General features: G+C 42.1%; 3 protein-coding genes and 2 long non-coding RNA genes across 18 annotated transcripts; 1 reads left to right on the forward strand and 4 right to left on the reverse strand.

Moving 5' to 3' along the window:
* Nucleotides 1-4,632: 4,632 nt before the first annotated feature.
* LOC139177290 (uncharacterized) lies at nt 4,633-32,893 on the reverse strand. The gene is made up of 2 exons (XR_011561783.1): nt 14,027-32,893; nt 4,633-5,818 (listed from the first exon to the last, which is right to left on the reverse strand). It is a non-coding gene; the product is annotated as an uncharacterized lncRNA (long non-coding RNA).
* A 531-nt stretch (nt 32,894-33,424) lies between these two features.
* Nucleotides 33,425-43,594, forward strand: ZNF181 (zinc finger protein 181). Of its 6 annotated transcripts, none has more exons than XM_070772067.1 (5): nt 33,425-33,657; nt 34,564-34,639; nt 39,947-40,067; nt 40,326-40,424; nt 41,705-41,896. In XM_070772067.1, exons 2-5 carry the CDS (start codon nt 34,631-34,633, stop codon nt 41,716-41,718), a joined length of 243 nt encoding a protein of 80 aa, XP_070628168.1. In that variant the 5' UTR covers nt 33,425-33,657; nt 34,564-34,630; the 3' UTR covers nt 41,719-41,896. The 6 variants fall into 6 exon arrangements, with proteins under 6 accessions (XP_070628168.1, XP_070628169.1, XP_070628165.1 ...); XM_070772068.1 differs by having other exon boundaries at nt 33,440-33,657; nt 40,329-40,424; XM_070772064.1 differs by having other exon boundaries at nt 33,444-33,695; nt 41,412-43,594.
* On the reverse strand, nt 37,243-73,764 carry ZNF599 (zinc finger protein 599). 9 transcript variants are annotated; one of them, XR_011561767.1, is made up of 6 exons: nt 73,338-73,764; nt 71,032-71,158; nt 69,522-69,617; nt 59,358-60,945; nt 47,544-47,609; nt 37,243-46,852 (listed from the first exon to the last, which is right to left on the reverse strand). XR_011561767.1 is itself a non-coding variant. In XM_019979076.2 (4 exons), exons 1-4 carry the CDS (start codon nt 73,353-73,355, stop codon nt 59,420-59,422), a joined length of 1,767 nt encoding a protein of 588 aa, XP_019834635.2. In that variant the 5' UTR covers nt 73,356-73,763; the 3' UTR covers nt 37,243-59,419. The 9 variants fall into 9 exon arrangements, 1 of the variants encoding a protein (XP_019834635.2); XR_011561764.1 differs by adding an exon at nt 55,848-55,931 and having other exon boundaries at nt 37,243-47,609; XR_011561766.1 differs by having other exon boundaries at nt 37,243-46,763; nt 55,848-60,945; nt 73,338-73,763.
* Nucleotides 73,765-85,198: 11,434 nt separating this feature from the next.
* LOC139177281 (zinc finger protein 549-like) lies at nt 85,199-121,313 on the reverse strand. Its single transcript, XM_070772151.1, has 8 exons — nt 121,202-121,313; nt 120,943-121,079; nt 120,078-120,115; nt 117,650-117,776; nt 116,280-116,350; nt 98,515-98,641; nt 96,216-96,310; nt 85,199-87,283 (listed from the first exon to the last, which is right to left on the reverse strand). The coding sequence occupies exons 3-7, from the start codon at nt 120,108-120,110 to the stop codon at nt 96,228-96,230; spliced, it is 441 nt and encodes a 146-aa protein (XP_070628252.1). The 5' UTR covers nt 120,111-120,115; nt 120,943-121,079; nt 121,202-121,313; the 3' UTR covers nt 85,199-87,283; nt 96,216-96,227.
* A 10,648-nt stretch (nt 121,314-131,961) lies between these two features.
* On the reverse strand, nt 131,962-135,282 carry LOC139177286 (uncharacterized). The gene is made up of 3 exons (XR_011561777.1): nt 134,234-135,282; nt 133,509-133,559; nt 131,962-132,175 (listed from the first exon to the last, which is right to left on the reverse strand). It is a non-coding gene; the product is annotated as an uncharacterized lncRNA (long non-coding RNA).
* Between the last annotated feature and the right edge of the window lie 6,358 nt (nt 135,283-141,640).

The following is a 141,640-nucleotide window of genomic DNA, read 5'->3' on the forward strand; positions in this document are numbered from 1 at the left end:
CTGACAAGGCTCAGTAGTAACATAGGGGTTCTCATATAAAAGTCCCTGGTATTGAGTAATCTGGAATGTTGACAGCCATTTGTGGGGGTCCCCTCATAGGAGAGCATTGATCTCATGGGAGACCTTTATGGTTAAGTTCTGGCACAAAGTCAGCTTGGTCGCTTCCTGGACTAGTAAGGCAACCTCAGCAATCGCCTGTAAGCATTGGGGCCACCCGGTGGCAACATTGTCCAGCCATTTCTAGAGGTCGGCCACCAGTCTGTTCCATGTCCCCATAGACTGGGTTAATACCATAGTCACCTTGTCCTTTTCAGGCACATAAAGAGTGAACGGCTTAGTAAGTTCTGACAGACCCAACAAGGGTGCTAATGTGATTGCCAATTTTAATCTTTCAAAGGCCCATTTGTTGTCTTTCAGTTCAACCTAGTGAATCCCCTTCTGGCCCTGTGAAGGGTTCATATAAGGGCTGGGCCATCTGAGAGTATCCTGGGACCCAAATCCTACAAAATCCAGCTGCTCCTAAAAATTCCAGACCTGTTGTCAGGTTTCTGGTCCTGTTGTCAGGTTTCTGGTCAGGGGATTCTCAAGATTACTTCTTTTCTGGACTGATTCAACAGTCTTCTGCTGTCTCTTAGGACGAACCCCAAATACCTTCCTTGCAGATCTGTGTCTTTTTCCTCAAGACTCGACAGCCAGACAGCTAGAACTCCTCAGCAGTTCTAGCAAAGCCTTGGTTCCTTTCCAGCAGTCCTCCTTATTTTCGGCAGCCAACAGCAAGTCACCCATGTATTGTAGCAGCCAATATCTAAACCTCTCTGGTTGGAATGAGTCCAAGTCGGAAGCCAAGGCTTCCCTGAAAATGTTTGGGGAATTCTTAAATCCTTGTGGGACGCGAGTCCAAGTGAGTTGTTGTTTGGTGCCCCCTGCTGGATCTTCCCAGTCAAAGGCAAAAATGGGTTGAGATACTAGAGCAATGTGGATACAGACGAATGCGTCTTTCAGATCCAGGCAAGTATAGATCTTAGCATTCAGTGGGAAAAGGCTGACCAAGGTGTAGGGGTTAGGAAGAGTGGGGTGTAGAGTCACGGCTGCCTGTTTGACCAGTCTGAGGTCTTGTACAGGCCTATAGTCCTGTCCCCCTTCTTTTTTAACTGGCAGGATCGATGTGTTCCAGGGTGACTGGCATTCAATCAGGATGCCCACCTGCTGTAGCCTATTTATATGTGGCAAGATGCCGACTCGGGCCTCCAGTGGAGTGGATAATGATGCTTTCTGACTGGTATGGCACCAGGTTTGAGTTCTATTATCACCAGAGCTTGATGTTTGGCGAGCCCGGGGCGGGGTTATCTTCCACCCAAACCTCAGGGAATTGTCAGATCAATTCTCTCCCTCCATTGTCTAGTTCAGTTCAGTCACTAAGTCGTGTCCGACTCTTTGTGACCCCATGGACTGCAGCATGCCAGGCCTCCCTGTCCATCACCAACTCCCCGAGTTTACTCAAACTTGGCTGTCTAGCCCGTCTGGATTTCCTTTCAGAGGGTCACGTAGCCTCCACTCTTGAAGGGTTACTGAGAGGGAGAGCAAATAGGTGGCTGAACCCACCTAGAGAGTGGGTTTTTCTTGGGGGGAAAAGGTCACTTGTGCCCCCAATTTAGACAACAAGTCTCTCCCCAACAGAGCTACTAGGCATTCAGGAATATACAGGAATTCATGAGTCACTTGATTCCCCCCCTCATCTGGCATTTCCTGGGTAGACAGAATGGTCTGAGCAACTTTTCTTTGGTTATTCCTTCTATGGCAGTGGCCTTTACTGAGAGGGGTGCCACCAGTTCGGTCTCCACTGACATTTCTGCTCCAGTGTCCACCATAAAGTCAATAATTTGGTCCCCCACTTTTAATTTTACCATGGGCTCTTGGGGACCTTGCATCTTTGAGTCCTAACACTCCTATTCAGTTTCTAGTTCGGCAAGCCCTGTAATAGCCGATGCTAGTTCCTTTTCCCCATTACCCTGAGGGCATTCATTTTCCCAGTGGCCAAATCCCCGGCATCAAGAACATTGCTTTGGTTGCAGGGTGGCCCTGGGCTTTCTTGTAGGAGGCTTACTGGGAGACCAGCCCTGACTCAGAGGGGATGGGAGTTTGGGGGAAGACCCAGACAGGGGCCTTCCCAAAGCCCCAGCCAGTACCGCAATCCTCTGGTCTGCTCTCTTACTATTTTCTCTCCGCTTTTTCTCAGCTTCCCTTTTTGCCTCCATGTCTCTGTTTCTGAACACCTTATCAGCAATCTGAATTATTTGTGAGCTGGTCATGGCTAATACACCATCTGCCTTTTGGAGCTTGTGTCTAATATCAGAATAGACTTGAGATACAAAGGCTGTATTTATCACAATCTGAAACCCAGTGGCCTCTGGATCTATTGGTGTATAAAGTCTATAGGTCTCACATAGTCTTTCAGAAAATTCAGTATGGAACTCAGTTTCTTTTTGGATCACCTCAGTAGGTTTTGCCACATTCATAGGCTTATGGGCCCCCCCTCTTGAGACCTTGTAAAATAGCCACCTGATATCTTTCTAGGTGGCCCCTTCCTTCTTCTGTGTTATAGTCCCAATTAGGCCTTTCATCAGGAGTGGCTAATTCGGCCCACCTCTGCGGGTTTGCGATACCCTCTAGGGCCATCTCTCGTAGCCACTTTCTAGCCTCAGTACGGATCCTGTGTCTTTCTTCAGTGCTGAAGAGGGAGACTAGCAGTTGAAGTATGTCGTCCCACTTAGGACAATGGATTCAAAAAATAGTCTCCGTCAGCCTGATCATGACTTGTGGCTCTTCCGCGTAGGGTGGAATATGTCTTTGCCAGTTTAATATACCTGTAGAGGAAAATGGCTGGTAATAATAGGCTACAGGGGGCTGGTGGTAGTGACCATTTGCTCCCTGAACCAGAGGTTGTGGTAAATCTCTGAGGGACATTTGTAGCGGGGCCCTTTCCCCCAGCTCCTTAGTGGAGCACAGCCTCTGTCTGATTCCAGTCTCCTTCCCTCTTCCGGTCAGTACTCACCAGGAGAGGAGGGTATAGCTTAGAAGGTTCGGCTGAGGCTGAATCCTGGGAGCACTGGCTTCTACCACCGGGGTTGGAGCCTGCCGAGATGGTGGCTCTACGAACTCCAGGGGAGCTGACGGGGGAGCAGCAGCTGCTGGGACCCCAGCAGGCTCTGGATCAGGTATTAAGGTGGCCTCCGGTCCCAGTGGAGCATTAGGTGGCAGGCTCATTATCCAGTATGGGGAAGGGGGCAGATGGTCTCCATCTGAATCCTGCAGGATTTCTTTTTTGTCATCAATCAATTTTTGTGCCATTAATATTTTTCCTTTCCCTTTTTGAAGGGAAATAGAATCTCGCCCAAGGGGGAGGATCATGAGTCAACCACAACCATGAATCAATATACAGATATTGATCCGGGTGTCCTGGCTCTCCTGTGACCACTGCATAGACTGCTTTTACTACATTTAAGTCCATGGTGCCCTCTGATGGCCATCCAACTCCCATAGAGGGCCAATCAACTTCACAGAGTACGTGGAGCCAGTTAGACATCATTTTCACCCCATAATCTCCTCCAAATCCCTTTTTAAAATTCTTAATCATGCACTCCAATACAGCTGCCTTAGATTCACTTTCTCCCATTTTGCTTACCTTCTTGGATCTTCTTTCTTCCCTTTTTGTTCTGTTTATGAAGTTCTTGGCATCCTAAGTACTTCTAATATTTCCACTCAATGAAACATTTAAATTGCCATTCCGCCTCTTTCCTAATTGGGGTGAGAAGAGCCTTAGCTGCCAAATCCCAGAGGGAGAAAGGAGATCCACGTGTCTTCACCTGCCAGTCGGCATGGCTAAACCAGAACACCAGGTGGTCCTAGAGTGTTTCTCCTCTGATGTTAAGAATCCGTTCTTAGTGGGCTTGATCGGGTGTGGATGAAAACATAGATGGATTAAATATCCCACGTCCCAGGCTACCCCTGGAAAGGCCAATTTGCATATTCATTTGCATATCCCCCTCCCTCTCACCTGACAGTCCTGAGAGGATTAAGAATTTCACAGCAAATGGGACACCTCCTAGGGGAGGGTAGAATATGAGTGCACAAAGACCAAGTTTCTTCCCCCAAAAGCCCTCTTGCAATTGCTTGGTAGCAATTTACCCCAACACGGGCGTGGACACCACCTCCTTTGTAACATTCACCCAAGTTCTGTCCTTCAAAAGCCCTCTCACAATCACCTGGTAACAATTTATCACCAGACCACGTGGACATCACCTCCTTTATAACATTCAAGGTCAGTGTGTGTCTCCCATTCCCTCCCAGGGGGTTGATCAGGGCCCCTCTTCCACCGTTCTGGGTGGGAACCTCCTCACCTGAGTGTTCAGTTCCCTTTACTGCTGTCCACTATTCACTTAACATGAGGGGTCCGGGTGCCAGGAAGTGGGATTTTTCCAGAAGGGCAAGGCGCCTTCCCCCTTCTAGAAGATCCCAGTTGCGAGGCCTCAGAGTAGCCCCAAACAGGACTTGTCTCCTCAAAGTGAGGAGCTTCCCAGCCCATGCACCAAATGTTGTAGCCAAACACCTCAGGAAGCAAACTCACTCAGAAGGACAACGGATAGTGAAATGCAGTTTATTACACCGGCGGGTCCAAAGCAGAGTTTCCTCTTGGCTAGGGATCCTGACCGAATTTTGTGACAACCTTTTATACCTAAAGTATACGTGCCCAAGCCCACATCCCCAAATTTCTCAAGTCTGCTCTTGAAAATGTTAGAAAGAGATACAATCAGGTTACAGTCGTGACACACTCCAAAGGTCATCTAGTCATGCAGTGTAGCCCACATCAATGGGCATTTCAAAGATTACAGAAGGTGATTGATTACATAGTGGATTATTACATTCTTCTTGGTTCCGGGGAGTCTAGGTAGGAGGTCAGCCTGGTCTGGTGTTTGTCCATTCAGGAGGCTTGCTCGGCCATGGGTATGTTGTCTCTATGGTTACCAGATATATAGTCCAAAGTTCACTGAGAATGCAAGATGGAGTTTCCTTCCTTTTAAAATGGAGTCAGTTTAGTCAAAGGACCAGGTTAACCTGGTTCTTTTCTCCTTCATCACAACTGCACTTAATAATGAATTCTCCTAATGCTAATATAAAGGGAACTTGTGGGGGGTAAAAAAAAAAAAAAATCTCATGTCAATTATGATTTATCTCAAACAAAACAGACAGGAGAAAAACGAAGTGGCAACACCAAAGCTGAACAGCTGCATGAAATTACTACATAAATTGTCAAAAAGTATTCATAAAAAGTTCTATTCAATGAAAGACAGGTAAACAAAAGACAAAAGATACAGTAAAAAACTAGAACATATCTGTAACATATATAGTTAATAGAATATTAATATAAGGAGTATATTAAAAAATTTCTTAAAAATCTAAACCAGAAGTCAAAACCTTTAGTAGAACAACAGGCAAAAGATCATGAACTTATATTTCACAGAAAATACACACTGGCCAAAAAAATGTGATAAAGGAGTTCAACCTCAACAGTAATGTGGTAAATGCAAATGAAAACCAAAGTGAGAAACCAGTTAGCACTCATTCAACTGGCAAAAATTATGATAGTCTCAAACTATCACGTGTGGGAGAGCATGAGATCTGTGAAATCTCACATCCATTACTGGTGAAGTTAAGTTGGTAAAGTCACTTTAGAAAACATTGGGCAACATCTTGCAAAGCTGTTTTCGATCTTCCAGTCACTCCACTCATAGGAAGAGTTACAGCTAAAACTCCCACACACCTGCATGATTACACACATACAAGATTACATGATTACACACATACAATATTACACGTGCATGATTACATACATATAAGAATCTTCATGGCAGCAAAGTGGGCGACCACCAAAAAAATAGGAAACAAGTATCTTTTCATTGAAAAATGTAGTATGGTCAGAATCTTTGGATATAATTATGGAAACAGGTGATCCACAAAAATCAATAAGTACATTGTGATATACTGATATAACAATATTTTGAGAAGGAAAAAAATCTACAGCTCACACATCATGATTCTTAATAACGCTAAATTTTTTAAAAGCATGTATCAGAAAACTACATTAATGTCTTGGTCGATATGGGCTGCTGCAACAAAATACCAAAGCCTGGGCTGCTTACAAACAGCAACATTTGTTTCTCACAATTCTGAAGGCTGGGGAGTCCAGGATTGAGGTGCTAGCATGATCACGTGCCTGGTGAGGGCATTCTTTCTGATTCATAGTCAGTGCCTTCCTGCTGTGTCCCCACATGGTAGAAGGGAACCTACCAGATAAGACACTGAACCCTCACGACTTTTTCTTCTCCCAAAGGCCTCACTTCCTAACACCATCATCTTTGGAGGTGAGGATTTCAACAAATGAATTTGAAAGCTACACGTTCCAGCAGCAGCATGAACTATGATAAACACTTATCAGAAGTTAAAAAACAGAAAACCATTTAATATATTGTTTAAGTATGCTTATAAACAGGTAAAATAATTAAACTAAGGAATGAATTGACAGCCAGATGAAAAAGACAAATTGTTTGAAAAATGCAAAATAACAAATCCAACAGAAGAAAAAAAAATCTGAAAGGCACCACAATCTACAAAAGAAATTCAATTTATAATACAAAACACTCCCACATATAAAGTAATGAAATTATTAAGGTAAATTCAAGACAGTGATTAACAAGAAGAGAGAAGATGGAAAAGGGGAGAAACATACAGACTGAGGTAGGATACTGGTTAGTTATACTCCTTCCTGTTCTTGCACTGGCTAATGGTAATCTTTTAGAGGAAATAAATAAATGACTGGAAAAAGTTTAAATATAAACAGGATGGTACAATGACAAGTGATGAATGTGACATAAAACAAGGTTTATGTGAGATGTGAGATGCCAAACAGTATTGTGGTTAATGTCAAGCATCTGGGGGTTGTGGTTACTGTCAAGCACCTGGGGAGAATCAACCTGGGCTCAAATCCCAGCAACACCCCTTGCTAGTCTTCTGCCCTTCAGCAAGTCATTCAACTTCCACAAGCTTCTGCTCCCTCAAGGACAAATCAGAGTATAAGCAGAGTCTCAAAAATCACCATGAGAGTGCACTGAAACAGTGCATACACACTGTTTAGTATGATACAAGCACCAAAAAGCAATGAATACCTAACTATCCCACCTACACTACAGCATGAACATGGACACAACATACATGCACTGAAGAATGAAGTAGAGGTGCATCATTAAGGGAAATTAATCACAGTTGAAAGAAGAAAGAGCCATGAGATGCCCAGCAAAGCAAATACTGAGGAGGCAATCAGAGTAAGAGGCCTCTGATCAGAATTGGAGAAGAGGGACCACTGGGACTAAGGGACAAAGAAAGTGAAACATGTTTCTGCTGCATCAGAAACCAGTACAGCGTGGTGGTGTAGGCTGTAACTTTAGTTCAGATCCTGCCTGTACCAGGCACAGTCATCCTGACAATTATTAATTGCCTCTAAATCACCACTTCCTAATCTGAAACACTGGGAGATGCACAGTTCTTAATTCGCTAGCTGCCATGAGGGTTAACAAGACAACATCTGTAAAATACCCTGGTGGTCCAGTGGTTAAGAATCCCCCTGCCAATGCAGGGGGCAAAGGTTCGATTCCTGGTCCAGGAAGATCCCACATGTACAACTAAGCCCACATGCTGCAACTACTGAAGCCTGTGCGCCTAGAGCCCATGCTCCACAGTAAGAGAAACCACTGCAATAAGATGGCACACTGAACTAGAGAAAGCCCATGTGCAGCAACGAAGACCCAGCACAGCCAAAAAGAAATAGAAAAATATTTTTTAATAAAATAGTCAGCATAGTGCCTGGCACAGGATGAATGTTTAGCAAATTGAAGGCCATTACTGTTATTACTATTATTGTTTAGTTACTAAGTCATATCTGACTCTTTGCGAAGACCCCATGGACTGTAGCCCACCAGGCTCCTCTGTCCATGGGATTTCCCAGGCAACAATACTGGAGTGGGTTGCCATTTCCTTCTCCAGGGGATCTTCCCAACCCAGGAGTCAAATCCAGGTCTCCTGCTTGGCAGGCAGATTCTTTATCAGTGAGCCACCTGGGAAGCCCATTATTGCTGTGACATTTGGCAATTAGGATAAAAGCTACAACCACATCAAGAATGGTTTCAATGCTATGGTTCTGAGCCACCTCACCCTTGGGCATCAGAAAGGAACAGGGAAGATACCAAGTGCTCATGAGAACATGGAGCAATGAGTACTCTCATTCATGGCTGGTGGGAGCATGAAAGGGTGCAGCCACTCTGTAAAACTGTCTGACAGTTTCTGTTCAAGCTATACACACACACACAAACACACACACACACACACACACACCCTAAGACCCAGTCATGCCTATCTTGTGTATACTTCCAACAGAAATGAGTATCCCAAAGTAACATGAAGAGACTGTCCATAAATCAGATATATGAAAAAACTAAAATGGCAATCATGGCAGAATGGACATACTTACAATGAGATACTGCTGAGTACTGAGAAAGAACAGAGGTGAGCTATATACAACCACAAGAAGGACTCTCACAGTATAATGAAGATCAGAAGACAGACATAACAGAATAAACTGTGGGGTTCCATTTGTATCAGTTCAAGAACAGTCAAAGTTAATCTGTGATGACAGAGTCTAAGTACTGGTTACCTTTCTAGAAGGAAGCATGAGACTCCTCCTAAGTTGCAGAATTTGTGATTTATTCTCTGGTGCAGGAAGTAGCCACTGCAGGGGGCAAGACCTCTTCCACAAAGTTGGGAAAGGAAGCTATAGGTACAAGACAGAGATAATCTATAAGGTTGAAAAGCAAGAAAAAAGGGCATGAAGTAGGCTGTATGCCAAGATATCAGTGGCTCAGGGAGTGAATGTTTGGATCAGTGGTTATATACATGGGACCAAGCTGACCAAAGACACAGTGGATGTGGGCTAACCAGTCAGAAATGTCTTGGCATCATCTTGGCAAAACATAATGAGAGCTAAGATCAGGAGGTTTGTGGTTGGAGTCCATGGAGGTGGTGGAGGTGATGGATTCACCCAAAGTGAAAAACATAAACAAGATGATGGTGGCTGAATGCTGGATTAGGTGGAATGTTTGTGTTGGGAGGTACAGTGCTAAATAGCCTTGAAGGAGAAAGTCCATGGGAAAATGGCGAAGGGCCAGAAGTACCCAGGCATTATGTACTGATAGCTGAAAAACATTTCCTGCCTTTGGCTATGCTCGGCGCCAAGATTTAACAATTAAACATTAAAGACATTGCTTGAGAAAATGGGTCATGGATAAATACATGGGTCGTTAAGAATGCGCTGTTCCTTGAAGTATCTTTTACTGATTATATCCTAGCCTTGTACGTGTTCTGCTGGCTGTATGCTCTAAGCTCTTTGTTCCTTGCTCCTATAAAAAGGCTTGACTGCAGAAATAAACTTGTCAGTCCTTGCGGAGACTGTCCAAGTGTTGTTCTTTCAGGTTCACCGTTTCCAAGTCCCAGAGACATATCTCCAACAGTTTGTACAAGGTCATTTCCCACCTTCTCAATTGTCTGAATGACAGGACCATCCACTGACACTGTGGAAAGTGGAGTGGGCAAGATCATGATTTCCTTCCAAGGTATGAAGGATCTGATGGAACAGGTGGAATGCAACTGAACGTTAAATATTTGGGAGAGATGCCATTGAGCTATGGAAGGGACTAGACACATACATGAACTGGCTGAAGACGGCCAAGGAAGCAGGAGAGGGGCAAGACCATGACTCTGCAGTGGTGACAGTCAACACACTTGGTGACTCCACCGGTTCTCAGCAGCCCAGATGTGGGCCTGACAAAACCAAAGGCTTCCTTGCGACTCCACAGTAAAGGAGGGCCAGGAAGACAAGGCAGCTAGGGACTGCTTCCATCTGACAAATGAGAGTATGGATGAACAGATAGAAAAGGGTAGGATGCAGAGTACAGACAGAGACAGTAACATAAACTTTTTTTTCTGAGTTCAGGAGGATCTGGGAGATACTATGCATCATGACTGACACTATTAAATGAAAGATCCTAACAACTGACTTTTTCTGAGCTTGTAACTGTAACTCAGGCAAGGTGCTAAGCAGTTTCATGCATCAAATGATTACATCTTCACACAGCCTAGTTAGTTAGAAATCATCATCACTTTTATTTTTCAGGAGTAGGCCAAGACTGGTTTGAGGTAAACGAAACCCAGAAACCTGTCTTGGACATACAGCTCTCAGTTCCCAGCTGTATTGAAAGAGGCACACAAAGACTCACAGTCACAGAGATGAGACCTGTGGTTGCTGGAGGAAGCGGGGTGTAGAATGGGAGTTTGGGATTAGCAGATGTGAACAATATTTTATATATATATATAAATATATATAAATATATATATAAATATATATATATATATATATATAACTGGATCACTTTGTTGTACACCAGAAACTAACAGAACATTGTAAATCAACTATACTTCAATAAAATTTTAAAAAAAATTTTTTTTTAAAGGGATGGCCAACTGCTGAGTTCTTGTTAGCAGAATATGAGGGGAAATTAATGTGGGTGTTACTTCCATCCTTCTCTCATTTTCCCTCTGCCAGTGGAATGATGCCAAGGTAACTATAAAGCCAGACAGGTGACACCTGGGTCTTTGAAAACTGTGTGATATGAACTCCCATGCTGACACATGAACCCTGCCCTGAGAAAAATCCTTTTTACGTGTTGAGCCACTTAGCTTTTGGAGATTATATGTCACAGCAGTGAGCATTAACAGCAAAACAAGGCCTCTCCAAATTATGCCACTTCTCTATTGCCACTGGGCTGGTGACCACAAAGGCAGACTTTAATACTAAGCAGTTGGAGTCCACAGCCTCACCCTTACATAAAACATCTCCTTTACCCTGTGGCGGAAAAGAATGTGTTGAGGTGGGAGGACAGAGAGACCTCAAGATGGAGAGCTCAGGACTTCCCTAGTGGTCCAGTGGCTAAGACACCATGCTCCCAATGCAGGGACCTAGATTCCATCCCTGATTGGGGAACTAGATCCCAAAAGCCTCCACTAAAGCCTCAGCTTGCTGCAACATAAAGATCTAAAAACTACAAGTCATGTGTGCTACAACTAAAACCCAGTACAAATAAGTAATAAACATTGAAGAAAAAAAAAAAAAAAGGAGAGAGCAAGCTCTACACTGACCCAGGCACTTAAGAAGGCCACAACAAGAAGTCTCCCACAAAATTTCAGAGGCAGTGGTCCCCTCAGTCAAGGCAGCCATGACCCCCACTGCTTAACACTTGGCCACCCAGCTGGCCAGGCACTTGGGGGGACGCATCTCTTCACCACCCACAGCTTCTGCCTGTGCTTCAGTGGGTGGGTCAGAGCTGGTTTGGGAATCGGACAGCCTGTCCAGAACTTTGAGTGGAGACAGGGCCTCAGAATGGGCTACTCTTGTCCAAACTGATCTGTGACCTGGGAAGCAGAGCCAAGAACATCAGCATTAGGCCCTAAAGGCTGAGACCCTAGACAACAAGCACTCTATGGAGAGGAATAGGAACAGATGATAACGATCATAATACTTATCAGTAGTTAAGCATAATACTAATCAACTGGTCCTCACCGCCTGCCTGACCACACTGAATGTTCATGTGCTAAATTCTAGCAATTACTCAATCCTTTCCAACCATGGAGCTAGACTCCCACTTGGAACACAGTCTACTGAAATGACAGCTGCCTCTTCTATAACCTGGCAAACATCAACTTATTTCTCTGACTCTTGACTTTTCAATCAAAACAATAATAGCTCCCACTTCACCAGGTGGTTTTCGAATTAAAAAGAAAATGTTCAAGAAGCAAATACCAGAATGCCTGGCACATATAAGTGCTTGTCATGTCTTCCTACTTCAGAGCTGTGTGACCTTTGGCAGGCCTCAAGTTCCTCTTCTATATAGTAGGGATGCTGCTGCTGCTGCTGCTGCTAAGTCGCTTCAGTGTCTGACTCTGTGCGACCCCAGAGACAGCAGCCCACCAGGCTCCCACGTCCCTGGGATTCTCCAGGCAAGAACGCTGGAGTGGGTTGCCATTTCCTTCTCCAAGTAGGGATGCTACTAGAAGCTAATTCTGGGGAGGTGGGGTGACTCCACCTTAGCACAGATCAAGTGCTATATGGAGGCCAGCTGTTACAACTGTTTTCATTGTTATTTTCCCTCTTTGCTCCCAAAACACCCTGCAGAGAAAAATCAACCACGCCCCATCTCTGCTTTGGAAACTACCAGACTCTGTGCACAAAGATTTCAAAAGACAGGCTGATGGGGATAGGGGTACTTTATCTAGAACTAGTAAGGGCAGGGAAAGACCCTTCTAAGAGGCGACACTGATGGAGAGCTGTGAAGGAAGTGAAGAAACAGCTCTGCAGAGATCTGGGAGCAGTTTCCTAAACTGAGGAAACTGCAGAAGCTGGGAGGTGGGAAAGAGCTTGGAATGTTCAAGACAGCTTAGCAAGACAGCAGTGAGCAAGGGAACAGAAAGGGAGAACAGAAGGTGGTGGGGAGGGGAGATGGATACAGCAGGACCCCACAGGCCATGATGGAAGATTTGGATTTAAGTGTGATGGGAGTCCCTTATTTCAAGTGTGATGGGTCCATTCACTCATTAACCACTTGTGGAGCACCAGTTACAGGCCCTGTACTGTTCTAGGCCTGAGAATAAAGCAGAGAGCAGGAGTGATGCTCCAGGGCTGGGGACAGGTCCCCAAGAAGGAATGCAGAAAACCATCTCAAATCACAGTTGAGAATTCTGCAGACAGAAAAAAGAGAGAGGTATCCAAGACTAGATGACTTTAAATGGAGTGAGTGGGGAAAGACCTCCCCAAGGAGGGGACTCTGGGGGGGAGCCTGAAATGACGTGAGAAGGGCAATCACGTGGAGGACAAATGAACAAGTAAAAGAAGTCCTGACAGTGATTAGGGCTATGACAAAGTAAACATGGTGCCAAGCTAGAGAGTAACCCAGGGCCTGTTGCGTGTTCATGTGGGAAAAGACACAACACTCCTGCACACCACCATTACTGAATATGTAATGGATTTGCCCTTCAAATGTGAGTGTCTTAAACAGGTCGACTGATTCAATACTGTCGCCGGCAAGTTAACCCCACTTGCAAGAACCAAATAGCAATTGCAAAGATGCATTCAGGGGCCTCCTTGGCTCACCACCTGATGTGCCATCTTCTGCACCCTGGCAGAGGAGCAGCAATTCCAAACACGTTATTCCCACCCACCTTTTCTGCAGGCTTATCCCTACTCTTCCGCGGCGCAGAGGCTAGAGCTCAGAAAGGCCCACATGTCAGATTCTTCTTGGGGTAAGTCCCGAAGATCTGCCCAGAAACGCACCTCCGTAACAACACAATACAGAACGATGCTCCCTCGGCAGTGCTGGGGGACAGGAACAAACCATGCAAGTAGCCTCCCCATCTACCGACACCGAGAGGGAGCCACTGTAAACACTCCCATTTTGTACCCAAGGAAGTGGAGGCCAAGCTCAGCGATGGTACTCAGGCAAGGGCACAGCCCTGGGATGGGCGATACCTGGAATCCACACTAAGGTTTCCGCACTCAGCAGCCCACGTTCTGGCGAGCGGGCAGCGGGAAGGTCCACGTGTATCGAGCGTACTGGAGATTCTGAGAAGCCACATTTCCTCCTTGCATGCCGCAAACCGGGTATTGCCAGAAATGAGACCCTCTCCACGTAAGCTCCATCCTGGATTTCATATTGTAGGCTGCGAGTGACCCCATGCCAGAGCCCCCAGATCCAACGGCAGAGGGGACAAAGTGAAGACCCTCCCCCCCGCATACCACCGTCTCCCACATGGGGCGCCAGACAATGAAGGTAGTGACCCGAGTAGGTAAGGACACCGGGCACCCACTACGTACCAGCACTGGGTCCATGAGGGCCAGCGCCGTGCCCTCCTCGAATTCCCTGTGCGAAGCGGGGCCAAGAGAGTCAGCGACCGAGACCGGTTCCGTGGGCTCTCTCGAACCCCTCCCTCCCAAGGTCTCCCAAAGCGCAGAGGTGGCTCCTGTCTCTTCAAGGTGCTTCTCTGGAAAGTTCTGAAAAGTCACCTGGTCAGGAAAGTCGGGAAGCGCAAGACAACCACGTTTGAAAAAGACACGCCAGGGACGCCAGAAGTCCGGGAAAACATCGCAGGAAATGCCCGATTTATGATCCCTATTGGCCCAATTCTCACCGCTTCCTCCTAGCACAGACTTCTGGGCAATCTAGTTTCTTTTCTGCACGCTGCTACCTATCCAAGCTCTCTGGAGACCCCTGGGAACCCCGGCTTGGGGGCTGAGAAAAGGTGGCCAGAGGCTTTTAGGAAGGGGCGGGGCCTCGCATCTTCTTAAAGGGGACGCAACCAGATTTATCCACCACCTCTCACAGATGACTTTAAACATTTCAGGCGGATTCTTTACCTGCTGAGCCACAAGGGAAGCCCAAAAATACTGCAGTGGGTAACCTATCCCTTCTCCAACAGATCTTCCCGACTGCAATGCAGGAGATGCGGGTTCAATCTCTGGGTCAGTAAGATCCCCTGGAGGAGGTCATGGCAACCCACTCCATTATTCTTGCCTGGAGACTCCCCATGGACAGAAGAGTCTGACGGGATGGCCAAGAGTCGGACACGATTGAGCGACCAAGCACAGCACAGCACATGCCACAACGAAGACCGAAGATCCCGCATGCCCAACTAAGCCCCAGCACAGCCAAATAAATAAAGCTAAATATGACACAAAAGAAAATATCGATCTGAAAGCCTGTTCTGCCAGTTTTTCCCAGAGTGTGCCTCATCCCTGATCTCTGCCCTGAACTCTGTTCAAGATGTGATGAAAGTCAGCAACTACAGTGGCTGTGACCTATTCTTTGAGAGGCCGGTAGCTAGTGACAATTTTTATTTGGCAGTTTTGTAAATTTCAGAATGCTTTGTTAGGGATAAGAAAGAAAAGACTCCAGCAGAGATAGAAAGATGGAGGGGAGGGGAGGACTTTCAGAGGCCCTGAAGCTGGTGAACATGGGTGGCACTCTGCTTCTTGTTGCCTCTGGTTGCCTGTCCTGTTGGTATAAACAGTAATGTGTCCCACCCAGCTAGCAACATTGTTTTACCCAGGTGCTATTTTGTTATCCACATCCTTTGCTGCTGCTCAGTCCAATGCTTTGTGACCCCATGGACTGCAGCATGCCAGCCTTGCCTGTCCGTCACCATCTCCCAGAGCTTGCTCAAACTCATGTCCATTGAGTCAGTGATGCCATCCAGCCACCTCATCCTCTGTTGTCCCCTTCTCCTCCTGCCTTCTATCCAGGTCCTAAAACATATTAAATTTCTTTTAGGAATCTGGAAAGTGAAACCACTTGCAAAATGCCATTTCCTGCCAGGAAAGAAGCTATCACAACCCCTGCAAGTATGCCAAAGGGGTCTCTGAAAACTGAGACAAATATTTGTGACTCCAGTATCTCAATTCCTTATTAAGAAGTGATTATCACTTTACCTGTAATTTCAGAAACAGTAATATCTGCACAGAGAAAATTGCCAAAACACACGTGTAAATTATTTAAATTCCTGAAAGTCATTAATGATAATTAAGTATTTATTTAAAGATAGAGGCAGAAATACCCCCTGTGAAAGCACACTGTGACAAGTGAAAAAAAGTTAACATTTTAAGAAACTTTGAACATAAGAAACAGAAGCGTGAGGATTAATATTATGAGAAGTAGCATGTGCTATGCTTCAAATTTTACCACACCTGAGGATTTCTCTTCAAATGATCTGCCTTTTTTTATTCTTAACACATTGAGGCAAAACCCACTAGAAGAAAGTGGTAAAGAGGAAATTTGTAAAGATTTTCTAGAACAGTGAAAATGAAGGGAGGGGACTGTTATGTTTAGTCACTGCTCTAAAAGACGCTTACTCCTTGGAAGGAAAGTTATGACCAACCTAGATAGCATATTCAAAAGCAGAGACATTACTTTGCCAACAAAGGTTCGTCTAGTCAAGGCTATGGTTTTTCCTGTGGTCATGTATGGATGTGAGAGTTGGACTGTGAAGAAGGCTGAGCACCGAAGAATGGATGCTTTTGAACTGTGGTGTTGGAGAAGACTCTTGAGAGTCCCTTGGACTGCAAAGAGATCCAACCAGTCCATTCTGAAGGAGATCAGCCCTGGGTGTTCTTTGGAAGGAATGATGCTAAAGCTGAAACTCCAGTACTTTGGCCACCTCATGTGAAGGGTTGACTCATTGGAAAAGACTCTGATGCTGGGAGGGATTGGGGGCAAGAGGAGAAGGGGACGACAGAGGATGAGATGCCTGGATGGCATCACTGACTTGATGGACGTGAGTCTCAGTGAACTCCGGGAGTTGATGATGGACAGGGAGGCCTGGCGTGCTGCGATTCATGGGGTCGCAAAGAGTCGGACACAACTGAGCAACTGAACTGAACTGAACAAATGTTCAGTGAATAAATAATGTAATTTTTGGTAATTTCATCCATATATGGGAGACAAAGGAAACAAGAGACACAAAGAAACCTACCCTCATGATATTTACATTCTATTTGATAACAACAGGCAGGAAAAATGAAAAAAAATATGAAATTAAATATTATGTAAAATATGGTAGACAAAATGGGGAAAAAGAGAATAAGTGAAGGTGTCAAAAAGGTAGTAGAACAAACGCTGAGTCAAGGAGTGAAGGGAAATAATTTTTCAAGTAGAAAATATGAATTAATGATCTGCTTTTAAAAAGAGCTTATGTAGGTGTACATGAAGTAGGAAGCACCAGGATTCTAGCTGCCTGCCCATGTAGTCAACAGTTTCAGCAGAATCTGTCTGATGTAACTATTTTGGAACTCTGTAGTCTACTGAATGCTTGCAAATTCCACAAGAAAACTTGAGCAGTAAACTGTGGTTAATGTAAGTCAATTTCAGCCCTCACACAGTAGCTGCTACCAATCTACCACCTCCAGGCCTGTGACAGGCAGCTATACATGTGTTCCTGGAACAAGCTGAAGAGTGTTGCCATTGTTACTGCACCTCTCTTCATTGTTGATACCCTCCCACTCTTGCGGATGTGACTTCTGGGAGGATGTAAAGGGCTAGAATCATTTTCTCCACCTTCAGTTCAGTAGCTCAGTTGTGTCTGACTCTTTGTGAGCCAATGGACTGCAGCACACCAGGCCTCCCTGTCCATCACCAAGTCCCAGACTTGCTCAAACTCATGTCCATGGAGTCAGTGATTCCATCCAATCATCTCATCCTCTGTCGTCCCCTTCTCCTCCCACCTTCAATCTTTCCCAGCATCAGGGTCTTTTCCAGTGAGTCAGTTCTTCACATCAGGTGGCCAAAGTATTGGAGTTTCAGCTTCAACATCAGTCCTTCCAATGAATATTCAGGACTGATTTTCTTTAGGATGGACTGGTTGGACCTCCTTGCAGTCCAAGAGTCTTGAGACTCAAGAGTCTTCTCCAACACCACAGTACAAAATCATCAGTTCTTCGGCACTCAGCTTTCTTTATAGTCCAACTCTCACATTCATACATGATTACTGGAAAAACCATAGCCTTGACTAGATGGACCTTTGTTGGCAAAGTAATGTCTCTGCTTTCTAACATGCTGTCTAGGTTGGTCATAACTTTCCTTCCAAGGAGTAAGCATCTTTTAATTTCATGGCTGCAGTCACTACGTGCAGTGATTTTGGAGCCCAAAAAATAAAGTCAGCCACTGTTTCCACTGTTTCCTCATCTATTTGCCATAAAGTGACGGGACCAGATGCCATGATATTGTTTTCTGAATGTTGAGCTTTAACCAACTTTTTCACTCTCCTCTTTCACTTTCATCAAGAGGCTCTTTAGTTCTTCTTCACTTTCTGCCATAAGAGTGGTGTCATCTGCATGTCTGAGATTATCGATATTTCTCCCAGCAATCTTGATTCCAGCATGTGCTTCATCCAGCCCAGCATTTCTCATGATGTACTCTGCATATAAGTTAAATAAGCAGGGTGACAATATACAGCCTTGATGTACTCCTTTCCCTATTTGAAGCCAGTCTGTTGTTCCATGTCCAGTTCTAACTGTTGCTTCCTGACATGCATATAGATTTCTCAAGAGGCAGGTCAGGGGGTCTGGTATTCCCATCTCTTTCAGAATTTTCCACAGTTTATGGTGATCCACACAGTCAAAGGCTTCGGCATAGTCAATAAAGCAGAAATAGATGTTTTTCTGAAACTCTCTTACTTTTTCGATGATCCGACAGATGTTGGCAATTTGATATTTGGTTCCTCCACCTTCTCTAAAACCAGTTTGAACATCTGGAAGTTCATGGTTCAAGTACTGTTGAAGCCTGGCTTGGAGAATTTTGAGCTTTACTTTACTAGCATGTGAGATGAGTGCAATTGTGTGGTAGGTTGAGCATCCTTTATAATTACCTTTCTTTGGGATTGGAAAGAAAACTGACCTTTTCCAGTCCTGTGGCCACTGCTGAGTTTTCCAAATTTGCTGGCATATTGAGTGCAGCAATTTCATAGCATCATCTTTTAGGATTTGAAATAGCTCAACTGGAATTCCACAACCTCCACTAGCTTTGTTCATAGGGATGCTTCTTGAGGCCCATTTGACTTCATATTCCAGGATGTGTGGCCCTAGGTGAGTGATCACACCATCATGATTATCTGGGTCATGAAGATCTTTTTTGTATAGTTCTTCTGTGTATTCTTGCCACCTCTTCTTAATATCTTCTGCTTCTGTTAGGTCCATACCATTTCTGTCCTTTATTGTGCCCATCTTTGTATGAAATGTTCCCTTGGTATCTCTAATTTTCTTGAAGAGATCTCTAGTCTTTCCCATTCTATTGTTTTCCTCTATTTCTTTGCACTGATCACTGAAAAAGGCTTTCTTATCTCTCCTTGCTATTCTTTGGAACTATGCATTCAAATGGGTATATCTTTCCTTTGCTTTTCACTTCTCTTCTTTTCACAGCTATTTGTAAGCCTTCCTCCGACAGCCGTTTTGCTTTTTTGAATTTCTTTTTCTTGGGGATGGTCTTGATCCCTGCCTCCTGTAGAATGTCATGAATCTCCATCCATAGTTCATCTGGCATTCTGTCTACCAGATCTAGTCCCTTAAGTCTATTTCTCACTTCCACTGTATAATCATAAAGGAGTTGATTTATGTCATACCTGAATAGTCTAGTGGTTTTCCTACTTTTTTCAATTTAAGTCTGAATTTGACAATAAGGAGTTTGTGATCTGAGCCACAGTCAGCTCCCAGTCTCATTCTCCTTATGTTTCTTACTTTCTCATTTTGGGAGCTAGAAATCAAGGATTAGGACAGTGAAAACCAGCTTTCATGTTTGGGAAAAATTAGTAAGTGATTGTATGTGATGGGGGAAAAGTACAGGTCCAGTAAAGACCTGAGAAGACTGAAAGTTTAAAACCTCAGGTGATCCTATCCACAGAGATAGCCTAAAGAATCAAAATAAAATAAACAAAAACAACAAGCTCTGACAAAAGGGGAGAGTATGATTCCAGCATTACCAGATTATGAGATTTTAAATGTCCAGGGTTCAACAACAACAACAAAACTATGAGGGAAAAAAAGAGTCAAAGAGAACTGTCAGTTACCACTAAGAACACTAACACACATTGTGGGATTCCCTGAAAAAGAGAGAGAGAGAGGGGTGCAGAGAATATCTGAAGAAACAGTGGCTGAAATATTCCCTTATTTGATGAAAGACATAAATATAAATATCCCAGGAGTTCAACAAACTTCAAGTAAGATAAAGGAAGGAGACCCATTACAAGATACAGTATATAAGAAAACTTGTGAAAGTCAAAGACAAAAGAGGGAATTTTAACTTATCACATGCGAGGGATCAACAATAGTATCATCAGCCTATTTCTCTTTAGAAATTTTGAGCGCCAGAAGACAGTGAACCAATACACTGAAGTACCAAAACAAAACAAACTAACAATACTCCCACACCATCAACCAAGAATCCTCTATTCAGCAAAATGTTCCTTCGAAAGTGAGCAAGGAAATAAGATCTTCCTACATAAGACAAAACTGTGGGAGCCTGTTACTAGACCTGTCCTGTGAGAAATGTTCAAGGCAATCCCACATGTGAAATAAAGGGAAATTAGACAGTAACTTGAAGCCACATGAAAAAATAAAGATCACAATAAAGGTAAATACATGGGAAATTATAAAGTCTAGTATTACTATAATAGCAATGTCTAACTCCACTTTTTGTTTTCTACATCACTTTTTAAATTTTTTGACTAAAACTAGTACTATTATAACTTTGGTTTATAACACTGCCTTTTGTATTCTACATATCTTAAGATACTAGTGTACTTTAAATAGTTATTAGTTTATATTTTTAGTCACACAATGTATAAAGATGTAATCTTGTGATACCAAATACCAGATGTGGGATGAAGTTTTAAAGGAGAAGAGTCTTGTATGTTATTGGTTAAGCTGGATAAATTCAAATTAGAATTTAATGACTTTAGTATGTTAAATGTAATCCCATAGTACCCACAACAAAACAGCTAGAAAATATATATAACAAAAATGAGTCCAGGCAAGAATACTAGAGTGGGTTGCTATGCCTTCCTCCAGGACATCTTCCCAACCCAAAGATCAAACCCAGGTCTCCTGTATTGTGGGCAGATTCTTTGCCATTTGAGCCACCAGGGAATCCCAAGAATGTAGATGATTCACTATTAAAAAAAAATTGACAAAATACAAAGGAATACAGTAATGCAGGAAATTAGGGATAATTACATCTTTGTTTTCTTTAAGTTATGTGGAAAACAAACAGCAAAATGACAGAAGGTAGAAGATGAAACCCTAGAAGAAATTACTGAAGTAGATCTAGGTAATCTACTTGATAGAGAGTTCAAAGTAATGGTGGTAAACGTGTTTAAAGAACTGGGGGGAAGGTTGGATGAACAGAGTGAGAAGTTAGGAGGCTTTAACAAAGTTAGGGGCTTCCCTTGTAACTCAGTTGGTAAAGAGTCTGCCTGCAATACAGGAGACCTGGGTTCAATCCCTGGGTCAGGAAGATCCCCTTGAGAAGGAAATGGCAACTCACTCCAGTATTCTTGCCTGGGGAATCCCATGAACAGAGAAACCTGGGAGGCTACAGCCCTTGGGGTCACAAGAATTAGACACAACTTAGTGACTAAATCATCAACAAAGTTAAATATAAAGAAGAACCAAGCAGAGATGAAAAATACAACTAATATTAAAAATACACTAGAAGGAATTGGAAATTCCCTGGTGTCCAAGGGCTAAGACTCTGTGGTCCCAGTGAAGGGGGTCCAAGTTCAATCCCTGGTCAGGGGACTAGATTCTACATGCCACAAGTAAGACCTAGAATGACCAAATAAATATTTTTAAAAATACACCAGAAGGAGTAAACAGTAGACTAAATATATAGAGAAATAGATCAATGAGCTGGAAAACAGAAAAGTGTAAATCAGTGATGCTGAACAGAAAATGAAACGAGAATAAAAAGAAATGAGGACAGTTTAAGAGACCTCTTGAACAACATCAAGCATACTAACATTCTCATTAGAGGAGTCCCAGAAGGAAAAGAAAGAGAGAAAGTGGCAGAGCACATATGTAAAGATATCATAGCCAAAAACTTCCCTACCGTGGGAAAAGAAACAGACATCCAGGTCCAGGTAGCACAGAGGGTCCAAACAGGATCAACCCAAAGAAATCAACTGTAACTAAAAAAAAAAAAAAACTGCAAAAAAACACAAATGAACACTAAAAAGTATGCTACTAAATACCAATGGGTCACTGAAGAATCAAAGAAGAAATTAAAATAATACCGGAAACAAGGAAAATGAAAACACAATAATCCAAAATCTTTGAGACACAACAAATGGAGTTCCAAGAGGGAAGTTTATAATGATACAAACTTATATCAGGAAACAAGAGGATCTCAAATAAACAGCCTAAACTTACATCTGGTGGAATTAGAAAAAGAAAAACAAACAAAACACAGAGTTAAAGAAGGAAAGAAATCATACATCTCAGAGCAGAAATAAATGAAATAGAGACTTTTAAAAACCCACAATAGAACAGATCATTGAAACTAAGAGTTGATCCGTTGAAAAGGTAGCAAAAAATGGTAAACCGTTAGCCAGTCTCATAAAAAAAATAACAGAGGGCACAAATAAATAAAACCAGAAGTGAACATGAGAAATTACAAGTGATACCACAGAAATACAAAGGGTCATAAGAGTTTACTACAGGTATATACATGTCTATATTTAGATACTAAAATTTAAATTATATGCCAATAAAGTGGGCAACCCAGAAGAAATGGACAAATTCTTACAAACCTACAATTTCCCAAGATTGAATCAGAAAGAAACCAATTACCAGTAATGAGACTGAATCAGTAATAAAACAGCTCTCAACAAACAGAAGTTTAGATCACAGTTGAATTCTACCAAACATTTAGAAGATAGTTAACACCTATCCTTCTTAAACTATTCCAAAAAAATTCAGAGGGAGGAACACCTCCAAATTCATTCTGTTACACCAGCATCATCCTGATACCAAAACTAGATGAAGATATCACCAAAAAAAGAGAAAATTACAGGCAAGTATCACTGATGAACACACAAGCAAAATCCTCAACAAAATATTAACAAATGGAATCCAATAATATATTAAAGGATCATACACCATGATCACTGGGATTTATCCTAGGGATGCAAGGATGATTCAATATCCACAGATCAATCAATATGATACAACATATTAGCAAACTGAAGAATAAAAGCCACACAATCATTTCAATAGATGCAGAAAAAATTTTTGACAAAATTCAACATAAATTTCTGATAAAAGCTCTCAACAAAGTGGATATAGAGTAAACATGCTGCTGCTGCTGCTAAGTCGCTTCAGTCATGTCCGACTCTGTGCAACCCCATAGAGGGCAGCCCACCAGGCTCCCCCATCCCTGGAATTCTCCAGGTAAGAACACTGGAGTACACACACCTCAACATAATATAGGCCACATATGAAAAATCCACAGCTAACATCATATTCAATGGTGAAAATCTGAAAGTACGTCCTCTAAAACCTGAAACAAGACAAGGATACTCACTCTCACTACTTTTATTCAACACAGTATTGGAAGTTCTAGCCATAACAATCAGACAAGAAAAATAGATAAAAGGCCTCCAAATTGAAAACAAAGAAGTAAAATTGTAACTGTAGACACAATACTATACATAGAAAATCCTAAATAGTCCACCAAAATACTACTAGGACTTCTCAATTAATTTGGTAAGCTTGTAGGATTCAAAATTAATATATATATAAATGTTGTGCTTGTATATACTAATAATGAACTATCAAAAAGAGAAATTTAAAAAACAATGCCATTCACAATTGCATGAAAAAGAATAAACTACCTGGGAATAAATATAGCTAAGGAGGTAAAATACATGTACTCAGAAAATAATAAGACACTGTTGAAATTCAAAAATGCAGATGGAGACATTACTTTGCTAACAAAGGTCCATCTAGTCAAGGCTATGGTTTTTCCAGTGGTCATGTATGGATGTGAGAGTTGGACTGTGAAGAAAGCTGAGCGCCGAAGAATTGATGCTTTTGAACTGTGGTGTTGGAGAAGACTCTTGAGAGTCCCTTGGACTGCAAGGAGATCCAACCAGTCCATTCTGAAGGAGATCAGCCCTGGGTGTTCTTTGGAAGGAATGATGCTAAAGCTGAAACTCCAGTACTTTGGCCACCTCATGTGAAGAGTTGACTCATTGGAAAAGACTCTGATGCTGGGAGGGATTGGGAGCAGGAGGAGAAGGGGACGACAGGATGAGATGGCTGGATGGCATCACCGACTCGATGGACATGAGTCTGAGTGAACTCCGGGAGTTGGTGATAGATAGGGAGGCCTGGCGTGCTGCAATTCATGGGGTCGCAAAGAGTTGGACACGACTGAGTGACTGAACTGAACTGAATGGATTGGAAGATATGAGATTGTTAAAATTTCCATACTACCCAAGGCAATATACAGATATAATGCAACCCTATCAAAATACCAATGGTATTTTTCACAGAACTAGAAAATATTCTAAAATTTGTATGGAAACACAAAAGAACTCAAATAGCCAAAACAATCTTACAAAGACAGAAGCTTAAGGTATCAAACTTCCTGATATCCAACTATACTACAATACTGCAGTAATCTAAACAGTATGATCCTGGCACAAAAACAGACACATAGATCAGTGAAACATGATAAAGAGCCTCGAAATGAACCCACACTTATAAGGGCAATTAATGAATGATAGAAGCAGGAATATACTATAGGGAAAAGATAGACTCTTCAACAAGTGGTGTTAGGAAAACTGGACAGCTACCATGTGAAAGAATCAAATTGGTCTACTTTCTTACAACATATGAAAAATAAATTCAAAATGGATTAAAGACTGAAACCATAAAACTTCTAAAATGAAACATAAGCAGTATGTTTCTTTTTACAGTTGGTCTTAGCAATATTTTTTCTATGTTTCCTCAGGCAAGGAAAATAAAAGCAAAAGGGTAAACAACTGGGGCTACATCAAACTAAAAAGCTTTCTCACAGAAAAGAAACCATAAATAAAACTATAAGACAATCTACTGAATGGTAGAAGATATTTGCAAATGATATATCCAAAAAGAGGCTAATATCCAAAATACATAAATAACTCATAAAACTCAAAAACAATAAAATCCCCAAGACAACTCAAAAATTGGGCAGAGGAGTTGATTAGACATTTTTCCAAAGATGACATACAGATGGCCAACAGGCACATAAAAAGATGTTCAGCATCAGTAATCACTAGGAAAATGCAAGTCAAAACCACAATGAGATATCACCTCATATCTGTCAGAATGACTATTACCAGAAACACAAGAAATGACAAGTATTGGTGAGGATGTGGAAAACAGGGCACACTTTAGCACATTTTGTAGGAATTTAAATTGCTCCAGCAACTATAGAAAACAGCACAGACATTCCTCAGAATAAATTGCTGCTGTTGTTCAGTCACTTAGTCCTGTCTTGAGTCTTTGCAACCCCATGGACTGTAGCACGCCAGTCTTCCCTGTCCTTCACCATCTCCCAGTTTATTCAAACTCATGTCCATTGAATCAGTGATGCCATCCAACCATCTCATCCTCTGTCGTGCCTTTCTCCTTGACCTCAATCTTTCCCAGCATCAGGGTCTTTTCCAATGAGTCAGTTATTTGCATCAGGTGGCCAACGTATAGGAACTTCAGCTTCACCATCAGTCCTTCCAATGAATATTCAGGGTTGATTTCCTTTAGGATTAACTTGTTTGATTTCCTTGCAGTCCAAGGGACTCTCAAGAGTTGTCCCCAACACTGCAGGTCAAAATCATCAATACTTTCGTGCTCAGCTTTCTCTATGGTCCAACTCTCACATCTATAGATGACTTTCAGAAAAAAACATAGCTTTGACTATATGCACCTTTGTAGGCAAAGTAATGCCCTGCTTTTTAATACACTGTCTAGGTTTGTCATAGCTTTTCTTCCAAATTTCATGGCTACAGTCACAATCCACAGTGGTTTTGGAGCCCAAGAAAATAAAGTCTGTCACTGTTTCCATTTCCCCATCTATTTGCATCTGAAATGGTGGGACCAGATGCCATGATCTTAGTTTTTTGAATGTTGAGTTTTAAGGCCAGCTTTTTCACTCTCCTCTTTCACTTTCATCAAGAGGCTCTTTAGTTCCTTTTCACTTTCTGCCATTAAGGTGATGTCATCTGCATTTCTGAGGTAATTGATATTTCTCCTGGCAATCTCAATTCCTGCTTATGCTTCATCCAGCCCGGTATTTCACATGATGTACTCTGCATATAAATTAAATAAGCAGGGTGACAATATGCAGCCTTGACGTTCTCCTTTCCCAATTTTGAACCCATCCATTGTCCCATGTCTGGTTCTAACTGTTGCCTCTTGACCTGCATACAGGTTTCTCGGGAGCAAGGTAAAGTGGTCTGGTTTTAAGAAATTTTTTAGAATTTTCCATAGTTTGCTGTGATCTACACACTCAAAGGCCTTAGTGTAGGCAATGAAGCAGAAGTAGATGTTTTTATGAAATTCCCTTGCTTTTCTATGATGCAATGGATGCTGGCAATTTGATCTCTGGTTACTCTGCCTTTTCTAAATCCAGCTTGTAGATCTGGAAATTCTCAGTTAACATACTGTTGAAGCCTAGCTTGAAGGATTTTGTGCATTACCTTGCTAGCATGTAAAATGAGTACAACTGAACAATACTTTGAACATTCTTTGGCATTGCCCTTCTTTGGGATTGGAATGAAAGCTGACCTTTTTCAGTCCTGTGATCACTGCATGGGTACGTGTTAAGTCGCTTCAGTTGTGTCCAACCATTGCAACCCCATGGACCGTAGCCCACCAGGCACCTCTGTTAACTGGATTCTCTAGTGAAGAACACTGGAGTGGGTTGCTATTTCTTTCTCAAGGGTATCTTTCTGACTTGGGGATCAAACCTGTGACTCTTACGTCTCCTGCATTGCCAGGTGGGTTCTTTACCACTAGCATCACCTGGAAAGCCACCTGGGAAGCAGTAATCACTGCTGACTTTTCCAACTTTGCTAGCATATTGAAAAAAAGAAGGTATGAAAAATGAATGAGTTATGCATGATCAGGGCCTTTCCTGGTATCTCAGCTTGTAAAGAACCCACCTGCAATGTAAGAGACACCAGTTCGATTCTTGGGTCAGGAAGATCCCCTGGAGAAGGGATAGGCTACTCACTCCAGTTTTCTTGGGCTTCCCTCGTGGCTCAGCCAGTAAAGAATTCGCCTGCAATGTGAGATACCTGGGTTTGATCCCTGGGCTGGGAAGATCCCCTGGAGGAAGTCATGGCAACCCACTCAAGTATTTTGCCTGGAGAACCACCATGGACAGAGGAGCCTCATGGGCTACAGTCCATGGGGTCGCAAAGAGTCAGACACAACTGAGTGACTAAGCACACTGAGTGCAGCACTTAACAGCATCATCTTTTAGGATTTGAAATAGCTCAGCTGGAATTCCATCACTTCCACTAGCTTTGTTCGTAGTGATGCTTCCTAAGGCCCACTTGACTTCACACTCCAGGATGTCTGCCTCTAGGTGAGTGATCACACCATTGTGGTTATCCAGGTCATGAAGATCTTTTTTGTATAGTTCTTCTGTGTATTCTTGCCACATCTTCTTAATATCTTCTGCTTCTGGTAGGTCCATGCTGTTTCTGTCCTTTATTGTGCCCATCTTTGCATGAAATGTTCCCTTGTATCTCTAATTTTCTTGAAGAGATCTCTAGTCTTTCCCATTCTATTGTTTTCCTCTACTTCTTTGCATTGTTCACTTAGGAAGCCTTTCTTATCTCTCCTTACTATTCTTTGGAACTCTGCATTCAGATGGGTGGGCTCCTCTGGTGACTAAGATGGTAAAGAATCTGCCTGCAATGCAGGAGGCCTGGGTTTGATCCCTGGGTTAGGAAGATCCCCTGGAGAAGGAAATGGCCACCCACTCTAACATCCTTGTATAGAGAATTCCATGGACAGAAGAGCCTGGTGGACTACAGTTCATGGAGTCACAAAGAGTTAGACATTTATGCTTCATTGATTATGCTAAAGCCTTTGACTGTGTGGATCACAACAAACTGTGGAAAAATCTTAAAGAAATGGGAATACCAGACCTCCTTACCTGTCTCCTGAGAAAACTATATGCAGGTCAAGAAGAAACAGTTAGAACTGGACATGGAACAATGGACTGGTTCAAAATTGGTTAAGGAGTACATCAAGGCTGTATATTGTGACCCTGTTTATTTAACTTATGTGCAGAGTACATTATGGGAAATGCCGGGCTGGATGAAGTACAAGCTGGAATCAAGGTTGCTGGGAGAATATCAATAACCTCAGATATGCAGATGACATCACACTTATGGTAGAAAGTGAAGAGGAACTAAAGAACCTCTTGATGAAAGTGAAAGAGGAGAGTGAAAAAACTGGTTTAAAACTCAACATTCAAAAAACTAAGATTATGGATCTTGTCCCATCACTTCATGGGAATAGATGGGGAAATGGAAACAGTGACAGACTTTATTTTATTGGGCTCCAAAATCACTGCAGATGATGACTGCAGCAGCTATGAAATTAAAAGATGCTTACTCCTTGGAAGAAAAGCTATGGCCAACCTAGATGGCATATTAAAATGCAGAGACATTACTTTGCTGACAAAGGTCCATCTAGTCAAAGCTTTGGTTTTTTCCGGTAGTCATGACAGATGTGAGAGATAAACTATAAAGAAAGCTGAGCACCGAAGAATTGATGCTTTTGAACTGTGGTGTTGGAGAGGACTCTTGAGAGTCCCTTGCACTACACGAAGATCAAACCAGTTGATCCTAAAGGAAATCAGTCCTTAATATTCATTGGAAGGACTGATGCTGAAGCTGAAGCTCCAACACTTTGGCCACCTGATGTGAAGAACTAACTCATTGGAAAAGACCCTGATGCTGGGAAGGATTGAAGGCAGGAGGAGAACAGGACGACAGAAGATGAGATGGTTGGATGGCATCACTGACTTGATGGACATGAGTCTGAGCAAGCTCTGGGAGTTCTGAAGAACAGAGAAGCCTGGCATGCTTCAGTCTATGGAGTTACAAAGAGTCAGACACAACTGAGGGCCTGAACTGACTGATTCAGATGGGTATATCTTCCGTTTTCTCATTTGCCTTTTGCTTCTCTTCTTTTCTCAGCTATTTGTAAGGTCTCCTCAGACAACCATCTTATCTTTTTGCATTTCTTTTTATTGGGGATGGTTTTGATCACTGCTTTCATACAGTGTTACAAACCTCTTTCCATAGCTCTTCAGGCACTCTGTTTACCCTTGAATCTATTTATCACTTCTACCGCATAATTGTAAGGATTTGATTTAGGTCATACCTGAATGGCCTAGTGGTTTTCTCCACTTTCTTCAATTTAAGTCTGAACTTAGTAATAAGGAGTTCATGATCGGAGTCACACTCAGGCCCTGTCTTGTTTTTGCTGATTGTATAGAGCTTCTCCATCTTCTGCTGCAAAGAATATAATCAATCTGATTTCAGTATTGACCATCCAGTGATGTCCATGTGTAGAGTCATCTCTTGTGTTGTTGGAAGTGGGTGTTTTCTGCGACCAGTGCACTCTCTTGGCAAAACTATGTTAGCCTTTAATCTGCTTCATTTTGAACTCCAAGGCCAAACTTGCCTGTTTTTCTTCTGACTTTCACATTCCAGTCCCCTGTGATGAAAAGGACATCGTTTTTTTTTTTTTTTGTGTTTTTTTTTTGGTGTTAGTTCTAGAAGGTCTTGTAGGTCTTCTTAGAACTGTTCAACTTCAGCTTGTTTGGCATGAGTGGTTGGGGCATAGACTTGGATTACATGATGTTGAATGATTTGCCTTGGAAACGAACTGAGAGCATGTTGTCATTTTTGAGATTGCACACAAGTACTGCATTTTAAACTCTTTTGTTAACTAGAGTACTACTGTATGATTCATCTATCTCACTTATGTATATTTATCCAAAGAATGTGAGAACACTATTCAGAGAAATATATGAACCCCCATGTTCATTGCAGCATTACTTACAATAGCCAAGACTGTGGAAACAGTCTAAGTACCTATAAAAGGATGAATGGATAAAGAAGATGTAAGATACACACACACACACACACACATAATGGTATACTAATACTACTCAGCTATAATAAAGATGAGATCTTCTCATTTGGAACAACATGGATGGACCCTGGGAGTATTATGCTAAGTGAAAAGTGTCAGACAGAGAAAAGACAAATATTCTATGACTTCACTCATATGTGGAATTAAAAAAAACTAATAAAAACCAAAAACAAATACATAGATACTTAGAGAACATAGTAGTAGTACCAGAGGAGAAGGCACAGTGGGGAGGGAGGATAAAACTGGTAAAAGGGATCAACGTATGGGAACAAATGGAAAATAAATGATTGCAGTTACATTAAGTTCCCAGAATAGACAAACCTACAGAAGTGTAAAAGCAGTTTAGAGTAGGGAGGATGGGAAGACTGGGTAGAGTGGAAAGTGATAAAGCATATAAGATGTTTTCCTATCTTTGTCTTTCTTTGTTTCCCTTCCTTCCTTCCTTATAAAGTACCTTCAGTACTCCAGCATGGATCTTCATGTTGGAAATGCAGTGTTGAAAAGAGACCTATACTTTGTTTCAGTAAGTTTCAGTCAAGTGCTGCTGTCAAATAATAAACAAACTGGTGAATTACCATGAGAAACAAAAACTGGTGAGTGTTGGGTGAATAATTAAAACAGGATGGTATATAGAGGGACTAGATGGCACCTGTAGAAAGACTGGGAGAAATGACCCATTTGAGAAAGTGAAAATACAGCAAGAATCTAGAAGACAAGATAGAACAGCAGTGAGGTATGAGGAGGAACCTCTAGGCAAAAGTCTTTATTTAAAGGCTGGTATGCATGTGCTAAATCGTTTCAGTTGTGTCCAACTCTTTGTGACTCCATGGACTGTACCCCTCCAAACTCCTCTGTCCATGGGATTCTCCAGGCAGGCAAAAGCGTTGGAGTGCGTTGCCATTCTGTCCACCTGGGGATCTTCCTGACTCAGTAATCAAAACCACAACTCTTGTGTCTCCTGCATTGGCAGGAGGGTTCTTTAACCACTGAGTGCCATCTGGGAAGCCTGTTTAAAGGCTTGAAAGTGAAAGTCGCTCAGTCATGTTCGATTCTTTGTGACCCCATGAATATACAGTCCATGGAATTCTCCAGGCCAGAATACTGGAGTGGGTAGCCGTTCCCTTTTCTAAAGGATTTTCCCAACCCAGGGATGGGACCGACGTCTTCACACTGCAGGCGGATTCTTTACCAGCTGAGCCACCGTTTAAAGGCTTAATGTTGCATAAATGTGAGCACTGAATTAACATGTGTATCTTTGTGAGCAAGAAAAATGGAAGGGAGCAGAACTTTTTCTTCTCCCAGTTCATATTCTAAAATGTGCCCTTAAATAGATAAATTCTAATAGCAAAATAATTTATTGTAAATATTGCCTAATATAAAAGGGAATAAAGGCAACTTAGGGTTAGTAGAAGGGAATGGGTTCAGTATGGCATGTGAAGTGTTTTCCTGTTTCCTTATTGATCTCTCTCAGCCCCATTTTCTTTCTCAAGTGACTGGCATTATTTGTTTTAAACTGGTTTACCTATGCCTAAGTCCCCACTCCATCTGCCCCTGAATTTCTCCTCCTTAGTCTCTACTCATCAGAGTGCCTCTATCCTTCCTATCAAAAATTCAAACCATGTAGCATTCACACTTTAGCAGTTTAGCTTTGAAGTAATTTGTTCTTTTAAGTACTGGTCATAAATTGCTATTGAATCAGAAGGACTAGCCCTACATATAAAGTTCTTCTCACCTCTGCTCCCTAATCACATCTAGTCCTTTAATGTTAACCCTGCTTCCCCATGAACTTATGTCTCAAATATCTGAGGACCCATAATGAGAAGTCTTCACAATTCTTCCAAAAAACTTGTAAGGAAAAGCAGCAACAATGAATTCCTATGTAAGATTTTCTGAAAGGACTGAGTAGAGACTTTATGTTTTAAAGTGTTTCCAGAGTGGTAGTAATCCCAGATCTTGTCTGAAAATCAAACTATATAATCTGTAGAAAAGAGAGTCACTTTCATTCAAGGATACTGGGGAGACCAGTAAAATCTCTTTTCAGGGACTAAGTGGCACACAAAAGTAACCAACCAAAAAAGGAAACAGCATGAACTGAGTACATAAATTTAAAATTTTACAAAGATTCCTAAGATCTTCAGATTTCCTAGATGGTTCTAGTGGTAACGAATGCACCTGCCAGGAGACATAAAGATGCAAGTTTGATCCCTGGGTCAGAAAGATCCCCTGGAGGAAGGCATGGCAACCCACTCCAGTATTCTTGCCTAGAGAATCCCATGGACAGAGGAGCCTGGTGAGCTACAGTCCATAAGGTTGCAAAGAGTCAGACACGACCGAAGTGACTTAAAACACATATCTTCAATATTGGTATTATCATATTATGAATCAACTGTGCCTACTGTGTTACAAAAATTTTTGGAAAATTGAGAACAAAAAATCCACTGGAAAGGGAATTATAAATGTTAGATAAATAATAAATCATTCAGACTGCAATACAGAGACAGAAAAATGGAAATTAGAGGAAAATAGAGTGGGAAAATCTACCTAACAACTAACTGGAATTCACAAGAAGAGGAGAAAGAATGGAGAAGAGCCCAATATATGGAGAAGGAAATTTTTCTGAGGACGGGAAGATGCCACTTAACAGATTCAATCTGCTCAACAATCCCAAGCAGGAGAAAAGGCAAAGAATTTCATAAAAAGCATGAGAAAATTCTCTCGTGCTATTTATAATTAAAAGAAAACAGGTAAAATGAATTTAATTTAAAAAGAAAATAAAGGCAACAACCCAAGTTAATACCAAGAGTAGAATGCTCTGGCCTTGATACATCTGTCCAGAGCCCGTGTGGGTGGGCTGGGCAAAGTCTCAAAGACAAAGGAGGGTCAGAGGAGTGGTTTTTCCCACGATTGAGGGTGTTTATCCTCAAAACCCTCACTTGAATCCGATAATCCTGAGTCCTTCGAGGACATGTAATGCACATCACCGCGGTAGTCAGTGTCCGAGCGACGACGTGACCCCACGAACTTCCGGGAAGTGCAATTGGTCCCCGTTCAGCTCATGTTGTGACAGCTCGGATACAGGGTATTTTAGGAAATACAGTCCTGGACAAGTGGAAGCTAAATACTCAAGAGCAGTACAAGCCGAGCAGAGTGGCAGCAAAGTTTTGAATGACAGATCTTCGGCTGGCAGAGGCCACTTCTTGTCCCGCACCAGCAAGTCTGCCCTTGTTCAAGGAGGAAAACGTCTGTGCGAGCACAGAAATGACCCAGAAGACGTTTCACGGCCTCGTAATCTTCTGGGAAACATAGGTTCCCGGTTTGGGCTCTCATTATCTTCACAGCGCTTGTAGACGCTGCCATTGGTTTCGGGAAGCGGAGTTCGCCACAGACGACTGTTGTCTGCATCCTTCCGAGGGGGTCGATCCCAGTGGAGTCTTCAGGCGGTGTAATTTCTCACAAAGCCCAGCCCGTGGTCTCGCGGTGCTCCGAGATCGCGCGACCGCTGAGCCTCCTGGGAAGTGTAGTTTTCCGGAAGGCAACCGTGCGACTCACCGGCAACTTTTCTCCTTGAAGCGGAGGAGTCTGAGAAGTGCCGTCCGGACCGGTGCTACGCCTGGGGCTGCCCGGCGTTTGTCTCCGACCCAGCAGCAGTATTCAAGGTCCTGGAATCGCGCAGGACTCTGGGCAGCACCGTTCCGGCGAGGCAAGCGGCCTTTGTTCGCTACAGCTACGCGGCGCGTCAGGTACGCGGAGGTGCCCGCAGTGGACGGCTTCGGTGCTGGTGAGGGTCTGCTGAGGGGTCAGGCAAGTGTGGGTGCGGGGAGGGTGGCGGGCGCTGGGTACGACCGCCATAACTTCTCAGGTCCCAGCGTCTACCCCGCGGTGTGAGCCCAGGCAGGCCCCTGGCTCCTCTGGGCCTCTGTCCTGCTTTGTAAAAGGGGAGTAAGGATGGCGCTTACCTCTAAGAGCTGTTGTAAAAAAGGAAATGGGAGAGTGAGTGTGCGTTATACGCACTGAAAGAAAAAAAAAAATGTGTAAACCCTAAATTGCTTCAGTGTTGCCGAGTTTCAGTTTTTCTCATCGTTTATCTAAAAAAGAAATCTGGAATAATGTGAATGCCCACCATGCATAGTGGTAAAGATCGAAAGAGCTCGTATTTAACATTATTATTACTGTTGTTTTATGAGTCGGTCATTTATATACGGGCTGCCCAGGTGGCTCAGCGGTAAAGAATCCACCTGCCAATGCAGGAAACGCAGGAGACACCCCCCGCCTAACTTCGATCCCTGGATAGGGAAGATCCCCTAGAGAAGGAAATGGCAACCTGCTCCAGTATTCTTGCCTGAAAATTTACATAGACAGAAGAGCCTGGCGGGCTAGAGTCCATGGGGTCCCAGAGTTGGACACGACTGAGCGCGCACATACACACACACACTCACACTCTCATGTATATATGATAGTTGATGTACACGTAGATGCCACCTGGTTACCTCTTGCCAAGGAACACATTGTTAATTCAGGGAAAGGTTGGAACCCTAGAAAGTGATTCCCTGTGGGATCCTCCATGCAGGTGTGTCCTGAGCTGCAAGATTGCGAGATACACCTGATTTGTCATGACTGCTTTTTCCTGTTTTGATCTGCCTTTTCAGGCACTGCCCTTCTATAAGAAGAGAACCTGGAAAGAGGACTGTGTTGACTATTGGAAATTGCAAAGTCATGTTTCAGGTAAGTTGATTTGTCCCCAAATCTTCCTAAAACACCTACTTACCAGGACTCTTGAGTGTTTGCTTTGCCTCTCCTACCAGTTCCCACCTCACAAAGTTCACTTAGGGATTGGATCTTTGATTCCTTTCATTAAAACAAAGCATGGAGCCTGCAAAACTCCAAAGTATTTTCTCTCAGTGCTCCTCTTTTCTATCAGCTTTCTGCTAGAAGCCTCTGAAGAGTCTTGAGCAAAACTTTTTTAAAATTATGATTCAGAATTCAAGTTTGGAATTTTAGGTATTTACTTTATGGTTGTTTAAGTTGTATCATGTGGTGTCTATTAATGGTATATGTCAGTCTTTTCAGTTATTCAAGTCAAGAGATGTTTGGAGTCATCCTTGAGACCTCCCTTTCTCTTAAAATTCACATTCAGACACTGTAGTTAGATCTAAAATATACATAGTATATCTACACAATCTGACCATTGGTTACCACATCACTACCACTACCACTGCCTCCCTGGTCCAAGCCACTTAGGTTATTGCAATTGTCACCTTGCTGGAATTCCTGCTTCTGCCCTTGACCCTCTTCAGTCTTCACAATACAGCTGTCACAGTGATCCTCTTGTTATATAAAATCCTGTCATTCCTCAGCTTAAAACTCTTTGGTGACCCTAACTCAGAAGTCAGAATTGTGTAGTGACAAAAAACTTTGCACAGTTAGGCTGTCTTATTACTTCCCTGATTTCATCTTCCATCTGTTTCTTTGTTTTCTGGGAGCTCCAGCCACACTGGCTGCCTGCTTCCAGGCCTTGGAAGTTGCTGTACCATCTGCATGGAATATTCTTTACCTAGATATATACAAGCTTGCATTCTGACCTCCTTTGTATCTTTGCTTTGTAGTTACTTTCTCAGTAAAACTTCCCTGAACACCTATGTAAAATTGTAGTCACCTTCTCTCGACTAATTGTAGTCACCTTCTCTCGACTATCACTTCTACACCTCCATCATTGTGTTGTTTTTCATAGCACTCTCCTGATGGCTCAGCAGTAAAGAACCCATCTGCCAATGCAGGAGACACAGGAGTCATAGTTTGACCCCTGGGTTGGGAAGATTCCCTGGAGGAAATGGCAACCCACTCCAGTGTGTCTGCCTGGGAAATCCCATGGACAGAGGAGCCTGGTGGGCTATAGTCTATAGGGTCTCAAAGAATCAGACATGACTGAGCATGCATGCATACACATCACTCCTAGCTGATACACTCTGTGTTTGCTATATGCATATGCTCATTGTTTATCTCCTCCTACTGAAAAGGATATTTTTTGTTGACTGTTTTATCTTTAGTAGCCAGAGTGGTATCTGGTATAGCCAGGTACTTGGTAAACAGTTGTTGAATGAAGGAGTGATGAGAAAATGATGGGAAAGAATCATGGAGTGGAAATAAAACCTGTATAGGAGAAGGTATGAGTGGCAGATATGCATGTTGGGAATGTTAGACAATTGGAATTGAAATAAGTCTTTTTTTTTTTTTTTTTTAGGTAAAAGCTAAAGTGAACTAATTGCCAAAATCATTCATTGACTTATTTTCTAAACACTTAACAAATAACTGTTAGGAGATTCTTACATAGGTTTCTGTCATTGGTACACAAGATTTCATGATCTCATGCAGTACTGTCAAAGAGAACTTTCTATAGTGGGGGAAGTATCCTATTTGTGTCCTGTCCATTGTGGCAGCCACCAGCCCCTTATGACTGTTAAGCACTTGAATCATAACTGGAGTGACTAAGGAACTGAATTTTTAATTTTATTTAAATTTAATTTTAATTAAATTTTAATAGCCAAATACAGTGGCTACTATATTGAACAATACAGGACTGGTATAAAAGTAAGAAATCATAAAAATTAAGGTATTTATTTAATATCTAAGTTCTAGGGACAGAGGTGAATTAGCATCCCAGGTTGCTGGGACACTGAAGGGGAAGAGAGAGTTGAAGCATCCCTTCCTGGAGTTGTCTAGGTGGCCCATAATACCAGGGAGGCAGAGGTGGAAGTGGAGTTATACCAAACTGAGAGAACACCTTGAGTATAGGTAGAGAGGCCTAAGAGAGTCTTTCAAGAAAATGCAAAAATTTTGTGCAGCAGTGGTTTTCAAACAGGGTTGACTTTGTTCCCCTTAATCCCATTCATAAGACACATTTTCCGGAGAAGGCAATGGCACCCCACTCCAGTACTCTTGCCTGGAAAATCCCAGGGACAGGGGAGCCTGGTGGGCTGCCGTCTATGGGGTCGCACAGAGTCGGACACGACTGAAGCGACTTAGCAGCAGCAGCAGCAGCAGCAGAGACATTTTCAGCTGTTAAAATGGGGGTAGGGAGTGGTTAAGGGGAGTTGCTACTAGTATCTGAAGGGTCGAGGCTAGGGATGCTATTCAACATCCTAAAATTCTCAGGACAGCCCCCACAGCAAAGAGTTGTTCAGCTTAAAATGTCAGTAGTGCCAAGACTGAGAAACTTTGATGTAAATAAAGATCAAAGAATATGCTAGAGTATGTGGGGTTTCTTCTTTGGACTATTAATATTATGATATTGATTAATATCAAAACTTAAAATATGAAATGTCTTTGCATTGGTAGAATAAAACATGGTGTTTTTTTTTTTTTTCTTTTTTAACTTTACAATATTGTATTGGTTTTGCCATATATCAACATGAATCCGCCACAGGTATACATGTGTTCCCCATCCTGAACCCTCCTCCCTCCTCCCCGTACCATCCCTCTGGGCCATCCCAGTGCACCAGCCCCAAGCATCCAGTATTGTGCATCGAACCTGGACTGGCAACTCGTTTCATATATGATATTATACATGTTTCAGTGCCATTCTCCCAGATCATCCCACCCTCTCCCTCTCCCACAGAGTCCAAAAGACTGTTCTATACATCAGTGTCTCTTTTGCTGTCTCGTATACAGGGTTATTGTTACCATCTTTCTAAATTCCATATATATGCATTAGTATACTGTATTGGTGTTTTTCTTTCTGGCTTACTTCACTCTGTATAATAGGCTCCAGTTTCATCCACCTCATTAGAACTGATTCAAATCTATTCTTTTTAATGGCTGAGTAATATTCCATTGTGTATATGTACCACAGCTTTCTTATCCATTCATCTCCTGATGGACATCTAGGTTGCTTCCAAAAACATGGTGTTTTATTCATTTAATATAGTGTTGACTTTTCAGTTTGGCTTATCAGGTAAGATTTGTAAAAGCTGATCATTTTAAAGATCACTGTGGAAAACAGGAAAAGATGGACATTTTCTCAGTTCATGTGATAAGGCTAGTATAACCCTCATACCTAGCTAAGAGCAAATACAGATGGGAAAAATAATTTCCCCTGGTGCCAAAGGGAGACCTTCTCCCCTTTCCTTTTCTTAAGAGTGTTTCCTTGAGAAAAATATGTAACTCTATATCCTTTCCCCTGTCCCTTTGAGATGTTTATAAATCTTTTCAAAACTAAATAAGCCTCTGCCAATTTTACAGAGCATTAAAGTCTTCTTAAGGGCATTGGTGGCACTAGTGGTAAACAACCTGCCTGCCAATGCAGGAGACATAAGAGATGTGGGTTCGATTCCTGAGTTGGGAAAATCCCCTGGGAGGAGGGCATGGCAACCCACTCAAGTATTCTTGCTTGGAGAATCCCATGGACAGAGAAACCTGGCAGGCTATGGTCCATAGGGTTGCACAGAGTTGGACATGACTGAAGCGACTTAGCATGCCTGTGCAAGGGCCTTGGAGACATCCCTTTGAAATGAAAACATGAAGGAAGATGCACTTCTGTCTCCCTATCTATATGGGAGTTTAGCCTAGACTTCTGGCTCCAGGTTCTAACTACCTGCTTGTCATAAAGATAATGAGTTTTAAATTTTTTCTTTGGAGTAAAGGCACCTAACACAGAGGACTACCCCAATTACCAGGTGAATTTAGGATGAATTATGTGTTGGAATAGTTCATCCTAAATTCACATGTAATTGCAAAGTGATATCTCCAAGGCCCTTGTGCATGCATGCTAAGTTTCTTTAGTCATGTCCGACTCTGTGCGACCCTGTAATGGATTGTATTTGACTGATTTTATAAAAGGGTGAGATGTCTTTCTGTCCTTGCAGTCTCATTAATTATTAGCTATTATTATTATGAAGTACATTACAGTCTGGTTTAATGCTTTCTCAGTAATAAAACTGTTCTCTTTTTACACGATAGAGAGGATTTTTCAGCTTGGTAGATTTGATTGATTTTTAATTTCCCCAACACCAGACAAAGGTAAATTCTCTCTTTAAAACCAAACATCCAAATGAAGTAATATAGTATTGAATCTATAGTTGGAATGAAAAATTTACAGTAGCCAAACAATGTCTGTTTCACCAATGAAAGGTAGTAATAATGACATTTTAAATGCACTGAAGGAAATTCAACCAGCTCCATATTCTTGCCATGGACAGGAAAAAAAAAAAAGGAAAGCCCTTGGACCGAGAAGCCTGGGGGGCTGCAGTCCATGGGAGTCACAAAAGGGTTGGACACAACTTAGGAGCTAAACAACAACAAATGTATATATGTTTTTTCACATATTTTAATTTGACTAGCCAATAAGTTATGATTGAACATTTAAACTTTTTCTAAAATTTTTCCACTTTAAATAATACCATGAATGAGTACTGTTGGCAAGAAATGTGTTTTCTTCATGGGATATTTTCCTTAGGATGTGTCTTATTTTTTCTTTGCTCTTCCTTTAAGGTTCTGTTCAAGGACTACCACAAGGCATGAAACCATCCTTCAGTCCTTTTGCTCAGGAGTCTCAAATTATTTTAATTATAGATTATAAGGGTTAATTATATACCATAAATGTTTTTGCTTTTTGTTTATAAAGTGGTTATATATATGATTATGTGTTTATCTTTAATATAAAGATGTCTTTTTTTGAGCGTATTGGATTCTTTTTTTTAAACTTAATTCATGTTTTATTACTTGGCACATAAGCTATGAAAAACAAAACTAAGCACTTGACTAAATGCTGTCAAATGTTGAATGCTGAATTTTAAAAATTTTATAATTCTGTTCCCTACTTTCCTGAAGCAGAGTTCTTATATTTGTCTCTTACCCTTATTGTATAACAGTGCCAAGCACATAGTTATCCAATTATTACTTAGATCAGATTCTTGATCATTGTGGCAACTGCTGGAATCTTTTTCCCTTTCTTCCACACCAGGGTAATTTTACCCTTTAATCAGTGACAGAAGAGGCCTGGGCTATGGTTGAGCCTAAACGTGTTTGCTGTTTCAGGTGACATTTAGTGATGTGGCCATAGACTTCTCTCATGAAGAGTGGAGATGGCTCAATTCTACTCAGAGGAATTTATACAAGGATGTGATGGTCCAGAATTATGAGAACCTGGTATCCCTAGGTAAGCATATCTTTTCCTCCCCCTCAATGGAGATCTTCCATCTGCCACTGTGAATTGCTAGAGATCCTCTTTAGTAAATGGCTGAATTTTTGTTTCACAGTCCTAAGGACATGTATAGTTTGTTGTGTCCTGCCTGAAGTTTATCATCCCATTTCAGTGAACATCCTTCAGATCTTTCTTTGCTCCCTTTTATGGTGATGGTCTCTCCATGTAGACCACAATTTAAACAGTGTTTTTTTCTAATATTTTTCCTGCAAGCAGGTCTTTCCATACCTAAGCCATATGTGATTGCTTTATTGGAGGATGGCAAAGAACCTTGTATGGTGGAGGAAAAGCTGTCAAAAGATACATTTCCAGGTAAGTCATGGTGAATCAGGAAACAGAGATCTTTGGTTAAAGATGCTTGTGTAAAGTATAGAGGCATTTTAGTGTATTTTAGGGATACTGTTATCAGAGATTCCAGACGTAACAAAATCTTACGTTTTGAGGGATGCTTAGATTTCTAAATGACAATTCCTCTACCCTAAATTATTATCTTTCTGTATTACTCATCTGATCAAAAATGGAGGGTTTTGCCATCATTGTAATCCAAATTGTTATTTATTTGAAGTGAAATAAGGCAAATTATTCTTTTATATGTCCATGTAAGGAAAAATATACAAATGGTTTTAGGCTAAAAAAGCTGTCAACTAAATGGAAAATCACTTTACCCCTGAGGCAGAACTTCAGAGATCAAGAGTGAACATAAATGCTAAAGGAAGTAAGGGATATATAAGAAGGTTTCTAACAGTATTTTCTGTCAATAAATATTATGAGTTCACACAGATCCTACCTAAACTCACAAAGGTTAAATCTTTCTGAGCCATAAAGAGTATTTACATTATTTTGTTGTCATTGTAGCTATTTAGTGCAGTGCTGTACATTCTCCATATTAAGCATACTAATCTGACAGCAATTGAGATTAATCAAAGTTTGGAGAAACCAAGGCTAAGATAAAATGTAGTCATTCATATAAGTATAGACACAAAATGTTGGCTTGGGATCCAGAATGCCTTTTGCATTTTCTTTGATAGTTTCATTTTTTTTCCCCACAGACTGTCTATGTATTAATTCATTTCCCTTATTACACTCCGTTCCTGCCTCTATGAGCTGTTTGTATTCTCTGTGCTCCATTTTAACTTTGTTCAGAAATCATTGAATATATGAGAGTTGTCAGAGCTATGTGTTTTCTTGGCACTGGGGAGAATGACTTTATTTTTTATCCAATTCTCCTGTTTCTAACATAGAAGTTTCCTTTCAAGAAGTTCAGATAAAGCAGTGTTTTGCTCTTTTGATATATTACAGATTGTAAAACAAGATGGGAAAACAAAGAATTATCAATGAAGGAGGATATTTATGATGAAGATTTACCCCAAATGGTATTAAAGGAAAAAACTATACAACAAAATCATGAATTTTCAAATTTTAACAAGGACTTGTATTATATCAAAAAGTTCAAGGGGAAGTATGAAAATCAAGTAGAGCATTTCAGACCAGTGACCCTCACCTTTAGAGAAAGTCCCATTGGGGAAAGTGTTTACAAATGTAATGCATTTAAAAGCATTTTCCATTTAAAGTCTGTTTTTTCTGAACCACAGAGAATTTCTGCTGAAGGGAAGTCACATAAATGTGATATACTTAAGAAGAGTTTACCAACAAATTCAGTTATAAAAAATGAGAATATCAATGATGGAAAGAAACTTCTGAATTCTAATGAAAGTGTAGCAGCCTTCAGCCAAAGCAAATCTCTTACCCTTCACCAGACTTTGAATAAAGAGAAAATCTATACATGCAGTGAATGTGGGAAAGCCTTTGGCAAACAATCAATCCTTAATCGGCACTGGAGAATTCATACAGGAGAGAAACCCTATGAATGTCATGAATGTGGGAAGACTTTTAGCCATGGCTCATCCCTTACTCGACATCAAATAAGTCACAGTGGAGAGAAACCTTACAAATGTATTGAATGTGGAAAAGCCTTTAGCCATGTCTCATCACTTACTAATCATCAAAGCACTCACACTGGAGAGAAACCATATGAATGTATGAACTGTGGAAAGGCGTTTAGTCGCGTTTCACATCTCATTGAACATCTGAGAATTCATACTCAAGAAAAACTCTATGAATGTCGAATATGTGGGAAGGCATTCATTCACAGGTCATCTCTCATTCACCATCAGAAAATTCATACTGGAGAGAAACCTTATGAATGTAGAGAATGTGGAAAAGCCTTTTGCTGTAGCTCACACCTTACTCGACATCAAAGAATTCATGCTATTGAGAAACAATTTGAATGTAACAAATGTCTGAAAGTCTTTAGCAGCCTCTCATTTCTTATTCAGCATCAGAGTATTCATACTGAAGAAAAGCCCTTTGAATGTCAAAAATGTGGGAAATCCTTTAACCAACCTGAATCATTGAATATGCATTTGAGAAACCACACTAGATTGAAACCATATGAATGCAGTATATGTGGGAAAGCCTTCAGTCACAGGTCATCTCTGTTTCAACATCACAGAATTCATACTGGAGAGAAACCCTATGAATGCATTAAATGTGGGAAGACCTTCAGCTGTAGTTCAAACCTTACTGTACATCAGAGAATTCATACTGGAGAAAAGCCATATAAATGTAATGAATGTGGGAAGGCATTTAGCAAAGGCTCAAATCTTACTGCCCATCAGCGAGTACATAATGGAGAGAAACCCAGTAGTACAATAAGTGTGGAAAAGTCTTTAGGCCATATGAGTCACTGTGTGTATGAAAGATCACATAATAGAGAAACTGCATAAAGGCAGTGTTCATCATACTATACTGTAGCTGTAGATCTTCTTGGATTCAAAATCAGAAAATCTATACTGGAGAAAATGTAATGAATATGGGAAAGTCTCTAGCAATGATATAAGCCTTATTGTTTATCACAATTCACACTGTAGAGAGACTATGATGGCAATAAGTGTGGGAAAGACTAGCCAGCATTAATCCCTTAGTTGACATAAGTAAATCCACACTGGAGAAAAACCCTTTACATGTAACAAGTTGGGAAAGACATTAGGCAAACATGAATCTCTTAAGAAACATTACACACATACAGAAGAAAAGCAGTACGAATATAGAAATTTTGGAAAGTCCTTCAGTTAAAATACATCCTTCATTCTCTACATCAGAGAACTCACACTGAAGAGAAAGTTTATGTAAGGAATGTAGCAAAGTGTTAGTTCACTAAGCTTGCAGGCATCAGAAGATTAATGCTAGAACCACCTGAAGGATGTAGGAAGTATGTGTAAGTCTTTCTTTGCAATGATGCTAATTTGTAAACAGTTCTACAGGAGAGCAAACAAGCATAAATCAACATGCATATCATAAAGTAGCAGCATGCATTTTACTCCAGGTCCTACATAAAAAATAGCTAATGGGCATGTGAAGATATATAGTCACTCAGTGAATCCAGTAAATGTAATAAATGAACATTGCAATAGAAGTAAAAAGTGGTATGAATAAAATTTTTCATCTCTAATAAAGTGGTTTTGTATATGTTGAACTCCTTTGACACACTGATATTTCTTAAGAGTTTTCCACTATTTTTCTCTTGACAAATGAGGATCAGCTTTCCTGTATAGCCTTCGGTGGAAGACCAGCAAACCTAGAAAAAAGTGGCCTGATCTCTGTACTAAGAATGCGACTATTTTGGTGAGGTTAATATACAGTGCATTTCCTGTTGACTTAAATGATGCATTTTAATTTTTACGTGTGCTGTGAGAACCCAACCAAGAAATTACATACAGTGAGGGATTAGAGCAGAGTGGATGTGCTTTTTAGTCCAAATCCTAAAGGATGAGTCCTAATTACAGTGACCATCCATAACTGCAGATTCTGCATCTGTAGATTCAACCACTCACAGTTGGAAGTGTTTTTTGAAAAGGTTTCATCTAAAAAGAAAACTTGGGACTTACCAGCTGTAGGCAATTATTTACATATCATTCACATTACGTTTACAACTATTGACATTGTATTGGCTTTTGTAGTGGCTCAGGGAATACATCATATTAGGTGATGATTTAAAAGTATACAGGAAGATGTGCCTAGGTTATAGCAACTATGCCATTTTATTTAAGGGACCTGGAGCACCTACAGGTTTTGGTATCTGTGGAGGTGAGGGAGTATGTTGGTCCTGGAGCCAGTTCCTTGCCGATAAAGGACAACTGTAGGTAAGGCACATGTGCTCTCAAGGATCATTCTAGGCAAAGCAGACCAGCAAGTTCTATCATGTTTGATGCAGCTGAAATGCATTATGTAGTGTCTAGTTTCTAGTTTTGTGGCTTAGGTATTACTGCTGGCAGCAATACTAATAAAGCATCAGTTGTTTCCCCATCCCTTGATCATTGTTATGGAGGGTTGGAATTGAATAATCCAGAGCCATTCCCACAACTTCTGCAGCCTGCTCACCAATTTTGATAGCACTAGTATCCTGCATCATAGCTTCTGGAAATATTTAAGAGCATTTTTGTTTTTTACACTGAAGCTTGACAGATAAATATAGTTTCTAAGCAGGGTGGCTTCAAATATTCTAAATGGAATAGACTTACTGGCTTCACAATTTCTTGTGACTGGAGAGGTTATAGAGATCAGTGACGGATTTTACAGACACTGTTGGAAGTAAACGGCATTTAAATGCAATTTATGTTTCTGGTTTTATTCTCTATGGCATTTGATAGTTGTAAGTAACAAATTTTAAGAAAGGATATTATATCATTGATACAAGTCTGGTTTGGGATGAATGATAGGGTTTTCAACTTTAAATAAAATACTCACCTACTCTGGTATGTGCTACTTTAATGGAAAGCCAATAGGTGAAGGCACATTCCATATCAATTCTCAGCAGATATAGTGGGTTTGGAATGGGATTTTTAATATTAAGCAGAGATTTATATTTCCTCTGATTAGTTAATAAGATTTTGACATTCTATGGAATGTTGAAGGATCTTTGAGAGGTTTATAATTAAAGGAGCACAGGATGGTATCAAACAAGGATAAGAACATTTATGATTATGGATGGACTGGCCCCTACATGTATATTTAGTTGTAAGATGGTGGCAGTAGCTTTTTGTTTCTCCCATGCTCTGCCCTCTATTCTCCCAAGCACTGATGCCAAAAAGATGAACCAGTCCTTTAATCTCCCAGATTTTATTTGCTTTCACTACATACAGGTTCATGCCATCTTACTTTGTTATAAGATTCATCCAGATACTCATACTTTTTCATTTAAAAAGCATGAGCATACATATCATAATATTTTGCAATTCTTAAAGTGCCTTCACAGTGATACTGAACAAGGAAAAGAAAGCCAGAGACTTAAAGATAGCGAAGGTTTTAAGGAAGCAATAAGAGTATATACCTTGTTACAATAAGATTTGAGCCGAGATCGTCCTGATGTTATAATATCACTAGTGGAGAATCATGCTCAGTCTTACTCAACCATTTCTTGAGCATCTACTGCAGTCAAGGTAAATAAGACATGTTCCATACAATTTAAGAGCTCAAAAGTGTGTGTGTATGAAGAGCATAGGCTCTGGAGTCATGTTACCTGGGTATAAATCCAAGTTGTGTGTATATTGACTTTGTACAGCCTTGGACAATTTACCTTGCTGTGCCATCTGTAAAATTATTTTGTCTGTAAAATGATATCTCAGGATTATGATGAAGATTAAGTAGGTTAATTGGTATAAAATGCTTTGTACCTCAAAAGCATTTAAATATTAGCTATTGATTTCATCATTTTCTTCACATGACTGCATTATTCTGGTCTCAAATGTCACATCTTCTAGTGGGTTTTCATAATCACTTGTCACAACTTACTTATTGATTCACCTTTTGGTAGCTTTTACAAGACACTCCCATTTCCTTCCAACAAATCTTCCTTTGGTAACTGAACCATCTTGCAGGAGAATATATTTATTATCCAAAATACCCTGAGGAGACAAGAACACAGCATGGCTACAGGTAGTTGGGAGGGTATACTACACATGTGTTTTGGAGAAAGAGCAGAATGAAAGAGTCTTCAGATCCCTGTATGGAGTAGAGTAAGGCTTTACCCAGTATCAGAAGCCTAAAGGACTTGAGCATGACCTCTCAGTACAAGGTCCTCTGGGTTGAGTGCAACTGCCCTCACTGTTCCTGAATGGAGGTTCAGTTCAGTTCAGCTCAGTCATGTCTGACTGTGACCCCATGGACTGCAGCACACTAGGCTTCCTTGTCCATCACCAACTCCCAGAGCTTGCTCAAACTCATGTCCATCGAGTCAGTGATGCCATCCAACCATCTCATCCTCTGTCATCCCCTTCTCCTGCCTTCAGTCTTTCCCAGCACCAGGGTCTTTTCCAATGAGTCAATTCTTTGCATCAGGTGGCCACAGTATTGGAGATTCAGCTTCAGCATCAGTCCTTCCAGTGGATATTTTGGACTGATTTCCCTTAGGATGGACAGGTTTGATCTTGTAGTCCAAGGGACTCTCGAGAGTCTTCTCCAACACTACAGTTCAAAAGCATCAGTTCTTTGGTGCTCAACTTTATGGTCCACTTGTCACATCCATACACGACTAGTGGAAAAACCATAGCTTTGACTAGATGGACCTTCCATGTTATTGAAGATCATTGATGCCTGGAAAGTGAGAGTAGCTTCAATAACCTTGGGCTTGTCAGATGTTGCTAGAGACACTTGTGCAGTCATTCATAAAGATCCTGAAAGAACTAAGGCACATATCACAGCACTTTGTGGGAGGCTAGCTTTGTGTTTGACACCAAAGAAGAGTCACACACTGTCTTTTAAACAGGATGCAATTATGTCAGAGAAAAGAAATGTCTATGATTTCACTGATGAAAGACAATGACAAAGTTGTGTGGCTTGAGAGACACAGAAAGTAAGCTCTGGCATTAGAGATTAACCAGGAAAAAATATAATGGCAACAAACAACATTGTTATCAGCAGTGGTTAGTTTCATGGCTATGTATGGTGCACTGTATACCTGCACTGTATGCTAAGGACTTTGCAGCATTCAAGCAATTAAATTTCCCAGTTCTAGACCCAAATTTCCAAGTTTGAATCAGCCTATTGATACTGGCACTTGCTTTCCATTAATCTAAGGAAATTTACTTCTCAAGTTTTGACTTCTGCACCCAAACAGAAATAGTTTCCATTTTATCAGATGGTTTTGAGAATTTACGCATAAAGCAAACAATGGAGTGCCTGGCACATGTAAGTCATTCAGTGTGTTTTTCTTACTTTTATTAATCCTCCCACAGACTATTATATAAATATTATAATCATTTTTATGACACAGTCAGCAACCTGAGACTCAGGCAGTATTAGCAAATATCCCAGAGTCACACATCTCAGGAACATAGGCTGAATTTGTAGATCTAGTGAAAGGCATGCAGTTACCTCCTTGGCAGTATTGTGTCTCAGAAGACCAAAATTCTTCTGGCAATCACACAGATCTTCTCATGCCTCCTTGAACAAAAAAATATTCCCTTAACCAAGTATTCCCTTTGATTCATTCAGCCTAGAATGTCTCCAATATATTCCAGCCAGAGAGACTAATGTCTACCTTACAAAGTTCATTGTAGTGTCTGACAACAATTCCTCAGACAATAATGAAGAAAATGAGGGGTAAAGAAGTTATAAGGCATTTGAAAATGATGAACAAATTGACAGAAGTTCCTCCGATCCAGTAATTAAATGTAAATGGATTAAACTCACCAGTCAAAAGACAGAGAGTGGGAGATTTCAATACCCTACTTTCAGTAATGGATCGATCAACCACACAGAAGATAAGTAAAGAAACAGAGGACTTGAACAAATCAATTTTAAAAATCTAACAGAGAAGTGACACTCTACCTGAAAACTGCAAAATATACATTCTTCTCAAATGAACATGAAACATTCTCCCTAAATTATTGTATCATCACACAAAGTAACTTAAGTGACTGCAACAGGATGAAATTAGAAATGAATAAGGAAAACTGGAACAATCACAAATGGAAATTAAAGTGCACACTCTTAAACAACTGCTATGTCCTGAAAATTCATATGATGAAATCCTACTAGCCAATTGGATGGTGTTAGGAGGTGGGGCTTTGGGGAGGTGCTTAGGTCAGAGGGGTGGAACCCTCATGAATCAGATTAGTTCTCTTATAAATGAGATCTTACAGAAGATATTAAGAAGAGGTGGCAAGAGTACACAGAAGAACTGTACAAAAAAGGGTCTTAATGACCCAGATAACCATGATGATGTGATCACTCACCTAGAGGCAGACATCCTGGAATGTGAAGTCAAGTGGGCCTTAGGAAGCATCACTAAGAACAAAGCTAGTGGAGGTGATGGAATTCCAGCTGAGCTATTTCAAATCCTAAAAGATGATGCTGTTAAAGTGCTGCACTCAATATGCCAGCAAATTTGGAAAAGTCATCAGTGGCCACAGGACTGGAAAAGGTTTCTTCATTCCAATCCAAAGAAGGGCAATGCCAAAGAATGTTCACACTTACCACACAGTTGCACTCATTTCACATGCTAGCAAGGCAATGCTCAAAATCCTTCAAGCTACGCTTCAATGGTATGTGAACCGAGAACTTCCAGATGTACAAGCTGGATTTAGAAAAGGCAGAGGAACCAGAGATCAAATTGCCAACATCTGTTGCATCATAGAAAAAGCAAGAAAATTCCAGAAAAACATCTACTTCTGCTTCATTCAGTTTGTTGTGACTATGTAGATCACAACAGACTGAAGAAAATTCTTTAAGAGACAGGAATACCAGACCACCTTACCTGCCTCCTGAGAAATCTGTAAGCAGGTCAAGAAGCACAATTAGAAGCAACAATAAACTCATTCAAAATTGGGAAAAGTGTATGTCAAGGCTGCATATTGTCACTCTACTTATTTAACTTATATACAGAGTACATCATGCGAAATGCTGGGCTGGATGAAGCACAAGCTAGAATCAAGATTCCTGGGAGAAATATCAATAACCTCAGATATGCAGACAACACCACCCTAATGGCAGAAAGTGAAGAGGAACTAAAGAGCCTCTTGATGAAAGTGAAGTGTGTTAGTCACCCAGTCGTGTCCAACTCTTTGCAACCCCATGGACTGTACTCCACCAGAATCCTCTGTCCATGGAATTTTCCAGGCAAGAATACTGGATTGGGTTGCCATTTCCTTCTCCAGGGGATCTTCCCAACCCAGGGATCAAACCTGGGCCTCCTGCATTGCAGACAAATTCTTTACTGTCTGAGCCACCACAGAAGCCCGATGAAAATGAGAGCGAGAAAAAGCTGGCTTAAAACTCAACATTAAAAAAACTAAGATCATGGTATCCAGTCCCATTACTCCATGACAAATAGATGGGGAAACAATGGAAACAGTGACAGACTTTATTTTCTTAGACTCCAAAATCACTGCAGATGGTGACTGCAGCCATGAAATTAAAAAATGTTTGCTCCTTGGAAGATAAGCTATGACAAACATAGTGTATTAAAAAGCAAAGATGTTACTTTGCCAACAAAAGTCTGTATAATCAAAGCTATGGTTTTTCCAGTAGTCATGTATGGATATGAGAGTTGGACCGTACAGAAGGCTGAGCACTAAAGAATTGATACTTTCAAACTGGGGTGCTGGAAAAGACTCTTAATAGAGTCCCTTGGACAGCAAGGATATCAAATCAGTCAGTCCTAAAGGAAATCAACCTTGAATATTCATTGGAAGGACTGATGCTGAAGCTGAAGTTCCAATTCTTTGGCCACCTGATGCATAGAGCTGACTCACTAGAAAAGACCCAGATGCTGCAAAAGATTGAAGCCAGGAGGAGAAGGGGGCAGCAGATGAGATGATTGGATGGCATCACCAACTTAATGGACATGAATTTGAGCAAACTCCAGGAGTTAGTGAAAGACAGGGAAGCTTGGCGTGCTGCAACAATGCAGCGATGGAACAACAACTGTCTAGCCCATTTTGCCACTAGAGGACTCATTAAGAAGTCTGCAACCAGAAAGAGAGGCTGACAATCCGGGCACCCTGATCTCAGGCTTTCAGCATCAAGAACTGTGAAAAATAAATTTGCTTATAAGCTACCCAATCTTTTGTATTTTGTACAGCAGTTTGAGTGCACTAAGACAACAATCCATGGGTCAAAGAAGAAAGCAGAAATTAAATCAGAAAATACTTAAAGACTAATGAAAATGAAAACACAACATACCAACATTTAAGGTACAGAGCAAAAACAGTGCTAGGAGGGAAATTTGTAGCAGTAATCGCCTACATAAAAAAGCAATCAAAAATCAATAACCTAACTTCTGCCTTCAGTAACTATAAAAAAGACAAACTTTGGCCACCTCATGCGAAGAGTTGACTCATTGGAAAAGACTCTGATTCTGGGAAGGATTGGGGGCAGGAGGAGAAGGGGATGACAGAGGATGAGATGGCTGGATGGCATCACCTACTCGATGGACGTAAGTCTGGGTGAACTCCGGGAGTTGGTGATGGACAGGGAGGCCTGGCATGCTGCAATTCATGGGGTCACAAAGAGTTGGACACGACTGAGCGACTGAACTGAACTGAAACCAAAAGCTACAGAAGGAAGAAAATAACAAAAAATAGGGTGGAGATAAACCAAATAGAAAGTAGAAAAACAAAAGAGAAAATCAACAAAACCAAATATTGGCTCTTTGAAAAGTTCAACAAAATTGATAAACCTTTACCAAAACTGACAGAAAATACAAATAACTAAAATCAGAAATGAAAATGGAGATATTACCACCAACCTTACAGAGATAAAAAAGAATTATAGGACAAAATATGAACAATTATATACCAACATATTAGATAAATATGAAAAAATGGAAAAATTCCTTGCAAAAGAAATTAAACTGACTCAAGAAGAAATACAAGATTTCCACAGACCTATAAGAAGTAAAGAGATTGAATCATAATCAAAAACATCCTGACAAAGAAAACTTTGAACCAGACTGCTACACCAGTGAATTCTACCAAGATTTAAATGAAGAATTAACACCAGTCCTTCTTAAACTTCAAAAAACAAAAACAAAACAAAACAAAAGAACTGAAGAAGGGAAACCCTCCTTAACTTGTTCTATGAGGCCAGTATTATTCTGATACCAAAGACAGATAAAGACATCACAGGGAAAGATAATTACAGATGAATGTCCTTTATGAATACAGATGCAAAAATCCTCAACAAAATATTAGCAAATTCAATCCAACAGCATATGAAAAGGTTTACTCACCATGAGCAAATGGAATTTACCTCAGCAATGCAAGGGTGGTTCAACATAAGAAAATTAATCAATGTAATCCTTCCCATTAATAAAATGAATGGGAAAAAACCACTTACTCATCATGATTTATGTAGAGAAGACATCTGGAAAACCCAATAACCTTTCATGATGAAAATGCTCAGAAAACTCAAAATAGAGGAAAATTTCCTCAACATGATAAAGCTATTTGTGAAAAACCTACAGCTAAAATCATACTCAAAGGTGAAAGACTGAAAGCTTTCCCCCTAAGACCAGAAAAACACAAGGAAGGATACCTGCTTTCACAGTTACTATTAAGCATTGTACTTGAAGTTCTACCCAGAGCTATAAGACAAGGGGGAAAAAAAGTCATCTAAAGTGGAAAGGAAGTTGTAAAATGATCTCTCTCTCTCTTTTTTTTCTTTTTGCAGATGACATGATCCTATACATTAAAAATCCCAAAGAATTCACAATGACTAATAAAGCTAATAAATGAATTCAACAAAGTTGCAGGGAAAACTAACACCCCAGAATCATTAGTGTATTTATAGAACAGCAATGAACAACCCCAAAAGAAAATTAGGAAGCTCCTTGTATTTTACAACCATACCTACAAGAATAAGATACTTAGTAATAACTCTAACCAAGAAGGTAAAAGATTTGAGTGCTGGGAAAAAAAAAAATAGTTGAATGAAAATAAAGACCTAAATAAATGGAAAGATGTCTCATGTTCAAAATAAAATAGGAAGTCTTAACATTGTTAAGATATCAATATTACCCAAAAGATAACACAGATTTAATGCAATTTTTATCAAAAGCCCATTTTTGCAGAAATGGGAAAGAATTCCCAAATTCATATGGAATTTCAAAGGGCCCCAAATAATTAAAAACAATCCTTTAAAAACATGTATACCCGTGGCGAATTCATGTTGATGTATGGCAAAACCAATACAATATTGTAAAGTAATTAGCCTCCAATTAAAATAAATAAATTTATATAAAAAAAAAAAAAAACCTTCAAAACTTAACAGAATTCCCTGGTGATACAGTGGATAGGAAATCTGCCTGTCAATGCAGGGACACTGGTTGGATCCCTGGTCTGGGAAGATTCCACATGACACAGAGAAACTAAGCCCCTGCAACCACAACTGCTGAGCCCACACTCTACAGTCCACATTCTACAGCCCACAAGCTGCAACTACTGAACTCATGTGAGCCACAACTACTGAGACCTGCGTGCCCTAGAGCCTGTGCTTCACAACAAGAGGAATCACCACAATGAGAAGCCTGTGCAGAGTAATGTAGAGTAGCCCCAACTCACCACAACTAGAGAAAGCCCATGCACAGCAATGAAGACCCAGAGCAACCAAAAATAAATAAATAAAAAGAAGTGATAACTCAGTACACATGAAAAAAAAAAAAAAAAAGTCTGGCACTAACATAAGGACAGACATACAGACCAAAGAAATAGAAGAGACAGCCCAGAAATAAAACCTCATATATACAGTCAATTTTCAACACAGATGATAAGACCATTCAAGGGGAAAAGACAATCTTTGAATAAACTGCAGAAGAGGAAATACTATTTCATTCTATGGTGCCAGAATTGCCCTGACACCAAAATCAGACAAAGACACTACAAGGAAAAAAACAGAAACAAAAAACTATAGACCAATATCCCTTGTGAATATGGATGCAGACATACTCAGAATACTAGTGATAGACACTTCTCCAAAATATATATATAAACGACTAACCATGGAAAAATGGTTGGCATAATTAGTCATTGCTGCTGCTGCTGCTAAGTCGCTTCAGTCGTGTCCAACTCTGTGCAACCCCATAGATGGCAGCCCACCAGGCTCCCCTGTCCCTGGGATTCTCCAGGCAAGAACACTGGAGTGGGTTGCCATTTCCTTCTCCAGTGCATGAAAGTGAAAAGTCAAAGTGAAGTCACTCAGTCGTGTCCTTTTACTCCTAGCAACCCCATGGACTGCAGACTACCAGGCTCCTCCATCCATGGGATCTGCCAGGCAAGAGTACTGGAGTGGTTTGCCATTGCCTTCTCCGAATTAGTCATTAGGGAAGTGCAAATGAAACCCATAATAAATTGCTTCTTGGCTTTTTGACTAAGATTGAATACAAAACCACTACCAGGATGGCTATAGTAGAAAAAAGGGCACGGGAGGCAAACAAGTGTTGGTGAGGTTGTGGAGAAATTGAAACCCATTGCATTGCTTATGGGAATGTAAAATGGTAAAACCATCATGGGAAAAACTATGGTGGTTCCTCAAAAAGTTATATATAGAATATTTTCTGTCAATCCCAAATATATATTCAAAATACTTGAAAGCAGGACTCAATTGCTAAGGATTCAGATAATCATTCACAGATGTTTATACCAGTATTATCTGCAATAGCCATAAAGGCAGAAAACAACCCAAATTTTCATTAATAGATTAATGAATAAAATATGGCATGTACATATAATGAAATATTTTTCAACCTTCAAAGGAATGGAATTCTAAACAGGCTACAATAGATGCACCTTGGAAACATTATGCTAAATGAGATTAAGCCGTACACAAAAAAGGCAAATATTGTATGATTCCATTTATATGAGATACCTAGAATAGGCAAATTCATAGAGAAATAAAGTAGAAATAGGTTACCAAGGACTTAGGGCAAGGTGGGAGTTACTGTTTAATTGATAGAGTTATTGTTTGGGATGATGAAAAGCTTCTGGAAATGGATAGTGCTAGTGGATGTACAACCTTGTGAATGTACTTAATACTATTAAATTGTATATTTTAAAATGGTTAAAAATCATAAAAATTTATTATATCCTGCAATAAAAAATGAAAGAAAAAACCCCAATATATAATACATAGTTAGCCTTTCTTATTCTTGTGAAATTAGATGCTACGTCTTTGATTCTAACAGAAGTATGGCAACAAGGAGAATCCTAAGCAAATTATCTAAATCCCATGTAAGATCATGTATATTTCAGGGTGATTTTCAGACTGCCACAAACCATAACTGCTAGCTTTTATCTCCAAAAGAGATACTTTTGGAACTGAGCTAACCTATCTCTATTAGGGCCCACTAGTAGACAAGTTAATGGAAATTACACAAAGTTTCTAAGTGCTCACAGATTACATTGAGAAAAATCTAACTTTCTGGAAGGGTGGCAGGTTCCAATTTGTAAAGAATTGCTTCATTGTTTATAATTTTATTTCTCCTTTAAATTTTTCTTTGTAAGAATAATAGTCTCATACAGGGATTACTCAATAATTAGTATTTATATGAGAAAATAATTAAGTTTACAATCATTTGTTGACCTTAGTTTGTTATATTATGTAATGGTTTAAATTTTGTAATTGATATGGAAAATTACAACCCATTTCCTGGTTGTAAATATTATGGGAATTAAGGCAATAAAATAAGACTCAAGACATAGACACCAGAAATGTTCAGAGAATATCTGAATTTTTAAATAAGTGAATGGATCAATAGTTTACAATATGTGGCCCCTTGACCAGCAACTTCAGCATCACCTGGAAATCTATGAGAAAAAAAATTCTCAGGACCTGGCAGAGAGGAATATCTGAACAAAGTCCTGATAACTGGACAGACCGGGCTTTAGGGAGGGAAAGAAGGTCTGTTGGGTAGAGCTAGTTTAGGATGGCTGGGAGAGCATTCACAACAGAGAGGGGAGGAAATGGAGCCTAAGGTATCTTTCTGGATATAATAGGGGTTTGGATTTCCTAAGAACAAACGGGCACCCTCCCAATGCCCCGGGGACAGACGGGTCATTAAAAAGGGAACAAATGCTGGGCATGGCTATGGTACACTGAAGAGTGGATTCCACCTCCAGGAGTTAGTGTTGCAGGCATCCAGCTTGTACTGCAAGGTCTTCCAGTTTCTCCACAGGAGCCCAGAACCAGAGATTTCAGAATCTGTGTAAAACTGCACAGATTTCCCATGGTGGAAACTGATTCATATTAAAACAAACAAACAAACATAAAAAACCCTTTGGGGAGCCTTAACCCACACCCCTAGGCCAGATGTAGACTCCCAGGTAGTACCTGGTTAAAGACAGAACTGACAGCTTGGTGCTACAGGCAATCCAGTTATACTTCCACATATCAGACCAACAGAAATAGAAGAAGGAAGGATAGAGATTATTATTTGTAATTGTACAGATAAGGTAACCTTGATAAAGTTTCATTTTATTAAAACATAAAAGCTGATCACAGTGATCACTTGAACACCTAGGAGACATGTATGAGGACAGACCCACAGGCACCAAAATGCAGAGAAATAAGAGAGATCTTGATGGCCCTTCTGAGGATTTCACCTTTCATAGGCATTGCCAGAGTTGTCAATTTATGTAACTTTTTTGGTAAGAATGTCAGTGTCCCTACTAAAATACTTACAGAAATACAAAAATATTTCCAAATCACAATGTCTGACATCCAATTAAAAATAAACAGTGACACACAGAAGCAGGAAAATATAACCTAAAATGAGAAGAAAAATCAATCACTTAAAACAAGGCACAGATGAAGCAATTATACCCTAATAAAAAAAATTTTTTTAAACAGGCACAAAACACAAAAAGATGCTCATCACTGCTAATTATTGGGCTTCCCTTGTGGCTCAGCTGGTAAAGAATCCATCTGCAATGAGGGAGACCTGGGTTTGATCCCTGGGTTGGGAAGATCCACTGGAAAAGGGAAAGTCTACCCACTCCAGTATTCTGGCCTAGAGAATTCCATGGACTGTATAGTCCATGGGGTAGTAAAGAGTCTGACATGACTGAGTGACTTTCACTTCACTTCACTGCTAATTATTAGAGAAATGCAAATAAAAAATACAATGTGGTAACATCTCACACCTGTCACAGTGGCTATCACTAAAATGTCAACAAATAATAAATGCTATATAGAAGAACAGATTTAAATGCTAATGAGACAGGCTTGCTTACAAGGCTGTTGGCAAATGAAGCTATATAATGCAAATGGCTTTCAAAGCCTGACTTTGAATTATTCAAGTATTACACACAATTGTGCTATTGTGTGAATGCCAAGGGCAACTAAGTACAAAACCCCTAGTGTTGTCAAGAGCCCCATGTCCAGACTTGAAAAGAAAAATCTGAACCATATGACAGTCCATTGTAGGTGGAATAAAAAAGTTTGAGTGATAGCAGAAACATTATGGGACTTGTTCCACAACTGCTCATCCAAGAAACTGAATGCTATTTCCAGTGCAAAAACCTTGCCTCCAAGGTTTAATTAATTTTGGATAATGCCCCAATCCATTGCCATGAAGAAGTTGAAAATGCCCACTCCAACCTAGATGTTCTTTTCATGCCCCTAAATTCTATGTTATCCAACCATTCAATCAGAGCATAATAAAAGCACAACCTAAGGGAGCTTTTTAGCAAAACTCTCAACACCAACAAAGAAACCACGAGGATGGACTACTGGGTGTCTGTCAGTATATGCACTGTCACTGTGTTGGCACAACCTGGGATAATTAATAAGCAGACTACTATCATTAACTGTTGTGAAAATGTTTGGCTAGGCTGCCTGAAATTTTTCAGACTTAAAGGTATTACAGAAAATATAAAGGACAGTGTCAAACACATAATGCATATCACAAAGCATATAAGTAAAAAAGACTTCAAATGATATGATGGAAGATGTGGAAGAAACTTTGGCAGAGAAGTAAGTAGAAACCACCAACTAAGACCTGGAAGAGAAGGCAAAACAAAGCATCGTCCTCTCCTTTGGTTGTCCTGGGTCAATCCAAGGTCAAGAGATTTACCCACTTCAGTGCACTGCCCTATCACACATCCTGCAGTTCTATCAAAATTAGAGTCTTAATGTTAATATTTAATTAAGTTTAATCTTTTTTTCTGCTACTGCTAAGTTACTTCAGTCATGTCCGACTCTGTACAACCCCATAGATGGCAGCCCACCAGGCTTCCCCATCCCTGGGATTCTCCAGGCAAGAACACTGGAGTGGGTTGCCATTTCCTTCTCCAATGTGTGAAAGTGAAGTCGCTCAGTCAGCAACCCCATGGACTACAGCCTTCCAGGCTCCTCCATCCATGGGATTTTCCAGGCAAGAGTACTGGAGTAGGGTGCCATTGCCTTCTCCAAATCTTTTTTTCTAGAACTTTATTTGCATGATCTACTGTACAACATAGTATACTATACAGTGTTTATGTGTTTACTGTATAAGAGTACTGCATATATGTATTGTTTGTGTATGTTGGAGTGAAAAGAGTAAAAGCAGTACAGTAACAACAGAATATACAAAAATGATGTCATTGAAGTATTTTTAATACAATGAAATATTGGATGTAACTTCTCAGAAACATTTATTAAATAAGGTGTTCTAAAACAGAAAAAAAAAAAAATTCCATAGAGGATTATGTATTGATCGGTTGACGAAAATGTGAACAGATGCTCACAGGTACCTAAATCTGTATTGCCACTAGATGCAATGGTTCAGTATTCACTAATTCAGTGTTTATGATGAACTTATAGAGGAGAAATATCAATAACCTCAGAAATGCAGATGACACCACCCTTATGGCAGAAAGTGAAGAGGAACTAAAAAGCCTCTTGATGAAAGTGAAAGAGGAGAGTGAAAAAGTTGGCTTAAAGCTCAACATTCAGAAAATGAAGATCATGGCATCTGGTCCCATCACTTCATGGGAAATAGATGGGGAAACAGTGGAAACAGTATCAGAATTTATTTTTCTGGGCTCCAAAATCACGGCAGATGGTGATTGCAGCCACGAAATTAAAAGACGCTTACTCCTTGGAAGGAAAGTTATGACCAACCTAGATAGCATATTAAAAAGCAGAGACATTACTTTGCCAACAAATGTCCGTCTAGTCAAGGCTATGGTTTTTCTAGTAGTCATGTATGGATGTGAGAGTTGGACTGTGAAGAAAGCTGTGCACCGAAGAATTGATGCTTTTGAACTGTGGTGTTGAAGAAGTCCATTCTGAAGGAGATCAGCCCTGGGATTTCTTTGGAAGGAATGATGCTAAAGCTGAAACTCCAGTACTTTGGCCACCTCATGTGAAGAGTTGACTCATTGGAAAAGACTCTGATGCTGGGAGGGATTGGGGGCAGGAGGAGAAGGGGACGACAGAGGATGAGATGGCTGGATGGCATCACGGACTCGATGGACGTTGAGTTTGAATGAACTCCGGGAGTTGGTGATAGGACAGGGAGGCCTGGCGTGCTGCAATTCATGGGGTCGCACAGAGTCGGACACGACTGACCGACTGAACTGAACTGAACTATAGACTATAACTACCGTGAATAACAAGAACTGATTGCATATGATGTATGTATATGTATTTCAAGACTCAGGCCTTATGCTCAATGGTAGACATGACATTGACATGTTACATGTCAATGTTTTGTAACAAATAACTTTCAGTAAACGTTAGCAGAGCTAACATCCCAATGGTCCAACTCTCCTGACTGTGAATATAAAAAAATACATAAAGGGGATGAGGCCTTAGATCTCTCCCCTTTCAGCCCCTCCCCTGCCGCTATACAAATGACAAATTGTCATAAGCTCGGCAGGGAGATTGGAAAAAAGACACACATGCATTTCTCTTTCCTCTCTTCTACATCTCGTTAAATGCTCTTGAGATGGATTTATAATAAACATAGGAAGAACTGTTACTGACATTTTCCCCAAATGCATGACAACCACTGAGTCTCCCTTATGGATTCTCAGATGTAGTGTAAAGCTGTAGCCAGTGTCAATTTCTAGTATGACCCTTCAGATGACCTGCCATAGAAAGCTTTCACAGAGATGATAATTAGTGTTTCTCTTCTGACACTGAGTAAGATATTTCTCTGGCCAAAAGACCCCTGAATAGTTATATTCAAAAGGAAAGGTACTTCACCTGTATGAGTTCACCTAAATTGCCTGAAGTGAGCAAACTTGTACAAGGCCTTCCTCCATCTTCTAAACTCTGGTGTGAATCTTTTGATGGTGAGTGAAGGATGAACTGTGGCTGAAGGCCTTTCCACATTCACCACATTCAAAGGGTTTCTCTCCAGTGTGAGTTCTCACATGTTGAGTTAAGGCAAAGTTGTCACAAAAGGCCTTCTCGCGTTCTTTGCACTCATAGGGCTTTTCTCCAGTGTGGATCCTATTATGCCGAACAAAATTTGCAGACTGGGTGAAGGCCTTTCCACATTCTCTGCATACATAAGGCTTTTCCCCGGTGTGAATCCTCATGTGTCGAGTAAAGGAAGAGCTATAGTAAAAGGCTTTTGTACATTCTTTACACTCCAAAGGTTTTTTCCCACTATGGGTCCTATTGTGTCTGATAAAAATATAATGGTGTGTAAAGGCCTTTCCACATTCACTGCATTCATAGGGTCTCTCACCAGTGTGAATCCTCACGTGTTGAATTAAGGAAGAGCTGTCACAAAACGCTTTCCCACATTCTTTGCACTCAAAGGGCTTCTCTCCAGTATGTGCCCTCTTATGCCGGATGAAAGTAGATCTATGAGTAAAGGCTTTTCCACACTCACTGCACTCATAGGGTTTCTCTCCAGTGTGAATCCTCATATGTTGAGTGAAGGATGAGTTGAGGCAGAAAGCTTTTCCACATTCTTTGCACAAAAAGGGTTTTTCTCCCGTGTGGGTCATATTATGCTGGATAAAAGTGGACCGGCGAGTGAAGGCCTTTCCACATTTGCTGCACTCATAGAGTTTCTTTCCAGTGTGAATCCTCATGTGTTGAGTAAAGGAGGAGCTGTAGTAAAAGGCTTTCCCACATTCCTTGCACAAAAAGGGCTTTTCTCTAGTGTGAGTCATATTATGCTGGGTGAAAGAGGAGCGATGGGTGAAAGCTTTACCACATTCTTTGCACTCATAGGGTTTATCTCCACTATGAATACGCTGGTGCTCTGTGAGGTAAGACCTGCGTTTGAAGGCCTTCCCACACTCAATACACTTGTACGGCTTTTCCCCAGTATGAAACCTCATATGTCGAATGAAGTCTGCCATATAACGAGAGGCTTTCCCACATTCACTGCATTCATAAGGCTTCACTCCAGCGTGAATCTGTTGATGCCGAGTAAGGGCCCAATTCTTGCTAAAATCTTTTCCACATTCCTTGCATTTATAGAGGTTATTCCTTGCATCAACAACCAGGTCTCTTCCTGGTTCTTGGGAATCACATTCATGCAGAGCATCTTGTATACTGACTTGCTCCTGTAAAATCCCTAAACAAAGACTATCACCTGTCTCAAAGTCATCATGTTTATGGCTCAACTTCCTCAGGCATGTCTCCTTGTAGGGGTCTGCTCCTGGCCTCCAGTTCCCTTCTTGCATTTCTGACAGTTTTTCCTGATACCTTGCTTGCCCCAGCCAGGAATCCCTTGAGGTGCCATGTGTCACTTGTTCCTCAAAAGGGGCTTCCTCAGTGAGGGCCAGCTGAGAAGCAGTAAGCTCTGTGGTCTTGGGGTTTGCTTTTTCACCTGAAGGAAATCCAATATGACAAAAGTGCCTATTAGTGATGTCAACACAGAACAAAATAAGTGACCACTTTAGTGGAAGAATGAAGATGAAAATAAAGCTTCTACCATCCACGGCATTTTTACATCTCTTAAACCCTAGTTTAAAATCTCTTTCTTTACTAATCCTTGGGCTCTTGACATCTTTAAAAGGTAACCCAAGGAGAAAAGCGGCAGCAGGGAACAGAAAATCTGTAGTGGAGACTCCACCTCACTGTCCAGAGTGGGGAAGGGTGGGCAGAGTAATGATAATGACTGTGTTCCAATATCTCATGCTGCTATGACAGCACAGAGAAGGTGAACCTAACTTGGCCCAGATGGCAGACAGAAAGAGGTCAGTGGAGGCTACAAGGACAAGGTGCTACATAAGTTTATTTCCAAAGGTGAGTAGGAATTCCCTGACAGAGGAATTAGGAGAAAAACTGTATTAGACAACTGAAAGTTCAAAGGGTCAGGGCCTTAAGAGAATGCTGAATGCCAGGCAAAAAGAAAAGAATGACAGGATGGTGGAGAGGGAGGCAGAAACAGAGGAGAAACAAAATCTTAGGATTCTGGACTGTGCAGAAGTTGTGGGGAGTCAGAGATAAGCAATTGGGTGGACATATTCAGTCTACTATACCTGAGTAAAGACTCAGTGAACAGACTGAAATGGATAACATTTAGATAACTAGAAAACATATCACATCAATAAAGATTTATTTGAAAAGAGATTCATAATATAAAGTTTCCAATTTCCCTCAAATTCATTATAAATTTAATACAACTTGGGATAAATCCCAATAGGGTTTTTCATGGTTATGGGCAAGCTGATTGTGGAATTTATATAAAAGAACAGAGACCAGGATATCTCTGAAGAAGAATAAAGCAAAATGACTTGCTCTTTGAGGAATCAGGATGATAATAAAATCATATATAACAAAGTAGTGTGACGCAGCCTAGATATAACATAAGCTGTCAAAGTGTCAAAGGTAAAAACAGAGTTAGGAGCTCTGAAATGTGTATATGGAATTTGCTCAACACATGAGGATTCACACAATTTTGATATATGACAGAAGTAGCAGAGAGGCTAGTGGGGAATAAGAAAAGACTATTTAATAAATGGATGTAGAAAAATCATTTGCCACAATGAAGGAAAATGAAGTTGTATTTCTACCTTGCACAAAGCAAAAAATTAATTCCAGATTGATTAAGACTTATTGTCAGAAGCTAAAGATTAAAAACATTTAGTAAATAGTGACAATGACTATCTTTTAGATCTTGGGGAAAAGGAAGAATTCAAAAACAAGATACAGAAGCATTCACTATAAAAGACCAATCAACATGACTAATGTTTTAAAAGTCAATCCAAGAAAAATGGCTATGTTAACATCAGACCTACATTAACACCAGATAACATAGATGACAGAACAAAGAAAATGGGACCAAAAGGGACATTATATAATGACAAAAAGATCAAGCCACCAGGAAGACATAATAACCCTAAATCTGTATGTACCAAATATCAGAGCCTCAAAACATACAAACTAAAAACTGAGCTGAAAGGAGAAATACCCAAAATTACAATTACAGCTGAAGACTTCAACACTTCACACCCAAAATGAAAACTGAACCATGCTATGAACTGACATTTCACAGAAGCTATGTATTGACTAATCAACATATGAAGAGGTACTCATGGGCAAATTAAGACCACAACGAGAGACTATTTTATATTCATCTGATTGAAAACACCTTTCAAGTGTTGGAGATCCATGGAATTGTTCATACAGAGGAAGTGAAGTGTAAGTGGGTATAAATAATCATGTTAGAACACAACAGGGCATCATCTAGTAAAGTTCTCCTTTTGTTTAATTTATAATTCCCAAATTCCAGTCCTAGGCATATTCTAAGAGAAATTCCTACACTTGTTTGTGAGAATACACACATGTGAATTTTCATGGCTCCACTGTGTATGGGTACAAAAAATTAGAAACAAGAAAATTTCCATGAAAATGGATGAATACATGGTGTTATATAAACGACTATTGGAGAAAAAAAATGAGTGAACTATAGCTGTGTGCATGCTCAGTTACTAAGCTGTGTCTTGCCTCTTTGCAACACCATGGACCGTAGCCCGCCCGGCTCTTCTGTCCGTGGGATTTCCCAGCTAAGAATACTGGAGTGGGTTGCCGTTTCCTTCTCCAGAGGATCTTCCTGACCCAGGCAAGGGATCTTCCAAACCTGTGTCTCCTGCACTGGCAAGCAGGTTCTTTACTGCTGAGCCATCAGGGAAACCGAACTATAGTTACATGCATCATGAATCTCAGTAATGTACTATTGAAAGAAAAGTACAAATCCTATAAGATAACATAAACAGATACTTTTATAATGTTCAAATAAAAAAGCAAAATATACACAGGAGTACAATGAAACAATTTTTTTTGAGAATGTCAGTTTTTCATGGCATTATAAAAATGATATGTATGTATCTTAAACTTATTTTTTAGCAATTTTTAATTGTGGTAAAATAAACATAACATAAAATGTACCATTTTGAGATGAAACAATCTTAAAAAGTAATGGATAGAATAATTAGATGAAGTAGATAAATTCCTTAAAAGACTCAAATTACCAAAACTGACACAAGAAAAAACAGACTATCTGAATAGCTCTTTATTTATTCAAAAGACAAATTCTGTGATGGACTGAATTTTTGTGTTCCCCAAAATTCATGTATTGAAGCCCTAACTGCCAATGTATTTGGAGGTAGGGCCTGGCCTTTACAGAAATAATTAAGGTTAAGTGAGGTCAAAAAAGTAGGGACCTGAGCGGATCAGATCCTTATAAGAGACACCAAAGACTTCTCCCTCTCTTCCCCACCATCACACACCACACTAAGGAAAGGCTGTGGTCCCTGTCTTCGTATACGAACACTAATCCCATCATGGGTGCTCCATTCTCATGACCTCATCTAAACCCAATCACCACCCAAAGGGCCAGGATCATCACACTGGGGCACTAGGGATTCAACATACAGATTTTGGGAGGACACAGGTGTTTAGTTCATAACAAGGTGACATGAGAAAAAGCACATGGCAAATGTTCTGTAAATTGTAGACCACTATCTCTCATCATTATTATAGTTGTTACATTGGTTAATCAGAATGTCAGCAATAACCTGTGAGAACATTTTTTTAGTACTCCAGTGCTGAGAAATACCACTACTGGGCCTCAAAGAGTAAAGGGGCAGATACCATCCGCTCACAAGAATGTGAAGCAATGAGGGATCTTACATAAAGCTGGTGGGAATGTGACATGGTGCAGTCACTCTGAAACTGACTGGTAGTTTCTTTTAAAGCTAATCATATAACTACACCATGATCCAGCCAGTCTACTCATATGTATACTCCCAACAGAAATGTGTGCTTATAGGCAACAAAAAATATGGCTAAGAATATTCATAGCAGCATTCTCCATAATATTCTGAAAAGTCAAATGTCCATCAACAGGAACACAGGTTATGTGTAATCTATTAATTCACTGAGCTATTGCACAGTGAGAAACTAACTCCAAATAAAAGCAACCACATGGATAAATTCCAGAGCCATGATTATCAAAAGAAGACAGGCAGGGCCATATTGTGCACTGTGGGGTTCCATTTATAAACCTTCAAAACTAATCTATGGGACTTCCTTGGTGGTCTGTATCTAAGACTCCAAGCTTGCAATGCAGGGGGCCTGGGTTCAACACCTGGTCAGGGGACTAGACCCCCTATGCTGCAACTAAGAGTTTGCATGGCATAACTAAAAGAGTCCACATACCGCAACTAAGACCTGGTGCAGCCAAATAAATAAATAAATGAATATTTTTAAAAAAAACCTAAATCTATGGTGACAGAGTCTAAATACTGGTTAATTTTGTAGAAGGGGATATTAACAAGGAGGGAAGCACAAAAAGCCTGAGAGGTGCTGGAAATACTGCAGTTCTTGACACTTGCAGTGGACACGCTGGTTTATATATATGTAAAATTTCATAATGATGGACCTTTAAGATTTATACATTCACTATGTATAAATTACACCTCAATACAAAAATTCAAGGAAATATTGACTAGTAAAGGAGAGGTCTGTGTAAATGTCTCTTCTGAGAATGAGAAAAGTCCTCTAAAAAGCTTGGTTGTTCAGCTGAAATAGTCAACAACTTTTGGATGTTGTTGGAGAGCCAAGAGCATTTTTTTTTTTTTAATGTTTCCCACAATTGCAAGAAACTTCAGCATGTTTTTTCTATTGAGCAGAGAGAAGATGGAGATATAGAAGAGGGAGGAAATAAATGAAGAAGCATGTTCTCTGATGCAGTGGGCAGACTCCTGTATGGTTTCCCATAATCCCTTCCTCATGGTGTTCCCGCAGTTTTGATACCCTCTGCCTGAATCCTGGGCTTCCCAGGTGGCACTAGTGGTAATGAACCCGCCTACCAATACAGAAGACATAAGAAACATGGATTCAGTCCTGAGTCAGGAAGATCCCCTGGAGAAGGAAATGGCAACCTGCTCCAATATTTTTGCCTGGAAAATCCCATGGACAGAGGGGCCTGGTGGGCTATAATCCATGGGGTCACAAAGAGCTGGACACAACTGAAGTAACTTAGCACGCACGCATGCTGAATCCTAGCAAAATTTACTTCTAAAGACTAGAATATAACAAAGGCAGTAGAATGTAAGATGTAACAGATAAAGTATATGTGTGGAACCTCTCTTGCTGGAATCTCTTACAAAATTACTTGATCGGAAGAAGTAAGCTGATGTGTTGTAAACTGTCTACAACTACAGCTTTGCAGGGTATCAAGCTAAGCTGTGCCTAGATTTCTGATCCACAGATGAGATAATAAGTGAGTGATATTTTAATATTAAATGAGTGATTTTTACTCACTCATTGCGATCTGGCAATAGATAACTAAGACACCTGAGAAGGTAGGTGAAGGTATGACCTAGACTCTGCTAGGGGGATTACCCATGGCCAGGGATGAGAACTCTTCTGTAGAGGTGAGAAGGAAGCTGCAGGGATAAGTCAGTAAGGATTAAAAAGCAAGAAAAACAAGGGAACCGCCTTTATTTTCTGAATGAACTGGGTCGTATGTTGAGATCTCAATGACTGGGGAGGTGGTGATGTTTGGAATAAGGTAAAAGTGGACAGGGGAGTGGATGTGAGACATAGAGCTGATCATGGGGGGCCTATGTTAGCATCATGAGGCAAAAGATGATTGCAGCCTGGGCTAGGGTGATAATGATGGAACTCATGGAACTGGTGGAGGTGACAGATTCAGGAGAAACATATGATGAAATATGATCAAGATTCAGGAATGGCTGCCTCATGGGCATGATGAAGATTGAGGTGTTGTTCAAGTTTGTTTTTGGTTTTCTCAACTTCTTGAACAGCAAGACCATTGACTGAAATGGAGAGATGAGAGGAGTGGGCAAGATCTTGAGATCCTTCTTAGGCATGATGAGTATGAAGTGCCTTTGAAACCTCCAAGTGAAGATGTAGAACTGCAGAAAGGGGTGAAGATTTGAGACAGACTCAGTGGACTGAGGAGGGGCTGGCCAGAGATACTCACTGGCTGGCTGAGCAACCTGAGGGAACCCAAGAGGGGAGCGATCACAAATCTACATTGGTGCTAGCCACACATTTGATGTGGGGCTGACAAAGGCAAACACCCACTTAAGATTTTACAAGACAGGCGAGCAAGAGGATGACAGGGCTAGGGACTGCTTCTGAATATCTCATTTACAAATGGAAGCATGGATGCCTGCAGGGATGTACAGTACAGATAAATGATTGAATAGAGGTGAAAAAGAGTGAGATGCAAATTAGAGTTGGAGATAGTAACCTGCAGAAAAATAAATGACTCTTTTCTGAATCCAGAAGGTAGTTTGAGATACCATTAGTCACTATTCATTATGAGTAATAATACATGAATATTGTTAAGTCACTTACTTTGGGTCAGGCAATGGAAGGTGAATGGAAGTGACTATGTGAGCAAGTGGGTATGACTACTCCCCTTCTCTCCTATTCCTTTTGGCCAGTTGGATGATGTCAGGGCAATCTTACAGCCACATACTGACAACAGAATACCCCTGGTCCCTAAATAGATATGTGGTACAGAATTTGCCTACAGACTCACATTATGTGTGTATGTGCTCAGTCGCTCAATCATGTCTGACTCTTTGCAACCCTATGAACTATACTCCACCAGGCTCTTCTGCCCATGGAATTTTCCAGGCAAGAATACTGGAACAGGCTGTCATTTCCAACTCCAGGGAATCTTCCCAACCCGGGGATCAAACCCGCATCTCACGTGTCTTCTGCATTAGCACACAGATTCTTTACAACTGTGTCACTTGGGAATCCTGACCACATTACGCTATGCTATGCTATGCTATGCTAAGTCACTTCAGTCGTATCCGACTCTGTGTGACCCCATAGATGGCAGCCACCAGGCTCCCCCGTCCCTGGGATTCTCCAGGCAAGAACACTGGAGTGGGTTGCCATTTCCTTCTCCAATGCATGAAGGTGAAAAGTGAAAGCATAATAATTTTTAGAAATACGATATTTAATATTTAGTACCTCACCTGATGCTTCATCGACTAAAGATATCTGGGTAGGAGTTTCAATTTCAATTGATAACTATTAAAATAAGACATCAGGTATATATCATATTGTACACAGTCTTTCATGACTTTATATGCCTTTGCCATCTAAACACAGAAAGGGAACTAAGAGATATTACAGACTCTCAGTGGAACAATTTCTGATTTCACTATAAAAACAGTTTTACAGCTTGAAAACATGATAAAGTTAAAATTACACCTTTATTGAGGTTGATGTGGCAATATGTATATATTGGATGCCTTACAAACCTGTACATCCTCTGACACAGAATTTCTACTATGAATTCAATTTCTCCCCTTCACCTCCCCAACCCTCCCATTCCCATTGAACTTAAGTCTTTGTACAACATGTAGTCACATGTTCTTTGTATTTAGATTTTCTGCTGTAGAACACAGTCTGCTGTCAGTCTGTGATGTGTTGGCCTAATTCACAGATTCAAGAAGCTATCCGCACACTTCACAGAATGGCAACCAGCACAGAGAGGCGTTCAGTAAGTCGTTGATGAAGGAAGATAATTTCTCATCTCTTCAGTCCACTGATGTCATAACACCTACAGTGAGCTTCAGGTGTGAAAATAACTTTCACTTTTGGATTAAACACACAGTATTCACGATGTACTATTTTTTTAATACTGTTAGATTCAGTATTAGGATGTTCAAATGTGCTCATATAGAAATGGCCTTTTTCCCCCATGTATTATCATTATCCATTTGACAGTGAGGTCGAGCAGCTTATCTTTTTATTCTCTCCTACAGTAGGGATTATTTGTTCTTTGAATATTTGGCAAAAGGCAAGATAAAACCATCTGGGCCTGAGGCTTTTTTTGAAGAAGAGATCTTTGAAAACTGCTTTAATGTCTTTGATGGCTACTTCTTTATTCAAGTTGTCTACTCTTCCTGCCTCAATTTGGGATTTTCCTACTTTTCCAGGTATTTATCCACTCTAGCTAAATTATCAAATATACTATATTAATTTTTAAAACAAAGCACTGCTGTTCATTAAGTTATTTTCCTTTCTATCATTTTTTATTTTTATATGCATCTTTGTTTATTCAGTCTTGGCAGAAGTTTATTTCTCTACAGTCCAGCTTTTACTTTTATTCATCTTTCTTTTTATTTTCTGTGGTAGTTTATTTTCTATGGTAGGTAGGGTAGAACCCAGGCAGGGACAAAGTGGCTTGTGTGGTCTGAGAAAATGGGAGTGAGTGGTCCTGGTTTTTACTGTGGTGACAGGGTGGGCCTGGGATTGCATCTGGAATGCCATGTAGGTGCCAAGGAAGGTGTAGACTTTTTTAAAAATCAGTTTGCCCACAGGTAGGGCAGAAAGGAAAGGTGGACATGGGAGCTGCAAGTTGCTAGCAGTCAGACATCAAACAGACTCTTGTTCAGAACTCTCTGCTGCTGCTAAGTCGCTTCAGTCGTGTCCGACTCTGTGCGACCCCATAGACAGCAGCCCACCAGGCTCCCCTGTCCCTGCGATTCTCCAGGCAAGAATACATTATACCATGACACAAATGAGAAAAACAAGTCTTGCTGAGCCACCAAGATTTTGGAGTTTATCTCTTACAGCAGGCAGCATCCACTTAGCCTAACTTGTATGTCAAAGGCACAGGAAGATCATGCAACTTCCCCAGGGTCCTGATGCTTCTGAATGGCCAAGTATAGAGCCTGTCTCTTACTCAGGATAGCACATTTCAACCCCAGTAAAGGCAAAGAGTGTGGTGGGATTGGGAAGACAGAAGAAACACAGTTAAAAGGACTCCATGATCACCCAAGACCCCCAGAAATCCACAGAAAGAAACTGCCCATGGAAAGGGGCACTGCCCACTCAATGGGGCTGACTGGCAAAATGCCAGTCACTCCCCAGCAGTCTGCCAGCTGCCATGCCACTCACCTGTACAGGTGTTTCTGGAGAGGCCTCTCTTTACTGTCCACAGTTCTGGCCCATACTCCAGTAGGTGAATCAGCTCTGCTTTGGGAACAGGATGCCCTGTACATGGAGAAATAAATGGGGCATGGGTATATAGGTAGAGACAAAAGGGAAAATCTCACGTATACAGGAGTGAACACCCTGAACATACCACTATGAAACCCCAAAGGGGACACCTCCTTCCAGAAGTCTTTCCCTAATTAAATTAGCAAGATTCAACCTTCCCATGCTTCAGAACTACTTAGACACACCTGGTTCTAAACACAGAACAAATTAAACCAAATCTCTGGGCATAAAGACAGTACTGGTTGTTTTCAAACCTCACCAGGTGATTCTGGTGCCCAAGGATGGCTGAAAACACTAGACTAAATCAACTGATAGTCAGTTGTCTGAGGAAGGCCATGACCTAAAACTGCTACCCATTCTGAAGAAAAATCCAGTTTGGGAAGATAGGGCTGAATGTGGGGACTTGCAACCCTATTTGTTGCTACACCATCCTGTGGCCACTTCAGGGATGCTGGCCTGATGACCTGGACCAAAGAGAGAAAGCAGACAAACAGAGAATTGGATTGGGAGGTACGAACCCAGGAGCCAGCACCACCACAGGGCTTCTCATTAGGTGAAGTAATAAACTTTTTTCAGGGTGAAACTTGTATGATATGGTTTTCTGGCACATTACAGCCAAATATATTTTGCCAAATGTGAAGGTTTAAAGATAGGAGGATTCTGAAGAGAAGTCAATGACTTAGGCAGCAGGACCACAGAAACTCTGATTAGAAAATCCTGTACTGCAAGCCAGAGTGCACCCAGCTGTCACTTAGCAAATGTTCACTGAGGTCTGCTCTATATCTGGCACCAAGGTCAGTGAGGAGGCAGGGGAAAAGGTGAACCAGATCTTCTTTGTCTCTGCTGGACCTGAGCTCCCTGCCCACTCAGGGAGTATGCTTATGGAATACTATTCCCCAGATGCCTCCTTTCAATTACTATTCACAATTGTCACAAAACACTGTAATTACTTCACTGAAGACTGATCTCCTGGGAGAGACTATGTGGACACGAGGCAGGGAAAGCCCAGTTAGAGGTAACCATTTCTGGATAAAGTGGCCAACTAAGCTTTAGATGGAAGAACATTTGGGATTTATTATTTTGTATAATTTTATTGTGAAATTTGTATATGATTATATTTGTATGTAATCTGTATAATTTTGTATATTTATTATACATAACAAATACCTATATGACACTTTCTAAGTTCCCAGTTCTATTCTACACACTTTAAAGATATTAGTTCACTGGGGCTAAGTGAAAGGGTTACTACTAAAATGATAAAAATAATCATAAGGCGGTCAGACCAGAACAGTCTGAGGCTGGAGGGAGAAGCAAAGGCAGGTTCCTTAGGTCTTCTTAACTGATCATGCTCAGAGAGAGGGTGGAATGAAAGAGGCTCGGTACCACATGTGAGGTAAAGCCTTACCCAGTGAGACCAGGAGGCCACAAGTCTCCAGCATCACCTCCTGGTACAAGGTCCTCTGGGCCAGGTCTAGATGTCTCCATTCCTCCCCAGTGAAGGTTATGGCCACATCTTCAAATGATATCAATGCCTGCAAAGTCAAACAGAGATGGTGGGGTGACTGTATAGCTATTAAATTAGAGCCTACTGCTTGGTTAGTGACAGAAACTCAGAGAGACCCAAGGCCTGAATCCCTGAGTATCTCCTGAGAACCCAGCTCTGTGCTGGGTTTAAGAGGGAGGTAGACAGTGCTGTAGACGAAATACAAATAGTGTGAGAGAGAAAAGCCACCTATATGGGAATCCACTGGAGACTGATGCAAAACAAAAGTAATCTTGTGTGGACTGTGAGTCCGTTGCTGTAATCCAAGCAAGGTTAAGAGCAGTGGCAGCTGAGCCTCACTGGTCTGCCCTCTATGCCTGCACCTCAGGGCTTTAGATGCTGTGTTAAAGCAACTAAAAGTATCTAGGTCTGTACCTAGACTTCTTGGGATTTAAATCCAACCTTTTGAACCAAAACATGCTAATTTCTTTGAGCCTCAATTTCCACATCAATACAACAATAGTTCCAACTTCACCAGGTTTTTGCAGAGATTAAAGTGAAAATGTTCATAAAGCAAACAAGTGCAGTGCCCAGCACTTGTCAGTGCTTAATGTGTATTTGTGAATTTCATTATTCGTCTCACAGCCCATAAGGTAAACACCATCACTGTCTCCATTTCACAATCAGCAAATGGGGGCTCAAAGTCAAGCTGCCCAGAGTAACATGTCTAATGAGAAAGGAAAAGATTTGAACCCAGGTCCCTGTGGTCCAGCCATGATAGGGGATTTAGATTTGATCTAGGTATCATGGCAGCTCCAGAAGGTAGAATCTTTCATTCATCAACCACTTACTGAACACTTGGTACAGGTCCTGCATTCTTCTAAGCCTGGGGACAGGAACTCCCACATACCTGACAAGGAACTAAATAAATAAGCAAGATAAAGTCATATGGCCTTAGGGGCTCCAAAATGAAGAAAAATAAGATGACTACAGAGATTACAGGAGACTTTAGATGGGGCAATCAGGAAAACCTCTCCGAGCAGATGTGGAATAAGGCTGGAATGAATTAGGGAGCAAGCCAGGAAAAATGGATAAACAAGCAAAGTTCTGAAGGTGATCAGAGCTTTGTTCACAGCAAACAAAGTGGTGTGCCGAAGAATAACTTAGGGCCTGTCCATGTGTTTACATCCCTTGAGACACAACATTCCTATGCACTGTCATTAATGAAAATTGTAATGGATTCACTTTTGAAATATAAGTAAATGTGTTGGGGAAATGGATACCGTCAGTGGCAAGCCAATGGACTTGTACCCAGATGGTACCTACAAAGAGAAATCCGGTGACAGGCTTGTCTTCTGGTCTGTCCAGGGAACTTCTACTCCTATTAGCTGCTGCTGCTGCTGCTGCTGCTAAGTCACTTCAGTCGTGTCCGACTCTGTGCGACCCCATAGACGGCAGCCCACCAGGCTCCGCCGTCCCTGGGATTCTCCAGGCAAGAACACTGGAGTGGGTTGCCATTTCCTTCTCCAATGCATGAAAGTGAAAAGTGAAAGTGAAGTCGCTCAGTTCTGTCTGACTCTCAGCGACCCCATGGACTGCAGCCTACCAGGCTCCTCCGTCCATGGGATTTTCCAGGCAGAAGTACTGGAGTGGGGTGCCATTGCCTTCTCCAATTAGAGGAGCAGCCAATTCCAGAAACACTGCTCCCACCCCACTTCTGCTCTCCAGGCTGTCTCCTCTGTCTCCCAGTTCACAGCTGCGCTGAGGCCGGAGGCAGGGATGTCTGAGGGTCAAACTCCACCTGGGGTAAGCCTGAGGTAACAGCAGGACCAGGAGAGTCCTTCCCCGTAAACAACATCCAGAGTGATGCTCTCTGGGTTGTGCTGAGCACTCAAGGACACATGTCACAAGCATATCCTCTCCAGTTCCTCCGACCAAGAGACAAAAGTTGTTAACACTTCAATTTTAGACCCGAGGGAATAGAGGCCAAGGGCCGTGAATCCATAAGCTTACAGCCAATTATGGGTGCCTCTCTTTACAACACTTGGCCTGGATTCAGAACCCTGGGTTGGAACTGATGAGCACTGTCGTTCCCACACCCCATTCTCACCGAACCTCCAGATACGAGCGTATTAAGACGGAAAGGTGGAGAGGCCCGGGATTCCCTATATCACAGAGTGGCACTATGCGGACCGCGACCCCAGCGCACTTGGGCACCCTCCACTCACCAGCGCCGGCGCCGCCATGGGACCCGTGGGCAGAGCGGGACGGCGGGAAGCGGTGACAAAAGCAGGTAGAGCGGGCTCAGCCGACCTGAGGCCAGCCCTGCACGGAAGTATCTGGGACCTGAATGTCCGCGGTGTGGAATGCGTATAAGGCCCAGGGAGCCGCCTCTGGGAGCTGTGGGGACGGAGGGCTCGGAGCTCGAATGCTCGGCTGACAACCCGTTCCAAGCGGGGTCACTGTTCACACAAAAGTGTGGTGGTGGGTTCTTGTCTCCTCACGGCTCTTTGCTCGGTACAGAAGACCTTTTTCCGTGGAGCGGTCAATGTTTAATGTTCCAGGGAAGGAAACCCATAAAGCTAGACAGACCGCTTGTAAACGACATCCTAATACTAGACCAAGAAGTCCCGCCCAAGCTGCCACCAGCGCCCGCCTCCGCTTTACGTCATTGGCTCAGCGCCCAAGGCCGTCATTGGAGACACTACCTTCTGGGTAATGTAGTTTCTGACTTCATCCTGGTGAACCAAGGAGCTCACTTCCGGTTTTCTATGGAAACTGTGTCTTAAGGTTCCATGGCATCTGGTCCTATCACTTCATGGCAAATAGAAGGGGAAAGAGGGGAAGCAGTGACAGACTTTATTTTCTCGGGCTCCAAAATCACTGCGGGTGGTGACTGCAGCCATGAAATTAAATAACACTTGCTCCTTGAAAGAAAAATTAAGACAAACCTGCTGCTGCTGCTGCTGCTGCTGCTGCTGCTGCTGCTGCTAAGTCACTTCAGTCGTGTCCGACTCTATGAGACCCCACAGAGAGCAGTCCGCCAGGCTCCCCAGTCCTTGGGATTCTCCAGGCAAGAACACTGGAGTGGGTTGCCATTTCTTTCTCCAAAGCTGCTGCTGCTGCTGCTGCTGCTAAGTCGCTTCAGTTGTGTCCGACTCTGTGCGACCCCATAGACAGCAGCCCAACCAGGCTTCCCCGTCCCTGGGATTCTCAAGGCAAGAACACTGGAGTGGGTTTCCATTTCCTTCTCCACTGCATGAAAGTGAAGAGTGAAAGTGAAGTCGCTCAGTCGTGTCCGACTCTTAGCGACCCCACGGACTGTAGCCTACCAGGCTCCTCGGTCCATGGGATTTTCCAGGCAAGAATACTGGAGTGGGGTGCCATTTCCTTCTCCATCTCCAAATCTAGACAGCGTATATAAAAAGTAGAGATATCATTTTGCCAACAGAGGTCCCTATAGTCAAAGCTATGTTTTTTCCAGTAGTCATGTATGGGATGTGAGCGTTGGACCATAAAGAAGGCCAAGCACCAAAGAATTGATGCTTTTGAACTGTGGTGTGGCGGAAGACTCTTGAGAGTCCTTTGGACTGCAAAGAGATCAAATCAACCCTGAATATTCATTGGAAGGACAGATGCTGAAGCTGAAGCTTCAGGACTTTGGCCACTGATGGGGAGAGCCAACTCATTGGAAAAGACCCTGATGCTAGGAAAGATTGAAGGCAGGAGGAGAAGGGGTTGACAGAGAACAAAATGGTGGGATGTCATCACCAACTCCACGGACATGAGGTTGAGCAAACTCTGGGAGATGGTGAAGGACAGGGAAGCCTGGCATGCTGCAATCCATGGGGTCACAAAGAGTCAGACATGACTGAGCCACTGAACAAGGTTCCAAAGGAGGGCACAGCCTCGCTTCCTCTTGAAGGCAAGGCACACTGATTTCCTTGGCCCTTCAGGCAATGCCCACCCCCCCACTTAAAGGGCTCTGACACATGCCCTATTCCTTGACCTTATGCAATGTACTCCTGCCCAGCATTTCACCTCTCTGAGCCAGGATTTATGATGAAAAGTGAAGATTCCCCTAATCCGTGGTTTCCAATTCATAGACCACATCAGCATTACCTGGAATTTGTTACATATCATCAGGCCCCACTTCAGAGCTACTGAATCACATACTCTTGAGTGAGGCCCACGTACCTGTGCCTAAGCCCTGCAAGAGGTTTTAATGCTCCAACACAGTTGAGAACCGGACTCTCCAGTGAATGAGACAAAATTACCTATGTCAGAAGAGATAACTAAAAAGTGCTTAGCACTAGACCTGGGACATAATAATAAATGTGTGCTAAATTGCTTCAGTCATGTCTGACTCTTTGAGACCCTTATGGACCCATAGCTTGCCAGACTCCTCTGTCCATAGGATTCTCCAAACAAGAATATTGGTGTGGGTTGCCATGCTCCCCTCCAGGGAATCTTCCCCACCCAGGGGTTGAACCTGTGTCTCTTACATCTACCTGCATTGGCAGGAGGGTTCTTTGTCATTAGTGCCACCTGGGAAGCCCAAAATGATAAGTACTTGAGAGCTTTTGTTGTCATTTTCAGTCACATTGACTTCACTTGATTTCTTCAGTAGATCAAGTTCTTTTCAACTTGGGTTTTTGGCACATCTAGTTCCTTCATCAGAAATGCTGCTTCCACACCTTGAACCTGATGGAACTATTCCATCCAGCTGGGGTCTGCATGATACCAGCTTCTGTTTACTCTGCTGTCCTTCCTGGCCTTATACCTTAATGCTCATTGTCCTACTTTTACCAAAAAGGACACTGAAAAGTGATTATTATGAGGAAATAACAGATCAATATCCCTAACACTTACAGATAGAAAAATCTTCAACAAAATATTAGGAAACCATTCCTCCATCATTTCAATTTTTTAAAGGATTATATGTAATCGTGGATTTATCCCAGGAATGCAAGAATGGTTCAATATAAGAAAATCAAGTAATAGAACACATTAATAAAATTAAGAGAAAAAAGACATGATAATCTCAGTTGACAAAGAAAATGCATTTGATAAAGTCCAACACACTTTTATAATAACAATAATAGTAATAAAACATTCATAAAACTAGAAATAGACAGCATTTTTCTCAGTGTGATAAACGGCATTCTTGAAAAAGCCACTGTTAAAATTATACTTGATAATGAAAGATTGAAAGCTTTCCCTGCAATATCAGGAACAAAACAAGAATACTTGCTCTAACCACTACCATTCCACACTGTACTAGAAGTTTCAGCCAGAGGCAAAAAGAAGAAGAAAGAAAAAGCATTACATTTGCAAAGGAAAAAGTAAAACTGCCTCTATTCACAGATGACATGATTCTGAGAGGATAACAGGTAGGAAGGCCAGGGGTCTCCAAACGGAGGAAATAGGCTGCAAGTGTCAGACATTTTTTAAAATCTCTCTCTTAAGCAGCAGGAGGAAACAAACTAGTGATATATTTTTTCCCTTCTCTATACAAATTTTAAAAGAGGTTTCTCTTAAAATACTGTGTTGCCATAATGACACCTGGTTCCACCTGAACTTAACTTTTCTCAAATTTTGAGTGAACCAATATATTTTTCTTATGGAAATGTTTGTCTTAAGCTATGTTAATGTACTATGCATTTACCTCAGACTCTGTCTTCAAGTCCGTTCAGCCTAAAAGCTCAGATTTAGGCTCAGAACTGACTTGACAAACCAGTTTGTTATACTCAGACATTGTTCTCCTAATCTCTGTAAATGAAACTATTTATATGGTAATCTGCTTTTATACAAGATTCAAGTCAATGTTTTACGGCCCAGGATGACTTATTGCCTGGTGCCAAGATTATCCCAAAATATATCTTGTGGGTGAGGGGCCTGATGCCATTCTCTGAGTTTTAAGACATTCCTTTCTTTCATTAACAGACTGCTAGTAAGAAGGCAATGGCACCCCATTCCAGTACCCTTGCCTGGAAAATCTCATGGACAGAGGAGTCTGGTAGGCTGCAGTCCATGGGGTCTCTAAGAGTCAGACACGACTGAGAGACTTCACTTTCACTTTTCACTTTCACGCATTGGAGAAGGAAATGGCAACCCACTCCAGTGTTCTTGCCTGGAGAATCCCAGGGACGGGGGAACCTGGTAGGCTGCCATCTATGGGGTTGCACAGAGTCGGACACAACTGAAGCGACTTAGCAGCAGTAACTATATAACATCCAGCGAAAGACTAGTAGGTGAGTATTCTTTCTGCCCCCTTCTGATGTCTATGTCAGAAGCTTTCTCTATCCCCTTTATACTTTAATAAAACTTTATTACACAAAAGCTCTGAGCGATCAAGCCTTGTCTCTGGCCCCAGATTGAATTTCTTTTCCAGAGGCCAAGAATCCCGGCATCTTTCGTGGTTCAGCAACAACCTTTCAATTCTAAATACAGAAAGTATTATAGAATCTACCAGAAAAACTACATGTACTCAGAAAAGTTTCAGGGAACAATAACAACATGCAAAAATCAGTACATTGATGGTGGGAATATAAAATGGATCTGCTTCTGTGAAAAAAGTTTGGTGGTTCCTCAAAAAGTTAGGTGTAGAACTATCACGTGGCATATGATTCCACAGCTGTGTAGATACTTTAGAGAATTGAAAACAAGTATTTCAACAAATACTTGCACATAATGTTAATAGCAACACTATTCTTGATAAACAAAAGGTGGAAACAATTAAAATTTTTATCAATGGATGGATAAACAAATTGTGCTATAAACATACAATGGAATATTATTCAGCTATAAAAAGGAATAATACAAAGAATTCTACAATGTGGATCAACTTGGAAAACTATGAAAGGTTTATAAAGAAATAGAGAAAATGGTGAAGCCTAGATGAAGCATCCTTAGATATAATCACACAGCACAAGAGGGAAAAGGCTGAAAATTGAGACTTCATCCATTTTAAAGACATTTGTCCTGTGAAAGTATTTTGAACTGAGTGTAAATGAAGACGCAACATATCAAAATTTGTCAGAGGCAGATAAAACAGTATTTAAAGGATTCATGACATTGTATAGGAGACAGGGATCAAGACCATCTCCATGGAAAAGAAATGCAAAAAAGCAAAATGGCTGTCTGGGGAGGCCTTACAAATAGCTGTGAAAAGAAGAGAAGTGAAAAGCAAAGGAGAAAAGGAAAGATATAAGCATCTGAATGCAGAGTTCCAAAGAATAGCAAGAAGAGATAAGAAAGCCTTCCTCAGTAATCAGTGCAAAGAAATAGAGGAAAACAACAGAATGGGAAAGACTAGGGATCTCGTCAAGAAAATTAGAGATACCAAGGGAACATTTCATGTAAAGATGGGCTCGATAAAGGATAGAAAGGACCTAACAGAAGCAGAAGATATTAAGAAGAGGTGGCAAGAATACACAGAAGACCTGTACAAAAAAGATCTTCAAGACCCAGATAATCACAATGGTGTGATCACTCACCTAGAGCCAGATATCCTAGAATGTGAAGTCAAGTGGGCCTTAAAAGCATCACTACAAACAAAGCTAGTGGAGATGATGGAATTGCAGTTGAGCTATTTCAAATCCTGAAAGATGATGCTGTGAAAGTGCTGCACTCAATATGCCAGCAAATTTGGAAAACTCAGCAGTGGCCACAAGACTGGAAAAGGTCAGTTTTCATTCTAATCCCAAAGAAAGGCAGTGCCAAAGAATGCTCAAACTACCACACAATTGCACTCATCTCACATGCTAGTAAAGTAATGCTCAAATTTCTCCAAGCCAGGCTTCAGCAATATGTGAACCGTGAACTTCCAGATGTTCAAGCTGGTTTTAGAAAAGGCAGAGGAACCAGAAACCAAATTGCCAACATCTGCTGGATCATGGAAAAGGCAAGAGAATTCCAGAAAAACATCTATTTCTGCTTTATTGACTATGCCAAAGCCTTTGACTGTGTGGATCATAATAAACTGTGGAAAATTCTGAAAGAGATGGGAATACCAGACCACCTGACCTGACTCTTGAGAAATTTGTATGCAGATCAGGAAGCAACAGTTAGAACTGGACATGGAACAACAGACTGGAACATGGAACAACAGGTTCCAAATAGGAAAAGGAGTACGTCAAGGCTGTATATTGTCACCCTGCTTATTTAACTTATATGCAGAGTACATCATGAGAAATGCTGGGCTGGAAGAAGCACAAGCTGGAATCAAGATTGCCGGGAGAAATATCAATAACCTCAGATATGCAGATGACACCACCCTTATGGCAGAAAGTGAAGAGGAACTAAAAAGCCTCTTGATGAAAGTGAAAGAGGAGAGGGAAAAAGTTGGCTTAAAGCTCAACATTCAGAAAACGAAGATCATGGCATCTGTCCATCACTTCATGGGAAATAGATGGGGAAACAGTGGAAAGAGTGTCAGACTTTATTTTCCTGGGCTCCAAAATCACTGCAGATAGTGACTGCAGCCATGAAATTAAAAGACGCTTACTCCTTGGAAGAAAAGTTATGACCAACCTAGATAACATATTCAAAAGCAGAGACATTACTTTGCCAACAAAGGTCCGTCTGGTCAAGGCTATGGTTTTTCCAGTGGTCATGTATGGATGTGAGAGTTGGGCTGTGAAGAAAGCTGAGTGCCGAAGAATTGATGCTTTTGAACTGTGGTGTTGGAGAAGACTCTTGAGAGTCCCTTGGACTGCAAGGAGATCCAACCAGTCCATTCTGAAGGAGATCAGCCCTGGGTGTTCTTTGGAGGGAATGATGCTAAAGCTGAAGCTCCAGTACTTTGACCACCTCATGCAAAGAGTTGACTCATTGGAAAAGACTCTGATGCTGGGAGAGATTGGGGGCAGGAGGGAAGGGGACGACAGAGGATGAGATGGCTGGATGGTATCACTTACTCAATGGACATGAGTCTGGGTGAACTCCGGGAGTTTGTGATGGACAGGGAGGCCTGGTGTGCTGCGATTCATGGGGTCGCAAAGAGTCGGACATGACTGAGCAACTGAACTGAACTGAAAGAGTAATGTATAACATTAACACATTTTTTTAAAAAAATGAAAGGTCTTAAATCATGGATCTTAGTCTTCATATTACAAAATCAGAAAAAGAAGAGAAACACAGAGAAACCAGGAAAAGGATATAATAAACATGAAGATGGAAACCAATGAAACAAATCAAAAAAGTAGGGAAAATCACTGAACCCAAAAGCCTTAAGATAAATAAAATATGATTAAGCTCTAGCCAAATTTTATCAAGAAATAGAGAATACACAAATTATGAAGTCAAGAACAATATAATAGATAGCACTACAGATTGTATGTATATTAAATGTTAATGTGGGAATATAGAGAACTTTCCTTTATGGCATTAATTGAAAAACTTTAGGGAAATGGACAATTAAAAACACACACACACACACAAACCATGAAAGCTCAGTTAATAATAATAGTTAACCTATTTAGCCCCATTTCTATTATAGAAATTAAGTTTCTATTTAGAAACATTCTTACAAAGCAAATTGCAGGCTTAAATGGCTTCACTGTGAATTTTACCAAACACTTAAGGAAGAAGTAATATCAATACTACAGAAACTTTTCCAAAAACTGGAAGAGTAGGGAATGTTTACTCAATATATTATGAGAACTTAGCATTATTTGATACCACAACCAGACTGAGGCATTACAAGAAAAATGCATATCAACATCCCTTATGAGCATACATGCAGAAATCCCAGTAGATTTTAGCAAATCGAATCCAGCTATTTATGAAAAGGATTATGCGTCAAGACAAAGAAGAGTTTACTTCTGAAATGTAAGGTTTGCTTCTCCACTTTCACGGCACTCATTTCTCAACTCTTCAGTGTCAACTTTTTGATGCACAATAAGAGTGGAGGTCTGTATAAAGAATTCCCCTCACTATCCCCCTCATAAGTCCTTTATCCAATACAGATTCTCTAGTACTGACCAAGTGTAAAATTGTAGCTGAAGGCTTTTCCAAATTCACTTCACTTGTAATGCCTTTGCACAGCAGGAAAAGCTGCAACACACCTGGTGCTGCTGTAAGGCTGCTCTCCTCCCCTCCAGCAGGTCATTCCCCTGTGAATGACTTGATGCTGGAGAAAGCCTGACATGACCAAGCAGTCCTTCCCAACCTTCCTGCATCTGAACAACTTCCCTGATGTGTTGTCTGTGTAGTTCTTTAAAAGGGAGGCTTTGCCCTCTCCCTTCTGGTGGACTTCTTTTTTAAAAGTATTCTTGTTTATTTACTTACTGTTTTTGGCTGTACTGGGTCTTTGTTGCTGAGCGTGGATTTTCTCTAGTTGCAGTGAGCGGGGCTACTCTCTAGTTGTGGTGCCCAGGCTTCTCATTGTGGTGGCTTCTCTTATTGCAGAGCGCAGGCTCTAGGCACATGGGCTGCAGTAGTTGCAGCATGCAGACTCTAGAGCACATGCTCAATAGTTGTAGTGCATGGGCTTAGCTGCTCCGCAGCGTGTGGAATCTTCCCAGACCAGGGATCAAACCCATGTTCCCTGCATTGGCAGGCAGATTCTTATCCAGCGTGCCACCAGGGAAGTCCTCTGATGGACTTCTTGACATTCTGCTGCATCTGTTGCTGGTGAGGGTTGGCACTAAATCAGAACACTCTCCACTTATCAGACCAGTGTGTGGTCTCTGCCCTGGGTGTGTGCTTTTGTATCCAGCCAGGTGCAAAATGTTTTTCAAGAGTAGGTCATGCATATACAGAGGTAGGTCTGCTGAGTGGGATTCCTAACATGCGACACTCCTACTGTGTTCAGACACTCCTCACTCTCCACTCCATGCCAAAACACTGAAAGCTGAGAAAAGGCTGGAGAAATTCTTGTTAACTTTGATGGGAGGAAACAGCCCATCACAAATGTATGCCTGACCCAAGAATGACTGCATGGGGTTGTTGGGAAGATGAAGGCATTGAGGTCAGAGTAAGGAAGGGATGCTGGGCACTAGTCAGCCTCTAGAGGTCATAGAATCTAGAGTTCAGCTTTAACAGTGCCACATCCTCACCAAAGTAAAGGATCTGAGGATGGAGCATGGAAGTGGATGGAAAGGCAGGGTCTTAACTTACTTCTCTGTGAATGTTTTTTTAGCAGGATCTTGGCAGCTGGTAACACACAAACCCTGTGCAGAACAATGTGTCCAAGCCCAGAAAAATCTGATTAGAGCTGAGTTGCTGGTATTCAAGGACTATTAATAGAAATGTGCATCATTCTTCAGTTGGTAAATCATGTCCTACTCTTTGCACCCCCATGGACTGAAGCATGCTAGGCTCCTCTGTCCTCCACTATCTCCTGGAGTTTGCTCAAATTCATGTCCACTGAGTCAGTGATGCTATCTAGCCATCTCATCCTCTGCTGCCCTCTTCTCCTTTTGTCTTCAGTGTTTCCCAGCAAAAGAGGTCTTTTCCACTTCTTCCCATCAGGTGGCTGAAGTATTGGAGCTTCTGCTTTAGCATCAGTCCTTCTAATGAATATTTAATTTCCTTTACTGGTTTGATCTCCTTGCAGTGCAAGGGACTCTCAAGAGTCTTCTCCAACACCACAGTTCAAAAGCATTATTTTTTGTGCGCTCAGCCTTCTTTACGCTCCAACTCTCACCTCCATACATGACTATTGGAAAAACTATAGCCTTGACTATACAGACCTCTGTTGGAAAAGTGATGTGATATCTCTGCTTTTTAATAAGCTGTCTAGGTTTATCATACATACAACACATTAATCGTAGGCTGATGTTGGAGAGTCCTGAGGAGTAAGTAGTGGAGAGAGTGAGACGTGGAGACTGCAACCAAGCATCCACAGCCCAGCATAGAAGTAACAAGTGGCCAAGTTTCAAGAATGGAGAAGGAATGATATAGAAGAGGTATGGCCATCAGCGTTGGAGCACAAACAATGGTGAACAGGGGACAGAGTTCTGGAGTGATGTGAACTTAGTCCTGATGTTATGCTGTCCCCCAGGTCCCACTTAGCAAGGCTGAACCCCCTCTGAGAACCTCTTCTCACAGTGGTAGTAATGTCTGCTCTGCTCAGGCACACAGAGCTCTTCCCTTGACTGCAGTTGGGGACCTAGAAGATGTGGCGAGTTCTAAGGGAAAGACATGGCAGGTGAAATTGCCCCTGTGAACTACTCTACCACAGACTACAGGAAAGAAAATCTAAATGAAACAAAACAAAACAAACAAATCTCTATGAGGAATGTCTTGTGGGAACAATCTAGTGGTCCCAGCCAAGCAGTATCTATGTCAATGCCTATAATTACTGTCACAGTCAGAACCCAGGAAATATCCACTGAAAAGGGGGGCAGAACCCAAATTACATAACTGTTCCAGAACTGAACAACCATCTGAGGAGGGAATGGGATCCATTGGGTTGATCTCAAGACTAATGACTCTTGGCCCCTTATCTGCAGGACTTCAGGATGGCAGTTTTGGGGCTGACAGAGGATTGGACTGCTTAAAGTAGTACATAGGCTCACCCCTGGAATACTGGCACATATGCCAGAAAAGGAGGAGGTGCCCATGCTCCAGCTGTGGGAGAAGGGGACAGGCAGAAACCAGCTCAGGTCACCAGGGTAGATGTGAAGGTTTCACACAGTGAAGCTGTTAAGTGCAGAGTTGTCCAGCACCACTTCACAGTACAGGATTCTCAGCCTTATCAAGCTATCCCCACTGCCCCCAGGGAAAATGAAACGGCACTATCCTCAAAGGTCACACAGCCCTTTGTGTGGGAGCAATTGATTCCATGAGCAGCAGGTCACAGTCCATCCTCCCACACATCCATCCCATGCTCAACCTCTTTCCCAACTTCCCAATTCAGAGGAGCTACCAGACACTCGTGCTCACTCTCAACTCATATACCAGTGACTGTTAACCCACAGTAGAGACAGACAGGCAGGCAGACAGACAGCAACAAAGCTCTGGGCCTGATAGGCAGGGTATTTTAAGATGTTACCTGGGGTTTGTTTTAATCAGGTGTGGTAAAATGACAGACATGGAGAAAACTTTCTTTGAGAGAGAAGTTTATGACTTACAGTTCCCAAGAGGAAGGAGCATGGCAAGCCATGCAGGGCCACATGGGGAGGCACCAGGGTTGGTCAAGAGGCAGAAAGAGTGAGGAGAAAACAGACCAGAGACCACTGTGGTTTTTGCAGGAGGGAGTGGGCTAAGTGGTGTCTAGTTGTCCAGCACTTGGCCCTGGGGCCACTGAGGACAGGGGGATAGTGTCTCAGGCTGCAGGAGCCTGATAAAAGGAGGTGGGGGTATGGACTTAGACTGTTGGTGTGCATATCAAGGAGTTGCTCACAGGTAACTTGTTTACTGCCTCTAGGAACTAGCTAGCTCTAGGAGGGGTAGTCTCTCCAGAATCAGCAAGGCCTCTAAGACATCAAAGCCTCATGAATACAGAAAATAAAAAAACATGATGAGTACAACCCCATCTCCTGGTGTCACTGAGAACATAACTCAGTCTTCTTCCTTGATCCCCAACACTAGGGCCCTGGAGTCACCAGTTAACACTTCCTCCCCACATGGATATCACTCTTAAGACTACACTTCTCTCACAACTCTAGAACCCCCATGAACCCCCAACACCACTGCTACCCAACTCCTGGCCCATACCCTAGCCTTCTCCATAGACTCCCCACAAGTCACTCTGCACATGGCATTCAGAGAGCATTTGGCAAATGTAACCAGGATCTCATCTGGCCCAGAACTTCTGTATTAGCTTCCTAGTGCTGCTGTAACAGAGTACCATACACTGAACAATAGAAATTTATTATCTCCCAGGTCCGCAGGTGAGAAGTCTGAAATCACAGAGTTGGCAGGACCATGCTCTCTGATGGCTCTAGGGGAGAATCCTTCATTATTTGTCTAGCTTCTGGCTGTCCCTGGTATTCCTTGGCTTGTAGATGTATTTACAGCTCTAGTCACCTGGCCATCTTCTGTGTGTCTTCACATCATTTTCTCTTTGTGAGCATATGTCTCTGTGTCCATTTTCCCCCTTTTCTGAGGACACCAGTCATATTGGATTAAGATCCAGTCTGACAACCTCCTTTTAGCTTAATTACCTCTATAAAAACAAGTAAGATCACATCCTGAGGTGCTGTATGTTAGCGCTTCAGCATATCTTTTAGAGGAGACACGATTAAACCTACTAGCAAGGGCAGCATTCAGTCCTGCTCTATTGGCTTCCCTCTAGGCTCTGTTCTTGATTTCATAACTGCAACCTCAGTCATAACTACACACAAATGTCTGATGTCCTCGATACTTTTCTCATCTGAGTTGCACAATCTGTCCCTTCATCACCGATGGTCACCAGGTTAAAAGCCCAGTATGTTCACAGAGGGGTGAATAAGCATCAGGCCAGGCCTTACTGTAGTCTTATTTCCATTCCTGCTAAACCCCAGCATCCAAAAATCCACTCTCCCTTGGGGGAAGGATGGTGGGAAGGGATAGTTAGGGAGTTTGGGATGGACATGTACATACTGCTATATTTAAAATGGATAATCAGCAGGGATTGACTATATAATAACACAGGGAACTCTGCTCTGTTATGTGGCAGGCTGGATGGGAGGGGAGTTTGGGGGAGAATGGATACATGTATACGTATGGCTGAGTCCCTTTGTTTTCCGCCTGAAACTATCACAACATTGCTAATGGGCTATACTCCAATATAAAATAAAAAGTTAAAAAAATGAAATAAAATCTACGTCCCCCTGGAATATTCGGCCACCTGCCAGACCCTGATCTTCCTACAAACACCCCTCAAGGCCACTATATTTCCTCTACTGTCCTTGTGATGCCCACCATCCTCACACATTGGCCCAGGCAAGATAAAACAGACCTCGGGTCCCACTCTCTCCTTTTTTTCCTTGCATTTTTGTTGCCACCATGACCAGAAAATTTCACCTCCTAAATCTAACCCACAGTTCCACACTCATCCATACACCAGATGCGATGTTTCAGATGCTTATAACCTGCAAGCCTCCCCAGCACACCCTAATTGTGTGTCTAGTTCTGCCTATTCATAACCTCCACTCAAGGGGTCTCTGAAACACCAGACTCAACATTGCACCATTTGGCTCCTTTAAAATTTTATTCTTTTTTTTTTAATTGGAGTATAATTACTTTATAATGTTATGTTAGGTTCTGCTGTACAACAACATGAATCAGTCATATATTTACATATATTCCCTCTCTCTTGAGTCTTCCTCTCAACCCCTCTAAAACTTTTTATTCTTGAAAATAGATCATGAAGAAGGGTTTCATAACTATAGGCAGGCCTATTGCCTAACAGACGATTCTGACAAGCCAAATGATTGAACACCTGAGAACATCACGTCAAACTGCCCTTAGGCCAAAGCTGAAGGGAACTGACATGATTTCAAGAAGGTGATGGCAGTTGACAAGACATTGTTCACCTCTAATTCTCAGGAATTTTACCCTGTTCCTGCCTCCCCTCTGGATCTCAGAGAAGCCACACCCAGGTCCAAGACTATGGGGTCGCACAGAGTCGGACATGACTGAAGCGACTTAGCAGCAGCAGCAGCAGACTGGTGACTCAGTCACCAGGGACTGCCCTCATCAAGACTTAATCACTTCATCACCTGCACCTGCCATCCACAGGTGAGCACAAATTAAGTGTACGTCTGGGGAGAGAAAAAGGGATTGCTGAGCACCTAGTCAGTTTCTAGCACAATCAATCAATTTGGCCACCAGATTATCTGTTATATTATTTCTCCCACGTGCTCAACACTCTCAACCTTTTTATGTGACAATCCCAAAGCCCATTCAATCACTGCCTCCATCAATGATAGAATTTCTGTTCCCAACCTAACCTCAGACCTGGAGGCTTTCCTCCAGGTTCAGGGACACAATGAAAGGGACCTATTCAAATTGCTGACGAAATAACTGCTCATCTAACTTACTAAACACATTGATAGTGTCTTTGGAGTAAGAGTATAGAATAAACTACTTCACATCACAAATGAGAAATTTAATGTAGAATTAACCTGCATAAAACAAAATTTTTTTTAAGGATCTTCTATTTAATGATGATGAAAAGTGATCCCAGGTGAAAGATCTGTGATGATAGAAGAAATGAGGCTTCAAAAGAGAGATGCATCTGTGGATTTAAAAAAAAGCTCATTATCTGTGTAAAACACGAATAATATTCCATTATGAAGTCAGAATGACAACATTACCATGTGCAGCCTCAATAACATAAATATATACTCAACTGAAAACTAATATTAATATTTTATTTTTAATAACATGTACATACTGAGATGGGACAAACTGGTTGATGTTCTAAGTCTCTCAATATTGTGGAGGAGGGAGGTAAGGTGTTTGAAACTCTTTTTTCTGTTTTGTTAAATAAGTGTTTGTTAGCTTAATACTAGGAATCACAATATACAATTCAAACTAGAAGAAAGAAAATTTGGACTGTAAATAAGTAATCAGTCAAAATTTTAAAAAATGACCACCTAAAGAACAGTGAGTCAAAGAAATTTGCATAATAAAAGAATATAGTTAAAGTAAAATACATTAACATTAAGTGAATATACGAGAGATGTTCAAATTAGCTGTCACTATGCTATCCGGTCCCATCACTTCATGGGAAATAGATGGGGAAACAGTGGAAACAGTGTCAGACTTTATTTTTTTGGGCTCCAAAATCACTGCAGATGGTAACTGCAGCCATGAAATTAAAAGACGCTTACTCCTTGGAAGGAAAGTTATGACCAACCTAGATAACATATTCAAAAGCAGAGACATTACTTTGCCAACAAAGGTCCATCTAGTCAAGGCTATGGTTTTTTCAGTGGTCATGTATGGATGTGAGAATTGGACTGTGAAGAAAGCTGAGCGCCGAAGAATTGATGCTTTTGAACTGTGGTGTTGGAGAAGACTCTTGAGAGTCCCTTGGACTGCAAGGAGATCCAACCAGTCCATTCTGAAGGAGATCAGCCCTGGGATTTCTTTGGAAGGAATGATGCTAAAGCTGAAACTCCAGTACTTTGGCCACCTCATGCGAGGAGTTGACTCACTGGAAAAGACCCTGATGCTGGGAGGGATTGGGGGCAAGAGGAGAAGGGGACGACAGAGGATGAGATGGCTGGATGGCATCACTGACTCGATGGACGTGAGTCTGAGTGAACTCCGGGAGTTGGTGATGGACAGGGAGGCCTGGCATGCTGCGATTCATGGGGTCGCAAAGACTCGGACATGACTGAGCGATTGATCTGATCTGATCTGATGCTTCCCGGGTGGCTTGGATGGTAAAGAATCTGCCTGCAATGCAGGAGACCCAGGTTCAATCCCTGGATTGGGAAGTCCCCTTGGAAAAGGGAATGGCTATCCACTCCAGTAATCTTGCCTGGAGAATTCCATGGACAAAGGAGCCTGTTGGGCTATAGCCCATGGGATTGCAAAGAGTCAGACACAACTGAGCGAATCTCACTCACTCATCTGGGCTTTACAAATTAGCAGTCAGTGACCTTTATTGAGACCAAAATACCTTATATGAGGAATTTAATTTTCATTCAGAGCAGATCAGATCAGATCAGTCATTCAGTCGTGTCCGACTCTGCGACCCCATGAATCGCAGCATGCCAGGCCTCCCTGTCCATCACCAACTCCCAGAGTTCACTCAGACTCACGTCCATCAAGTCAGTGATGCCATCCAGCCATCTCATTCTCTGTCATCCCCTTCTCCTCTTGCCCCCAATCCCTCCCAGCATCAGGGTCTTTTCCAGTGAGTCAACTCCTCGCATGAGGTGGCCAAAGTACTGGAGTTTCAGCTTTAGCATCATTCCTTCCAAAGAAATCCCGGGGCTGATCTCCTTCAGAATGGACTGGCTGGATCTCCCTGCAGTCCAAGGGACTCTCAAGAGTCTTCTCCAACACCACAGTTCATAAGCATCAATTCTTCGGCGCTCAGCCTTCTTCACAGTCCAACTCTTAGATCCATACATGACCACAGGAAAAACCATAGCCTTGACTAGACGAACCTTTGTTGGCAAAGTAATGTCTCTGCTTTTGAATATGCTATCTAGGTTGGTCATAACTTTCCTAGCACAACTAATTCCATGCCATCCTCAGTCACCACCAGTGGAAAGGAGCCAGACATTGAGCAGGGATGTCCTAGGTTTGGCTGGTGGGGTGCCAAGATCTTATATTGAAGGTCATGAGGGTCACGACCAAGGCCTAAAGCCAGCTGAGATGTCCATGGGAAACTGTAGTACATATGCTTTTATTCAGAAAATCACTAGGTCAGCAGCATTCTCTGGTGGGGGAGATGGGGGTTGGAAAAGGTGTATGATCATAATTACAAAAATATCTGTCCTTTTAAAAACATGTTCATATATCAAGCATACATACATGTACAGATGCTGTGTCCTTTAACCTACAAAGCAGTCTGGAGAGGTGAATCTGCCCAGTTTACAGAGAAGGAGATCAAGGCCCAGAGATCCTTGTGTTGCCTTTGGTAATATTTGGTAAGTGGCTGGGAATGTGCCCCATGGAGCTGCAGTTCTGCCCAACACCCACACGATCTCCTTCCCAGTATCATCTAATCTGGGCTGAGCCAGGGTCCCTCTGTGTCAGAGAAATGAGGCCATAGAAAAATGAACTGCCTGAGTAACCCTCATGGAGACAGGGAAGAATCTCACCTTTTCCAAGCCCCAGAAACGGCAGCCTTTGGCTCCAGCAGATTACTGTGTACTGATCAAAAAATATAAACACAAGAACAGGACATGCCCTGCAATCCCATGTATGCAGTGGCTTTTTCAGAGATGAGAAAAATCATCCCCTGGGGCTTACCCCCTTATCCCAATCATCCATACATCCTGTTAGCTCTGCTTCCTAACATGACCCCGGTCATAGTCTACCCTCCAGCTTAACACTAGAGTCCTGGGTCAGTCCACTGTCAACACACTCCTGGATTATATGGCAGCTTCGCCACATCCCCTGTCTCAGTTCTTGACTCTACCGAGTACATTCCTCACACATTAGTAGTTGTTGTTGTTTAGTCACTTAGTCATGTCTGACTCTTATATGAACCCGTGGACTGTAGCCTGCCAGGCTCTTCTATCCATGGGACTTCCACGTCAAGAATACTTGAGTCGATTGCCATTTCCTTCTCCAGGGGATCTTTCCAACCCAGGGATGGAACCTGTGTCTCCTGCATTGGCAGGCGGATTCTTTACTGCTGAGCCACCAGGGAAGCCCCTCACACTAGTTAGAGGGGGATTTAAAGACAAATCAGATTGTGTCTTTGTCCTAGTGAAACCCTCCCACAACCTCCGTAAGCAATTAGGATAAAATCTACACTTTACACTTTGCCTTCAAAACTCTGTGCATCAATCTCTGCCTCCTACTCTAGCCTCATTGGCCCAGCCCTTGCAGCCTCAAGATCTTGGCCCATGCTATTTTCTTTCACAGGAATACTATTCCCTATCTTTTGGACCCAGCTTCAGTGCCTACTAAGAAGTCTGCATGAAACCATTCTTTAGTGTCTGCTTTCCTTATTGCACTTTACAATTTATTGACCCATGTTTACAGACAAGGATGCTAAGGCCTGGGGAGAAGAGACTTGTCCAAGTCTGGTGATGAGAATAACTTGGAAGTGCTAGCAGAGCAATCTATACACAGTATCCAGGCTCTTAGCCACCAGCAACTAGACTGCTCTTTCCTCTGTACATCTTCCTCCAAGACCCCAGTTTTGAGCCTACTCTTCTTTATGCCCTTGGAGGCCCTGGACAGGTTTCTATTGTAGCAGCAGAGTAGTTTTACAGTACCTGTTTTCATGTGTGTTTCCAATGCTATACAGTGAGTTTTCCTCTTGCTCAAGAGCCCAGTCTTAGTCACCCATGTGTATTTACTCCCATGTGATGTGTCAAGGACACAGTGTGTGGTAATGTGGATGAAAGATGACTCATGACTCTTGCTCATCATACCAGCAAGAACACACCAGAGTCCTTTGAAGACAGATGTGAAGACTGAATGAGAGAACTGAATAATGGAGGAACCAACTCCAGGATATCCTTCCTCTGATGGGCTGTACATCATTCCTGCTGAGGAAAATGGAGTCTCATGCTTTTGTGGGGGCCCTGTTACAGCATTCTTGCCTTGAGAACCCCATGAACAGTATGAAAAGGCAAAAAGATAGGACATTGAAAGATGATCTCCCCAGGTTGGTAGATACCCAATATGCTGCAGGAGATCAGTGGAGAAATAACTCTAGAAAGAATGAAGAGATGGAGGCAAAGCAAAAACAACACCCAGTTGTGGATGTGACTGGTGATGAACATAAAGTCCAATGCTGTAAAGAGCAATATTGCATAGGAACCTGGAATGTTACGTCCATGAATCAAGGCAAACTGGAAGTGGTCAAACAGGAGATGGCAAGAGTGAACATAGGCATTTTAAGAATCAGTGAACTGGCCTCCTGGCTGCGCAGTAAAGAGAGCAAATTCCCTGAGACTAATGGCCTATATCTTTGAGCCCTCTGCAAGACCCAGCACAAGACAAGGCAGTCTAAAGCAAATATTTGTTAAATGGAGTACATCATGAGAAACGCTGGGCTGGATGAAGCACAAGCTGGAATCAAGACTGCCAGGAGAAATATCAATAACCTCAGATATGCAGATGACACCACCCTTATGGCAGAAAGTGAAGAGGAACTAAAAAGCCTCTTGATGAAAGTGAAAGAGGAGAGTGAAAAAGTTGGATTAAAGCTCAACAGAGTGAAAAACATTCATGGCATCTGGTCCCATCACTTCATGGGAAATAGATGGGGAAACAGTGGAAACAGTGGCTGACTTTATTTTGGGGAGCTCCAAAATCACTGCAGATGGTGACTGCAGCCATGAAATTAAAAGACGCTTACTCCTTGGAAGGAAAGTTATGACCAACCTAGATAGCATATTCAAAAGCAGAGACATTATTTTGCCAACAAAGGTCCGTCTAGTCAAGGCTATGGTTTCTCCAGTGGTCATGTATGGATGCGAGAGTTGGACTGTGAAGAAAGCTGAGCACCGAAGAATTGATGCTTTTGAACTGTGGTGTTGGAGAAGACTCTTGAGAGTCCCTTGGACTACAAGGAGATCCAACCAGTCCATTCTGAAGGAGATCAGCCCTGGGATTTCTTTGGAAGGAATGATGCTGAAGCTGAAACTCTAGTACTTTGGCCACCTCATGAGAAGAGTTGACTCATTGGAAAAGACTGATGCTGGGAGGGATTGGGGGCAGGAGGAAAAGGGGACGACAGAGGATGAGATGGCTGGATGGCATCACCGACTCGACGGACGTGAGTTTGGGTGAACTCCGGGAGATGGTGATGGACAGGGAGGCCTGGCGTGCTGCGATTCATGGGGTCGCAAAGAGTCAGACACGACTGAACTGAACTGAACTGATAATAGTTAATTTAATGACTGCAGTACCCTATTTATAGATGTTCAGGGTATTTTCAGTCCTTTGGTATTACAAATGGTGCCATGATGAATAGACATTTTATATGTATACATATATACATCCATAGAATTAGCTGTAAGAATCACATGTGTAACTTTGCCAAAATTTCCCTCCATAGGTGTACCATTTTGCACTTACCATTCATATATGAGTTTATGTTTCACCACAACCTCACTCAGAAGTGTATATTATTAAAAATTTTCAAGTTTTTGAAAATTTGATAGGTTAGAAATGTTATCTCACTGTGGTTTTGATTTATATTTCTCTTACGGTGAGTGACGTTGAGCATCTTTTCATATGTTTAAGGGTCATTTTTGTCTTTTTCTGTGAGTTGTCTGTTTATATGCTTGGTTTTTTTCTGTTGGGTTATTCACCTTTCCTCAATTTCTACAAGCTTATTAAATTAAAGAGGTTAGACCTTTGTGAATGAAAAAAAAAAAGAATCAGTGAACTAAGATGGACTGGAATGCGTGAATTTAACTCAGATAACCATTATATCTACTACTGTGGGCAGGAGTCCCTTAGAAGATATGGAGTAGCCATCACAGTCAACAAAAGAGTCCAAAATGTAGCACTTGGATGCAATCTAAAAACAACAGAATGATCTCTGTTTCTAAGGCAAACAATTTAATATCACCAGTAATGCTGAAGAAGCTGAAGTTGAATGGTTCTATGAAGACCTAAAAGACCTTCTAGAACTAACACCCAAAAAATATGTCCTTTTCCTTATACAGGACTGGAATGCAAAAGTAGGAAGTCAAGAAATACCTGGAGTAACAGGCAAATTTGGCCTTGGAGTACAGAATGAAACAGGGCAAAGGTTAATAGAATTTTGCCAAGGGAATGCACTGGTCATAGCAAACACCCTCTTCCAACAACACAAGAGAAAACTCTACACATGGACATCACCAGATGGTCAACACTGAAATCAGATTGATTATATTCTTTGCAGCCAAAGATAGAGAAGCTCTATACAGTCAGCAAAAGCAAGACTAGGAGCTGACTGTGGCTCAGATCATGAACTCCTTATTGCCAAATTCAGACTGAAATTGAACAAAGTAGGGAAAACCACTAGACCATTCAGGTATGACCTAAATCAAATCCGTTATGATTATACAGTGGAAGTGACAAGTAGATTCAAGATCTGATAGAGTGCCTGAAGAACTATGGACAGAAGTTCATGACATTGTACAGGTTGCAGGGATCAAGACCATGCCCAAGAAAAAGAAATGTAAAAAGGCAAAATGGTTGTCTGAGGAGGCCTTACAAATACCTATGAAAAGAAGAGAAGTTAAAGGCAAAGAAGAAAAGGAAAGATATACCCATTTGAATGCAGAGTTCCAAAGAATAGCAAGGAGAGATAAGAAAGCCTTCCTCGGTGATCAGTGCACAGAAATAGAGGAAAACAATAGAATGGGAAAGACTAGAGATCTCTTCAAGAAAATTAGAGATACCAAGGGAACTTTTCATGCAAAGATGGGCAAAATAAAGGACAGAAATGGTATGGACCTAACAGAAGCAGAAGACATTAAGAAGAGGTGGCAAGAATACACAGAAAAACTATACAAAAAAGATCTTCATGACCCAGATGGTGTGATCATGATGGTGTGATCACACACCTAGAGCCAGACATCCTGGAATGCGAAGTCAAGTGGGCCTTAGGAAGCATCACTAATAACAAAGCTAGTGGACGTGATAGAATTCCAGTTGAGCGATTTCAAATCCTGAAAGATGATGCTGTGAAAGTGCTGCACTCAATATGCCAGCACATTTGGAAAACTCAGACGTGGCCACAGGACTGGAAAAGGTCAGTTTTCATTCCAATCCCAAAGGAAGGCAATGCCAAAGAATGCTCAAACTACTGCACAATTGCACTCATCTCACATGCTAGTAAAGTAAGGCTTAAAATTCTCTAAGCCAGGCTTCAACAGTAAGTGAACCATGAAATTCCAAATGTTCAAGCTGGATTTAGAAAAGACAGATTAACCTGAGATCAAATTGCCAACGTCTGCTGGATCATCAAAAAAGCAAGAGAGTTTCAGAAAAATATCTATTTCTGCTTTATTGACTATGCCAAAGTTTTCGACTGTGTGGATCACCACAAACTGTGGAATATTCTGAAAGAGGTGGAAATACCAGACCACCTGACTTGCCTTCTGAGAAATCTGTATGCAGGTCAAGAAGCAATAGGTAGAACTGAATGTGGAACAACAGACTGTTCCAAATTGGGAAAGGAGAGTGTCAAGGCTGTATACTGTCACCCTGCTTATTTAACTTATATGCAGAGTACATCATGAGAAATTTTGGGCTGGAAGAAGCACAAGCTGGAATCAAGATTGCCGGGAGAAATATCAATAACCTCAGATAGGCAGATGACACCACCCTTATGGCAGAAAGTGAAGAGGAACTAAAAAGCCTCTTGATGAAAGTGAAAGAGGAGAGGGAAAAAGTTGGCTTAAAGCTCAACATTCAGAAAATGAAGATCATGGCATCTGGTCCCATCACTTCATGGGAAATAGATGGGGAAACAGTGGAAACAGTGTTAGACTTTATTTTCCTGGGCTCCAAAATCACTGTGGATGGTGATTGCAGCCATGAAATTAAAAGACTCTTACTCCTTGGAAGGAAAGTTATGGTCAACCTAGATAGCATATTCAAAAGCAGAGACATTACTTTTTCAACAAAGGTCTGTCTAGTCAAGGCTACAGTTTTTCCAGTGGTCATGTATGGATGTGAAAATTCGACTGTGAAGAAAGCTGAGCGCCAAAGAATTGATGCTTTTGAACTGTGGTGTTGGAGAAGACTCTTGAGAGTCCCTTGGACTGCAAGGAGATCCAACCAGTCCATTCTACAGGAAATCAGTCCTGGGTGTTCATTGGAAGGACTGATGCTAAAGCTGAAACTCCAATACTTTGACCACCTCATGCAAAGAGTTGACTCATTGGAAAAGACCCTGATGCTGGGAGGGATTGGGGGCAGGAGGAGAAGGGGATAACAGAGGATGAGATGGCTGGATGGCATCACCAACTCGATAGACATGAATTTGAGTGAACTCCAGGAGTTGGTGATGGACAGGGAGGCCTGGCATGCTGCGATTCATGGGGTTGCAAAGAGTCAGACATGACTTAGCGACTAAACTGAACTGAACATAGTCAAAGGCTTTGGCATAGTCAATAAAGCAGAAACAGATGTTTTTCTGGAACTGTCTTGCTTTTTCAATAATCCAACGGATGTTGGCAATTTGATCTATGGTTCCTCTGCCTTTTCTAAATCCAGCTTGAACATCTGGACGTTTATGGTTCATGTACTGTTGAAGCCTGGCTTGGAGAATTTTGAGCATTACTTTACTAGCGTGTGAGATGAGTGCAACTGTGTGGTAGTTTGAGCATTCTTTGGCATTGCCTTTCTTTGGGATTGGAATGAAAATACAACCTAGTCCTCCTCAAGTAATAAGAGTGTAATAATAAGTGTGTAACAGGTCACAGGACTCCATGGCCACCAGGCCCCCAGGCAGGTCACAATAAGAGGCTTCCCAGTGACCCTCTATTGACCCCCTCACCTGCTGACCATTGGTCACTCACCTGAACAGGAACTTAGGAGAAGCCTCTCTTCACCACGCATAGATTTTGCTCATTCTCCAGCAGATGGGTCAGTTCTGGTTTGGGAACAGGATACCCTGATCATGGAAAAACAGGACAGCAGTGTTCGAGTAAATGTACAAAACTGTTAGTCTCTCAGTTGTGTCCAACTCTTTGTGAGCCCATGGACTGTAGCCTGCCAGGTTCCTCTGTCTATGGAATTCTCCAGGCCAGAATACTGGAATAGGTTGCCATTCCCTTCTCCAGTGGAAAGGTACAAATGGTCCTCTCTATTCAGTATGATATTCAAGGATGAGAGCTTGGAATGAGCTTGCTCCCACACATGTAAAGAAACTGCTGACCTGGAAACCAAGAGTACAAACACCATCCTTGGACCAAAATGCTGCAGAGGGTAGTGATAGCTATCTACCTAACACCCATTCCCCTTGATCTCCATCCCACAGGAGCCAATTCAAGGGGCCCCTTCGCTTTACACACAGCCATAGGACCCCAGGAAGGTGACACCTTTTTCTTGGGAGTTATTTTCTCATTAACCTAAGTCAGTGTTCCAACCTCTCTGGGTATCAGAACCAATTGGGGATGCCTGGTTTTGATCATTAACCAAATGGAACCAAATCTCTGGGGAAGAAGCCTGGATGTGAATGTTTAAAAGCTCTCCAAGTGATTCAGGTACCTAGGGAGAACTGTAAAGCACTGTATAAGTCAACTGATGCCTGACTGTCTGACTGCTTTCAGTTTTATTTGGAAAATGTTGAAAGTTTTGCTATTCGGAAGTTATGATTTGTGATGGTGTAAAGTGAGGCAAAGGGACTCCGTATAAACCAGAAGACATTTGCATCAACAGTCTCAGGGCAGAAATTAATCCTTATACTATGAATCTCACAAAAAGCATGTTGAGTGAAAGACCCTGGACACAAAGCAATGCACACTGTGTGATTCCACTTATGTAATGATCCAGAACAGGTCAATCCAACATCTTGGTGTGGAGGTCAGCAATGCCAAGTCTGACCCTAAAGAGTAGTGTCTTTGGTGGGAAACCAACTGAGAGACAGTGGGGAAAACCTGCTTTGGGGTGAAAAATACTCCACAACTTGATCTAGGTGGAAGTCATATGAGTGAGTATACAGAAAAATATATTAATACAATTGAGTTAGACACTGGAGATGATACATTTTCTTGAATATAATTATACCTCAAGTAAATAAACATATTCAAGTAATAATGCATGCTAAAAACTGTTACAGTTGTCTTTGGGTAGCAGCTTCCTGGAGGGGAGGAAATTGGGTTCAGAGTGAGCAAAAGGTACTATGAGAATTAAGTTAGTGGGGTAGAGAGCATCTTTTCAGGGACAGGGCCTGACAAGTGTTGTGAATGCTCCGGGAGAATTAGTTGTGTCCACTATTAACAACAGCTTTTGTTGAAAAATTGACCCATATTTTGTTTATGTCAATTGACTTCTTCAGAAGGGGAATCTTGTATCACGTGTAAATGGCAAAACTAGTCTTTTTCATGAATAGGTAGCATCAAAATGTAACAATGAAAACAAAATAATGTTATGAGTTCCATAACTTTTGTGTCCTGCCAGGAATTTTGAGTCGGGGGTTACTCCTTGTGTTAAAAGGAAAATTAGCCACAGTTAGAGGAGGCATCAAAGACTTCGCACTCAGAGATATTGTATAACATCTCTTATATGTGGAATCTAAAAAGAAATGATACAAATGAACTTACTTACAAAACAGAAGGAGACTCACAGTCTTAGAAAATGAACTTATGGTTGCCGTGGGGAAGGGATAGTTAGGGAGTTTGGGAAAGTCATGTACCTACTGCTATATTCAAAATGGATAACCAACAAGGACCTATTGTATAGCACATGGAACTCTACTCAATGTTATGTGCAGGCGTGGCTTGCCTGACTTGTGGACTCTTTGGAAATAGCCCCTTATCTCCAGCCCCTGCTTACTGAGTTATGGGGACACCTAACCCAACAAAGCTTGACCATTCAGTTTTGTTCCATTGAGAATCTGGAATAAGGGCCTCAGAGTGAGGCCAGCCTGGGCTAGGTATTGGAGTGAGGATGGGCTTGGTTTAGTCCTTTGTGGTGCCTGGCTAGACAAAAGGAGACCAGGAAAGAGGAGGTAGAACAGAAATGCAGCAGGAGTTATGGGTAGGAGGGAGGGAGGGTGGACTTCAGAGGCCTTGTCTACCAGTCAGGACTGAAGTGAGAGGGTAAAATGGGGAAAGAGGCTGTGGGTTCCAAACACAGGAGGGAGGTGGGCCTTACCCAGTGAGACCAGGAGTCCACAAGTCTCCAGCATCACCTCCCAAAACAGGGTCCTCTGTGCCAGATCCAATTGCCCCCACTCCTCCCAAGTGAAGGTCATGGCCAAATACTTGAAGAGCATCAGTATCTGGAAAGTCAAACACAGACAGCCACATTGACTTTGAAACTTTGGGATGAGATTAGAACCTATTTCTCGGTCACTGCTAAAGTTGCAGAGAGACTCAAGACTTTAAACACCAAGCACACTAGTGAGCCAAGCTCTGCGCTGTGTTCAACGTGGAGGCAGAAGCTGCCTTTGGACGTAATGCAGATGCGTCAGAGAGAAAAGCCGTCCATGGGGGGAAGATGTTGGAGAACGACACAAGTTTCAGGCAAGTCCATAGGACTATAGGGGCAGACAGCAAATGCTCTGGCATGTCAGAGCATGGGAAAATAAGATAAAAATTCCAGCAGTAACGGTGGCAGCAGCTGAGCCTCACTGGTCCTCACTGTGTGTCAGCACCATGCTGACGGCTTCACGTGCTGTGTTAAAGTATCTAAGGTCCCAGGTCTGGACCCAGATTCCTAGGTTTTAAGTCCAGCCTCTAGAAACAAAAGTTTGCCGATACATGATCTTGGGGAAAGAACTTCATTTCTTTGAGCCTCAACTTACCCATAAATATAGTAATAGTTCCCACTTCACAAGGCTGTTGTGAGAATTAAAGAAAAAATATTGCAAATGTAAACACTGGAGTGAATGGCTTATGTAAGGACTCAATATGTGTGTTTGTGTGTGTGTTGAAGAGTATGGAAGTTTCTTTCTTCTTTTTTTTGTAATTAGTAATAATTATACTTCTTAGAACCATATCAGACTTACAGAAAAAGTCAGCAGATAACAGAAAATTCCCATATTTACCACCTCCCTCCCCAGTTTCCCCTATTATTGACATCTTACATTAGTTGGAACATTTGTTACAATTAATGAACCAATGTTGATATATTATTACTAACTAAAGTCCATAGTTCATTCTATCTTAGTATTTATCTAATGTCATTTTTCTGTTCTAGAACCCCATCCAAGACACCACACTGCATTAGTATCTCAGGCTCCTCTTGGTTGTGACAATTTCTCAGAAACTATGCTTGTTTTAGATGATCTTGAGAGTTTTGAGGAGTATTGGTCAGGTATGTTTTACGATGCCTCTCTACTGGAACTTAATTGTTTTTCTCATGATTGTGGGATTATTCTCATGGCCTTATGGATGGAGGGCGAAGATCGCAGAAGGATGCAAACTATCAACATGATTTATGACTGCCTGTTGAACTTGACTGATTACTTGGCTGAAGCAGTGTTTGTCAGGGTTCTCCACTGTAGTTACTGTTTTCCCTACTGTCCATACTGTACTCTCTAGGGAAGTTATATTCCCTCTCCTTTAGTGTGGAATATCTACCAAGATTTTTGAAATTCTTCAGCACTCAAGATTTGTCTTTTATTCCCCATTTATTAACTTATTCAATAATCTATTTATATAAATATATTAATATACCTTTGTACTTTGAGGTATAATTGTATGTATATTGTTGTTCATTGTTGTTTAGTTGCTAAATCATGTCCAACTCTTAGGAACCCCATGGACTGCAGCATGACAGGCTTCTCTGTCCTTCACTATCTCCTGGAGTTTGCTCAAACTTATGTCCATTAAGGCAGTGATGCCATCCAACCATCTCATACTCTGTCACCCCCTGCTCCTCCTGCTCTCAATCTTTCCCAGCATTGGGGTCTTTTCCAATGAATGGGCTCTTCAGATCAGGTGGCCAAAGTACTGGAGCTTCAGCATCAGTCCTTCCAATGAATATTCAGGGTTGATTTCCTTTAGAATTGACTAGTTTGATCTCCTTGCAGTCCAAGGGACTCTTAACAGTTTTCTCCAACACTGCAGTTTGAAAGCATCAATTCTTTGGCACTCAGCCTTCTTTACAGTCCAATTCTCAAATCCATGTATGACTACTGGAAAAACAATAGCTTTGACTATATGGGCCTTTGTCAGCAAGGTGATGCCTCTGCTTTTTATATACACTGTCTAGGTTTGTCATAGCTTTTCTTCCAAGGAGCAAGTGTCTTTAATTTAATGGCTGCAGTCACTGTCCACAGTGATTTTGGAGCCCAAGAAAATAAAGTCTGTCACTGTTTCCACTTTTCCCCCATCTATTTGCCATGAAGTGGTGGGACCAGATGCCATAATTTTAGGCTTTTGAATGTTGAGTTTTAAGCCAGATTTTTCACTCTCCTCTTTCACCCTCATCAAGAGGCTCTTTAGTTCCTCTTTGCTTTCTACCATTAGAGTGGTATCATATGCATATGTGAGGTTGTTGATATTTCTCCTGACAGTCTTGATTTTAGCCTGTGATTCATCCAGCCCAGCATTCCACATGATGTATTCTGCATATAAGTTAATAAGCATAGTGACAATATGCAGCCTTGACATACTCCCTTCCCAATTTAAAACCGGACTGAACCAGTCCATTGTTCCATGTCCGGTTCTAACTTTTGCTTCTTGACCTGCATACAGGTTTCTCAGGAGGCAGGTCAGGTGGTCTGGTAGTCCCATCTCTTTAAGAATTTTCTATAGTTTATTGTGATCTACACTGTCACAACAAACTGAATAAAGCAGAATTAAATGCTTTTCTGGAATTCTCTTGCTTTTTCTAAGATCCAACAGATGTTGGCAATTCGATCTCTGGTTCGTCTGCCTTTGCTAAATCCAGATTGTACATCTGGAAGTTCTTGGTTCATGTACTTCTGAAGCTTAGCTTGAAGGATTTTGAGCATTATCTTGCCAGCATGTGAGATAAGCACAAGTGTACAGTAGTCTGAACATTCTTTGGTATTTCCCTTCTTTGGGATTGGAATGAAAACTGACCTCTTCCAGTCCTGGGGCCACTGCTGAGTTTTCCAAGTTTGCTGACATATTGAGTGCAGCACTTTAACAGCATTATCTTTTATGATTTGAAATAGCTCAGCTGGAATTCCATCACCTCCACTAGCTTTGTTATTAGTGATGCTTCCTAAGGCCCACTTGACTTCACACTCCAGGATGTCTGGTTCTAGATGAGTGACCACACCATTGTGGTTATCCAGGTCATTAAGAAAGGCAAAGGAGAAAGAGAAAGATATACCCAACTGAATGCAGAGTTCCTGAGAACAGCAAGGAGAGATAAGAAAGCCTTCTTAAGTGAAAAATGCAAAGAAATAGAGGAAAATTTGATAAAATTATATATATATATATAATTGCTCAGATTGTTCCCTCTCTAGCTAATGGGAGCTCTTTCAGTTGGTTTCCTGTGTCTCTTTGATATGCTCCCATAATTATGGAGGTTTTTGGAGTACTTCCTTACTTTCTGGCACTACTAGGAGCTCCATGCATCTTGCCCCAGTCCTAGATTCAGCCATTTCTCCAAGAAGCCTTGATTCATTTTATTAGAGAATTGTATTAGAATCAAGATCTGGCTACTAGGTGTTCTAATTGTTACTGGGATGTCATTGCTTAGGCGCTCTCAGCTAACAAAACAACGAAATATGTGTACATACTAATCTGTATCTGTATACACCATCTATATCTATATTAAATTAAACACGAGTTCTTACTGATGTCTCCACTGTAATCCACTACCACACAGATCATGGATCATCCTAATCTCCTTCCTTTGTTCATCTGTAAATTCCTGCTTAAACAGTGACACTCCTGGCTCCTACCATTCAGCACCCATTTACTTAATAGCTCAATTCCAGTACATATATATATAGCAGTATTGGAAATGTTAACCTGTACTCCTGTGGGAACAACTCTATCATCTGAAGTGCGTATTTGCAGTTCATTTTGTCTTTACTCTTATAATCTCACTCATATCCACACTTACTTAGGTCAGCACCTTTCCCCCATTTCCTCCCATGAGGTTGTGTCATAATTCATAACATGGATTCTCTGATTGCACTCTGTATTATTTTCTGAGATCCCTCAATCTGCTAAATTGTTATTTTAGTTTGCACACATTAAGGTTTACTCTTTGTGCTGTACAGTTCTACAGGTTTTGACAAATATATGACAGTATAACAGAGAATAGATTCATAGCTATAAAAATCCCCTGTGCTTTATATATTCATCCCTCCCACCTTCCCCTCAACTCCCAGCAATCACTGACCTTACTGTATCTATAGTTCTGTCTTTTACCAAATGTCACAGAATTAGAATCATAAAGTTGTCTTTTCAGAACAGCTTCTTCCACTTAGCAACCTGCATATAGGAAAATATTACATGGGCTTCCCTGGAGACCCAGGTTCAATCCCTGGGTCCAGAAGATTATCTGGAGAAAGAAATGGCAAACCAATCCAGTATTCCTTCCTGGAAAATCCATGGATGGAGGAACCTGGTGGGCTGCAGTCCATGGGGTCACAATTTTACAAAAAGAACAGAATTTAATGAGTCCCCATGTACGCATCACTCAGTTTCAACATTTATCCTAATTTTGGCTACCCTTGTTTCATCTGTCATCTCCATTTTCACCCTGGTTGGAGCAGTTTAAGGAAAATTGTATGCATCTCTATAAGTAAGAACATTTAAAAATACAACCACAATACCATTATTATACCTAAAAAATAAAAAAGATTCCTAATAAATACTCAGTCCATACTTAAAATTGCCTGATTATATCAAGGATGGGAATATATGGTCAATTTGTTCAGTTCATCATCCAAACAAGTCCAAAAATTACATTTAATCATTATGCCTCTTAAATCTCTCTCAGGGAAAGAACACAAATCTTGTCATCATAAGAGACAATAGATGTTATTTAGAGTAAAAGTGTAGCAAAACAAGCTGAATTTTGTTTTGTTTTGTCCTGGTGTTGCATTATTAGTGCATCATATTCACTCAACACTACAATCTGTGCAGAAAATATGCAAATAGCTTGGCTTACAGAAGCCATGCTCAAAGTGTGGTCCTGAGCCAAAAGCATCAGCATAACACAGGAACTTGTTTGAAATGTAATTTCTTGGTTCCCACCCCAGGCCTATTGAAGCAGAAACTTTGGTGATGGAGCTCAGCAATCTCTGTGTTAGCAAGCTCTCCAGGTGGTTCTTTAAAAAATAGTAATAAGCTTCAGGTGTACAGCATTATAACCCAATATCTGTACAAACTGCAAAGTGATCACCACCACAAGTCCAGTTGCCATTAATGACCATACAGCTGACTCTCTTTAATCATTTTGCCCATTTCACATCCCCATTCCCCTGTGCTAACTACTAATCTTATTTCTGCATTTGACTTTTATTTTGTTCATTTGCTTGTTTTTAGAGTCCACATACAAGTGAAATCATACAGTGATCTGATAAAGGGTTAACATCCAAAATATGTAAAGAATTCATACATGTCAACAACAGGAAAACAAACAACCCAATTAAAACATGGGCAGAGGATCTGAATATTCTTCTAAAAAGGACAAACAGATGGCCGACAGGCACATGAAAAGATGTACATCACTAATTATAAGGAAAACGTAAATTAAAAGCACAAGACATCATCTTACACTGTCGCTGCTGCTGCTGCTAAGTTGCTTCAGTCGTGTCCGACTCTGTGCAACCCCATAGACGGCAGCCCACCAGGCTCCCCCGTCCCTGGGATTCTCTAGGCAAGAACACTGAAGTGGGTTTCCATTTCCTTTTCCAATGCATGAAAGTGAAAAGTGAAAGTGAAGTCACTCAGTCATGTCCGACTCTTAGCGACCCCATGGACTGTAGCCTACCAGGCTCCTCCGTCCATGGGATTTTCCAGGCAAGAGTACTGGAGTAGGGTGCCATTGCCTTCTCCACTTACACTGTTAGAATGGCTATTATTGAAAAGACAAGAAATAACAAATGTTAAAGAGGATGTGGAGAAAGGGAAATCCTTGTACACTGCTAGTGAGCCACTATGTAGCCACTATGGAAAACAGAAAAGGTTGTGGCCATGAGCTGTGAGCTATGCTGGGATTTGTGACCTCCAGAGGAGAGGATTTTGACCCCAGGCCAGAGACAAGGCTTGATCCTTGTGTAGCAAACTTTGTGTAGCAAAGTTTTATTAAAGTATAAAAGAGATAGAGAAAGCTTCTGATACAGACATCAGAAGGGGGCAGAAAAGATATCCCTTTGCTAGTTTTTAGCAAGACATTATATACCTGTTAGCAAGTTGCTAATCACATAAAAGAAATGCCTCAAGACTGAGAGAGTTGCACCACGCCCCTCTCCCACAACATGCATTTTGAGATAGAATGGCACAAGCAGAGTCATCTCCAGCCATAAAACAACTGACGTGAATCTTGCGTGAATCTTGAAGAAAGACAGATTTCCAAGCAAATACATAGTTTCATTAACATAACTTAAGAAAACATTTTGCTGAGCCATTATCAGCTCAAGGTTTACGAAAAAGGTTAGTCTTAGGCAGAACCGATCTGAAGAAAGGCAGATTCCAAAGCAAATACATAATTTCATTAACATAGCTTAAGAAAAAGATTTCTGTAAGAAAAACACATTGGTTTGTTGAGCCAGTAGCCCCTCAAGGTTAAGCTCAGGCAGAATCACGTGTTGTCATGACAACACAGAATTAAAAGAAGCCTCCTTTAATTTTGTAGAGAGAAGAAAAAAAAAAAATCAGCCACTTGCAGTTTATTTCCTCATGCCGCTTGGGGACCTTTGGCCTTCCTACCTGACTGTTAATCCTCTCAATAGTATGTGGATTCCCCTTAAAAACAAAGGTACCATATAACCCAGCTGTTCCACTTTTGGGTATTTATGTGAAAAAAAACAAAAACACTAATTTGAAAAGATAAATGCACCCATATGTTCATGGCAGCATTATGGACAATAGCCAAGCCATGAAAACAACCTAAGTGTTCATCAATGGGTGAATGGATAAAGAATATAATGGAATACTACTCAGCCATAAAAAGAATCTGATCCTGTCATTTGCAACAACATGAATGGTATTATTATGCTAAGTGAAAAAAAACAGACAAATACCTCCATGTCTGCTGTGCCTTGATAACTCATTTAAAAAAAAAAAAAATACCAAATTCCATTGTATGTATGTACTGCAGTTTTGTTTGTTCATTTTGCATGTGTGCATTATTATTGTTGTTATTTTAGTTCAGTCACATACAGAATGGCATCTTATTTGCTTTTGGCTTGGGGAAATTATGACTAAAGCCACAATAAACATTCACATGCAAGTTTTTGTGTGGACTTAAGTTTTCAACTCAGTACAGTAAATACATAGCGTGACTGCTGGGTTGTATGGCAAGACTATTGCAACATTTTAAGAAATTGCAAACTGTCTTGAAAAGTGGCTGCATCAGTCTGCTTGGGCTACCATATCAAAATACCGCAGACTGAGTGGCTTAAAGAACAAAAATTTATTTTCTCACAGCCCTGGGGGCTAGAAATTCAAGATCAGGATGTCAGAAAATTCAGTTTCTGTAAGCACTCTCTTCCTGGCTTCAGATGGCCACCTTCTTACCCTGTGCTCACATGGCCTTCCTCTGTGTGAGCACAGAAGGAGGGAGAGAGAGAGAGATGTGGTGTCTCTTCCTCATCTAATGTGGACACCAGTCCTATGGGAATAGTGCTCTACTCTTCTATCTTCACTTAACTTTAATTATTTAGCTCCTTAAAGGCCCTATCTCCAAATACAGTCACATTGGGAGTTGGGGCTTCAACATATGAGTTGGGGAACCCATAAAATTGGCTATACCATTTTGCATTCCCAGTAGCAATGAATGAGAGTCCCTGTTGCTCTATGTACTTGCCAAACTTTGGTATTATCAGGTTTAAACCATGTATTCAGTCTAAAAGATGTGTGTGGGTACCTTATTAATATTTAGTTTGCAATTCCCTACTGACATATGATGCGCATCTTTTTATATGCTTGTTTGCTCTATCTATACCTTCTTTGTTCAGATCTTTGGCCCATTTTTCAACTGTGTTGTTTTCTTATAGTTGAGTTTAAATGTTCCTTACCTCACATAGTTTGAACCTCTGTTGCTAGTAAAATCCAGAGTAAGGATTATTTATATCTTCTCAGAGATTTGCCTCCATTATCATTATGTAATACCCCTCTAAAGAAAATTCCCTTGTTCTGAAGTCTGATTTAATACAGCAACTCCTGCTTTCTTTTGATTAGTGATAGCATGGTATATCTTTATCCCTTAACTTTTTATCTATCAGGGTCTTTATATTTACAGTGTGTTTTTTATAGATAGTATACAACTGGATCTTGTTTTTTTTAATCCAATCTTCAGTTTCTGAGTCTATAGTTGGTGTATTTAGGACATTCACATTTAATTATTGATATAGCTTGATTAAAAACATGTTTATAACTGTTTTGTTTGTTGTACTTTCTTTTTTATTTCCTCTTTCTTCTTTGATTTTAACTGAGCATTTTATATCATTCTATTTTCTCTCCTCTCTTAACATGTTGATGATATTTCTTTAAAAAAATTTTAGTGATTTCCTCAGAGTTTACAATATATATTTCCTTCTAATCTAAATCCATTCTTAAATTACACTATATTAGTTCATGGGTAGTGCAGGTACCTTGTAACAGAGTATTCTCAAATCCTCTATCTAATCCCTTATGACACTTCTAACATTTTCCCACTTACCTATGTGTTATAAATACCCAATACATTTTAAAAATTATTTTGAACAAAGTTATTAATGTGTTTTTTCTTTCTTAGACATTTCACTCCAGTCATTTCTTATATGCACAGTTTCCAGTGTAATTCTTATCCTATTCTTTTTTTTTTTTTCAGTTCTAACAGAATTTTAGTAATTTTTTGACTGAAAAATTTCACAAAGAACTAGAATTTATAAACAACTGCAGGAACAAGACATAATGAATTACAATAAACAGAAGTGAAATAATAATAGGTGCATTTGAAAAGAGGCAAAGAAATCTCTGGGAAAGAAAATATCATTACTCAGTCAGTCAGTTCAATTCAGTCGCTCAGTCATGTCCGACTCTTTGCGACCCCATGAATCGCAGCACGCCAGGCCTCCCTGTCCATCACCAACTCCCGGAGTTCACTCAGACTCACGTCCATCGAGTCAGTGATGCCATCCAGCCATCTCATCCTCTGTCGTCCCCTTCTCCCCCTGCCCCCAATCCCTCCCAGCATCAGAGTCTTTTCCAATGAGTCAACTCTTCGTATGAGGTGGCCAAAATACTGGAGTTTCAGCTTTAGCATTATTCCTTCCAAAGAAACCCCAGGGCTGATCTCCTTCAGAATGGACTGGTTGGATCTCCTTGCAGTCCAAGGGACTCTCAAGAGTCTTCTCCAACACCACAGTTCAAAGCATCAATTCTTTGGCGCTCAGCCTTCTTCACAGTCCAACTCTCACATCCATACATGACCACTGGAAAAACCATAGCCTTGACTAGACGGACCTTTGTTGACAAAGTAATGTCTCTGCTTTTGAATATGCTATCTAGGTTGGTCATAACTTTTCTTCAAAGGAGTAAGCTTCTTTTAATTTCATGGCTGCAGTCACAATCTGCAGTGATTTGGGAGCCCCCAAAAATCAAGTCTGACACTGTTTCCACTGTTTCCCCATCTATTTCTCATGAAGTTACTGAGATGCAATAAACTGAATAAGTAGAAAAATGCCTAAGTTGGAAATAAGTAGATGAGTAAATTGGAAGATAGTAGAGGATGATTCCCCAAATGTAGGACAGATGAAGTTAAAATAAGAAAGGAACATTACAGAGACACAAAAAATCAGATTGAAAATATGTGACATGTGACTGTTGGGAGTGCTAGAAAAAGAGAATGGAAGTTGTTAGTTGACGTTTGAAAAATGATTCCCATGAATTATTTAGAATTGAAGGAAGACACAAATCTTCTATTTGAAAGTGAATGCCCAGTGTTGACCAGGAAAGATAGAAAGGTTGAGGGATGGATAGTTGGATGGATGGTTGAGTAGAAATAAGGAGATACATACATACATATGTAGATAAGCACAGAAACACAAAAAATGTATTGAGACTATAATGTTGAAGCTGCAGAATATATAAGAAGTAAATATTAAAAGAAATTCGATGAAGAAGACAATACCTGATTTATTTTTTAAATGCTTAGGAGCTGACATCTTCTTCAATAAGTGAAATCACCACACAATGAAAAAAGAATTCAAAATGCTCAAGGAAATTAACTGGAAAAAATATTCTTTTTCAAAGTGATGTGAATTGATTTAAGAGTAGAGGCAAGTAAATACTCAACCTCAAAGCTTAGCCCCAAAACTACCTGAATTTAAAAACTACTGACAAAAACACCAAAAACAGAGAGTGAACTCAATGTAAAGAAACAATACAGAAACCAATGTGGTAAGTGTAATGCACTGTTGAGTAGAATAATTAATAATAAGGAATTTTTTAAGTTTCAAAAGAAAGTATTAAAATTCCAGATAATAGTTACAAGGATAAAAGGGCAGTGTTCACTTGTTATTGAAATATGCTAACATCCTTTTGAAACTGTAATAGAGAAACAGAACTATTTTAGATATTAGAAATATTGGCTATTCGTATAATACATATAAGCATAATCAACTTAAAACATTGTGTCTAGTTTTCTAAAGATAAAACAAAGAAAAAATGGTACAAAAAGCACACATACCCACCTACACAAAGACATAGACACTCACATATACCATGTGATAGAAATAAATTCAATTAAAAAGCAATCATCGTTAAGTCAAACACATTAACTCAATCATGAAGCGATGGTGCCTAACAGGTTTGAAGAAAAAGAAAGCCATTTGATATTTTTAAATCAACCAAAAATGAAGACATGAGAAACAAACAAGACAGGGTGAAATTAAAATAATGGCAGGAGATATTTAGGTAAGTTGTAATCACTCCTTGCACACAAACACACTCAGAAATTAGCTGGTATAACAATGCTAGATAAAAGAATTAAAAGCAAAAGCATTAATAAAAATAAGTAGGCTGTCTCCTGGTATTGAGAGATCCAAACCAATGTAATAATAGGGAAGGAAAATAAACCACTCTCTCCTCTTAAAATGTTTGCTCAAATGACACCTTCTCCAAGAAACTTAAAATTCATTCCTCTGTTTATATTGAAAACTACCCTCAGCTCAAACACTTCAAACCCTCCTTTCCTGCTTTATTTTTCAGCACTGTCATTTCTGAGATTTTTCCTTATGTTTATAGTTTGTTTTTTAGTTTATGAATAAAGATAAATTGCTAAAATTTTTTATGAAAAATCCTATTCTTTTTAAAACGGATTTTCTACAGTTCGAATGTGACATGCCTAAGTGTAGATTGTTTAGTATTTATCTTGCTACAGGGTTTCTGAGCTTCCTGGATCTGTGGTTTAGTGTACATCATTAATTTTGGAAAATTCTCAGCCCTTTATTTGAAGTATTTCTTCTGCTCCTCTCTCTTCTCCTTCTGGTATTTCCACTAGGTGTCATTTACATCTTTGATAATTGTTTCATAGCTCTTGGATGTTTCATTCTGCATTTTCATTCTTTACTCTTTTTGCAGTTCCATTTGGGAAATTTCTATTGACATATCTTCAAGCTCATTGATTCTTTCTTCAGCTATGCCCAGCCTACTGATGAGCCCATGAAAGGTATTGTTATCTGTTACGATGTTTTTTATTTGGGGCATTTCCTTTTGATTTTCAGCATTTCCATCTCTCTGATTATATTACCCATCTGTTTTTATATGTTGTCTGTGCTACTTTTATCAATCCTCCACAGTTCTGGGATAAACATCCAGCATCTTTTCCATATTACAACCTTAGCAAGTTATCCTGTGTCCTTACTCTGCTTAGCAGAGGCAATACTGAAGCCAGGTCTCTCTGGTCCATGGTCTGCGTGTGTAAATTCCATGACTCCTCAGAATACGCATGTGAAGCATTTCAATTATCTGTTGTTCTCATATTTATTTCAGCCACCCCTAAGCATATTTCTAAGGACATGAGCAAAGGAGTAGAGCTGTCATCACATCCCTCACAGAAAAGGCATCTGAGGTGGGCTGACACCTGCCATGGGAGAACACACAACACACGTCGCATTCATGACCTCTCTGGTCTCCTCACCCCAGGGGAAGAGTTACTATTCCCATTTAGACCTGAGGAAGTGGAGGCCAAGTACAAAGAGGGGAACTTTTCAAGATCACAGGCCAGGAAAGGGGCACAGCCAGAATCTACACTGTGTTTTCCAGACTACTGCTTATGCTCTTCTCTGCAGCTCATCCCCAGCAGACTGTGTAGTCGGAGGATTCTGAGGAGGCCCATTCCTCTCTCTGGTACCCTGGGGATGAGGGGGTCCAGCAAAATGAGGGGGCTGAGGCAGCACAGAGGACAGGGGACTGGGAGAAATATGGGGAACACAGGGGCCAGGGGCATGGAGGACAGAGAGTGTGATTGCAGCTATGGTGCAGAAATGGACCTAATCTCAGGGATTAGATGAGGCTGCTCCTTACCTAGGATACAAGAGTGACACTCAGGTGTCAGCTGGCCATGCAGCCAATTGCATGCCCACTGCTCACCAGGCTTGGGTCCAAGTGGGTTGGAATGGAGGGAAGAGCATAATTTAGAGGGAGTGGGAAACCCAGAGTCCCAGGAGGGTCCCTGAGCTATGAACACATTTGCTTCTCTTCCCCAGGACCTGTTTGCTTCCCATCGAAGCTGGGACTCCCAGATTCCTTTCCTATTCAGATTATCTGCTGAGCCTCAGACCATTAACTAGTCATATTGCAACATCTCCAGCTAGGGCTCTCTAGCCCCTCTTCTATGAGTCTTTCTGAAAACTTTCTACCCTCACTTGAAAACTATTTCCATGAATGGTGTCACCACCTCCAGGGCATTCCTAACAGGGCCACTGATGTCACCCAAATGCATTCTTTGCTCTTACTGTCACACGCAATGATTCATTTCTAAAGTCCTATTGGTCATCCCCCAAATGCTAGTTCAGGGAACCTTACCCCACAGGTCTCAATACCCAGCAGTCACTTCTCATTATCACTGTTAACACTGTGGATGCTGGGAGAGACTCTGAAGGACTGAGAATTTTTGATGTGGCCCTGACATGTGTTGGTTCCTTCACCTACCTTGTTGTACGTGACTTTACCCCTTAGTGCTCATACTTATCCTTCTGGGTAGGATGCAAAATGCCCAACAATGACTTTTAATCTGTAAAAACTTCCTTGCCTCTATCCTAGAACCACCTTTGACCAATGATTCCCAAACTGGCTGAATGTAGACTGACCTCTCCAGGAAAACCTGTGACATCCCTGCCCTATTGTCCTGATCAGATTGCTACTCCCAGGCCTTCTCAGATGGCATTTCAAAGTAAAGGCTTCTGCTACCTGGTTCAAGCTCTTCTCTTCCCACCATGTGTCCTATTATGCTCACATTCAGTCATCAACTATGGGTGAGTCTCTGGGTTGTGCCATGATGTGCACCATGGTTCCTTCTTTCTTTTTTAAAATTTTTTGCTGGACTAGGTCTTTGTTGCTGCTTGCAAGCTTTCACTAGTTGCAGTGAGTAGGGGCTACTCTTTGTTGTGGTGCACAGGCTCCTCGTTGCAATGACTTCTCTTGTTGTGGTGGACAGCCTCTAGGTGTAAGGGCTTCAGTAGTTGCAGCACCTGGGCTCAGTAGTTGTGGTGCATGGGCTTAGTTTCCCTGAGGCATGTGGAATTTTCCTGGACCAGGGATTGAACCCATGTCCCTGTCTTGGCAGCTGGATTCTTATCCACTGTACCACCAGGGAAGTCCTGGTTCCCTGTTATAACCCCCATCAGTGCATCATCAAATCTTCAGGGATGGAGGAAGTTTTGTTCTCTCCAAGCTAGGGGGTTCCTGTCTCATCAATCTATGGGAACAGTGTGATCACAGCATGTGGCATTCCTATCATATGCCTGTCTCTAGAGTCTCCATGGAGTATCTGTGTCATCATACTTGCTGTCATGTGTCAGTACTTCCATCCTGTCTCATAGGTCACTGGTACATTTTACATGTCAGTTGAATGTGTCTGATGTCTGTCACACATCTTTCCTCTACCAGTATGGTAATTGTGTCTGGGTCCTGTCTGTTTTGAAGAGTGTTAACATCCAGCACCTGTCATACAGTGTCCCAAGGATTCCAAGGTTGTACTCAGGCATATCACAAACCCATCACGCATGACCCCAAATATATGTGTATGACTTTTGGCTCTGCTGCAGTATCACACCTGGAAATGTGGTATGACAGTATATTTTGCTAGCACACTGAAGCACAGTCTAGAAACACAAATATTTCAGGTACTAAATGTGCCAGACTTATGAAACATACCTATTAAAAGTAATATGGGTATGTTTTAGATACTGATTACACTTCATCACCTTAAAAACAAACATATTTTGGAAACAACTGAGAAAACTGAGTACTGATAACATATAAGATTTTAAAGTATTTTTATTTTGTGTGATATAGCCCTTACATTTTAGAAATGCATCTTGTTGTGGTGCATAGGCTCTGTTGTGGTGCATGGGCTTTCTCTTGTTGTGGTACATAGGCTTCTCTTATTGTGGAGCACAGGTCTGGAGTGCAAGGGTTCAGTAGTTGTGGCACACTAGCTTCTCTAGTTGTGGTGCATGAACTCTCTAGTTGTGGTGTGCTGGCTTAGATTCCCTGCAGCGTGTGGAGTATTAGCTCCCCAACCAGGGATCAAACCTGCATCCCCTGCACTGGAATGTGGATTCTTAATCACTGGACCACCAGGGAAGTCCCTAGAGATGCATCCTGAAGAGATTACAATTAAATGACATGATGTGTGTGCTTATAAATAACTCAGTAATAAGCATGGGTATAGATGACTCAAGCATGGCCATGAACAAGCAAATACATGAAAAGATGCTCAACATCACTCATTATCAGAGAAATGCAAATCAAAACCACAGTGAGGTACCATCTCATGCTGGTCAGAATGACTGCCATCCAAAAGTCTACAAACAATAAATGCTGGAGAGGGTGTGGAGAAAAGGGAACCCTCTTACACTGTTGGTGGGAATGCAAACTGGTACAGCCACTATGGAGAACAGTGTGCAGATTCCTTTAAAAACTGAAAATAGAACTGCCATATGACCCAGCAATCCCACTGGTGGGCATACACACTGAGGAAACCATAATTGAAAGAGACACATGTACACCAATGTTCATCACAGCACTGTTTACAATAGCTAGGACATGGAAGTAACCTAGATGTCCATTGGCAGATGAATGGATAAGAAAGTTGTGGTACAAATATACAATGGAATATTACTCAGCTATAAAAAAGAACACATTTGAGTCAGTTCTAATGAGGTGTATGAAACTAGAGCCTATTATACACAGTGAAGTAAGTCAGAATGAGAAACACCAATACAGTATATTAATGCATATATATGTAATTCAGAAAGATGGTAATGACAACCCTATATGCAAGACAGCAAAAGAGACACAGATGTCAAGAACAGACTTTTGGACTCTGCGGGAGACGGTGAGGGTGGGATGATTTGGGAGAACAGCATTGAAACATATATATTACCATATGCGAAACAGATGACCAGTCCAAGTTTGATGCATGAAACAGGGCACTCAAAGCCGGTGCACTGCGACAACCCAGAGGGATGGGATTGAGAGGGAGGTGGGAGGGGGGTTCGGGTCGGGGGGGAACACAGGTACATCTATGGCTGGTTCATGTCAATATATGGCCAAAACCACCACAATATTGTAAAGTAACTAGCCTCCAATTAAAATTAATTAATTTAAAAAAGAATGGCCATGAAATGATAAATAATGGAAGACTGAGGAATAGTTCATGGAGCTTCATAACAGTTCTCTCCAGTTATATGTACATGTGTGTATGTGTGTGTGTGTGTGTGTGTGTGTGTGTATATATATATGAAAAATATCTATTACAAAAGGAAGATTATGTCCTTGCAATAATAATTTTATGTTAATAAGATAGATTAAAAAGAGTAGGAGGAAATATTTTGGTTTCAGGAGTGTAAGCATATATCAAAAACATCAAATTGTACAGTCTTTGTGCAGTTTATTTTAAGTGAATCATACCTCAATAAAGCTGTTAAAAAACCAAAGGTACTAAATACTCAAAACTTGTCTTTCCTAGTCATTTTACTATTATGTATGCTCTTGGATTTACTTATGAAAATTCTATCAGTATGGTGGGAAAAAAATACAATGATGAGCTACTGTGTATCTCTTCTTATTCCACGTTCAGTGACATCATTTTGGCATCTTGAAACTGGCCACTGTGGGGACCTGCCAGGTGTAAAGGTAAGATGGCTTCTACAACAGAAACATGCAAAAACATATCTGGTAAGAGCCTTGGATAGGTCAGAAAGCACAAGAAAGCTTGCCACAAATTTGTAACTTATGGAGAATCTCCTCATTGTGGACGTTCGTATATAAAAGGTTCAACATTAGGCAGATGTCTTCATCACAAAGGCTCTCCTCCAGTGTTGTTATATTGAGCAAATAGACTGCACCGTCCCTCTATGTCTATGGTGACTCTTTGTGTGAATTTCCTGCTTTTCAATGAGGTTAAACTATCACCTGAAGGCTTTCCTATGTTCACTACACTCATAAGGTCTCTCTGTAGTGTGGACTTTGCTGGTGTTGAATGAGGTTAGATCTTTGGATGAAGACTTTCTTAATTCACTGTACTCATAAGGCCTATATGACTGAATATTTGGTGCTGAGTCAGAGAAGTCCTTTGACTGAAGACTTTCCCCCATTCATGGCACTTGTAACACCTTTCCCCCTTGCTATTTTCTCCCCCTTGGATTTTCTCTTGCTAAATAAGGATAGACTTTTGGCCTAAAGTTTTCTCTTCAGGAAAGCTTTCAGTGATAAATCAGAGCAGACCTTGAACTGAAAGTTTCTCTACTTCATGAGGCTTTTTCCTAGTGTACAGTCTCCAGTGCTAAATAAGGTGGGTGCTTCAGCTAAAGAATTCCCCACATTCTCTACACTGATAAGATCTTCCTCTAATGTGAACTATCCAATATTTAATGAGGTTGAAGCTTTCCTAGAGGCTCTCCCATACCCACTGCATTCAGAAGGTCTTTCTCCAGGATGAAATCTCTGATGTTCAAGAAAGCTAGATAAAGAATTTCCCATATTCACTGCATTAATAAGGTCTTTCTTCAGTGTAAATTCATTGGTGAGAACAGGTCTGTATTTGCAGCTGAAGATTTTACCACATTTGTGGAAAGTTTAAGTACTTTTTCCTTTTTGTGGAGTCTCTGGTATTTGTGGTTGAAGGCTTCCCTACATCCGTCACACTTCTAATGAATTTTCCTACTATGAATGGTCACCCCACACTCGGTGCTGCTGCATGGCTTCTTCTGTCGTAAGCAGACTGGTGCTACAGGAAGCTTGAACTGACCAGGAAGCACTTCCCAACTTTGTTTCAGGTAAAGGAATTCTTTGGTATATGGAGTTTGTAGCTCTTCACAAACAAGGCCCTGCCACATCCCTTCTGAAAATTTTTCTCTACTGTGCTGCTTCTGGTGAAGGTTTATACTAAAAGAATGGTTTCCCACATGCCCCATAAGTAAACGGCTTTTGCTTGGGATGTGTGCTCCTTTTCTCAGCCAAGTGCAAAATGTCTTTTAAGACAGAGACACATATCTCACAGGAGTGGGCTTCATAGGGAAAGGGACCTGCTTTGGGAGTCCTCACCTGTGACATTCCTTCTACAGAACCACTCTGCCCAGAAGGTGCCTCCTCGTCTTCCCCGCCATGCCAATAACCTGGAAACAAAGAAATACAGCTGAAGGACAGCTGACTCTGGTGGGAAGGAGCAACCTCCATTACAAAAGTGCATCCGACACACTAATGACTGAGTGCACATGCGTCCACAGGATTGTTGTCAGGAGGAGGGAGTTGGGTTCAGGTTGAGGAAGCAGCTGCTGTGCAGCAGTGGTCCTCTAAAGGTCACAGCATGGGGGACATAAAGGACACAGTGAAGAACCAAGTGCAGGAGAAAGGGTAGGGTACAGCATAAAGAGGAGATGCAGGTCTACAGCTTACTCGGAATGGTTTCTAGCACTTCCCTGCTGATGACACAGGAGAGCTATGCAGAAGGATGTGTCTGGGCCCAAGAAAATCCAAAGGCATCAGAGTAGTTCTTGTCCAAAGACTATTTAGAGATATGTGCACATCTCACAACACAATATGTGTGGGGCAGTGATGGAGAACACTGTGAGAAAAGCAGTGGAGAAGAATGGGTGGAATCCATTGTGAGAATTAGGATTCACCCTGACAGACAGTCAGTGTAGGAATGACAAGTTAGCAAAGTGTCAAGAATGGAGGAGGAAAGGTAGAAATAAAGTGTGGCCACTGGTACTGGCACCAAAATGTAGAGGAAACAGAACAGAATCATGGTATGAACTGAACACACAGTCCTGAGATCATGCCCCCTCACTTGCTACTCAATACTGCCAGGGACCCTCTGAGCCTATTTTGTGGTGCTGGAGTCATGCCCACCCTGAGAAGCATCCATAGGTCTCCCCTGACCCCCCATGTAAATATAGTGCCTGGATGATACAAGCTCTAAGGAAAAGACTGGACAGGTGAGTGGCCAGCACTGGCCTAGAGCAACTCAGAGCGACAGACATAGGAAAGAAAACTCAACATTATCAAAATCAACCTCGGAGGAGGATCTTGCAAGAATAGCCTATGGGCCACGTAAGTGGTGACCATATCCGTGACTACAATTCCTAGCATAGGCAGAAACGAGGATACATAAGCTAGAGGAAGGGAGTAGAACCTAGGGCAGAGGTGACACCTGGCCAGAGAAAGGTAAAGCAAGGTGGGATCCAAAGGCTAACCGAGAGACTTCTGACTCCTTCCCTGAAAGGCTTTGGGGCAGCAGGTACTGGGACTGAGTGAGAAAAAGACAGGACACTGCAGACAGCTGAGTCCTAGCAACCAGAGCACCTAGCCAGGGAACTGGGGAAGGAAGCAGTGCCTGTAGTCCTGATGTGAGAAAGATTTGATCTGTCCATGGGGAAAAGGAAAATATACTGGGGCAGGTATGAGGGTCTTACCTAGAGAGGCCATAAGTGCAAAGTTCTCCAGCATCACATCGCAGTATAGGAGTTTCTGGGCCTCATCAAGGAGAGCCCATTCCTCCGAGGAAAAGTACACTGCCACATCCTCAAAGGTTATGCTGCCCTGCCATGATGAGGAGAGAGGAAATCATGAACAGCTTCTCGGTCAAGGATCCCCAATCCAGATCCCCCCATATGTATTCATGCTCATACTTCTCCCCAGCTCCACAACTCAGATAAGTTATCAGACCCTGGTGCCATTTGTGTCTGTTCCCTCCTAGTGGTCCCATTAGTTACTGTGTCTAGCCCTCAGCAACATTAGGCAGGTGGGCACGAGGATGCCGTTAAGATCCAGGCCTCCCATGCAGGGCTCCACCTGTCCTGCCAGGCAATTCCTGGGAAGTCTCCAAGATGGTGCCTCCCAAGCACAACCAAACTTGGGCCCACCTTTCATCCTTCAGTCCCTATTACCCAGACACTGGTGACATCACTTCATACTTCTTCATGTGCATATCATACTTTAGACTGTACCTCTCTTCTATCTCCAGACCCTACTGCCACCACCAGCACCTCTCTGTCCCATCCTGTAAACCTTTCCCTGGTTTCCCCATGTGTTACTTACCTCATGGTGTCAAGATTATGCAAATGCAAACAGGATTCAGCACTACTCCAGACCCTCATTGGCTCCCACTGCCAGGGGCAGCCTTGAATCCTGCTATCCCATCCTCACTTCCTGGCTTATTGCTTGTGTCACCCTCAGCCATTCAGAGCCACATGCATTCAGATCCCACTGGTCCTCTTCCACTTCCGTGTGGCACTTACTGTCCCCTTGTTAGTCACAATCCCCTTCTCTCAACCTAACACTCATTCAAAGCCCAACCTCATGGCTCTCCTCCTACAGCTTAGTGACTCAATGAAACAACCACATTTTCCCCTAACTGAATCCACCAGCCTGACTGAAACACTCCAGGGTCACCCAAAATCCTAGTAAGTCCATAGACCTGAGCATATGAATCAGCCTCAGCCTTAGCGTCATGTTTCCTCAGTTATATCTAGGCTTCTACATCGTTTCAATGTCTACTCTTCCCTTGGAAGCCTTGGCCACCTGCCAGACCATCCTCTTCCCAAGCCCCCTTTCATGGCCAGTTCTCTCCCTCAACAGTGCTTGTGATTGCACGTTACCCTAACCAGGTACGCAAACAAGAGACCCAGTCCTAGGGCACCACCTTCCCTTTCCTGGCCTGCTAACAGCATTACCACCATAACCTCCTCTCAAATGTGACCCACATCTCCACCTCATCTTGGATACACAGAGTAACCACCACCATTTTGATGTCTCCACCTTGAATCATTCCCCAGAGTTTCAGATATTTATGTCCAACTGCCAGTTTAATACCTTCAAGCAGTATTTTCTGAAACATCTCAGATTCTTAACATGGCTTGCCTCCCACCAAAAAATAAAACAAAAAACTCCTGATATTCCCATTGAAAATTACTGCCAGCTTTCTTTTTCTTCCTTCCAAAACCTCAGAGTAATCCCCAACTCCTACCTTTTTCTCTCTCATCTTTAACATTAGAACATCCAGTCAGTCATACATTAAAGGGGCTTCCCTGGTTGCTCAGAGAATAAAGAATCTGCCTGCAATGCAGGAGACCTGGCTTCAGTCTCTGGGTCAGGAAGATGCCCTGGAGAAGGGAATGGCTACTCACTTCAGTATTCTTGCCTGAAGAATTCTACGGACAGAGGAGCCTGGGGGGTGGGGTGGGGTGGCTATATGGTCCATGGGGTCGAAGAGTCGAACACAAATGAGTGACTAACACATCCCTCTCACTCACTCACTCATATACTAAAAAAAAAAAAACAGATCCAGAATCCAACCACTTCTCCTACTTTCATGGCCACCAGACTGTCCAGTTACCACCAATACTCATCTGGACTACTATAGTAACATCATCCCTGGTCTTCCTGCCTCCTCCCTCACTCCCCTAAATCTGTTCTTCACTCTGCAGTCTGACAGAGCCTTCTAAGACCTGAGTCACATAACCTCCTTGTTCCTATATCATTGCTCCTATCCTCTCCAGGAAAACATTCAACTTCTCAGGCTGCCATTTCAGGTCTGAATGTTTCTTTCCTGATCACCAGAGGAAAGAGAAATGTGGTTCTTTGAACACTCCCAGCTCAACGTTACCTTCAAGAATTTGGACATACTGCTACTTGTGCCTGGAATAACCTGCCCCACCTCATTCCCTTGGTTGCCAGACACAGAAACTATTTCACATAAACAATGACCTAGGGCTTGGGGTTTCTCAAGAGTCCCCAGGCCAAAGGGCTAGGAGAGTGACAGTCTGCACCCTAGAGCATCACAGTCTCAGAGAACCTGTGTGTTTTGTGTGAGGAAGTTGGGACTGGTGAGATCCCACTCACCTCGCTAGGATCCTTAAGCACTTCTGTGGCCATGGAACCTGTGGGAAGAGGGAGGCTGTGAGAAGCAAATCACCATGGAAGGGCTCATGGGCTCAAACCTCCATTGTACCCTTGCCTAGTTCTGGGGCCAAGTGACCTGGGCTTAGTGTTAACTTCTTTTCTAAAATTCTATTTATTTTTGGCTGTGCTGGGTCTTCCTGCTGTGTGGGCTTTTCTCTAGTTGCAGAGAGCAGGGGCTACTCTTCATTGCAGAGCAAGGGTTTCTCATTGTGGTGGCTTCTCTTGTTGCAGAACAGGGGCTCCAAAGCACAGGCTCAAAAAGTTGCAGCAAATGGGCTTAGTTGCTCTGAGGCATGTGGTAACTTCCTGGATCAGGGATTGAACCTGTGGTCTCCTGCATTGGCAGGTGGATTGTTTACCACTGAGCCACCAGGAAAGCCTTATTGTTAACTTCTGTATCCTAGTCTTCAGTAATACCTCTTACCAACTGTGTGACTTTGGAGAAGGGCTCAACCTTCAGATGACTCACTGTCCTCATCACCCCTTTTCCAGTTGGGAGAAAACTTTAAAAACTCTAACTCAAACTGTGTTCCTTCTCTGTTCACAACCCTCCATGGTTCCAAGCACCATAAGAACCCAAGTACACCTCCTCCACCTGCCATTCCAAGGTCCACTCCCCAGTCACACTCTGTTCTGTACAGACAGGACATGAAGCCCAGGTTTCCCCAATAGTCCTGGACCAGAAGCTCCTCCAGGTTTTTGCATACGCAATCTCTCTGCTTGTAACACTCCCACATCTCATCACACTGACTTTCGGAAATGGGCCCTCCCTTCTCACACCCCTGCAGGTGCTGGACCCTCTGACCTAGGCTGTGGTAATTCGACCGTGCTCCCCATATGTGGGGCTTTAGGATTCAAAAGTGGGAGTGGTTCAAGTGAGGGCCTGAAGATCTCAGCACCAACTCATGCCAGGTCCATCAGTGAGGCCTCTGTGATCTGAGCCTGTGGGTGAACAGGGACGGTTATGACAGGTGACCAGTGTGAGAACTCCAACCTCACCCCTTCCAGCCCAGCCCTAACGTGAGGTCCTCCCAGGTGGCCCCCACTCCAAGCCTTAGATTCACCTCTGTGCATTAAGGACAACAGTTTTTCTCGACCTTTCAGTATCTGGTTGCCTCAGACCCGACTCAGCGATCAGAAGCTATGGAGCTGGTGAACCTACCCCAAGCCAGCCAAAACGACCGCCACAAAGAGAGACCGGAAGTCCCGCCCCTATCTTTTGCCAAACATGGCTCTCCCCTCTCCCGCGCCTTCATTGGGTCAGCACTGCCGCTGTTCAGCGCAGAGCACTCTGGGTAATATAGTCACCTCTCCGCACGCAGCGAAGACCGTGTGTCCCATCCATTCCAGGCGGTGGAAAAGGCGCTTTGCTTTGTCTCAAAAGAAAGGCACATGGATTTGTGAGCAGTGTTGTCTGCAGTCGATCACCAAAGTGTTGATAAAGATTATTTCACAGTTCATCGAGGTCAGCATACTCTTAGAGGCTAAGCGTTTTTTCCGATGCTCCAAAGATTGCAAATCCAAATGATCATTCCATGGTGTCACTGAGACTCAGAGTGCTTCCACACGTAGCTGGAAGCTAATAAACTTAACTTGTTGCTCTTCAAATGCATGTAGCCTAAAGTGTTAATCAGTTCTGTGCATTTCAGTATGTTCTGTCAGGAACTAAAGGGAAAAAAGCCAGATCAAGTCAAATGCAAGGGGATGTTTGGAGGCCCTTCAAAGAAGTAGCCACACTGAGGATGGTATTTCCAAAAGTGATTCTTTTTCATTCTTGAAAATATTGTAAAGAGAACATGTAGAGTTACCAGAATAGTGAAAGTGAACAGGGATCTATAGTGTTATGTTTATTCACTGATCTAACAAATGTTCACTGAAGATGTATTGTAGGTGCATGGAAGACATCATGAAACAATTGAGACAAAAACTCTTGCCTTCAACGGAGCTTATATTATATTCAAGGAAGACAGACAGACAACAGGAAAGAAGTACTTGAGGACTTCCCTGGGGATCCAGTGGTTAAGAATCCACTTTCCAATGTGGTGGACATGGGTTTGATTCCTGGTTGGGGAACTAAGATCCCACATGCCTCAGGCCCACACACTCTGCATCCCATGTGCCACAACTAGAGAAACCTGAGCTCTGCTAAGATTGCACATGCTGCAACTAAGACCAGACACAGCTAAACAAATACATAATTTTTTTTAAAAGACAGAGAAGAAATACTAAATTATATAAGTAGAATGTAGTAGGCAGAATGGAGAGGAGTGTTTATGTGCTGAGAAGTAGGGAGGTAGTCTGTAACATTACCACAAGGAGGAGCAGGACTGAAGCCACCAGCCTGGCCACACCCCTCTCCCACCTCCTCCACCTGCTAGTTTTTAGGAATAGGACCTTTTGACACCAACGGGGATTTTTTTAATTTGGTTTTTAACAACTCAGGGTTTTGTTTTTATGCAGATTTGTGCAGTAAGGGAGATCTCCTTAGTAAGAAGATAACTGAGTAAACACTTGAAGGAGGTGAGGAATGAGTCCTGTTGGGTTTATTGTTTCAGGCAGTTCCAGGCAGAAGAAACAAATGTTTTGGGGGCTTCAGTGGGTGGAGCCTGGTGGGGGTTTGTGGTTACCTGCATCCTGGGGCTTCCTCACTGGATTCCTTAGCAGTGGAGGGACTAGGACCTCCAGAGGGACATTTCTCTGTTTTGCTCACTGCTGAGACCTCCAGGGATGTCAGTGAGAACACTGGGATCTACCCTGTGGAGTCTGCAAACTTCCAGCCCTGTTGTCTGGGGCATGAGGCAGCATTGCCTTTCCTAGAACACCGCTTCTCTGAGTTTGATCTGTGAACCAGCAGCAAGAGCATCACATGATAACGCTTTTTTTTACGGATTTTTAAAATTATTATTTTATTTATTTAATAGTTTTGGGCTGTGCTGGATCTTCACTGCTTCTTGAGTTTTTCCTCTAGTTGTGGAGAGCAGGGGCTACTCCTTATTGAAGTGCACAGGCTTCTCATTGAGGTGGCTTCTTTTGTTGCTTCAAACAGGCACTAGGACACTCAGGCTTCAGTAGTTGTGATTCCCTGGGCTCTAGAGCACAAGCTCAGTAGTTGTGATGGAGGAGCTTACTTGCTCTGAGGCTTGTTGGATCTTCCCAGACCAGGGATCAAACCTGTGTCTCCTGCACTGGCAGGCAGATTCTTTACCAATGAGCCACCAGGGAAGTCCCACATGAGGATACTTAAGGAAGTGCAAACTCTCAGTTATTTGAACCTAGACCTACTGAATCAGACATTCTAGGGTTAAAGTCCAAAAATCTGCCTTAAAGGGGCTTTGGGTAATTTCATGCAAGTTTAATAACATTGTGTCCTTCTGCTGTGATTCCTATGAATGAGAATCATGCGGTTTTTGTTTGTTTTTTGCTACTAACAGGAATCACTTCTAAAGGCACAGGAGTTTTGAACTGAGGTTGCAAAATGCGTTTGTGAATGTTATTTTTCCTAATACTTTAACATATAAAATGTCAACCCTATACACATTTCTAAAATACAAAGTGAAAAGTCTGATAATTTTAGCTTCTGGAGCAATGTTTGCAAGTTTCTATTGTCCTTTTAGAACGGAATCTTCACATGTAAGTCTTGCTCTATGCATGTGTATGTACGTTCAGATACATTCCTATACACATTGTTTTTCTTAGTAAAAATAAAGTTATACTTTGAATGCTGATTTGCAGTTCGCGTTTCTCCATTTATCTTGGTCAACCTAAAGCTACCTCTATTTAACTCCCAAAATCTCCTTACGGACACCTTGTGCGCCACAAGCCGCCTCCTCCTTTTAAAAGCTGCCTCGTGTCATTACCAGTATGCACCATGGCTGCCCAGAAGCGGTGAGGTTAGCCGTGGTTGGGGTTTTGCGACGGTGGCTTAAATCCGCTGGACCGCTCTGCCAAAGCCATGAAACAGGAGGTCCTGTGAATGGCGGGTGTTCTCCGACCTCCAAGGGGTGGGGAACGCGGTTTGAGAGAGTGGGGGAGGCCGGTTGGGACGCCTTTCGGGTCTCAGCGCTCAGATGGATCCGGGTCTGGCCTACTGGTTTCGTGTTCCGTTGTGGTCCCCATCTCCACGTCCAGGAGCCTGGCAGGGACGTCGCATCACCTCACTGCGGCTGCGCCCTGCCATCCTGGCCAGGTTTCCCGAGGTTGTGCGGACAGATGTGAGGGCGAAGGGGCCGCTCGATACGCGCTCGGGGGCGCCCTCTACTGGCAGGGACTGGCCAGGCTGTCACGGGTCCCCCGGAAAGGTCTTCCGCCGCTCTGACCTGACCCTGCTTGGGCCTGGGCATCAGAAGTCCCTTTCTAATACTTTTCTGCTTTTCTCTGGAGTCTTAGATCGAAATTCACTGCTAGAACCTGTTGGAAAAGTCACGAGGCGGGATGGCTGTCTCTGGCCGGCTGGCCGCTCCTCGGTCGCCTCCTGGCAGCCGCTGGTCAAGGTCGGGATTCGGTCTAGGAGCTAGCCTGGAGCATTTGGCCTGTTAAGGGAGATGTGGAGACTCAACCTCTGGAGCCAAAGGTCAAGATTTAGTCTCAGGATGCAGCTCTTGAGGGAGTGCTGGGAGCTCAGCTATGGAGACTAGCACTGGGCGAGTTAGGCCTGGTGCCCAGAGGAGCCAGGGACTTGGGATGGCGCCCTATCCTGGGAGGGCACCCTTGAGAAGGGCTCAGCGCCCTCTCAGGGGCCTGTCGGTACCCCTACTAGCAGGTTATCCACAAGAACTGATAGGGAAAGTTGAAAAGAACCTTAAAGTCTTCTGTGGGCCTGATGTGCCTGCGGCTAGTCACTCAGAACCCTTCTACCAGCAACTGTCAGCTGCTGGCCCTCTGGAGAAAGGGCATGCATGCTAAGGCACAGTGTTACTTCTAAGTGGTCTCTCTGGGGTCTCCATGGAATGCTCAGGGTGTTCAGAGAGGAGGTCTCTCCCCACTGGCTGGTCAGGATTCAAATGAATTGCACACTGTAGGTCTCTGCAATCTCCATTCAGCACTCAGCCCCCAGCAACTGTTCTCACCAGATCTTATACAACCTTTTGTTTTTTAATCAATATTTCATTCACACAACTATTTTTCTCCCTGTTTTCATTGCATTAAGTCAGGTATTTTTTAAGCTGCATTAAAATTTACATCTTTTATTTGTTTTCATAGAGTGGTTGCATTTAAGGTTAAGAACCACATTTATATTCATACCAATCTTTCCCTTAAAGTCTTCTACATTTGAATGAGTTCTATTCCAAGAGCTCATTCATAAGTCTAATTTGTTCATAAATCCAACAAAGTTAGCCTACGTACCTAACTAACACAATCGGCTAGATAGTACTATACTGTAATAGGTTTATAATACTTTTCACACAAATATGTACATAAAAAATAAACAAGCACAAAAAATAAAGGAAACATTTTTAATCTTACAGTACCTTGAGAAGTACAGTAGTTTCTGTACAACAGTTGGCATAAGGGGCTGGCATGCACATTCGCGTCTTTGAAAGTTTGCAACTTGAAGGTTCATATGTAGGGGACTTACTGTCTGTGCATTAGTTTGCTAGAGCTGCTATGATAAAGTACCACAGATTGGGTGGTTTAACCAACACAAATTTATTTTCTCACAGTTCTGGAGCCTGGAAGTCCAATATTAAGCTATTGGCAGATTGGCCTCTCTCCTTGGCTTGCTGTGTCCTCACATGGTTGTCCTTCAGTCCGTGTTGTCTGTGTCCCAATCTCCTCTTCTTATAAGGACACCAGTCATATTGGATTAGGGCCCACCCATATGACCTCATTTTACCTTAATTATCTCTTTAAAAGCCCTATCTCCAAACATATCTCCAAACATTCTGAGACACTAGGGGTTAGAGCTTCAACATATGAATTTTGGAGAAACCCAGTTTCACCCATAACCTAGGGAAATGTGACATGCACATAGGAAATTTTAAAATATTTAGATTTTAATGAATCTTTCTGAAGTTGACACCTATGTAACTAACTAGCACTAAAGGCAATATAAAAGAATATCAGCAGTACCCATTGTCCTGACTGGGCTTCCCAGGTGATTCAGTGGGTAAAGAATCTGCCTGCAATGCAGGAGAAGCAAGAGTTGTGGGTTCGATCCCCAGGTCAGGAAGATCCCCTGGAGGAGGGCATGGCAACCCACTCCAATATTCTTGCCCGGAGAATCCCATGGACAAAGGAGCCTGGTGGGCTGCAGTCCACAGGGTCAGAAAGAGTTGGACACAACTGAAGCAACTGAGTTTCACTGTCCTGAGTGGTCCATCCAAGTCACCATGGGGTCCTCCCCCAACACCAAGATGAAGCCAATATCCTAATCTTAAAAGTCAGTATTATCTGACTTTTGAATAGTTTTTCCTACAGTTTATGAGTCCCCAAAATAGAATTTGGTTGTAGCTGTTTTTGATCATTGTATGACTGGAATCATGTATTATGTCCTCTGTTTGGCCCTATATCTTCTTCAAAATAAATGCTTGTAAGCTTTGTCCATGTTATTCCATGTATCTGTGTATCATCCATTTTCACTGCTGTTGAGCAAGCAAATAACTATCCATTCTACTGCTGATGCACCTTTGTATTGCTTTCAGTTACCAGTAATCATAATGATGCTACTGTGAAAGTTTCTGTCCATGAATTCTGATGCATATAAAAATGTATTTTTATAGCATTTTACAAACTCTCCAGTTTACAAAATGTATTTTTATAGCTGTTTATATCTTCATAAGGAAGATATAAATATCTTAAATATTTATGAACTTAATAGCAGAGCTTCAAAATATAATAAGGCAAGAACTGGCCAAACCAAAGGATGATATACAAATTACAACCATAATTGGAGATGCTAACATTTCTTTCTCATGAACAGTTATAACAAGTGGACAATTTGCTCTTGGAGTAAGATTTCCATTGAGCACTAAAGGATTATTGAAATTTCCAACACAAGGGGGCTCCAGGACTGGCCTCGTGCTAACAGTGTTGAATAAAGATCTGTTCTGCTGCTTCTCCAAAAAAAAAAAACAAGTGGACAAAAAAAAAGTACAAAAATTTTATCTTGACTTAATGGCTTATATAAACAATTCATCAACATTACCTGAACATACATTCTTTTTCAAGTAAAGATAGAATGTTCACAAAGGTGGGTGAAAAAATAAGTCAGCAAATTTCAAAAGACAGAATACATACAATGGAATGAAAGTAGAAACCAAAAGCTAACATATCCAGAAAATCCTTACTAAATCAAGCAAGATATGCTTTTACATAACCAATGGATCAAAGAAATAACAAGGAAAATTAGGAAATTAGAAATGAATGATAATTTAAAACAGCATATCAAAATTTGTGGAGTGTGGCTAGAGCAGTGCTTAAGGGAATGTTGCAGCTTTTTTTTTTTGGCCACCCATGCAGCCTGTGGGATCTCAGTTCCCCAAAACAGGGAACCTGCACCCCCTGCATTGGAAATGCAGTCTTAACTGATGGACCACCAGAGAAGTCCTGGGAATGTTGAAACTTTAAGTATTTATATTAAAAATAAGATCTAAAAACAATTATTTAATTTTCCATTTTAAAAACAGAAAATCAAGTTAAATCCAAAGTAGAAATAAAGAAATAACAAATATAAAAGTAGAAGAAAACCTAGAGAAAATTAACAAGCAAAAGCTGGATTTTTTTGAAGATTAATAAAATTTATAAATATTTACTAAAATTGATCAAGATATAAAAAGAAAATTCAAATTACCAACATCAAGGAAGAAAAGGGGGGGCATAGCTACCGATCTAGAGGATTAAAAGCATAACAAGTGATTATTCTTCCAGGAAGAAACTTACAGGTCCAGATAATTTTCCTGGTAAATGTCATCAAATATATAAGGAAGATATTTTACCAGTGTTACATAAACTCTCAGAAAATAGGGAAAGGGGCAGCTTTTCCTAACTCAATGAGGTTAGCATTAGACTAATACTAAAACACAGTAACAAAACATACAGATTAATGTACATTATGAACATAGATATAAAAAGTCTTTTAACATTTTTGGAAATCAAATGTAACCAAAAATGAAAAGATGATCTACCATGGCCAAATGAAATTTGTAGCAGGAATGCAAGGTTAGTTTAGTATTTAAAATCAGTGTAATTTACCATCTTAAGAGAATAAAGGAGAAAAGCCAAGTGAATATCTCAAATATGTGTAAAGTGACTGACAAAGTTTAACATCCCTTGCAAAAAAAAACAAAAAAAAATTCTCTCAGGAAAGTAGCAATTGGAAGGATTTCCTTTGTCCCAGAGCAAAGCAGGGCCGTGGAGTTATCACAAATTTCAAGAGATTATGCCTTGAAACATAAAACTTTTAAACTGCTGTGCATCTTGTCCTTGCATGTGAGAGAAGATCACTCACAGATAACTATGTGGTTGGCCAAAGGACTCAAACAGAAGACAAGGCCTGATGGGATTATGCTGACAATTGTTGATCTCTGTCCTACATCTGAGAAGAGCAGAGAAGAGGTGGCCAGTGGGTGTCTTATGAGTTGAACCAATTCAGACCTCCTACTGTGCATTGCATGTGCTCATCAGAGGTGTGCCATGGTGCTGAGTCCCCTGAAGACTATAAAAATGGTCACTCATGATGCCTACATGAAGATGAGGCACCACCGTCTCTCTGGAATCAGACAGAGTTCAAATCCTGGCTTCTCTGCTACCATGCGTGTGACCTGAGGAAGGTTCTAAGGGTTAAATGCTGTTTTAATTTGTAAACTGTACAAAAAGAATTGAGAACCTGACTACCTGGAAAGGATGTTGTGGGGTGTAGCATCTGGTCAGGTCAGGTCTGGGTGCTATAGCCCCAGCTCAGAAAACTCCCCAGCTGGGGATGCTAGGGACTTGTAGCTTTCCAGGGTGACCATGGAGGTGGCACATCTAGAGAGGTCCCAGAAAGGGGTGATATCTGGTAGCCCTGAGCTACTAGCATGAGACTGGGAGGGTGTGGAGGTAAACTGTGTGGTTAGTGGTGGCCAACTGAAAGGTAGAGACTGGAGTTTATTGCACCCCATGCTGCTTGGTCACTCCTTCCCCAACTTAGCACGTGCCCTGCTACAGCCATCCTGGGCCACCTGGGTGCTGCAGTATCCGCAGGAAACAGAGCCCACCCCTGTCTTGTCCATCACTGTATCTCTTACACTGACCTCAAGTAAGCCAGGTCCCACTTTGGCAAGATCCAGGTTGCTCCAGCACTTGGCTCTACACAGGCTCTGCCTTCCTATGATTCACAGAGAAAAGGCCAGCAAACCCAGAGGCAGTGACTACTGTCCCAGGTCAAGTGCTGAGGAGGCTGAAGACCCCGTGCCCTGGTGGTCCCCGTTCTACTGGCATCAAGCATCAGCAGTCCTGAGCAGTTCCCACTTAGCACAGAGGGCATCTGGTCCCGAACAACTGCAACCAGGAATGGGAATCTCAAAGGGACAAGGGAAGGGCCACTGGGTCCTGCCCTTTGCCCTCTGGCACCTTTTCCCCGTCCTCTGCTGGCATGACCCCACTCAGTTACCCATTTCAATGCTGTGTCACAGCATCAAGGCAAACAATGCATGGTTTGGCTTGGTAGGGCAAGTATCTGGCAGGCAGCTCCAAACTGAGTCCTGCACCCCCAGGATCAGACAGCAAGCACAGTGCTTTCCAAGGGTAACGTTCTTAGCATGGTTCTGCCCTCCCCCTTGCCAACTCCTGTTCCAGACTAGCTGTCACCCAGTTGACCATGTTCCTCCCTCACTCCACTGGCCAGCCACTCATTGCTTCATCACTTCCTCTGCTGGAGTCAGCCAGTCTGCAGACTCAGCCTGCTCTGGGATTGTATAACCAACAAGGACACAGCTCTCCTCTTCCAGGCTTTTATCTCCTGGTTGCCCCCAGGATCCAGTGTCAGCTCCCTCCCATTTGACCAGGCCCAACCCAGTGTGGAACAGGTTCTAGCCTCTACCAGTCCACCTGCATTTCCGCCAGGACCCCTGTCCCCAACTTTGAACCTTTCCTTTAGCTCAGGAGTCACCTCGTTCACATCTGAAGTCCCTGACAGGCTACAGCGGGGAGTCCCTCTCCCCATTGGCTCTGACTTTACTAGCCTATCCATCACTGCTTTTGCAGTTGCTCTTTCAGCAGACAAGGAGTCAGCCAACTGGGCATCCAAGCCCACCTTTGACTCTGATTAAATTGGTATGGCTACAATGCCCCCTTTCCAGGCTCCTCCTGACAGACTGCCTCCTGAACAGTTTTGATATCACTTCCCCTTTAGGAAACATAGAAATCCCATTACAAGTTCAAAACTTAACCTCTACTGCAGCCCAGGTACCCCATGGGGACTTAACTCAGTTTTTGCATATATGACATCCCTATGTTCCATCTTTGGCATCACTGTCAACACCCAGCCAGCCTTTGCTGGTACATCTGGTGTTTTTCCCCATTGGCCCACCTGCTACTTCCAAGCCATCAGCAGGATGCCCAGCACCAGGCACAGCTCACCTTTAGTTAACACCACTCCAGACTCAAATCTATTCATGGCACATACAGCTCCTTCGGGTAATGACAGCTCAGGGGTCATTGTGTTTGCCCCAGGCCCCAGCTCCATGTCTGAAGCACTCAGCTTTAGGACAGAGCTGAGCACCACCACTCTTGTTGGGGGAAGGCTTAGGACCTGAACAACAGGGTTTTGCCAGCCTATAGCATCTCTGTTCCAATTAGAGAGGCCAGCACTACTAAAAGCAAAACTTTCCTGGGAGACACTTTTCTTTTTTGCCTAAAGTCAGACCACCTGGGACTCACCCAGCCAAAGCACCCCTGTTCTTGTTAGAGGAGATAGCATCACTGAGAAGGAGCATGTATCAGCCTCCTTCCTGAGCTCAAATCACCCAGAAACCATGCAGCCAAAGTACATCAGTTGCAGTGGGTGGGGTCAGCACCTTGCCTGTATTTGGAGGCCCTACATTTCCCTACAATGAGAACACAGGCGTTGCAACGGAAGAGGCCAGAACAGTAACTGTGATGCAGTCAGCCTTCTCTTGCTGTGTCTGGTCAGAGTGCTTCAGACCCATAGGGCCAGAGCAAACCTGTTACTCCTGGAGAAGCCTGCACCACTGAGAGGAAACACGTACCCAGAGGTACTTTTCTTCACGCCTTCTGTCAGATACCTCAGGGCCAATGGCCACGAAATATCCATTGCAATGTGAGGGGCTGGTGCCACATCTGTAGCTGAAGAAACCACTGTCCATGAATACAGTCAGAGCATCTGGGGTGCATGAGTCCAGGGTATAGGTGGTGCAATGGGAGGAGACAGCACCACACCTGCATTTGGACACACTTCTAGTTCCATCATCATTCAGAGCTGTGGCGGCATGTGGGGGGAGAGGGTGGTATACTCCTGACCAGAGCATATCTGTTGCAATCAGATGGGACAACATCATACACCTTCAGAAAGACACCTCTAGTCTTGCCCTCAGTCAGAATACCAGGGGTCTATCCAGCCAGGGTACCCTCTTTGACTTTGTAGGAGCTGAAATCACTGAGAAGATACCAGTTTCGGGCATTTTTTTCACCTACCTTTGACCAGATCAAATGTGCCTCTTTGGTGGATCCAGCAAGCAGTCGTCTTGCCTATGGGGCATCTTAATCACCTACCCAGGGGTCTCTGGGAACAGAAGTGTGGTGGACAAAGCCATTTCTTCTCGTGCAAGAACTAGGATCTCAGCAACTAGGAAGTGAAAGTTTCCTCTAGAATGGCAGGTGACTAGAATGGCAGGTGAACTCTGTTCCCCATAAATGGATCTTGCTTTGCCAGGAACAGTCTCAGTCCTTCTAGTTATGTCAAACAAACATAACCTATTCTGTGTTCTCCGAGAACCAGCTAGAGGCCAGACATCTCAGGGTGATGTCTGTGTCTATATCAAAGGTTTGTGGATCCAGGTGTACTTGTTACAAGTCAGCACACTGGCTTGAGAAGTTCCACTCTAGAAAGAAGAGACAGATCTGTATGTATCAACTATGCAATACTGGTTTCAACTGTTAGCCTGGAAGACTTAAGCTCTAGGTCAGTTTTCCTCTAGTCTTGGAACTGACAGGACAGCCATTGCTACTTACAACTGTCCCCCTTTCCTCTTACCCATTGGCTTCAATGGGTTGTTATCTTTCTTTCCCAGATATAATGTTATACATAAATTGTTCTTGTTAATTGGTTCTCAGCTCAGGTGTTTTTGCTCTTTTTTTTAAAAATTGGACTATAATTGCTTTACAAGGTTGTGTTGGTTTCTGCTGTACAACAATGTGAATCAGTTATATGTATTCATATATATCCAGGCTTCCCTGGTGGCTCAGATGGTAAAGAAACTGCCTGCAATGATCCTGCGCTACACCCCATAGCTACCTGATGTGTGTCTCCTGTCCAAGTACCTGGGAGAAGATCACTCACAGAGTCGGCTGCATGTCTTAATTAGAAAAAAAAAAAAAAAAAAATGCCTGAAGGTACTATGCTGACAGCTGTTGGCCTCTGCAAATGTGAAGGTAAGAAAGAAAAATAAAAGGCATGGAGATTAAAGCATGAGTGAAACTAGCTTCATTCATAGTAAACATTGTTGGGTATGTAGAAAATCCTAAGAAATCCACAAAGAAACTACAAAAGTGAGGTGATTTTAGCAAGGTCTCAGTATACAAGATCATATACATGTCTGGCTCAGACAATAAAGAATCTGCCTGCAATGTGGGAGACTGGGGTTCCATCCCTGGGTTGGGAAGATCCCCCTGGAGAAGGGCATGGCAACCCACTCCAGTATTCTGGCCTGGAGAATCCCCGTGGACGGAGGAGCCTGGTGGGCTACAGTCCATGGGGTCGCAGAGTCAGACACGACTGAGTGGCTAAACAACAACCGTGGAAGAGCTATAGACAGAAAACTATGAAACAGTGGTTGCAAACTTTTTCTTAAAAGTCCAGATAGTAAATATTATAGGCTTCATGGATCACATGTTCTCTGTCACATAATCTCCTCTCTGTGTGTATTAAAACTCTTTAAAATTTTGACACGATCCTTAGCTCTTATCAAATCAGGCTATGTGTTGAATTGGCCCAACAGCCTTGGTGTGAGCCCCTAGTACAAAATGTTGCTGAGAGGAAAGAAAAAAGACCTAAATATATGGAGACATATACCATCCTTGTGCCCTGGAAAAGTTAATATTGGTAAGTTGCCAATTTTGACAAAGACTCTGAAACCTAGTCTATGGAATTATTGTAAGAAATATTGGTGCCCTTGGGACATAAGGGTTTTTAAGACAAGTAGATCCTGTACCTACCTAATGTGCATCTCCTGGAAGAAGATAACTCCCAGACAACTGCATGATTTCCTGCAAGAGTCAATTAGAAGAAATAATTTGCCATGGGGAGGCACTGACAATTAGTAGTCCCTCACTACATCATCTGAGGAGACTGAGGCCCAGTGTAGCCAATGGTTCACTCACAAGTTGAACCAAATCTGACCTCCTAGTGGGCAGTGCATGTACTTGTTACAGGTGAATCATAGTGCTAAGCATCCAAAGGACTACTTAAAAAATAATATATGGATATCCCCAGCAGTCCAGTGGTTACGACTCTGCCTTCCAATGCAGGGTGTACAGGTTCAATCCCTGGTCAGCGAATTAAGATCCCACATGCCTCACAGTCCAACCAAAAATAAATAAGTCTCAGAAAAGTATTTTAAAAAGTGAAAAGTAATACATGACATGTACATGACAAGGAGGCACCCTAGTCTGATGGTTGGTATTATGATCTACAGAATTAGTCAGCTTGTGTGAAGTCCTACCAGGGTTACTGCCATCTACGTGAGCTGAAGAAAGTTCTAGGATTTAAATAGTGTTATCCAATTTGTAAAAATAAGAGACCCTGCCCTCCAGGGAGGGCTGGTGTGGAGTGTGGCATCCCGGCAGGTCAGAATACCTGGTTGCTACCTCAGAAACCATCCCAGCCCAGCTGGTGCTTCTCTAGGCTGGCACCTTTCCAGGGTGGCCACATAGGTGCTCACCTTCAGGGTTTGGAGAGGCACTGCAGAGGTTCCTAGGGCTTCCCTGGTGGGGAAAGACTGTAAAGAATCCACAGGAGACTCAGGTTCGATCCCTGGGTGGGGAAGACTCCCGGAGAAGGAAATGGCTACCCACTCAAGTATTCTTGCCTGGAGAATTCCATGGAAAGGAGCCTGGCTGGCTACTGGTCCACAGGGTGGCAGAGTCAGACATGACTGAGTGACTAACATACATATACATACAGAGGTTCCTAGAGGTTGGTGGTGTCCTGAGCCCCAAGCTACCTGCATGTGGGTGGGGGGCAAGCTTGGGGGCGGTGTGTGGGACGTTGACATAAACTGGGGTTTTCTGTGGCGGTCGACTGCAATGAGGAGGCTGGAGATCGGGGGCTCTCGCCCGGTGCTGCTCTGTCCAGTGTCTCTCAACGCCTCAGCACTTGCTCTGCGGCAGCCTCCCCTGCCCCCTGCTTTCATCAGTCACCCGGGAGACAACGCGGCCCTTTCCCCCTCCCAATCCGGGCACCTATACCTAGCCCTCCCGGTGAGCCTGGTCCCCGACTCCAGGAGGGTCTGGGCGGCTCCAGGACTCTAGCTTGGAGCTGACACTGCCCTCCAGCTACCCGGAGGGAAAGAGCTGGAAGATCCAGAGGCAGTGATGCGCCTGGCCAGTCGCTGAGGCTGCGAACCCCGGGCCCCGGGTAGGTGGGCAGACCCAGTTCTGCTGGCGTCGGAGCATCCACAGTCCTGAACAGTCCCTATATAGCGCCGGGGTACATCTAGTACCAGAGACCTGCAAGCACGTACTGGACCTCTGACGCGACGGAGAGTCCCGTTGGGGCCGTTGGCCTCGCCGTTTGCCCTTTGTCATCTTTTCTGCGAGCCCATGGCTCGTGTGCGCTCGGCTCGCGCGCGCGCTCTACTCGCGCGCCGCTGTCACGCTTTCCAGTGGTATCTCATAAGCATTGGGCGCGTGCCTGGCCGCGGAGGGGTCTGAAGCTAGGAAACCTCTCGCAGTTCTTTATTCCACTCCAAGGATTTGCCGGCAGCCACAGTGCTCTTCAGGGCAACTTCTTTAGCCAGCCTCGCTCCCCGCCTCCGCTCACTGCTCACCGGTGTTTCGCATCTGGCCTGGATCAACCCCCACCCACACGGCGTCCCTGTCTCTCACCTCGGCTCTGCTTGCAGATTCCTCTATGGCAATTTCAGGTCTTCACCTCTTGGTGTTTCATCGCCCCTAGGAGGCCGTGTCCGATTCCACAGCCTCAGTGCTCCTCCCTGGGGCCCTTTTCTCTGGGTCCGGACTCTCGGAAGAAGCAGCCGCTGTCCACTTGCACCACCCACATGTTCAGTCACACGGGAGGGATAAAGATCCTTCCAGAAAGGCGCAAATCCTCTCCTGTTTGCCACCTGAGCAGGTGAAGTCTTTGCAATCCAGTTACCCTTCCAGACTTTTTCCAAATGAGACTGACCTGAGATCCCAGGGATAGGGGAGGAAAGGGGTGTATAAGGAGGAGAATGAAAAATGACAGAGAAGCTTGGTGAGAGAAGCGTCCCCGCCCCAAAGCAGGAGGAGTACCATCAGCATCTAAGTCCTTGGAGACTGGAGACCATTTCTCTCTGGTAGAGTCCTGCACCCCTTAAGAGAAACCTCCATTTCCAGTGCCCAGAAGACACTGAGTAAGAGAGCCCATCACCAAAGGTCATGCCATCCCTAGCTCTTATAGCCCTGCTGGAGGCTTCACCTCTCCTTTAGAGGACTGATCTTGAGACAGGCTAGGACCTGGGACTCTTTGCTGAAATGCTTGAACTTAGACACAGCTCTCTGCAAGCAGCAAAATACAAAGAAACAGTATGGGACTAAAAACAACTTCATGCATGCACCTTTGGGACAAATTCGCGGCAAAAGACAAAAAGAGTGCCAAGAAAATTCACCACTTTTGAAGAGCCTGGAACAGAAGCAGGGAGTCGGTAGCAAAAGCAGGGTACTTCCAGTGAAACTGAAAGTGTTAGTTGCTCAGTTGTGTCCTTTGCGACCCCATGGACTGCAGCCTGCCACACTCCTCTGTCCGTGGAATTCTCTAGGCAGGAATACTGGAGTGGGTAGCCATTCCCTTCTCCAGGGAATCTTCCCCACCCAAGGATTGAACCCAGGTCCCCTGCACGCCGTATAAGGAACAAATTCAGGGAGCAAGCAAGCAAGGGGACCTGCTGTTTGTTCTCACTCCACTCTGCTACAGTGGTAGCCCCGGTAAAGCCTTGCCTGAATTACTTGTCTGGCCTCTAGTCAATTTCTATTGGTTGAAGAAGGCCAAGAACCCTAGTCAGTAACAGTCTTGAATGTAGCAGGGTTGTTTGGCCTGCTCTCAGCTTCCCAGGTGGCTTAGTGGTAAAGAATCTGCCTGCAACCCAGGATACTCAGGAGATGCTTTTTCAATTCCTGTGTCGGGAAGATTCCCTGAAGAAGGGAATGGCAACCCACTTCAGTATTCTTGCTGGAATAATCCCATGGAAAGAGGAGCCTGGTGGGCTACAGTTCATGGGGTTGTAAAGAGTCGGACACAACTGAGCACACATGCATCCTGCTCATGCTGCTAAACAGATATTTTAAAAAGTTTGGTGAAGGCCACCCAGCTCTCCCACCTCCCTGAAGTCAGAAGAAGACACAGGGAGTAAAGCTTCCAGATGCTTTGTTAAGAAGGAACTTTTCTCCCACATCTGTCAGTCGTTAGCTCTGTAAACAAAAATCCCCATGCCTCTACTGCTGTCACTGCTACTGTTTTGTTTTTTTTGGTGATGGTGGTGCTATCCAAGCAGCTCATTCTCTGTTGCCCCCTTCACCTCCTGCCCTTAATCTTTCCCAGCATCAGGGTCTTTTCCAGTGAGTTGGCTCTTCCCATCAGGTGGCTAAAGTATCAGGAGCTTCAGCTTTAGCATCAGTCCTTCCAATGAATATTCAGGATTGATTTCCTTTAGGATTGACTGCTTTGATCTCCTTGCTGTTCAAGGGACTCTGAAGAGTCTTCTCCAGCACCGTATTTCAACAGCATCAATTCTTCCACACTCAGCCTTCTAAAGGTCTAACTCTGACATCTATACATGACTACCATAGCTTTGACTAGACAGACATTTGTCAGCAAAGTGATATCTCTTCTTTTTAATATACTGTCTAGATTTGTCATAGCTTTTCTTCCAAGAAGCAAGTGTCTTTTAATTTCATGGCTGCAGTCACCTTCCACAGAGATTTTGGAGCCCAAGAACACAAAATCTGTCACTGCTTCCACTTTTTCCCCTTCTATTTGCCATGAAGTGATGGGACCAGATGCCATGATCTTGGTTTTTTGAATGTTGAGTTTTAAGCCAGCTTTTTCACTCTCCTCTTACACCCTCATCAAGAGGCTCTTTAGTTCTCTTTACTTTCTGCCTTTAGAGTGGTGTCATCTGAATACCTGAGGTTGTTTATAGTTCTGCCAGCCATCTTGATTCCAGCTTGTGATTCATCCAACCTCGTATTTGGCATGATGTACTCTGTATATATAAGTTAAATAGGCAGGGTGACAATATACAGCCTTGACATACTCCCTTCCCAATTTTGAGCTAGTCTGTTGTTCCATGTCCAGATCTAACTGTTGCTTCTTGACCTGCATACAGGTTTCTCAGGAGGCAGATAAGGTGGTCTGGTATTCCCAGCACTTTAAGAATTTTCCACAGTTTGTTGTGATCCACACAGTTGGAAATTTTTAAACACTCACGAACAACCTCCAGATCAAAGGGTAAATTCCTAAATTGAATTTTTTGTGCAAACCAAACACAAAATAATGCAAAGGAAAACACCTCACAAAAACAAGGTTACAAGAAAGCTCTAAAGTTGTCGTGTTAATTATTTAGTTATTATTGTGGGCCTCCCAACTTGCCTTTCTATAATCTGCTTTGTGATGCCAGGGCTGGGACTCCTCACAGACTCCTGTGGCAGTTGGTCCCTCCTCCCAGGAAAATGGATAAACAAACTCTGGTATATCCATACAATGAGTCACCAGAACAAAATAAAATGGAATGAATGATGGACTTAGGTAACAACTTAGATTGATCTAAAAATCATTATACTGACCCAAAAGAGAGGAACACAGAAGGCTACCCTAAGGTATGCTTCCATTTGTATGAAATGGAAATGGAAAAACTAACTATAATGTCAGAAATCAGATCAAGCTAGATAGGTGGAGGGACTGACAGCAAAAGAGCAAAAGAGAATTTTTAAGAAGATTAAACATTACTAGATTTGTATCTTAAATACCCTGTTATTTACCCCAGTGAATATATTTGGCAAAACTTACCATACTCTATATTTAAAATAACTACATTTTATTTTACATACATTTTACCTCGAAGACTTAACTGGAAAAAATTGAAGCAAGAGTAAGAAGTATCATCCTAAAGTCATTGTTTTATGAGTAGATTTTTACTACACAGATGAAATCGACCATTGTTGTGGCAGAGAAGGCTAAATTTTCTTCATAACTGTTACAAAAGTTTTCAAACATTAAAAAATTATTGAGCAATGAAGTTAATAATGTTAATGTAGAGGTGTAGTAGAGAATAGGAAGATGGAAAGCAGGGGAAAACAAGGTAAGAAAGAAGCAAATCAGCAAGCAATCTTAAGTGGATGAAAGACTTGGTGAACGACTATACAGGCAAGAGCCACAGGCTCTTTTAAGAGCCATGCCAACATCCTCTAATAAAAACTTCATGGGCCATGAGACCCGAAACTCCTAGGACCCATGTCTAGACTTCAGGAATCTGATCTTAGCCAGGTCAATCAGACACACACACACACACCCCTCCCCTATCAGCAGGCAGGTCAGCACAGAGAAAGAGCAGTTCAGCCCTTGGGGAGGATCACTCATGGGTGGGCTATCCTGGCTCCTCGTGGCTGGCAGTTCCCCAATCTGCTCACTGCTGTGTCTCTGGATTCAGTCAACCCCTCCCACCCTAGTTCTTCAAAAATTGCTCCAATATAAGTTAGTTTTAGCTGCTCTAGATTTCCACATGAATGGGGACATGCAGTATGGACTCATGTAAGGCTTCTTCCATTTCAGTTCAGTTCAGTCACTCAGTCTTGTCCGACTCTTTGAGACCCCATGAATCGCAGCATGCCAGGCCTCCCTGTCCATCACCAACTCCCGGAGTTCACTCAGACTCACATCCATCGAGTCGGTGATGCCATCCAGCCATCTCATCCTCTGTCATCTCCTTCTCCTCCTGCCTCCAATCCCTCCCAGCATCAGAGTCTTTTCCAGTGAGTCAACTCTTCGCATGAGGTGGCCAAAGTATTGGAGTTTCAGCTTTAGCATCATTCCTTCCAAAGAAATCCCAGGGCTGATCTCATTCAGAATGGACTGGTTGGATCTCCTTGCAGTCCAAGGGACTCTCAAGAGTCTTCTCCAACACCACAGTTCAAAAGCATCCATTCTTTGGCGCTCAGCGTTCTTCACAGTCCAACTCTCACATCCATATGTGACCACTGGAAAAACCATAGCCTTGACTAGACAGACTTTTGTTGGCAAAGTAATGTCTCTGCTTTTCAACGTGCTATATGGTCATAACTCTTCTTCCAAGGAGTAAGCGTCTTTTAATTTCATGACTGTAGTCACCATCTGCAGTGATTTTGGAGCCCCAAAAAATAAAGTCTGACATTGTTTCCACTGTTTCCCCATCTATTTCCCATGAAGTGATGGGACCAGATACCATGATCTTCCATTTAGTAAACTGTTATTTTGATTCATCCCTGTTGTTTGTTGCCTGTTATCAGGAGTTCTTTCCTTGATAGTTGAGCAGTATGAATTCTTTTTGATTTGCTTTTCTATCCTGTTGTGGGTTGGCACCAGAGATATTTCCAGATTTTATTAAAAATAAAGCTCTTTGCAAAAGTGCAAGCATTTTTGTGTACACACTTTTTCATTTCTTTTGGTTAAATTATTAGATGTGAAATTATGGTGTCAAAATAGATGTATGTTTAGTTTCATGAAAAACTGCATGACTTTTTTTTCAAAGTGGTTGTACCATTTTATATTCTGATTAGAAGTGAGAAGGGTTTCAGCTGCTTCACACCCCTGAGCACATTTGGAGGTATTCAACTTGTTACCTTTATCCTTTCTGATGGTTGTGTAATGGTATCTCTCACTGTGGTTTAATTTTAATTTTCCTGATGACTAATGGTGTTGAGCAATTTTTTAAAGGGTTTATTGAATATTTGTGAATCACCTTTTGGAAAGAGATTGTTCAAATGGTTTGTCCATTTTATAGCAAGTGGTTTGTCTTATTATTATTATTTTAAATTATTATCCTTAAGGGAAAAGAGATTCAGCAGGACAAGTAAAATGAGAGCTAGGGTTTAGGCATCTCATTTCATGATCAGTATTTTGTGTGAAGACAGGTACAGGGGCAGACAGGTGGAAGCCTGGCAGTTGGGACAGTAGGTCAGTGTCTCATAATAAGGCAATAGCTAGAATCTGCGAGGTGAAAATGACCAATGGCAGGAGTGTCTGCAGTTGCCACTGAAAGGAAGAGAGAACAGGCAGGCTGGGTGGCAGTACAGTCTGCAGTGGCCTCAGATTTATCTCCAGACACCATGTAGTTCTACTGGAGCTCAGCTTTCTCCTAAAAGCCTAGGGCCTCACCAATTAGTATGCAGGGAACCTGGGAGGGAGAGAGAGCACTCCTTCTTCCAAAGACAGTGGCAGTGGCAGCAGCAGGGGTTGGGAATTTTTGTGTACAGAGCCTAAAACTGGCAGCTATGAGTAGAGAGGTTTTTTTGGATGGAGCATCTGGAAGCTTTCTTCCCTGTATCTTCTCTGACTTAAGAGAGCCTGGACATCTGGGTGTAAGGCCTTCATCAAGCTCTTTCTTTGCTGACCTCTTTGGCAGCAGGGGCAGGATGAGAGTGGGCCAGACAGTCCTGCTGCACCCAGATCAGTCCTCCAAAGACAGATAAAGTCTTCAGCAGGGCTGTAAGAGCTGGAGATGGCCTCTGGTGATGGACCCATAGACGGTGTTTCCACTTTTTTTTTTCTTATATGGCTGCATCTGGTCTTAGTTTAGGCATGCAGGATCCTCCTTACATCATGCAGGACCTTTCATTTTGGAGCCTGGGCTCAGCAGTTGCAGCATGCAGCTGAGTTTGCCTCATGACATGTTGGTTCTCAGTCCTCTGACCAGGGATCAAACTCGCAGCCTCTGCATTGCAAGGTGGATTCTTAACCACTAGATGAGCAGGGAAGTCCCTGTCTTCACTTTCTTACTCAACTTGTCTTCTGGGCTCTGGGAATAGAGGTTTCCTTTAGGAAGCCCAGGACTCTACCAGAAGCAGGTGAAGACCCTGAAGCCCAGGACTCTACCAGAAGCAGGTGAAGACCCTCT

The sequence above is a fragment of the Bos indicus genome, chromosome 18 (assembly GCF_029378745.1).
Source record: "Bos indicus isolate NIAB-ARS_2022 breed Sahiwal x Tharparkar chromosome 18, NIAB-ARS_B.indTharparkar_mat_pri_1.0, whole genome shotgun sequence".
NCBI classification, from domain to species: domain Eukaryota; kingdom Metazoa; phylum Chordata; class Mammalia; order Artiodactyla; family Bovidae; genus Bos; species Bos indicus.

Bases quoted from the DNA above. Each gene is read 5' to 3' on its own strand.
- ZNF599 (XM_019979076.2), bottom strand. The intron at 69,618-71,031 runs GTAAGGCTTTAC...CTCCATGTACAG, and splicing joins TGGCCTCCTGGTCTCACTGG to GGCATCCTGTTCCCAAAGCA. The intron at 60,946-69,521 runs GTGAGTGGCATG...GATTTCCTTCAG, and splicing joins CTCCAGAAACACCTGTACAG to GTGAAAAAGCAAACCCCAAG.
- LOC139177281 (XM_070772151.1), bottom strand. From the start codon at position 120,110: ATGGCCACAGAAGTGCTTAAGGATCCTAGCGAG. The intron at 117,777-120,077 runs GTGAGTGGGATC...TCATCATGGCAG, and splicing joins TGCTTAAGGATCCTAGCGAG to GGCAGCATAACCTTTGAGGA. The intron at 116,351-117,649 runs GTAAGACCCTCA...CTTTGTTTCCAG, and splicing joins TGCACTTATGGCCTCTCTAG to GTTATTGGCATGGCGGGGAA.
- ZNF181 (XM_070772064.1), top strand. The intron at 40,068-40,325 runs GTAAGCATATCT...TTTTCCTGCAAG, and splicing joins TGAGAACCTGGTATCCCTAG to CAGGTCTTTCCATACCTAAG. The intron at 40,425-41,411 runs GTAAGTCATGGT...GATATATTACAG, and splicing joins GTCAAAAGATACATTTCCAG to ATTGTAAAACAAGATGGGAA.